This window comes from Ceratotherium simum, chromosome 29 (genome assembly GCF_057802395.1).
Source record: "Ceratotherium simum simum isolate JZ-2026a chromosome 29, ASM5780239v1, whole genome shotgun sequence".
Lineage (NCBI taxonomy): Eukaryota > Metazoa > Chordata > Mammalia > Perissodactyla > Rhinocerotidae > Ceratotherium > Ceratotherium simum.
In genome coordinates, this window is record NC_141928.1 from 24,777,302 (window position 1) to 24,921,480 (window position 144,179).

At 37.5% G+C, this 144,179-nt stretch overlaps 1 protein-coding gene across 5 annotated transcripts; it reads right to left on the reverse strand.

The window, feature by feature from the left end:
• Nucleotides 1-1,594: 1,594 nt before the first annotated feature.
• On the reverse strand, nucleotides 1,595-90,171 carry MUSK (muscle associated receptor tyrosine kinase). 5 transcript variants are annotated; one of them, XM_004423321.3, is made up of 15 exons: nucleotides 90,093-90,171; nucleotides 79,365-79,491; nucleotides 78,485-78,636; nucleotides 73,657-73,784; nucleotides 72,189-72,330; nucleotides 45,877-46,001; nucleotides 34,522-34,681; nucleotides 23,790-23,796; nucleotides 16,862-17,125; nucleotides 11,752-11,927; nucleotides 11,065-11,088; nucleotides 5,504-5,705; nucleotides 4,731-4,922; nucleotides 3,433-3,581; nucleotides 1,595-2,277 (listed from the first exon to the last, which is right to left on the reverse strand). In XM_004423321.3, the coding sequence occupies exons 1-15, from the start codon at nucleotides 90,169-90,171 to the stop codon at nucleotides 1,595-1,597; spliced, it is 2,610 nt and encodes an 869-aa protein (XP_004423378.1). The 5 variants fall into 5 exon arrangements, with proteins under 5 accessions (XP_004423378.1, XP_087275714.1, XP_087275715.1 ...); XM_087419588.1 differs by lacking the exon at nucleotides 11,065-11,088 and adding an exon at nucleotides 53,437-53,466; XM_087419589.1 differs by lacking the exon at nucleotides 11,065-11,088.
• Nucleotides 90,172-144,179: the final 54,008 nt, after the last annotated feature.

Here is a 144,179-nt window from a genome sequence, read left to right on the forward strand (position 1 = left end):
AAGAAATGGCAGCTTTTCCAGCAAAGACGACAAGTTGTGGCATGCAGGTGGATTTGGAGAATTCAGGGGAGCCTTCCAGCAGACAGTTGAAAATCTGCTTTCAAGAATTCAGACCATTTCTCCATTGCCCTAACTACTAATTAGTTTGAACCAAAGTAAGCTGGTGTAAAGTAGACTGCTATTTTCTCTTCCCTGTTTATTTGCTTTTCAGGAGAATCTGGATTCATACTATATCAGGACTAAACTCATATCATTCATGTTGGCCTTAGATAAAGGTATATTGTGTGGGGCTCTACTGAGAAATATCGTGCACCAGGAATCTGAGTTCCAGAGGGCTTTTTCAAGAATCAAAAGATGTAACAAGATGGGTTAATAGTAATGCAGAAAGTTGGTAAGCAACACTATGTTAATTCTACTGCCTATCGAATTGGTTTCTAGAAGGAAAAAAATGTCAGAATGCACAAAAACATCAAGTTTGAAATAACTCGGAGCCACAAGAGCATCTTGTGAAATCTCATGGTATAAACCATGGTTTCAGAGATTTAACAGACTGTGGCAATTAAATTAATAGATGACACATTTGAAACATATGGCTTCAAAAGCAAGTACAGAAGAAAATAGTAATACTTTGCAAAAGGTATATACATGTTAGCCCTCAACGTTATTTAGAATATTATATTTCTGCCAAGTGTTTATTGTATGTATGAAATAAAAGGAAAAAATATAGCTAAATAACTGAAAAAGGACAGGAAGTCCTGGAAAGAAGAAATAAAGATTAAAGCAAAAGAAAAGGTACCAATAAAATTTTCAAAGAAAAATTAAAATTAATAAAACACAAAAACTTTTTTCAGAAAAACTATAGGAATAAAATAAGCAGATTAAATTCTTGACAAGTGCACACAAAAGAAACACTTCCAGAAGAGTCAATGACAGAAAAGGGAACTAAAAATCACAATAAGAATATAGCTTAGCAGATTTGTCATTTTATTCCTTAGACACCCCCTATCAATAAAGTAAACCACAACTTGTAGAATGTAAACAAATATAAAAGTATGCATTTAATGCAAGAAAGAAATTTAATAAAAAACTAACACCCGTCTTTGGGTGGGGAGACGATGAATGGTTTTTTCCTTCTTTTTAGTTTTCTGAACTTTACCTAAATTTCTTCCAGGAAGATACACTACTTTTATAATGGACAGGAATTAACTCTATTAAAAATGAAGCTCTGAACTACATTTCATATTAAAATTTCATACAGCAGAGTCTGACTCGGCTGTCAGCTAATTCAGGAACCGAACAGGATGACATTCTTTCCTGTACAATATGTAATACAAACTTTCCCCACGAGGAAGAATAGTTATCTCCGGTCATCTGACACATTTCCCAGCCTGCGTTTGCAATCATCAGCTTTCAGTAGATTGGTCTACTATACGAGTTCTGCACTGTCTTTGTTTCTCCCAAGAAACAAACAACATGCCACTCGTGTCTATTATTATTCTTTCCTATTTGGGTCTTGTTGGCCTCTGGCGTTGGATTCCTCCGGCTCACAGAGTCTGAGCGGAGACTGCAGTGTTCTATTTGCACATCTTCGACCTTAGACACTCACAGTTCCCTCTGCCCTCTCACACATGCGTTCCAGAATTCGGTGGATGCTGGTGAAACTGGGTCTGTCCGCAGGCAGCTTGCTCCAACACAGGCGCATCAGATTGTACAGCTCCAGGGGGCAGTTCTCAGGGCAGGAGAGGATGTTGCCATCTCGCACGTAGTAGATGACCTCCTCGTGGGCCATCCCGTAGTAGGGCTGCAGGCCGTAGGAGAAGATCTCCCACAGGACCACGCCGTAGGCCCACACATCAGACTCCGTGGTATAGCGGTTGTAGAAAATAGACTCAGGTGGCATCCAGCGGATGGGGATAGCATCGTTTTCATTAGCTTTGTAGTAGTCAGCTGAGTAGATGTTTCTAGAGAGGCCAAAGTCGGCAATTTTCACCACCATGTTCTCACCCACCAGGCAGTTCCTGGTGGCTAAATCCCGGTGGACAAACTTGCGCTCTGAGAGGTAAGCCATGCCGGCTGCCACCTGCCTGGCTATGCATAGCTGCTCAGCACAGGAGAGGGGCGGAGGGCCGGGGCTGGAGACCTGAGCCCTCGTGGACAAGTCGCTGTGGCTGAGGCTACACACGGTGTGAGGGGACATGCTGCGGAGGAACTCGTTGAGGTCACCGTAGGCCATGTATTCAAAGAGCAGGCACATGGGCTTCCCGACAGCACACACGCCTGGAACCAAAATAACGTCCTTGGTGAGGTTGGGTTTCTAAAGTGACACATGGAAAGAGCACCCCAAAAGCCAAGGAGCAAATCAGAAAATATGGAGCCCTGGTTTTTTGTTGACAGCATCATAGTTGAACCCTGACCCCACTTCTTTGTGTCAACATCTCCTGTTTACCTGGTAAGATGCAGCTCATTTATCACTCCTCCTAGTGTTCCTCAGCTCCCGACCCTTCCAGCATCAGATTTTCCTTCTACAAGCCTCTAACAAAGCATCTACCGTCCTGTTATAACTACCCATTTATTGGAAGTTTGTCTCCCAATATTTTAGCACTTCGAAAGTAGAGATCACGTCTGATTCTTGTTTAAATTCCACATGCCTACCACGTGTCTGGCAGAGCAAGTGCTCTATAAATGTTTGATGAATGAACTTATGAATGGATGTTTGCTTTGAGTATGTAACGTAATTCCTCTGTTTCTGCTACTTCTCTTGGGAAGGATAATAAGGAGGCTATTGTATAAAATTTGGAAAGGATAACAAAAACAATCCAAGATCTTAGATGCAGTCTTCAGGTTGCTGCAGTAAAATATTCTGAAATTTAGGTTTTACAATGTTCATTTTAGAAAGGAAACAATGCTAATATAAATGGAATCTTAGATTTAGTGCCAAGAGGACGTTTGCAAATCTTGAATTCTTGCTATATTTGAGAGGGAAATTGGATACCTTGGAATATCAGATCATTTGGGCGCAATTTCACATCACCGTAAAAATAGATTATTAGATCTATTTTTTTTTCAGGCAAAAATTAGAAGTCTCTGTTCAAAAAGGAAGAGAAATAAAGAATACTATTCTCTTGGCTTATTTGTTTTGGGGTTAGATTTTAATTGCAGGGAATTTAGCAATCAATATATTTACATATAGCAGAGAGAAAATTAAGGAAATGACAACATATTTCTCTAAGAAATTTTAAGAAAACAAATTTTTTTAACTGAGGTTATTTAATGAAATGTTTCATTCCCTGGTACAGAAAATATTTGGAAAGGAACAGGGACATCTCTCTGATCAAAGAGTGAAGGAAAATCATAAGTGAAGTTTGAAGGAGGAAAGACTTGGAAAGCCCCAGTTTTTAGATATAATAAATTTCTTCACTTATATTTTCATACCTAAGAGTTTCACAATGTTAGGGTTATCAAACTCTGCCATGAGGGCTGCCTCCCTCTGAAAGTCGGCTTGCATGTCTGCTGAGGCCTCTTCCTTGAGCATCTTCACTGCCACCATAGTGAAAGGTTCATAGGGAAGTAAGCCCGGAGCCCTGAGAGATACATTTATTTAGAAGGAAATCGAAGATCAGGAACACCATACATATTCACATTATATCTACCCACATTCATACACATCCCCCACTTATGCAGCCTTTCCCAGAGCCACAGAGTCAAAGAAAGATGCCAAGAGTAGATTGTACTTAGAACTCCTTGACTCCAACTAATAAATTCGCTAGGGCTGTTTTCAACATAGATTAAGTTTGAAAAATGCATTATTTATAAATTACAGGCATTCGAAAATGCACAGATCCAATGAGATTATCATCGCCATCCCAACCTCTTAATCACTGGCCAGAATCTAAATTCCTGGAAGGCAGAGACCATGATTTATTCATCTTTATATCCCCAAAGGGCCTAAAATGGCGCCTTGCATATTTTTGGTTTCCAATAAAGATTTTCATTAATCATGTAAGCTCCATACCAGGGCCACTATGAGTGGAGGTAAGGCTGTGTCCTGCCCAAGAGCACCCGGCCAAAGTCACAATTGGTGATTAAAACCAAACCCACATTCTCTGGCCCAGCTGTGAGTCTGTGAGCTACATCCATGCAGAGAGGGTATTTTATTCCAATTCCCACAAATGCATTAAATGGGCCATGTTGGCCCTAATAAATACTCCTTTCTTGAGCTCATTTTTTCTGACATTTTTGCATTATTTTTTTCCTTTTCTGTTTGCCATTCCATGAACATCTATTTAATATCTGCACGTGTCAGGCTCTGAGTTCTTAAACTGAAACTCTAGTTGGAAGGAAACTTTAAATGAAGTGGAGAAAGTAGCAATAGAAAATGGAAGAGAAGTAAATTTTAGGATTATTTACTAAAAACAATGCCAGAAATTATGATTGAAAATCTGACAAAATTATTTTCTGAAAAGGAGATATGATTAAACTTTGCCAATTGCTTGTAATTTGAACACTACATAAATGAAGATTCTCTCCATATATACAACCCTATTTTCCAGCAGAGAGGAAAAATTAAGATTCAAAGTATAGTACTCAATACAAATAAGGTTAATGGTGTGAAGAATGAACTAATTTGATAATAACTATTATACATACTGTATAGACATCAAAGTAATGGTCTGGTAACTTTTCAGACACAATGTATTTCATTGGAGAGATTTTTACACGGGTAACATTACCTTGCTTGAAAGACCCTTCCGAACGCTCCCTCTCCAATATCTCTCACATATTCGATGTTATTCCTTGGATACTCCAGACTGAGCAATTTGGGATTCAGAAGGAGTGGCATCCTCTGGTACATGGGGTTGGGATGAAGTCTGTCTAGCAAGAGCTCAGAAGGAAGAGTAGTGAGGGTCACTGCTGCTGATTCTCTGCAGGTAAGACAGGTAAGACCAATAATGAGCTCAGAATAACGTGAGAGCTTTATGCTCAGACTTAGGTTCTAAAGAGATATGGTGTTTAGGACCAAACAAAACAAATTCTACTAAGGCAGACAAAGATCCTTCAGTTTTAGAGCAAGAAGTATTTCGTTTTTGGTCTAGAGTCAAAAGGCACGTGTTCTCAGGAATTTTGTCACTACTCAATCTAGCAGTGGCAATGGGGCTGAGGGGGAAGAAGGGGAGCAGTAATAGCCATATGCTTCCAAATCATTGTTTAGATTCTATCTGCTGTGAAAAATTAACCTTAGAAGATACGATCCTATGCAAAAAGTTATTAATATTTTTAAAGATCGTGGTGGGGGTGCTTAATTTTAAAGCAAGGCAATGGATGTCATAAAGAGACTGGCAGTGTTATATATACATATGTATATATACGTATATGTATGTGTATATGTATATATATATGTGTATGTATACGTAATATGTATATATCCTCGCATCCCCAATTCCAATATGAAATATGTAGGTTTTAAATTACTATTACATGTGATTAGCTTAAACTAGAATCTCACCTTTTCTTATTTTTCCATTGTTTTCGTCTTCGGCAGCAATAAAGAGTAGTTATGGTAAGAAGCACAAATACTGCAAAGCTGGACATGATGGAGATTATTACGGTCATGGAGTATGTAGGTGAGACAGCAAAGGAGGAAGAGGAGGAGGAAGGTAAATCTGGAATGTCCACGCTTGGCTTTGAGGATGGTATTGGCGGGAATGCTGTAAGTAAACGATAATGCTTTTTATTCATTCTTAAACTTTTAAGAAGCAATTTTTGTATTCAGGCCATCAGTAAACTGAATTTGATTTTAAGACTATGTTTTTATGTATCAGGATCTCCCTGTCCAACTGTAAGAATCCAGTGAGGTCCAATTGTAAACAATCCAGCTTACAGAATCATAGAATTTTAAAGATAAGTCTCAGAGAAAGGAAGTATTTTTTCCAAGACAAATGAAGATCCTGGGCTAGTGCTCTTTACACTGCATCATATTGTATATGACCTGACAACAATCATGGAAATTATTAAGTTCTTAAGTAAAATATTTTTATGAAATTATACTTGAGGTCAGGATCGTTTAAAGCTAAGCTTTTATACACATTTACTGTTGATTTACAAATAGAATAAGAATAATAGAAGAAGACAAAAGGTGGAAATATTAGGACAGAAATGAGCGAGTTAGTTCATCTAACAACTGAACTTCTATCAAACCCCTATTAAAAAGTTCAATGTGATATAAAACAAGATAAAATCTGCATTACTGCTGGAAATTAAAAGATATCATACTCACATCACTCTGTTTGTAGAGTGCAAATTCCATTCTATATCTATTAAATCAACCTTATTAATTATATTTTAAATCTTTTTAGTTGATTAAGACAAAAACATGGATACAGAATATTTTAATAACATAATCGATAAGAATGTTTTCATAGTGAAGAATCAACTTGGTGCCCTAAAAAGGGAGAAAAACCCTTATTTTCAAATATTTGTGGAATACTGACAGACATGGTCTTTTGTTAGGCCACAAAGGTAAATCTCAATAAAGTTCAAAAGCCGAAATTATGCAGATCTATTCTTTGACCAAAATGCATTTAACAACAGATTAAATAAAATCCAATAGGATATCCAAACAAAGAAAAAATTCAATAATTTTTCAATCAAAGAGTAATAAGTAGCCATCATTACAGATTAGACAATAACTTCCTAATAGTGTGCATGAAATTTGGCCAAAGCTATGCTCAATGATAAACTCATAAGGTCATCTCTTTCTGTTAAATAAAAAGAATGAAAGTGAATGAACTAAACATTTGACTCAAGACTTTGGAAAAGAAACAAAAACTACGGGATACAAAGGAAAATAGGTGATAAAGTAATAGCCATGTACAAACAGAAATTAATACGTTAGAATACACATACCACAAACTATAGACTTAAAAAATATGTCAGTAGTTTGTCTTATAAATATTTAAAGTAGTTTAATCAGTGGAATTTTAATTTTAAAAAGATAAGAAAGGCACGAACATACAAAATTAGGAATGACAAAGGAGTTATTACAATAGATTCAAAGGTCCATAAAATTGAAATAATGTATAATTATTCGATTACATTTAAAAAATCTTAAGGAAAATGATAGGAACAAATTAATTACCAAATTTGAAGCATTAGAAAATCTGAATATAGCCACAACCAGGAAATTTAAAAGTCATTATAGAATTATGGATACATTCAGTCTTGGAAGAGATAAAATTTCCCTATTTTATAATATATTCCAGTAAGACAAAAACCTTTCAAATTATTTTAGGAAGTTATGATAATATTAATATCACAACCTGACAATGTTAGCACAAAAGAAAAGTACATACAGAGATTATAGAACATAGATTTAAAAGCTCCTAAATGAAACATAAGCAATTGACTGCAATATAGTAAAGGAATAATGATTTAATATAAGGAAATATATTAATATAACACATCACGAAGGCAAAAGAAAACTTTTACTCCAGTAGATGCCTAAAGCTATTTGAAGTAGGACCCTTTAAAAGCAGAGATTACAAGGGGTGCCATGTATGATTTCTTGGTCCACGAGTGGACTCAGGGATTATATCCTTAGCATTAATGGCTAAGCAAGTGGTTTTGAAGCCTGTGGAGGCTAAATTTGGTCTTCTAGCTGTGACTGGAAAAACGTCAGCACAGTAGTAAATCATCTGTGAAGGTCCAATGACAGCATTTCCAACAGGTATCACAGTAATGGTGGACTTAGATTTCCCAGGTTCCTCTTTGATTGGTTTGAAAGCCAATCTGACTTTCTTTGGACTGAATCATCTGAAGGTTTTTTTAATCAAGCCAAGATGGGTGGGGAGAGGGGGCTTAAATTGGAGACCTAAACCTCCTATTAATAATAAAGCGAGAACTATCACTAGAAGACATGGAGAGGTGACTATTTTTGTATCTGGATTTTACAGAGCAGTTCATAGCATATGTAACATGTGAGGGAATGTAATGTAATTTGTAAAATTTGCAGTGTGATCTCAGTAAATATAAGCATAATTTTTCTCAGAAAATAGAACTTAATGACCTATTTCAAGAATAATCTATGATCACTTAGTAAGATTTATTTTCAAAATGCAAGAATTGGCATAGTTTGAATAATAATTTTGCTCTATGGATTTAATGATTTCTTCCTTTCAGCATGGTTTTGTTTTGTTATTCCTTGATTATTGTTTCTGGTCTATTTGCTCTGGTCTTCCTTAAAGCAGCATCAATTATTTCTTTGGCTCCAAATTATCAGTTTGGATCTCCAGTTTCTTTCCTTTTAATCTTCTTCTCATCAATTTTATCTCTTTATCCTTTTCCTCTGAACATCAGGGGAGTTTTATTCACACATTCATCCATACATTAATGTATTCATTAAATTAATATTGATTGTTAGGTATCAAGAATACTGTGGTGGACATAACGAGTCTTTGTGTTAAAGTATTTAACTGGGAAACAATTAGTAAACAGAATTGTAATAAAATGTAAGAAGTGTTAAAAGAGTTGTAAGAATAAGATGCTTATGAATATCTGCAGCCCAACTCCAGGTCTAGGCATGCTGGGTAGGTTTTCTAGAGTAAGTATCTTTAAGTTAAATATAAACGGTGAGTAGGCAGTTGAAGTTGAAGGTGTATGTGTGTGTGTGTGTGGAGGGTGGAGTGGGGGAAGGGAGTGGGGTGGAATCAGGGTGGGAGATAGTATTTCACAAAGAAGGAACAGCATGTATCAGGGCCCAAACCATGCAGCTGTAGTGCTTTTCTAAAAGTGGACCTAAAAGTTTCATTGTGGAGTTGGGGAGTGTCCACCGGTGAGGCTGCAGACATCTGGTCTAGGTCATAAAAGGCCTTTCATGCCAAGTTAAGTAATTTGGACCTTGCCCTGCAGTAAATGGAGAGAATCATTGGAGGTAGCATAGTAGCATGATCAGCTTTTTGCTTTAGAAAGATCGCCTGGCTGCAGCCTGACCTCTGTGATGGCTGACAAGTTACCAACATGAAGTCCTGAATGTGGAGTTGGAAAGAGATGTTCAGTAACACACCATTCTATAGGATTTCCATGATACAGATAACAAGGAAAAAGAGACAATCTAAAAGTTCTAGCTAGACAGAAAGAACAAATTACTTATAGGAAAAAACCAGATTCACATCAGACTACTCATTTCCAAAACTAGAAGCTAGAAAAGAGTGAAATCACATTTATACACCAATGAGAGAAAAGAAATGTCACTCAAGAATTCTATACCTAGCTAAAATAGCTTTCAGCTGTCCAGGTAAAGGAAAGCTATTCTAAAGATATGCAAGGATTCAGAGACTCTGTCACCCAAGAATTCATTTAAGGAAATCCATAAAGTATGTGCATTCCCACAAAAGTCAGGAATTCAGAATAGTGAAATGTCTGCTAACCAGACATATAATGTAAATGGTACAAAGGCATTACATGCTCAAAAAGATATTTCACTTCAGCAAGAATTATAAAAATGAAAACTACTGAAATTGTAGACTGTGTGTTCGAGCAAGAAGGAAATAACACAAAAGATAAGTGATTTTTTAAAAAATCTTTCATCATCCTTCAAAATGAACTGGTAGTCATCTTTAGAGTTTACTCAGAAATCAAGAAACTCTTCAAGAAATATTTGAGGGCTTTACACACTTCTATAGAATATGGGATACTCTACCTGATAAGGATGGCTTCTTTGCTCAACTATTGTCCTACCTGCAGAACTAAAGCCTGTTTATTTAGTAATAATTCCATTTAACTCAGGGAGCACACTTTTAAACATTCCCCACAACACATTCAGATGAAATGATCATTTGGAGTTCATTTTTCTTACATGTGCAAAAGATTTCATAAAACTGGTTTTTTGTTAAGAATAGGAAATTCATTTATTGTAGCTGATTTATGCTTATATCCTTATAACCAAGGTACAAGGCGGAAATATGGATGCTTTTTTTGTGTGTGTTGTTCCCGTCTAATCTAAGATTGTAGGTCAGTACTTTCCGCACAGTAAACCCTCAATGAACACTTGAATGAATGAATGAGTAAACAATTGAAGGATAACGAAGACCATAGTCATCAAGTAAAAGTCCAATCAAAGTAAACTTTGGCTGCTTATATGACAAAGAATTGAAACATTTCTTTTCCACTCTTTCAATTTGGGAATAACAATTTGACAGGCTTCCAGAATAATAGATTTTTAGAGATTTCTATAACTGCTCTTGTTTACTAACTCTGAGGAATTCAGTTGGGACCAGTAGCATTCTTTCTTTTAATACTCTAAGTCTTAGTCCTTTAAATAAACTGGTAAAACCAATCCTGGCACTTAGCCAAATGCAGAGGCAATTAGACCTGGAATACATAGCACAGGAAATGTATATGGTTTGAGCCTTAGAACACGAAAATCAGAAGAGGTTAATTGACGTGAAAAACTTTTCTAATTTCGTTCTGAACATTTCTGCATTCTGGTGGGTTAAAGTACCATCCGATTCAAGTTAGTTTGTAGGACGTCCTTTTTCAAGCACCTTCTTAAATTCTTTCCTAGGAATTTTGAGACTACCCTTTTAAAACCACTTAATTTGACCCTGTAAACGTTATACCACAAATTAGCTGTCTTAAAAAACACCTATCTTCCAAAAGAAGGATCTCTTGTCACAAATAAAGATCATGAATTGGCTCAATGAAGAAATAAACAATTGTTTTCATCTATAAATAATTAGATGATACAAAAATCACGCATGCAAAGTCAAGAGATGACATTTGGTTTATTTTATAGCCCTAGAAGGGATAAAGTAGGTTAATAACCTTGAGGTAAGAGATTTCATTTGTATGATTCACGAAATATGGTGCTCTTGAGGGCCTAATTAGAAGCTATAAGCTGGGATCTCCAATGATCTTCCTTCATGTTCTACCCTGGGTAAGTACCGTGAAAATCCTTTGAGAGGGGCTGTACACTCTGTTCTGGACAGCCTGAAGCATCAGTGTAAATATGCATGCATGAATCCAATTACATACACATAAGGTTTCAAGGTCACAAACAAAATTACTTACTTGTTAGGTTTTCTTTTTTATAATCTGAGGGGGAAAGGATAAAAATTTGTTTTAAAAGAGCATCCAGATATCTCATATATTCTGTGAGAGAGGGCTAAGAAATGCAAGTTCTCTTTCAGCTTTTTAATATACAACTAGAAAACATTCTTTGCATTCGAATGAGAAAGGTTTGGGTCTTTGAAATTAAACCAGCTGCTGGGGCTAACAACATAGTTCCTTACAAACAAATTTCATTAAAGCAACATTCAGCGATTCAGCCTTGTTTTGTGTGATCAGCATTTCCAAACATGTGGCTTATTTTTGCATGCTTAAAAGTCTGCTTCGTTGGCTAAGAAAGAGGACTTTATTCCCTTATTCCACTCCTCTGACAAAATATGAGATGTTTCTTAGCCATTTCTTTGCACGTTCCAGATAAATGTTACAAGCTCTCATAAGACTCCTTTATGAAATAATGTAAGATCTTAAGCAGCAGTTAAAAGTGCTCTTTAATTTAGTATAGGACTAATGAAATAAATCCTTATGCTAACCTATGAAATTAGGATAGCAGTAGGATTCTTTAATTAGATATCTAAGAAAGGCAGAACTCAAAAAAAAATTAGAAATATTAGGAGATTTAAGTTCACACCTTAGTTTCTTCAAAATAGTAAATTTCTCTTAATCTCCAAAGTCTTGAGAGAACTCTGTTACCTAAATATGGCAGTCTGGTACAAGCCATGGGGTCCCAGTGCATGCTGGGAAGCTTGCTGCATTCTGGCATGGAGAGCAGATGCATCCCAGATCTGTAGAGTCCTCTGTGGGTCTTTTCTTCCATCGCCAGCCATTCTTTTGCACAGAAGAGCTCCTTTACTGCCAGGCAGTATTCTCTAAAATATTTTATGGAGAACAAAACTTGATGAATCATAGCATGTTAAAGCCAAATTGGTGGCAGAGACTAAATTCTGTATTTTCAAAACATCGTCATAGGACATTGTCTGTTCTTGCAAAAGTATTTTTGAAAGGACTCCTTTATTATAAATAATGTGAGACTTGATGAGATACAGTATATTATCCTGTGAGATGAAATGCTATCTTGTTTTGTTTTTAAAACATAATGCTACTGGGGAAAAGAACTTTCAAGTTCAAAAGGTAGTTAATTGGGGATCCCTGATATGTTTTCTCTCAACTTCATTTTTAAATAACTACAAAGGTACAGAAACAAGGTACACAGAGTTTTAGAAGCATACATACTAAAAGTCATGGATCGTTGTCAGTCACTTTCCAACCAGAGAGATTTTCCTATAAACTCGGGGCTAATGGACGGGGCATGAGGAACACCATCAGCACTTCTGCATGCTATGTTCTCTGAAACAGAACAGCACCACCTTCATGGTAGGTTATAGGAGGGTATAAGGGTCCTTACCCAGCCCCAGCCTTGAGGGAGCTGAGTCCTGTTCCACTGCTGTGTACGCATGCATCTGAGAAAGCCAGAGTAATGTCTGTTTGAATATGAAGCTGTTTTGTTCATCCATGTGTTGTATGATGAATGAAGAGGCTGAAGAAAGGCTAGTTGGACTAGTTGGATTAATTAGAATTTTGTGGATTAATATTTGTTCAAGCTTATCCTATAGAAAATAGGATAGACTATATAGGAGAAACCTGGTTAATTCCAAACTAAGGTATTTGGGATTAAGAATAAGATGAAATTAAAGATAAAGAAATGAAAGACAACTAAAGTAATTAAAGATAATAGCAATGTCATTCATTCAATATCTGAAGGACTCAGAGAGGAGGAAATTGTGTATGTATACACACACATATGTGTGTGTGTATACATACTGTACATAAATATGCCACAATGGTGTCTTTTGTTAATACTTTGCCTTCACCTACTTTCCCAGGCAACCTCTTGCCAAATGAGCCTGTGTAGAATGAAAGAACTGTGCATACGAATGTGATGGGAGCCATTGGGGATCATGAGTACAACAGTAAGATTTAGAATTCTTGGTATGTCTGCCAGGGAAGGGGGAGCAATGGGCTTTCAAGGCTTCTGAGAAGCTAAAGAACCAGACGCCATTCCTTAACTTGCTGCTTCTTACACCCGGGCCCCACCCTTGGGTCGCATGAGCACATCCTTCTGAATTCACACAGCACAGTTAAACTGTGCAAAAATCAATATGGGACATATGAAAAAAACTCTGTAGCCTACATTATGTGGAGGAAGCAAATACCTGGGAAAATTATTTTTCTTCTAAAAGGAAGAACACATTAGAGAATGGTTTTTTTGTTTTGCTTCGTTTTCATTGACATGCATCAAAGCATGCCCTCTATAGAAGAGTTTTTCACAAGGAAAAAAATCAGGATAAAATGGAAAATAGACTTAAAACTAGGTTAAGTTGACCATAGTACTACCTGAAGAAAATAAAGACCACAAAGAAGTGAAACCAACACTAAAAGACTTAAAATCTTCATTGAAAACAGTCAAGAAATGACACTGCAAGAAATTGAACAAATAATAGAGGGAAACTTTAGAAGTCCTAATTGAATGCAGAAAGAAAGAACCAAAAGAAGAAAATGATGTGTGAGCAGATAACAAAGAGGGAGAAACAAGCAAGAAATTCAAAGTGTAAATAATAATGTTTCCCAACAAAACTAGAGCACATAAAAAATAGAAAATAATCAAAGATGTACTATAAGAAAACATTCTTAAGATGAAATGGACATAAACCTGATCATTAAAGCATGTTATCCATTATTTTTTATATTACTTATAGGAATGAAAATAATGAAATAATGAAAGAAATCTACCCCCAAATATGAATTTGACAAATATTTTGAATCTCAAGGATTAAAGAAATAATCTTCTATCTGCCAAGAGAAAAATATTCCCTACAAAGAAACAAAATTCAGGATGGCCTTATATGTTCTTCATTACAACACCCAAAAAGCAGTAGGTCAGAGGGCATAGAGTTTTAAGGAAAATTGAAAGACTTAAATACCTAGTCAAAAACACATATTTATAAGATTACAGAAAAAAATTTTTTTATGTGTAATCTTCTAAAAAACACCTACTCTAGCTGAACAAGAGATGAATCAAAAAAAAAAGGGAAGATTTTCTATGAAATGAATGACCATGAGCATCAGGAATAAGCAAGACAGAGAGCCCCTCCAGACACTTGTTGGCTATAGGATTATGCAATCAAATGGAAAAGCTGAAAATAATGGTCCAAAATTTGAGCATATGCAAATAAAACATAATTGAATAATACTAACCTGTTTATAATTCCAGATAATGTTTCAGAGAGCAAGTGTGGAGGATTCAGTAAAATTATGCTAACTTAAGTAGGCATACCCTCAACACCCTATTTTAAAATTACAACGTTCTCCCCTATCCTTGGCTCTGCTCATCTCCCCTACCCTGGTGCTCATTTTTTCTTTTCCTATGGTATTTATCACCTTCTCAGGTAGCATAGAATTTATCTATTCATTACGTCTCTGGCTCATTGTCTTCTCCTGCTGGAATGTAAGCCCCATGGACAAATGTCCCAGAATAGTGCTTGGAGCCCACTAAGAGCTCAATAAATATCTGTTGGATAAATGAAATTCCTTGTCATTCATGGAAAGAGGCACAAATTATTGAATGACTGTTTATGGTTAGAAAATCATGAGCAATAATATGCCTTTAAAAATCTCACAAATATCTAGTAGTAGAATGCAAAATGGTAGAACGAAGTGGTTTGAATCACTTCAAAGGATAAAGGAAAACAAAAACTATTATAAAAGAGGTGACAAAAAAACAAAGAAGCATTAAATGAGAACATCTGAAGAGCAAACTTATTAGTTATTAACAATAAGCCCAATTTTAGTTCAAATGTTATTGGTGCAAAAAGCAGAAGTTGCCACAATTACAAGGAAACATTCTTAGAAAAAACAATCATTGTGAAAAGATTTACTGCATCACTATTGAACTATTGAATCAAATAGACAAAATTCACTTAAGAGCAGAAAGGATTGGACCATTTAATTACCAAAGATACTAATATCTACATGATGTATATGAATTTTGTGCCTTAGAAGCAGAGACTAAGTTTTTTTTTTTTTTTTTTTTTTTGGTGAGGACGATTAGCCTTGAGCTAACATCTGTTGCCAATCCTCCTCTTTTTGCTGAGGAAGATTGGCCGTAGGCTAACATCTGTGCCCATCTTCCTCTACTTTATATGGGATGTCGCCACAGCATGGCTTGATAAGTGGTGCGTAGGTCTGTGCCTGGGATCTGAACATGCGAGTGGAGTGCGTGAACTTAACCACTATGCCACCGGGCCGGCCCCTAAATGTCTAATTTTTTAAAATTATTAATTATATATGAGAGAAAAGAAAATCTCAATAAAATATAAAAATGTGAAAACTTCTAGACTATATTTTCCAACCCCAATGTGAATAAGAATTAAAAAAAAAAATAGAAGCAATTTTCAAGTAAAAACTACTTTTCTAAATAAAAATTGAAATTAGGAAAAAAAATTCAAAGAATACTACAAATGACTTACAGATTTAGGAGATAATTATGCTATTCTAGTAAATTTGAAATCTCAATGAAAGGGATTTTTTTCCTAAAGAAACCCAAAAGGTAAATTATTTTCAGTCTTAAAAAGACCATCTATATATGGCCCATGCAGGTAAACTGATCTAGGCCATAAACGTTGGAAAGCTACTCAGTAAATTTATTTTGTGCCAGCATACAAAGATACAATTTGATTTTAATTCTGGCTGTTCCTTGAGAGATACTTAGATGTCATGTCTGATGAAAATACAATCTTCTTAGGTGAAGAAACAACAAATTATAGTACTCTTACAATGTCTCCAAACCCTCAGAATCTTCAGTAAGTTGAGGAATAGAGCACTCTATTTTAATGACCTCACGTGTAGTCCTTTCATGCTAAAGAGAAAGTGCCCTAAAATTATTTCAGTATTTAAACAGTTCCTGGTTTTATCAAAACAGAGGTGGAAATGTGCTGTGTTGGTAGTTTTCATCAAAAGAAAACAATTATCTATCTGGTGTCTAATATATACCATGGGAGCAATTTATCCTTTAATCCTTTCAACTCTTATTTTGCTGTTGAGAAAACCGAAGTTTAGCCAGGAACACATACATTTAGAAAGCAGTACAAACAGGATTTGAACTTTGCTCTGTTTGGCTCAAAAGCCAGATTGAGTCCTGTCTTTTCTACATCAGAAGTAAATAAAGGCAAAGATAATTCTATTGAACATGGATTCATGAATTTCAATGTTTAAAGAGTATGGAGTTTTTAAAGAAATATCAATTTATAACCTACTCCCCCTACCCCTCCAAATGAGACAAGAGTGTCAGTACTTAAATTAGAATATTGGGTGGGATGCATTTTAAAATAATATTCTGAAATGCTCACTAAGATCTCATATTTGTTGGCAAATAAAGCTGAAACACTTGAAATGCAGTCTTTATTTTCTCTCTCTTGGCTTACTAATGAGGTCCATGTTAGTTTAGGATTTCGTCTTTTATTTCCTAGAAAGCAGGGATATTTATGAATATGATTATGTGAAGTATAACAAGGGTAATAGAATATTATACCTTTTATGACATTTTCTAGAAGCTCAGAGTGCTTATATTATAGGGTATCATCAGTGATTCGTATGGTAGGAATTTTGTCCAATTAATGACCTTCTATTTTGGACAGTAGCCAGCTTTGCCTTTACTATTGCACACGACAACTTCCTCTTTTGAAAACGCTTCTTGTTTGCAGACAGACAAATGGACTTTTCCCATTTATTAATTTTTTTATTTTACCTGCAAATGGGTATAGGAGTAGGTACTACTCCAGGGTTGCATTCTTGGAAGATGTGGTTACACAGCAAAGCTTCGGCAGCTGGCCGGCAGAACAGGCTCACTGCGTTCAGTTCATTCCAGGCACTGTGGACCAGTAGTTCTTGGGCCTCCTCTGGGTCCGCGTAGGAGTTGTTGAAGAAAACGAGAGCATCTTTTGCCAGGACAGCATTACACACCTCCCCTCTGTACTGGGCGCAGTAGCCTTTGTTATCTTTCTGTGGTTTACTGAAAGAGGCAGGGAACAAGTTCCCATCACATGCTATTTCTTAGCATTGTCTGCTATTTTTTTTTTTGGTTTCCACATCTGCATCACAGAAGTAGGAGAAGATTGTACTAGCAAACTGGTCGAAATGTTCATCTGAATATTGTCTTCATTTCCAGCTGTAATTATATCACCTCCAGCTACTCCAGAGGGCTCTTATGAAAATCAAATGTAATAATGGATCTGGAGAAAGCTTTGGGAACTATCAAGGGCTGAATAGATTTGGGTATTTTTATTATTTACATTAAAAATAGAATTTGACTACTCTTAGTTAAGCCACCTCACACACTTCTTACGAATAAGTTGATTTAAGCAAATAAACGCTTCTAAAAAACATATTCATCCTGATGATTAACAAATGATTGAGCGTGATAATTGCTCTGATCCAAAAAGCTTGCAGCATTGTGAACATAGTTTGTGTGTTATGGTAGCTAAGTACCTGAATTCTGTAGAACACATACATCTTTGTGACACCTTCCATACTCAGATCTCTCACTCACGCATCTTCCCAGAATTTCATTAAAGAATAAAAAGAAAGCCGTGTAGCGAGGAGAAAGCACAGGATACGGCTCTCAGAGGAGCTAAGTAACATCGTTAGCTTTGTTACATTCTCATCACCTGTCTTGGGGAAAGTAGTCTGGTCCCTCAGAGCCCCAATGTCCTAATCTGTAGAGTGATGTAAGTACTGAACTCAGATTATTGTGTGTTAGTGAGTAATATTATTACCCATTAATAATATTAATGGGTATGTAAATATGTGGAAAAAACCTGTAAATTCTATAGTGCTAGCACAAAAATAAGATTAAAAGCTTATCTGATATGATAGCTGAAGAGGATAATAGGGAGAATGGAAAACATGGCTGGTACTCGCTTCACATATCCACTGCTCTCTTAATGGAATGCTGGGAATTATAACAATAACTCCTATACTCACCTGACAAATATTTATTGAGCACTTATTATGTGTAGGCACTGTGATGGTCTCAACATACTCTTATGCCTTCCATCTGATTTATATTGTTAACAATGACAGAATCTCTTAAGTTGTATTCTCATTTAGATTTGTACAACTGTTGCAATTTAGCATTTTATTATCTTTATGTAAAGAATTTTAAGGTAAGAAAATTAAACCAATTGGAATTTGTGGGAAATTTTTAAATTGAGAGACTCCATATGAATTTGAAAAATTGGTACTTTAATTAGAAACCATCATTGACTAGTCTTTAAAGCCAATCTATTAAATGAGATACAACACATTTAGGTAAAACAATGAAAATCCAAGAAATTGTATACTTTAAAATAATGTTTTTTAATATAGAATCTTCCTCTAATTCATACTAGCCTTTCACTAATTTATTGCATTACTTGTAGTTTGTTGGGGCTTTTTAAAATGGAGGCCTTGAATGAGAAAACACAAAACTCCCATGAAAACCTGGGCCAGGTAAGGTTGAGAAAACACCCAGAGAAATAGCTCATGACCCTGCCTCTTAGGGAAACTGGTTGACGATAACACTAAGAAAGTTTGAGAGAAGCAAGGACGCTGTGCTTTAAGAAACTGAATAATAACACCTAATAACCAGACATACCTCAAGCTGGTTTACAAAATAGTCTCACATATTAATATAATATCTTGGTGAAAAGGGATGATGAGTAAGAGCAAGCATGACTCTTTTCACTTGATAAAAAGACCGTATCATGTAAAAGTTAAATATTTTCCCCAGTGTCTCTGAGCCAAGAATTATTCATCCAGATTCTGCTGTCATGTGTTAACTATTGAATGACTCTGTTCTTTATTTTTCCCTGAGTGTTTTTAAGTTAAAAAATATTCATGACTTTTCCTTTAATTACACAAGCAAAAATCAATTTTTTGGAAAACATTATAAACTAAGAAAACATACACAAAAGAAAAACTAAGGAAACTAGCCTCAGTGATAAGGATTATCAACAATCAGTTAATAATCTGTCTCTCTGGATTTCTGCTGCTTCTCTTAATAAAAGCCCTAGAAAAATCCTTGGAACAACCTCAGTTAGCTTAATAGTATTGAGTCCTCATTTATTTTTGAGCACTGGGGACATGATGTAAAAGAAAAGATAAAAAAAACGAAAGAAAAAAAGCAGACTAGGTTTTGAATAGAAATGAGATCTTGGTTGTAATTTTGGTTTTTCTTTCTACCAGAAAAGAAAATCGTGAAGGTTTTCTTGAAGATAACTAGTCTGTGAAACCCTTTGTGTGCTGAGAAAAACCATACGAATACAAAGTATATGGTTCTTATTAATTTTCTACATCTCTGATGAGTTCCTGGGAGAGTTCAAAACTTAGTTTAGGTAGTATATCTATGCTAAGATTAGCTCCACAAAGTAAGGGATATGTAGGGCCAATTATATGCATACATTATATATGTATATATAGAGAGAGAGAGAGTTAGAGAGAGAGAGAGATTGCCCAGTCACAGTTTCAGAGTTTAAGCAACTTCCTTTTCCTTTTTCTCTCTTCTTATGTAGATTTATTATAAACCTCAAATTTTACACAGTTGATCAAATTTTAGAGGTAAGACATGGAGGCAAATTGGGCCATTTTGTCCCTCACTTAAAACATTTTTTAAAGGAGCTTACAACAAAAACTGGGGAACAAGATGAATGCAAAGAATTTCCATTGGTGTCTTCTGCTGTCTTTTGCAAGTGATGAGACCCCTCTCTACCCAACTGAAGTCGTGTTTCTCCGCATGCAGTTTTTGGGACGGCCAGGGAGCAACACTGGAAGCAGCTGGTCCTGTTGCTCTTTGGAACAGTGGGGAAGAGATCACAGGGATCCGCTCCCAGAATGCTGGTTATTTTGGAATGATCTGCCGAACTATCTCCAAAAACGCTAGTTAATATTGCACATGGAGCCTGTCCCTCTCTCGCCTCCTGACAGACTAAACCTGGCTGACCTCCCTTTCTGTCAAGTTTCTCTTTTTAGAAGCAACAATAGATATTTGATCTGAAGTCCCCCTTTTAACTTCTTTTATAACAAATAACTCGCCTTGGTCAAATGGAATATTTAAAGGATTTTCACTACAACTTTTATTTTTATTTCTCTCTGATTTAACATGTATGAATCACATTCAATAGAACTTTTTTTTTTTTTTTTTTTTTGCTGTGGAAGATTAACCCTGAGCTAACATCTGTGCTGATCTTCCTCCATTTTATTGCTGACTAGTGGTGTAGGTCTGTGCCCAGGATTCAAACCCGCAAACCCGGGCCTCTGAAGCTGAGAGCACTGAACTTAACCACTACGCCATGGGGGCCTGCCCCTTAATAGAACATTTTTAAATGTGATCTTGCAGTTTCTATGAGGGAGACCTCTACTCCCTTTGAACACATACTATTTTGTCCAAGGGCACTTGCGGATGACCACCTGTGGCTTGTTTGGGTTAAGACAACCCCATTACTCCAGTGGAAACGCCACACCCTATTTTCCTGCCCTCCCCAGGAGGCGCACACCTGATAGCTATACCTCTCCTCTGGTATAGGCAAATCTTCTGTCCTTATATAGCAACATCCTGGTCTCCCGTTGTACTTTACCCACAAATGTGATGACCAGAGTTCTACACCACTTCCGTCCCCAAAGCAAACTGGAATTGTATTTACTCTTTCATGCCTCTATCTATATATGATTCATTCTCTAAGGCAGGGCCAGCAGATATAATCTTGCCTGTTGTCAAATTTGACAGCTCAAATTTGGCCTGTTGCCTGTTTTTACAGAGCCTGTGAGCTGAGAATGGTGTTCACGGTTTTAAATGGTTGAAAAAAATCAAAAGAAGAAGTGAAAAATATAGAAAATTTAAGTTTTAGTGTCCATAAGTAAAGTTTTATTGGAATAGAGCTACATTCATCCATTTACGAATTGTCTGTGGCTGCTTTCGCTCTGTAACAGTGGAGTTGAGCAGTTGCAACAGAGACTGTGTGACCCACAGAGCCGAATATATTTAATATCTGGCCCTTTAGAGAAAAAGTGTGCCAACCCCTGCTCTAAGACATAGGTCAAATGTCATTTTTCTGAAATGCCCAACCTATTGTGCTCAAGAGGAAGGGCACAGCCTCCTCTGAAAAACACCTCTTGTATTTCTTCTGGCTAAAATTAATACCTATTTTTTATGTAAAATAAAGAGTGGCGTAAAGAAGAAAATTTTTAAATTAAAAAAACTTGAAAATTAATTATAGTAGCCAAATAAACACTTTATATATTTTACATATTTGTACATATATCAGTTATAATCAGTATATATGTAATAATAATATATACAATATTATATGTAGTATGTACATAGTATATGTACATGGTATATAATCATATATACCATAAGTATAACTAGAATTATCCTGTAAACACATTTTTGTATGGTGCATTTTTACATAGTATGATATAAACATTTGCCGATGCCATTAATTACTTTTCAAAAACTGGTTTTTAATCACGTCAATTTCCCTTATTGGTAGATATTGACATTGCTCATATATTTCACTGATAAATATAAGGTTTTTTCTTTTGTGTGTGTGTGTGTGTGAGGAAGATCAGCCCTGAGCTAACATCCATGCCAATCCTCTTCTTTTTGCTGAGGAAGACTGGCCCTGGGCTCACATCCGTGCCCATCTTCCTCCACTTTATTTGGGACACCGCCACAGCATGGCCTGACAAGTGCTGCGTCGGTGCGCGCCTGGGATCCGAACCCCAGGCCGCCAGCAGTGGAGTGCGCGCACTTAACTGCTACGCCACGGGGCCAGCCCCATAAGGTTGTTTGTAATTCTGTTGTTCATAACTCTTGTTATTTCTTTGGAATAGTTCACTAAGAGCAGATTTATTCAATCAATAGATACAAACATTTTAAGGTTCTTAATAAAAATAGCCAAATGCTCTCTAGAAAAGTTATAACAATTTTCTCTCTACCAGCAGAGTTTGAGAGTGCTTGGGTTATCACAAGTGAAAAATGGTACAGAATTTTTCTTTAATTAGCATTTATTTGACTACTATTGATTGAAAATTTTTCATTTGCATTTATTTGCATGTGAATGATCTATTCCTGTCCTGGAGCCTTTGGAATTTGTACATGCTTCCATCATGATGTCGCCTTGAATTCATCTTTCCGTGTCTGTGTGTGTCCTCTAGAAAAATGTAAATTCCTTGAGGGCAGGGAATATGTACAATTTGTTTTGTTTCTATACTTTTCAATATACGCCAGGAATAGAGAGAGTGGTTTAAAAATGCATAGGGAGGACAGGTGTGCTGAATGGTGTGTGAATGTGAATGAAAGATGACATCTCTTCTGTTGGTGGCCTGCATGTTGCTTCACCTTTGAGCATGTTTCTGTTGGATAACCCTTCAGTAGATATTCAGCTTCACTGCAGAGTCCTTCAGGGTCAGTACTCTGTCTCTTAGAACTGTAATAGTCACATATTAAGTCTCAATACCTATTTACCAGGTAAATGAATGCATCAAAGCTATATGAATTGGGACAAGATTGAGAACAAACCAAATTTTTTTATGCAATGAATTACTTCATTCCATGGAATGAGAATCAGTGGCTGGGCTTCCAGGTCCTGCTCTGTTACTGTGCTACCTGGGTTATCGCAGTGGTTACGAATCTGTGTTCTTAAGTCTATCTACCTGAGCTGAGATTGAGGCTTTGTAGTTTGCTAGCTATGTGGTCCAGGCAACTCTTGGTGCATCAGATTCCTCATATAAAGAAATAGATTCCTCATATAAATAGATTAATAATTTATATAAATAAAAAACTAATAAAATTTTTAAATTTATAAATAAAATATAAGTAAAATTTTTTAAATTAAATTATTTTTAATTATTTTTATTTTGTAATTTAATTTTTTTATTTTAATTTTTTAAATGGAGTTATAAATTAAATAAAAAAATTTTATTTATAATCATATAAGTAGAAAAAGAAATATAGATTCCTCATATAAACAAAAAACAATAATAGTTCTTGCCCCATAAAGTTGCCGAAATGTTAATATGAGAAAAGTGGTAATCATAATGTACCACAAAATGTAGCTGTTATTATTATTATTATTATCAATTGATCATTTTGAATGTTTCCTCATTTGTAAAATTAGATTAAAAATAGTTGTCACACTTCATAGAATTTTTATGAAAGTCAATTTTATGCAAATAAAACACTGTAAGTTGCAAAATATTACATTACAAGGTGATACTTTCTTATCTACAGGAGAAAGTTATGAGGGAGATTTGGGGAGTCGGTTCTGGGTTCATTTTCCAAGGCTATCATTTACTAGCTGTGTAAGTAACCTGAACTCTCCAGTTCAAAGGAACTCTCTTAGTTGCTTTTCTGTACAATAAGGATAATAATAGTACCTATTTCATAGGGATTTCATACCTATTTCATAATATTTCAAAATTAAAATAATACAAGTAAAGCTCTTAGCACAGTGCCTGATACATAGTAAGTATTCAATAGACATTACCTATCTTCATCTTCATCATCTTGTAAGAGTATTAAAAGGGTTAGAAATGAGAAAGTTTCTGAAATATTATAGTGCTCAGCAAATAGTAGACACTCAATAAATGGCATGTCAAACACAAAACAAAACATTGGTATAATAACAATATCTTACCTCCATTCTATTAACAGGAAAGGAAGTTCCCACAGGAAATCAAATTAAAGGGGAAAAGAAACAAAAGTTAGTCCACTTCATCTCATGGTTTGCAAGACAGACTTTTGATACCTCAAATCTCTAACTTTCTGAAAAGTTCTCTTCTTCTGCTAGAAGGCCAGGTACTGCATTAACAGGCAGATTTGGAGAAGGAGATTAAGAAAATATTGAGTGTCTCCAGCAACTGAAATCTTCTTTTCAAGCTGAGGCAACCATGACATCATCATCAGCTCGGGCAGTGTCATAGCTCTGAATTTCCCTCCGTGGGGATTTCTCGACTTTGCGTCAAGAAAGCGAGGTGGAGGTTCAGTGGGAAGAACCGGAGAGGAGGAGTGGAGGAGAGGGTAGAGAGCTGTTATTCCCACAGATCCACTGGCTTCACGGGCGTGAGACCTGTGCTCAGGGTCCCGCACTCAGGAGATCCCATGCTTAGTTGAATGCTCTGCTGTCACTATCTTGAAATAAGCGCCCTGCGTTTTCGTTTGGCACTGGGTCCCGTAAATTATGCCTATAGAGGTGAAAGTTCAGGGTGCTGAGGGGACTGCCCTTCTCCTCTGGTGAGTTACGGGGCTCCCAGCGTGAACGGGACTCTGCCTAGGCATGAGGGCCCTTGGGAGGGTGGAATGTGACCAGAATTTCTGAATGATCCCATCTCTTTTTGTACAAGAAATCTAAAACTTCACACTCTTTACCAAGCACTTGGTGGTTTACTTCCTTCTGTCCTCCTCAAACCCCATTGTAAAAGTAAGAAGTAAAACACATGCTTTGCCTAAAACCGATTTCCTTATTAGAATTTGTCCTAATGTCAAGGCCTAACTCATTTTGAAGGTTTTTAGGTCCACCTGGGTGTTATTCTTTTGGCATTTTTAAGGATTCTAAAATAAATTCCTCTGAGAAATCAATCTTCTTGAAAAGCTTGTAAACTCAGTGTCTATATTTCTAATCATACTTGTACATGTGTGGGGGTTGGTGAGTGTGAGGTTTTTGTAAACTTGAGTGTGTGGCTTTTTTGTCTTTATGGACTTTTTTTTTTTTTTCCTGAGGAAGATTCATCCTGAGCTAACATCTGCCCATCTGCCTCTATTTTGTATGTGGGTCACTGCCACAGCATGGCTGATGTGTGGTGTAAGTCCGCGCCTGGGATCCAAATCCACGAACCCGGGCCACCAAAGGGGAGCACGCTGAACTTAACCACTAGGCCACGGGGCCGGCCCCTTTATGGACTTTTTATTCAATGAGCCTGAAGATGAGGCATAGAAACCAACCTAGATGAGGCACCTACATGACCCAAACCTCACGGCAATTCTGCCACTGTGCAGATAGAACAGATGGAAGGAGACATCGGGAAATTCTTCCAGAGAAAATAGTGTATAATTTGAAGGGGTGAAGACAGATTCTAATAGCAGCTGAGCAGGGAAACCCGTTGAAACATAAGGAGGCCACGGTTATGTATATGAAAAAACCCTCAATTTAAAATGTAAAAGGAGGATTCAATACCATGGAGATGAGCCAGGGCCAAAAAGAATCCAGCTATAGTACTTGGAGCTTAGACAGGCTTCTATTTCAAAGACAAGTAAGCAAAGAAAAATGAAGTTAATTTAAAGGTGCTTGGCTGTCTCAAGAATATTAAGAGAATCAGAAGATGCCCTCATTACTAGGCTTCCAAGTGTTTCTTACAGAAATTTCTCCAGCCACATTTTCTTTTTTGGGGGAGGATGGGGAGCAGGGAAGGGGTCCAAAACCCCAGCAATTATAAACAAGTGCTTTTATCTCAAAACTAGATTTTTAAAAATTATGAAAATTTCCAACAGTCATCAATATTTGCAGTATCTTTTCAATTACCTGGAAAAGTCAGTAAAGCTTGGGCTGTCTTCTAAAACATATAGCTACTCCAATAAAAGAAGCTGCCTGATTGTAAAAAGAACGCTTACCGCCTAGGTCTAAATGCAGAACAGCTGGTAGCAATTTGGTGCGGCTACTGGCTGTTATTCATTATTCTTTTCCCTTTTATTATGAACAAAAACAAACACCTTTAATCAATTTAAAACCAGATAGAGCCCCCACGAAACACCAGGGATGGTGTCTGTTTTGTTGATCAGAACACTCTCTACCTATCGTGGCTGAAACACTCAGTGGTAAAGGGGGATATGTTGTCCTGTTGCATCACCACGTGTCTTGTAATTGGGGAGGACATTGGGGGGGACACGGAATGTGACTATCAGATATGAGAGAGACAGCATGAAACATGGTAGTACATTCAATCGGCTATATCAATTTTGCAATATAGTTCAAAGTTCTATTTATTTTCTGTAATAGTGTGAAACATCAACTCCTTTAAAAATACAGAAAATAAAACTAAATGGTCCATTTGGGGGTGGGGGACTCCAAAACGACCACATCAGATTTCTCCCTACCGCCCATTTGTGGTTATGCTACACAAATTCATTTGAGTTTTAAATTTAGTGACCAGAAGCCCCAGACCCCGAGGTCAGTCCAAAGAACAGGCATTGCAAACGGTGAGAGTGTTGATAGAATGGGAAGTGGCTTATGTTAAAGAAGGGATGAGACCACAGACTCATTCCTGTACCCTGAGACTGGATACGCATAGACAGAACTTTGGACCTCATGCTCTCATGAAGGACCTATTAATGCCATTGAGAATGGGAAATGCAAACATGTATTTTCCTCTGCTGAATTTCTCTATCTGTTTTTTCCCTAGCACTATTTAGGTATAATTGACAGATAACATTGTGTAAGTTTCAGGTGTACAATGTGTTGATTTGATACACTTATATATTGCAAAATGATTACCACTATAGCATTAGCTAACACCTGCATACCTCACATAATTACCATTTATTTTTTTTTTTGTGAGAACATTTAAGATCTACTCTCAGCAATTTTCAAGTATATAATACAGTATTGTTAACTATAGTCACCATGCTGTCCATTAGATTCCCAGAACTTATTCACTTTATAACTGAAAGTTTGTACCCTTTGATCAACATTTCCCCATTTCCTCCACCCCCACACCCTGGTAACCACTACCATACCCTGTTTCTATGAGTTAGACTTTTTTAGATTCCACATATAAGTGATATAATACAGTATTTGTCTTTCTCTGACTTATTTCACTTAGCATAATGCCCCCAAGTTTTATCCATGTTTTTGGAAATGTCAAGCTTTCATTCTTTTTTATGGCTGAATAATATTCCATTGTGTGTATGTACCACATCTTCTTTATCCATTTGTCCATTGACAGACACTTAGGTTGTTTCCATATCTTGGCTATTGTGAATAATGCTGCAATGAACATGGGAGTGCAGATATCTCTTTGATATCCTGTTTTCATTTTCTTGGGTATAAACCCAGAAATGGGATTGTTGGATCATATGGTAGTTCTATTTTTAATTTCTTGGGGAACCTCTATACTATTTTCCCTAGTGGCTGAACTAATTTAAATGCCCACCAATAGTGCTCAGGGGGTCCCTTTTCTCCACATCCTCACCAATACCAGTTAACTCTTGTCTTTTTGATTATGGTCATTCTAACAGGTGGAAGTGATATCTCACTGTGGTTTTTACTTGCATTTCCCTGATGATTAGTGATGTGGAGCACTTTTTAATGTACCTGTTGGTCATTTGTATGTCTTCTTTGGAAAAATGTCTATTCAGATCCTCTGCCCATTATTTAATCAGATTCTTTGTTTTTTGCTATTGAGTTGTATAAGTTCTTTATATATTTTGGATATTAACCCCTTATCAGATAAATGATTTGCAAATATTTTCTCCCATTCCATAGGTTGCATTTTCAGTTTGTTGATGGTTTCCTTTGTGGTGCAGAAGCATTTTGGTTTGATGTATTTCCACTTGTTTATTTTGCTTTTGTTGCTTGTGCTTTTGGTGTCATATCCAAAAAATCGTCACCAAGACTGATATCAATAAGCTTACCAGCTATGTTTTCTTCTAGGAGTTTTATGGTTTCAGGTTTTATGTTGAAGTCTTTAATCCATTTCAAGTTAATTTTTGTGAATGGTGTAAGATAGGGGTCCAATTTCATTCTTCTGTATGTAGTTATTCAGTTTTCCCAACACCGTTTATTAAACAGACTGTCCTTTCCCCATTGTATATCCTTGCCTCCTTTGTCATAAACTAATTGGCTATATATGCGTGAGTTTATTTCTGGGTTCTCAATTCAGTTTCACTGGTCTACAGGTCTGTTTTTATGCTATTCTATACTGCTTTAATTACTATATCTTTGTAATATAGTTTAAAATCAGGAACTGTGATGCCTCCAGCTTTGTTCTTCTTTCTCAGGGTTGCTTTGGCTATTAGGGGTCTTTTGTGGTTCCACACAAATTTTAGGATTGTTTGTTCTATTTCTGTGAAAAATGCCATTGGAATTTTGATAGGGATTGCATTGAATCTGTAGATTGCTTTGGGTAGTATGGACCTTTTAACAATGTTAATTATTCTGATCTATGAACATAGGATATCTTTCCATTTATTTGTGTCTTCTTCAATTTCTTTTATCAAAGTCTTGGAGTTTTCAGTGTGTAGATCTTTCAGCTCCTTGGTTAAATTTGTTCCTAAGTATTTTATTGTTTTTGATGCTATTGTGAATGGGATAGTTTTCTTTACTTCTTTTTCAGATGTTTTGTTGTTAGTGTATAAAGATACAACTCTTTACTGTATGTTGATTTTGCGTGCTGCAAGTTTACTGAATTTGTTGATTAGTTCTAACAGTTTTTTGGTGGAGTCTTTAGGATTTTCTAAACATAAGATCATGTCATCTACAAACCAAGACAATTTTACTTCTTCCTTTCCAGTTTGGATGCCTTTTATTTATTTTCTTTCTTTCTGTCTGTCTTTTTTTTTTTGTGAGGAAGATTAGCCCTGAGCTAACATCCAATGCCAATCCTCCTTTTTTTGCTGAGGAAGATTGATCCTGGGCTAACATCCAAGCCCATCTTTCTCTACTTTATATGGGATGCTGCCACAGCATGGCCTGACAAGTGGTGCATCGGTCTGTGCCTGGGATCTGAACCTGTGAACCCTGGGCCGCTGAAGTGGAGAGCGCAAACTTAATTGCTACACCACTGGGCCAGCCCTGTTTTATTTATTTTTATTGCCTGATTGCTCTGGCTGGGACTTCCAGTACTATGTTGAATAGGAGTGGTGAGAGTGGGCACCCTTGTCGTGTTCCTGATCTTAGAGGAAAAGCTTCCAATCTTTCACTGTGGATTATGATATTGGTTGTGGGTTTGTCATACACGGCCCATATTGTTTCTTTTATACCTAATTTGTTGAGCATTTTTATCATGAAAGGATATTGTATTTTGTCAAATGCTTTTTCTGCATCTATTGAGATGATCAGATGATTCTTATCTTTCATTCTATTAATATGGTATATCACATTTATTGATTTGTGTGTGTTGAACCATCCTTGCATCCCAGGGATAAATCTCACTTGATCATGGTGTATGCTTCTTTTAATGTACTTCTGAATTCAGTTTGCTATTATTTTGTTGAGAATTTTTACATCTACGTTCATCAGGGATAGTGGTCTGTAGTTTTCTTTTCTTGGGATTGTTCCCTCTTGTTCAATTTTTTGGAAGGGTTTGAGAAAGATTGGTGTTAATTCTTCTTTAAATGTCTGGTAGAATTAATGCCTGTGTCTATTTTAATGGCTTCTGGCTCTTCCAGGATTATGTTCATTACAGGGATCATGGGCAGGTCTCTGGTGTCTTGCTGGTCTCTGCCATAAGGCCTAGTATTCTGATGACAAAGAGAAGGCATCTTGCCAAATATCTGGCATCCTGGCGAGTTTAAATTGCAACTTGAGCCTTTCAAGGTTGTGACTGGAGGGGAAATGCAACTTCCTGGTTCATAGGGAGAGGTTCCAAAAGTTTTTCTGACTCCTTTTGATGACTAACAGTAAATGTAAATGAGTCAGAAAGAAGTATATCACATTTCTCAAACAGTGCATAAGGATTTGGGCATACACAGGGAAGAGTTTTGGGAAAATGAAGGCTGATCTTTATTTTTTGCTGTCCTTCAAATACTAGAAATATCATTAGCCATAATCCTCAACACTAGACCAGATTTTTCCATTTCCAGTTTTCCTGCTGGGATGAGTAAATAAACAGATGGAATAAAAGCTTCAAAGTGAAACACGGAGACTGTGACAAAGGGGGCTGTTGACTACAGAACAGTAGGGGAGGATGGGGATGGCTGAAATGAGAGAAAGAAGAGTTTAGGGTAAGGAAGCTTGGCCAGAATGTCAAGGGGAGGCACCATGTCTGACTCGAAGCTCTGGATCTCTGGTCAGCACCATCAGAGACCGAAGGAGAAAGGGGCCGAAAGCAGAAATGGAGAAAGCAGATGCCACACCCCAGCTCTGGGAGATCTGGGGAGCATAAGACCGTGCGTCCTTGAACTGATTCTGAATTAAAACGGCTCCACAGATCCTTTTATCACCAGAGTGGCCTCACTTCCCTGGAATATTGGTTCGGGGAACACCCCAGAGTTGGGAGGTAGTTTCCTCAGTGATGACAGAGGAACCTTCATGAGGCGTCTAGCAGGTTTAACGTAAAAGAAGAGGTCAAAGAGAGGAAAAGAAAATGGCAGATGTCTCATGGGGTTCAAGGTCTTATTCCATGGCACTCATGAGACACCCTCATTAGATCTGTCTGGGGAAATTTTAGGAAAATTAGGGGATCTACAGGTCTCATAGTCAGTGAAACCCAACAGGAACAACAGATCAGGGGATGAACAAAAGGGTCTTGTAGCTTTTTATGAATTAGCTCCTTGAGGGAGCTCTTTACTCATCTTAGTAACTTTCTTTTTTTCCATGTACAGAAAGATTCACATTTATTGGTTCAAATATAGTACCTAACATTTACTAAACATGCATTACCAGGCCCGTTGGCTAAAGTCAAGTCATTGCTGGTTCCAGTCTACATGACCGTTGTGCCTACTGAGGTCACTGATCCTCATCTGCATTCAACTTGGTTGCTGGAGCAGATTTCAAGCACTCTCTGCTCCTACATGCCAATCCATGCACTGCTCCCATGACCTTTTTCCCCACGCACGTTCTACTGCTATTGTCCCCAGCCTACTGTTGCTGATTGCCCCCATCCTCACCCTGGTCTATTCTCAATATTGATGTGTAAGACCACTTCTCCCTGCATCCCGGGACATTACCTTTCTATGCTGCCTGTCTACACCTTAAGGATCTTCCTACCACCAGAAGATACTACTATTTTTTAGGATCAGGGCTTCCTCTGTTGGTATATTCCATTTATTAATGGAGTTGGATCAGGTTCTCATTTGGGCTAGGACAGGGATAAAGAGGTGATGTTGTTGTACACAGTATGGGGGCAATCATGCTCAGTAGTCCTTTCAGCATCTTGGAGATGTCTGTGCGATGAATCTGCCTTTGTGTGGGGTAGATATCCCCAATTTATTAGGTTCTCCTCCTTATTGGTCATAGCACTGCCTTCACACTCGTCTTGGTACTTATTATGGGGAGGCTCTGAAGGTTACCACTGTAAAGGGGGAGTCCCTAACCAGTGCCTCCAGCTTGGTATGTTGTGGAGAGGAAGAAGGGAATTAAGGGAATTAGGGAGTTAATAATTCAGATAAACAATAATGTACACCTGAATTTTCACAGTGTTATAAACCATTATAATCTCAATAAAGTTACTAGGGGAAAAAAAAAGTATTCAGATACACATTTTGTAGATTCCTATCTTTGGACCAAAATTCTAGAAGAAAGTTGTATTGATAAATTAAGGAAAAAGCCAAAAGCAGAGGGAATTTTTCCTGCTTCTTACTTGGGACTCTAGCAGAAGAGAACATTAGAAGGGTCCCTTACTCCAACGTGAGTTGGCCATATTAGTGTAACGGTGCATGACATGGTTGGGTAGACAGCAGAACTGAGTTAGTAGGTCTGAATCTCTCTTGGATTTTGTAAAATAAAAAAGTGATCCAGAAGTTGCTTCAGGCTCCATGAGGGATAAGGAAGGAGCTGAGTTGGAATTCAGCAGGCCTGTCATAGTAGGGACAGATACGGCGACCTAGTGGCAGAGGTTACAGAGTAGACTTGATGAAGGAGTTCAAGTCCTTCCTTGATGAAGACCCTAAGAACGGTTTGATGAAGGATTTGACTGAGATGTAGAGGGCTGTGCTGCTCCAGGAGGAGCCTCTAGGGGGCTCAGCCAGCCAGGGAGATCCTCTGGGTCCTACCCAAGCCAAGAGATGAGATCACAAGTTCTCCAGCTGTAGACCTCACCAGAGACCAGGGCAGTTCCGGAGGACACCACTGCCTGAATCCAAGTTCCCTTCTCCCCTGCCATGTAGTGGAGAGGTAGAAGGAGGAAGGGGAGGAAGAGACTGGCAGGGAACTGATCTTTGAATGACTGGATAGTTACCTGAAATGAGACTCTTTTAAGATTAGTAACATTAATTTTTCTCTTGTGTCCAGTGGAGGTGTAGGTTAAAGTAGATTAGATCAGTTTATTTTCTTGGATTTGAGTATTCATATGTAAATGTTTCTCTCTGTCTCTCTGCATACATACACACACATGCTATATAAATATATATATATATTTATTTAACATTGGGTCTTGATCAAATAAAATATAAGATGGTGAGACTAGAATAATTCCAGGTAATTCAAAGGCATCAACCATTTCAATTATTTTATTATCTCCTGAACCTTCTCATGTTCTTATGTTCTGTTTTATCTATTATTGTTTGTCCTAGACACCTTCTTCAAAATCTCAGACACCTCTTAACTCATTCTTCTACCACACTGCCACATCCAAGTGCTTTCAAATCCTATCATTTCTATCTGATAGGTCCCATGTATCTCTCCTCTTCTCTCTGTAGCAATTACTGCTGTTGTTGTTAAGACCTTCATTACTTTTCTAAATTCCTGGAATAGCCTCCTAACTGCTAGCCATGCCTCCCAACTTTTTGACACCCAACGTCTGTTACTTTGATAAAGGATCTATCTGACCATATTACCTGTCTCCTTTAAAATAATTAAATGACTTTCCATTGATTGAAGAATATATTCAACCTACTCAGGCTCTTCATAACCTGGCTAGAGCCCACATTTCAAGCATTCCTTCCCACTCTCCACTTCATTCCCAGTCTCCATCATGCTCTAGCCTTGCCAACTGACTTGCTGTTTTCTGAACACACTTTAACCTTTTCATCTCACACTCATGTCTCCCGCTCTAATGGTACCTCTTTCCCAAGGATTCCTTTAAACTCTCCATCTCTTGGTCTGATGTTGTACTTTGTCTATGCTTCTGCAATAGAACATAGTCTGTGCCATAATATATATGGCTGACTGACTTCCTTTCTAGATTGAGAGTCCCAGGGACTCCATTTTTAATTATCCCATTTGTTAATTAGGTTTGTATCCTTCACTCTACCTAACACAATGTCCTGAATCCAGTGTATTAATAAATGCATGTAAGAGTGCTTTATAAGCAACAAAGTGCTATGTAAATAGTAATTACTTTATTATTATTGTTAAATTGAGTTGAATTTACTTTTAGGATTCTCACCACTGTCTAAGAGAAATGATTTCCCATCAGTGGGAATTCTAGAATAACCGATATGATGTCTGAAGATCTATAGGCAGATATATCGTTGGAGGAGAAGGCAGAAGGGATCCTTCGTTTTGGAAACTTCTCTTTCCTTCATGGGCATGCTTCAGGGGGCCAGCCAAGTCCAATGCTCCCTATATGTTTCTCTGTGGTCTCTATTCACCTCATATTAAAAATCACAAACATTACTGTAAATTTCCCCATCAGAGAAGATCAAAGAGGGGCACTGTAATAAAAAATAGCAGCTCTGGGGAGCTGGCCCTGGGCACAGGTTCTAGCAGTGCTTGCCTTACTTGTGAGGCCAAGCCTCTCTGCTGACCCTTGGGCAGTAGGCACGTTATGAATATAACATGCTTGGTATTTCCTGGTACACGGATTATTTCCATCTCTAGGAATTCCACAAATGTTCTCAGAAGCCTTTGGGACATTTAAATTTTAAAAATAAACCTTTATACCTCAACACAAATATCCTAGAAATCCATGTGTCAGTGCTTTTCCTTGAAAATACCTGTAAGTCCTGTTATCACTTGCAAGAAACAGGAAAGGGAAAGACCACAAGGTACATCACACGCTCATATGTCAGAATGCCCTCAAGAAATCGCCGCACAGAAATTGGCACAACCATGTTAAACATCTGCCACCTTATTCTTTGAGAGCCTTGGAAAGTCTGATTAACCCCGAGAAAGAAAGAAGGAGAGAGAGGAGGGAAAGGAATGAGAAGAAAGAAAAAGAAAGAAAGAAAAGAAAGGAAGGAAGGAAGGACGGAGGGAGAGTGGGGGGAGAAAGAAAAGAGAAAGAAGGGGAACAAAAGAAAAGAAAGAAAAAGAGATAGAGAGAAATAAGCCCCTGGAAGCTGTTACCCATCAGTTGGGCAGATATATGAGGATTTAATTTTTGAGGCAACAAATCAGCCAAAATCAATGGCCTAGGTCAACCTTTGGAATAAATAGCCCAAAGGAGACTGGAGTAAGAGGTAAAAGAAAAAAGGTTTCCCCAATATGAGATGTTGTGGAATAGTGCCAACTCTCCCCTCTCCTGGAGCAATGCAAATGTCAAAATCCATCCTACCTGCTATACTGATGGTGGCTGCAGCCTTGGCAGTACTGAATTTCTCTCCATGCTTATTAGTAGCTATGCACGTGTAGAGTCCTGGCTTGGTGATAAACAGCTGCAGTCTTGAATCAATCACTCGGTCTTTCACACTTTCTTGAATGGACCCAGAAGAAACCTGGAGCAGGGAAAAACAGAGGACGGAATTGGGTCGAGCATTTCCTAATATGCTGCATCAGCAGACTTGAAAGAAAATGGATTAGGATTATGATCAAAAGGTGTGTGGTGGATTGCAAAAATAGCCAAAAACTTTTCCCTCCCTACGCCCATGACCTTGCAATGTGACTTTGTAGCTCTTCCCTCAAGAGGTAGCATCTTTCTCCATGCTTCCAATCTAGATTGGCCATGTGACACGTTTTAGAAAGACACAAAGACTTGTCAAGTTCTGGCACATCGTGGCTTGCCTTCTTGTTGCTATTGGAACCTGTGACCTCCTGTGAACAAGCCAGAGCTGGCCTGCTAGAGGTTAAGGCTCACATGGCCTAGTTATCACCACTGCCTCAGCTGGGAGCCAACAGTAACCACCAGATATACGGGTTAGGCCATTCTAGATCAACCAGCACCCAGTCCATCTGCCAACTGCAGGAGGTTGATCAACCAAGATCAGGCAATGCTGGCCCAAATCAGCAAAACCATCCAGTTGACCCATAGACTTGTGAGTATTAATAAATGGTTATTGTTTTAAGCCTCTAAGCTTTGAGGTGGTTGTGATATTGCGATAGATAACTAATGCAAGGTATGAGAGATATACTGTGTGGATCCTCCAAGATGTGTTCTCTATGTCTTGAAGATAGAGAGAGTCAATTTTGAGAGGTTTCAGACTTTTAGACTTATTTTCATAACTCTTGTTCAGCTTTCCACAAATACACATCAGAGAGATGGATGGTTATCAAGAAAAAATGGTTTTGAAGCCAATTCTATTTCTGAGGCATGACATACACCATGCCATACTACTTAAATCAGAAAATAAAATGTCTTTGAAGAGCCAGGATATCAGTGCAATATTAGTACATAATTGACAGGTTAATTTAAGTAAGTGCTAATTTATTAGTCATCATCATTGCAACTCTGTGGGAAAGACAGCTGCCCAGCACATTCTGTTAGGTTGCAGAGTTAGAATTTGTACCTTAGTTTGTCTGACCCCAAAGCCTTTTTGAGGTCACATTGGTTTATAACCAATGTGTAAATTCAGGTGCACATTATTATATTTCATCTTCTGTATAGACTGCATGGTGTTCATGAGTAAAAGTCTAGTTTCCATGTGTCACCCTACGTATGTGCTCCTTTACCCCTTTTTGTCCTCTCCCTGCCCCCTTCCCTTCTGGTAACCACCAATCTGTTCTCCTTATCCATGTGTTTGTTTGTTTATCTTCCACATATAAATGAAATCATATGGCGTTTGTCTTTCTCTGTCTGACTTATTTTGCTCATCATAGTACCCTCAAGGTCCACCCACGTTGTCACAAATGGCACGATTCTGTCTTTTTTTTTATGCCAAAGCCTGTGCTTTTAATCATTATGTTATAGTGCCTTCCCTCATCTAGAAAAGAGAACAAATAGTCATTAAAAACAAGAACAACAATAACCTTAACAAATCAACCATGAACAAAACAGATGTCTGACTTTAAAGTCATCATTAAGGATGGTGGCATGTTTTTACAACGGGGATACTTTGTTTTGTTGAGCACTATACCATCTTTTTAATAATTATTCTTTAATTATCACTGTTTACATGAGGGAAAAATGCCAGTTTGAAGGAATTTTGAATGGAATGACAACCAAGGAATCAGCTATGGTTTGCCTTGACCTTATCTTGGAGGAGTGGCGGTGAGTACCATGGTGGGCTTGAAAGAGATCTCTCTGTCGGGCAGTTGGGAATGAGAAATTTGGAGCCAGTTATTTTACTGTTTTGCCTGAGGCAGGATTTTCACAGTTAGACTAGTGAGGAGGAGGGAAGCCCTGAGGTGAGACCAGCTTTCTTCCGTCTGCTGCCAGGTGGCTGGCTGGCTGGCCTGGAACCAAGCATCTCTCTGTAGCAATTAGGCAGTGAAAGTTTGTCCAATTAGCTTCTTTATCTTTTTATTCTGTTTCTGCCCTACTAGTCTCCATCCTTATGATAAAAGCTAGTTTACGTGAACTTCAATTTACCTTAACTGGGGAAACTTCCCAGGTCAGGTCAAGTATTGTGGCATTTTCCCCAGATAAGCAGACAGGCCTCTATGAGAAATTGACAAGGCAGAGAGAAAAAAATATCTTTAAGAGACATACACTCAGGTGGGAATTCAAATAGAATTCATCATTATCATATTTATTAGCGGTGCAGCTTCTTATGGATTTGAGTGTCCAAGTTAGATCGAAATGACTGAACAATTTGAAATACAAGTGTGGACTCTCCCTGAATTTTAATACAAAGCAACAATGAGAAAAAAGACCTCAAACCTCGAGGGAGTGCAAACTGGTGCAGCCACTGTGCGAAACAGTATGGAGATTCCTCAAAAAATGAAGGATAGAACTACCATATGATCCAGCTATTCCACTGCTGGGTATTTATCCAAAGAACATGAAAACAAAAATGTGTAAAGATACATGCACCCCTGTGTTCATCGCAGCATTATTCACAATAGCCAAGACTTGGAAGCAACCTAAGTGCCCATCAAGGGACGAATGGATGAAGAAGATGTGCTGTATATACACAATGGAATACTACTCAGCCATAAGAAACGATGAAATCCAGCCATTTGTGACAACATGGATGGACATTGAGGGTATTAAGCTAAGCGAAATAAGTCAGAGGGAGAGGGTCAAATACCATATGATCTCATTCATTAAGTAGAAGATAAAAACAACAACAAACAAACACATAGAGACAGAGATTGGATTGGTGGTTACCAGATGGGAAGGGAGGAGGGAGGAGGGCAAAGGGACGATTCGGCACGTGTGTGGTGATGGGTTGTAATTAGTATCTGGGTGGTGAACATGAAGTAATCTATGCAGAAACAGAAGTATAATGATGTACACCTGAAATTTATACAATGTTATAAACCAACGTTACTGCAATAAAAAAATAAATAAATTTTAAAAAAAAGGCCCTCAAACCTCTGTGCTCAATCAACATGCTTTAGGCTATAAGATATTTTGTTTCTAAATATCATTTTTTTCCAGTTTATAAAAGTGAATTCTGTAGAATAGTTATCTTCCTCCTTTGTTAGTTAGTTCCCTCCTTCCAGAAGGGAAGGTCTGTACAATGCCTAGAAGACAACTTATCCCCCAAACGCTGACGACACTCCCACTATTGTCCTGTTCACACCTAAGAAAGCCGTTCCTAAATACCTCCTCATGGTCACTGAAAACATTCTTGGTAGGAAAGAGAAGTGAGGTTTCAACTGCCTGACCTCTCTTCTCCTGGACTTCATCCAGGTGTTGAAACAGTTCAGCAAAGAGACCGACAAGTTACAAGACTCATTGCTTGATTATGATGTGGCTCCTAAATGCTTTTCCTCCTGTTTCCAGAGGCCTTTCCTTCTTCGGTTTGTGACTCATGCACAGCAGGCCGTGTTAGTCATAGTTTGAATTTGTTTTTCTTTCTTCATGGATCATCCTGACCAACAGTTTAGTATTTTTGATGACTTAAAAATAAAAACAACCCTTGCCCTCCGTTTTGATCTTTTTGCCCTTCAGGTTTAAAAGATCAAAGGGACAAATTCAGCTTATTACTGTGAGCTTTGACCAAGGTATGCCAAGGCAAAACCGAGTACTTAATTGAGGTGACCACATCTGGGATTTATAATAAATACGTTATGTTCTCCAAGTCAGCCAGGCATACTAACACGAAGGAGCTGGATAAACAGTTCTCTGTTCTGTGTGTGATGTTCTTTTTCTGAAATACTGACCTCTAAAAGAGGCATCAAACAGGAAGCTCTATCAAACAGGCATGATAGTTTGCACCTGAGATAATGGGTATAAAAAGCTTTTTGAAGGTGGCAAAGCATAGACCTGTGGAATATTACTATTATTTATTTATTTTTTTTGGTAAGGAAGATTGGCCCTGAGCTAACATCTGTGCCATCTTCCTCTATTTTGTATATGGGATGCTGCCACAGCATGGCTTGGTGAGTGGCCTGTAGGTCCGCACCCGGGATCTGAACCCGCCAACCTGGGCCACTGATGTGGAGCGTGCGAACTCAACCACTACGCCACCGGGCTGGCCCCTGTGGAATATTTTTTATATATCATTAATACATTAATAATGCTGTTTTGAGAGACTCTCCCCCCAATTATGGATAATCTCATAACTTCATCATGATTTGACCTTAGCGTAGGAAGACCTCTGACAGATATCCTAGCTTCAGTGGCCTTGTCCTGCAAATAGTTCCAGCTGGCTGAGAATACCTGTTAGAGGGAGGCCCTGTAGGGTCCATGTTCCAGGAGTTGTAATAATGTCTGTCTATGCATCATAGAAAAAGGGATAGTAGACTGAGAAAAATTTCCATATTGTTTCTGATCAACATAACCAGAAATATTGACCTCTTTCCATCCGGGCTGCTGAAATATTCCACACAATATATTCTACTTGATATATGTAATTATTTTAGTTTGCCTAGCTAGTAAGTTAAGGTGACTCCAAAGCTCATGTACTTTGAACCAAAAACACTGCCTCTTAAAAATATGTGTAAAATATAGGTGAGCCTTCCTTTAAGAAAATTCAAAAACACAATCTTCAACATAGATGATTTGGCTATTTATTTTATAAAATTCTTCTAATGAACTAAAATGATTCAACTTTTAAAATATTTTAGGAACTATATTTATTGGACGAAGCAAGAAAGACCTGTAATTATTCTACACTTTTTGTTTGAATGCCAAAATAACAGACATATTATTGGTATAGCTTTAAATAAATTTGGTTATCAAAATACAAGGATATTTTCTTTTGGAAAAATAAACTCTGCTCTACCCACACCAAACTACTATTTCCAATCTTGTAAAATAAAAGGAATATTACTGCTCCCTCAGTTCATCTAAGACTACGAATTTTCATGAAAAATGAATGATATTTCCATAGGAAGGAAGGAGAATAATTCTAGATTACTTTGGGGGCATGTTGCTTGCCTTTCTCTTGTTCTTCGGCTCTCACTGTTCAGGGCTTTAGTTTATTGGCGTGTTCACAGAGGGGAAGAAAAGGAGCCTTTACCTCTTTTAGAGTATCCATTGTACTTAGTAGTGTGTTAGGGAAGTTAGTTCACTGACTTGTAGTTAGTGAAGAGCCACAGTTCAAACTCTCTATTATTTTGTGCCAAACAGCTCCCAGCTCTGCATTCATCTTCGTTCAGTCATCCAAAATGATATCAGGGCTGTGGGCTCTTCCCTGTTCTCCTCCACAGATTTTTCTGGTTTGCTACTTGTACAACATTAAACGCCTGCGATTGCCTCCACTTCCTGTGATTTGCGTCAGCACGGGCAAAGTCATCTCAATTTCCACTTGGACTTGTGTAGTAACACCAGGGACGAAACTTGGTGGTAAGAGCAACACTCTTTCTGATCATGAGAACGCAGTCAGATGTACTTTTGCTTTCTTCCTGGAAGAAAGTCACTATTGGTTTGTCTTATTCTTGTTTTAGAATCTGAGGCAATGGATCTATTTTGCCTTCTGCTTTTTGTGAATCACATCTTGAACGATTAAGTTGGGGTCTCGCTAAGACCAAACTAACTCAAACCATCCTGCTTTTTTATGACTGCTCAACTCGAACAAGTAATAATCATACATCCTCCAGTTCCAAACTCACATGAGCCTTTTGAAAACACTGAATTTTTTAAAAGCATGTATATTTCCATTTTCTTTATTACTGTTTTCACAGAGTAAGACAAATTAGTAAGGTTGTATCGTCCATTCTTCAATTTTTGTAGGGCATATATTTACACTACCTTGAGAAGCTTCATACAACTGCAACTTCCACGAAAGAGCCACAAAACATAACGCCAAATAAGATTTGAATTTTAAGTGACACTTGAAATTTAATTAGAGAGCTGAAGAAGAACAGAGACTACAAGTTACTTTATTTTAACTTAACAAAATTACAGAACTTTAGCCCTGATCTCATATTAGAGATTATCTTCTCCAGCCACCTGACATCTCTGTCATTATAGATAACGGAAAAATCAATGTCAATGGGTAAATGGACTCCTCTAAAATTACATTAGCTGAAGAGGGGCATTTACAACTTAATTCTTCCAACTCCCCACCTAATTCTCGTTCAACCATAGCTCCAGTTACAAGCTTATAAAGTGACATTAATTTGTTTATTTACTATATTTTGAAGAGACGGAGGGTCGACAATTAGATAAGATAAACTAATTTTAATAACAAATTATGATGGGCTGGCCCGGTGGCTTAGCGGTTAAGTGCACGCGCTCTGCTGCTGGCGGCCCGGGTTCGGATCCCGGGCGTGCACCGACGCACCGCTTCTCCGGCCATGCTGAGGCCGTGTCCCACATACAGCAACTAGAAGGATGTGCAGCTATGACATACAACTATCCGCTGGGGCTTTGGGGGAAAAAAATAAATAAATAAAATCTTAAAAAAAAAAAAAAAAAAATAACAAATTATGAGAAAAGTGGTTTCATCCAGGTATTGGAAAAGAAAAAAGAAACCCTTCAGTAAAAACAACAGTGAAAAAAATAATAAATGATTTGTAAGTCTTAGAGGGTGGTATTGCAAGATGATGTTCTTCATTTGTTGGGGTAGCCTTAGAATTTGGCATCTTTTTCCTGGTTTACAACATCCACCAAAATTTCACACACTGACACACTTTGCTTTCCTCACACTTCTCTCCCCTCCCTTCTTCCTTTTCCCATGTCTAGTGTCCTAGTTCTCATCTTTCCCTTTCCTCTCTATCTTTTTATTCTCCTCATTTGGAACACCTCTTTGGTTTTAAAATGCTACTGTTAATATATTGTAATATGATAATATATGGACACTGCAGCCAAGATAGCAAAAAGTTGGAGAGGCACTATCCTGGAGGATGTGAAAAACGAAAATAGCTGAGAACCCCTTAGATAACTAATCAGGGTTTGAGTTTTTAGCTGTACTGAGAGCCATCCTCACTCCACCCAAAGGACTGGTTTGAACACGCACCCCATCTCCTTAAGGCAGGAAAGATGTCCTCAATAGGACCACCTGGAGAGTGGATATATGTCACCTGCTGTGTAGTAAAAGGTTAACTCAGCTGGCCTGAGGTGCACAAACCCTGCACATTTGAAAGAAAGGACTAGCTTTTGACATGCTCCTGAGATAACCTCTAATCCCTTGAAATATACCAGCTGATAAGAGTGTCTTTGTTTACCAGAGCCCTTGGGCCATGCCAGATAGTTTATGTTAACAAAGCACAATGAATACCTCTTTTTGTTCACCAGGGACCCTAGGCCACGTTGTATCAGTTTAACCTTTGGAAGGGCTGGACAATAAGGCCAGTCATGTGAGCCCTGCATGTAACTGACCCTCAGTAAAAACTCTGGACACCAAGGCTTGGGTGAACTTCCTTGGTACAATATTTCACACATGTTGTCAAACATCATTGCTGGGAGAATTAAATGCTTTCCTTGCACCTCCACTAGGAGAGGACAACTGATTACTCTTTACTGATTTTAATCTGTATCCTTTCACTGTAATAAACTGTAACCATGAGTATAACAGCTTTTCTGAGTTCTGTGAGTCCTAGTGAATCATCAAACTTGAGAGTGGTCTTGGGGACTGACTCACCTGCAATTTGTTGACACAGCAGACAAGTATCTAATCCCCAACTGTAAAATCTAAAGAACAGAGTCAGGCTTCCTAGCAGCTCCAATGGAAGGAGCAAAGAAAGGGTAGCTCTGTTCAATGGTTTGGATCCAAGAGTTTCTAGATACAAAGGTTTTATAGAAGATCTGAGTTGGAGTCATTTTTAATCCTCCCAAAAAGATCTTCAGAGAGACTTCCCATCAACTAACAAATTGGGGGCTAAGAGAAGGATGGTTATCCTGAGGAAAATGCATCACTGGTGTCCTCTTGAATATTCCCTGATTTCTGAAGAATCATGAACGTGTCCATAATGGAAAGAGTAAGTTTTAAGTACTTGTCAGGCACATGGGTGTAAAGCCAACTTAAATGAGTATCAGTTAAATTAACTTATCCATTCCAATTACTCTCCTCCCTTCTTCCTACCCCAAACCTGTAGGAATCATAAATAGCAGTTAGGATTTAGGGGGAGAATGAATGAGTATGAGCTAAGAAGCTAACCACAGAACTTTTGTAGGAGCAGGCTGTACTCCTGCAATAGTCCTGACACGGGGAGGAAGAGAACGGTCTCATCTGTGAATGCAGTCTGAGACTTTGGCTATTAGTTAGGGCTAGACACTTAAAATGACTAAATCAGGATGGTGTTAGTGATTTAAAATCACCTAGAGTGACCAGAAAAATCACAGAGTCTGCTTGAGGCGGACCTTGATGGTGGGAAAAGAACTTACTTTGCTGAATAAATGTAAAAGAGCAGAGAAGGTATTAAATAAGATTGTATTACGTGTAAGTCATGCTTGCTCAACACCTGAGTTACAATAATAATCTTAGCCCCCATGTTTAACTCTCCTTTTTCCACCTGAAATCCCAAAAGAGAAATAAATCTAAAATTAGGAAAAATAAATCCATAGAAAAATCGAAGAGTATCATCATCAAAGGGCCACAAATTTTCAGCAGTTTCTGGATGATACAAAGAGATGTGACTGGATTGATAGAAAAATTAACATAAACTAAGTAGCTGAAACCTAAAAGTTTACTGAGAGGAGAATGGATAAATTTTCCCTACAGAGTCATGGAAATTCCAAAGTTCAGGTAGCAGGGCTGTAAGGACTTTGAGAGAGTCAGTAAAGTAGTTGAAGAACTTTGTGAACTATTATGTATGCATATAGCACTAGGCTGAGGCATCTGTCCATGTGAATGAGACTTTTTTTAGTAGGTTCTTGTGGTGGACATTAATGGTGGGGATTAGAGCCTGAAAGAAAGTTGACAGATTAAGTAGGACTCCCTCTGGTCTGTCCACAAAAATATGCAGAGAGTAAAGATTAGAAAGATTGTAGTTTTAAAGGAAATTCATTTAATTGAAGTCTAAGTAGAGAAAATACAGAGAAGAGAGAAGCAATAATTAAAGATACAATAGAGGAAAATATCCCTGAGTTTAAGTGAGATTTGCATTTCACCTCCAGTTCTGCATCAAAGGAAAATATGTAAACTTGCCAATTGATTCTGTAGGGCTGGCATGATATTGTTAACAAAAGCTGATCGTGGTAGCTCATAAACAATAGACCATTCCCATTTTTGAAGATAGACGCAATAATCCTAAATAAAATTACAGCAAATTGAAAAAATGTGAACAAAAAAAGCAATGTATTCAAATAATGAAAGAATGGTTCAGCATAAGGGAAACTTTGCAATTTAAAGTGAAAAACTACGTTTGTCAAAAAGTTGAAATAATCGATGACAAGGCATTTTATTGACTTTAAAATATATTTAAATATATTTATATTCAAAACACTCATTAAGATTAAAAATAAATATTCTTAACCTCATAAAAAATATCAGAAACTAGAAACTGAATGCAAATCAAACATAAATAACGTGGTTAAACTCTGTAAAATATAATTATAATAATAATCCATGATAGATTTCTGTTTCAGATATTGGCAAACTAGGTTATTCAAACCAACTCATACTGAAAAAAATTAAAATTCTAGAAAAATATTTTTTAACAGATATAGCAAACTTAAAAGCTTTTATTTCCCCTAAGATAACTTTCCAACTCCAGAGAATTTTAAATTTCCTTTGGATGGCCTTGAGGAGTGAGGAGATAGAAATCAACATTCAAGTTCCATAAAGGTGAGGAGTTTAATAAGAGATACAATAAACTAGCACCTCAAAGAACTAGATATCAAGGAGATATCAGTGTGAACTGTACATGAAATAATCCACATAAAGAACTGCAGACTATGTTATAATTATCTGGGATGTCCAAGAAGCTTCAAACATTGAACTTGGTTTAAGGTGGTCCAAGACTAGTAGTAGCCCTTGGTCCTTGGCAGAAACCAACAAAACTTCTCTCTGGAGAAAAGTACCTTCATATAGACCTCAAATTAATCCTTGAATTTTTTTTTTTTTTTTGAACAATGAACAGCAGGTAATCGAAGATAACTAGGCACACAGGAAACAAAACACAAGGAATGAGGTTCAGCAGGAAAACAGACAATAGACCCAGACCTACCATGGCATCCCGTCTCACTCAAATAAAAGCCAAAGTTGTTTCCTTGACCTACATTAGCCTGTATGATCCACAACCCCTACACACACTCCTCACCTCTTTCCTTTTGCTCACTCACCTCTAGTCACGCTGATCTACTTGCTGTTGCCCTAACATACGATGTGCATTCTTATCTCAGAGACTTTGCCCAGTTACCTTCCCCTAGTTATGTACACAGCCTCCTCCTTTGGCTCCTTCAGATCTTTGCTCAAATGTCTTCTTCTTAATGATGGTTCCCTCACCACTTTATTGAAAATGGAATCTTTCTCCTAAGGTTGTACTTTCTGTCTCATTTCCTGCTTTATTTTTCTCCATAGCATTTAACACTATCTGCATAGAATACATATTCTCCTATTTGTTTTATTTTATTGTTTGTCTTTCCTCATTATAATGTAAGCTCTTTGAGGGCTGGGAACTTTACCTGTTTTGTTTGCGCCTGTATCCATAACGCCTAGAATAGTGTCTGGTGCCTAAGAGATGCTCAATACATATTTGTAAAATTAATAGATTAATGTTTCTACGCAAAGTGGTTAGAACAGGGTCTGGCTCATAGTAATCACCTAATATATATTAATTATTATTACTAGTATTAAAAATGAAGAAAAGAATGTTGAACTGACAGACATAGGTTCTAATTCTGGATTACTTTTCATCAAAGTAGACTCTAGCAGTGAACTAATTCTTAAACTGATGAGTTTTATGAAAATTATTTTACTTGTGTGGGAAGGAATTGTTACCACTTCCGTTTTACACAAAGGGGTAAAGAAAGATTGGATTTTCTACTATTCTCCATGATACAAGAAAAGAAGTAAACCCGTGGAGTTCAATTTCTATGGCAGTGACCTCTGGGATGAAAATATTGGAAGACTGAAAAATGGAGGTGCATTTGGGACCAATGACAGGGATCAAGGTAATTCTACAAACATGTAGTCTATCCTGAAAGTCACCACCAGTGGGCCTTCCCCAGACAAGTCCCCATACAGATGGCACTCACAGCATTTCCGTTTTCAATCCAGGTGATGGTGGGGACAGGGATGCCTGTTGCTGTACAGCGCAGGGTCACAAAGGAGCCAAAGGTGACATTGTGGGATTCAGGAGCCCGCAGGATTCTGGCAAAAACTGTTAGGAAAACAGAAGTAGTGAGTGACTCTCCTGTAGAGAATGGTCAAGCTGGAGTGATCTTTAAAAAATGCAGATCAGAGCATGTTTTCCTGTGTAATATCCTCCATGCTCCCTGTGTCATATCCTCCATGCTCCCTGTGTCTTAAGGATAATACCAACTGCTATGCCCTGGATTCTAAGCCATTTTTGCTATGACCCTACGTTTCTCATGACTCCAGGATACACCAAGCTTGTTCCCAACTCAGGAGCTTGCCCACGCTAACTTTCAGCCTAGAGCACTCATCTCTCAGATCTTCATGTGGCAGTTTCCTTGTATGATCCAAGTTTCTGTTCAAGTGACGTTTTCTCAGACACGCCCTCCTTCACCACCCAATGTAAACTCTAACCCTCCCCCATTCACTTTTTCATCTTTCTGTTTTATTGTCTTTACAGACTTTACCACTATCTGAAATTATTTATTTATTTTTATTTGTCTATTGTTTGTCTCCCTCCAGTAGATTGTGAGTTCTCAGCAACCAAAAACCTTGCCTGTTTTGTTCAGTACCTAGAAGACTACCTGACCAGAGTAATAATATTTAATTAAATGAATGAAATAATTAATGAATGCTTTACACCTTTGACTGTATCATAATGGAAGGACAGAAAAAATCTGTCACACTTTTCAGAGAATGAGGCGAGCATATTAGGCCAAAAAGAAAAGGAACATTTTAGGCAAAATGTGGGCAGGAGAGGGACCAGCCCAGTGGTGTACTGATTAAGTTCGAGTGCTCTGCTTTGGCTGCCTGGGGTTCACAGGTTCAGATCCCGGGCATGGACCTATGCACCACTTATCTAAGCCATGTTGTGGCAGGCGTCCCACGTATAAAGTAAAGGAAGATGGGCACAGATGTTAGCCCAGGGCCAATCTTCCTCAACAACAACAACAACAACAAAAAAAGTGGGCAGGAGAATGAGTAATTTATATTCCTTCCTGAGGCTGAATCTCCACTAATTAGATAAGAGGAAGTTCTTTTGAGGTGAGAAGAAATTTTAAAGAATAGGGTTGAGGCTCAGAATGTACAATGAACTGAAGGATACTTAGAATCGCAGACTCACTAAACTTGGAAGCAACTTCAGAGATCAACTTGATTCCTGATCTTATTTTATAGATGTAGAAACCAAATCCCAGTTAAAATAAGTTGCTTTCCCAAGGTAATAAACCTGATGGGTGAGAAACCTGAACTCAAGTCTCCGACTTCAAATCCAGTGTCCTTCTAAACCACAATGGAAGCTTTTCAATTGCCCATTACACTGTAAATATAATAGCTTATACTCTTGCCTTTTGTTTTCCAGGACTCAAGCACAGAACATAATGTTAGACTATGAAACTCCAATTAACACAACGCTCTGAAGCTTAGTTCTAGTCAATTGAATTTTGTGGAGTTGGGATTCTGAAGGGAAGGAGAGGGGAGGGAGTATACACTAGACAGGAGATGTACAGGACAATAATAGATCAGGTTCAGAACTGGGTTAGAAGTTGGTCTGATGGTTGAATATCTCTTCAAAAGGATGACATGATTCAAGGAGATAGGGGAAGATATGACTTGTTTGACACCTGGATGCTTTTGGCAGATTCTAATTTCAGATTTGCAGATTCAGATTAAGTCAACTTTCTATCTTTCGATATTGAGGACTCTAACAGGTGGCATCTAGAAGAGCATGCTAGAAATACAAATATTGGGCCCAAAGGCCAGGAGAAAGGAAAAACAAAGAAGGAGCCGTCTTCAAGGCAGCAAGTGGTTAAAAAAAAAAAATGTTTCAAATGCAGCTGAATCTGTCCCCAAAAAACAAAACTGAGCCTGATTTTAAGTAAGTCCTGGGGTCTAACTACCAATCTATAAAAAATAGAGGGTTAAGAACATGTTAAACAACACTATGGAGATGCAATTCAATCAAATCCAAAATATAGACAATTTAACAGAGCAAATTATTTAGTTTTCTCAATAGATAAATGGCATCAGGGGAAAAAAAGACAGGGGAAGTATTATAGATTGAAAAAGACTTAAGAGACATAACCCTAAATGTAATGTGTGGATCTTGTTTGGATTCTTTCTCAACAAGTCACATGTAAAAATACATTTTTGAGACAATTGGATAAAAATTGCATGGTCCTGGAGTAGTGAATGGCATTAAGAAATTAGTGCTAATCGAGAGTGGGTTGGGTAATGAAAATGGTCAGGTGGTTATGTTTAAAAAAAGTCCTTATACTAAAGCACATATGTATTGATTGAATTAATGTCTGGGATTTGTTTTAAAATAAACCAACAGCAATAAAATAGTAGTGGGATAGATGAAACAAAAGTGGCAGACTTGATCATTGTTGCTGTTGGGTAACAGGAACGCGGAAATTTACTATAGTATTGTATCTACTTTGTTTGTAAGATTGGAAATTTTATAATAACATTAAAATAGAAAAAAAATTATAGTGGAGCCTACCCTACAGCTCCAGAAAAACATGTAATGGGACACACAGTTCTTCAGCCATTGAAATAGCAAAAGTTACTAGAAAACCTAAAACCTGAAGGAAGGTAAGGTTCTGAGAAGAAATATTTGGCAGAGGTATCAGCCCTAAGATTTTCAGAAATACCCACAACAGTTTTAGATCAGAACTCTGTGAGGGATGATTGCAAGTTGAAACAAAATAGGACTCAGGGAAAATTTTCTCTAGCAGGCAATATTTACAGCCTAAAAAATTCCATAGCAAGGGGAGTGGCAGTCACCCTTGTGGTCAGCAGGGTCGGTTCCAAGAGTGAGTGACCTATGTAGCCACACAGGGCCCCATGCTTGGTTTAATTTCCTGCTGTCCATGTCTTGAAATTATTAGCGATTTTTGAACTAGGGGCCCTGGATTGTCGTTTGTATCTGGCCCACAAATTACGGAGCCAGTCCTGGTGATCAGGGCTAAAAATGCCTGCTTAAAAGAGGTGGTGAAGGCTGTACCTCTACCAGAGTTCCAGAGAAACAAGACTCAAAGGTGAAATGGAAGATAAAAAGTTGCTGGATGGGTCCAAGGAAGTGTCAATCAAGACTAGGTGACAAAGACTTTTCCCTTTGGAAATTCTAAATTTCTCAAGAAGACAAGCCGGCTAGGAGGCAGTGTACATTTCCTCCAGAGCAAAGAAACAGTGCCCCATCTGACCACCTGATAGGACATTTCTCCCAACTTAATCTAAGTTCATAAACTGTGGACCCTTGACAACTAACACAGACTGACTGGCATCCTAGCAAGAGTGCCCCCAGGTCTTCTCTTCTTTTCTAATGTTTTCTGGCAACAATAACGGAGACCTAGATTGCACAACATATTTGAGTCCACGTTCATCATTTGGCTGAAATAACTCTCGTCGGGATTTGTGTATCCTGAGTTTTGAGTGTAAGACTACTGCAATGATCATCCTGTGGGTTCCATTGCCCCTGAGAATCTGAAAAAAGCAGGAACCTTGATAAATTGGAAGTGGGATAATTTCAACTCCAAGAGTGTTGGAAAAGTGTAGACATCAGCTGCTGAAGATAACACTGACTGTACCTTTGACCCTGAAATGAGAGCCTTTTAGCTGAAGATGAGAAGAATAAGAAATTGGAAAAGAAGGAAATCTAGGGATTTTTTCTTCTTTAATTTATAAAGGCAAGAGTTTTCATTTGGGGACTTTAAATTCTTCCTGGAATTGTAGTCATAAGGGAAGGTTTATTTTGTTCTAATTTACAGCTTTTTTTTTTTCCTTTTGACTGGTATTGCATTATTTGGAATATCATTTGGGCTCATTGCAAAACCTCTGATGATTTATATTGCACAACACAGTTAAGCATAATGGGAGATGGTAAATAAAATAGAGTCAATTATCATTCTAGAGTTCCATGTGGCTTAGAGTTAATTTAATTAAGATACTGCTCTGTCTCATATCAGAATCTTCTGGGAGGTCCAGTGGGGCACAGAAGGGTACATAAAGGAGCACTATTGATATTGCACGTGGCTTCGTGATGTGAGACTGTGCTGACACACAGAGCTGGTCTCCTCCTCCAAGAGGATGCATATACCCTTGGCTGACCATGGGTTTCGTTGTTAAGTCCAGTGAGTCAAGAGAGGAAAAGACTAGGAATTAAAGGGAAGCTGGTCTCTCCTGCACTTCCACATTTTTGCTAAAAGATAGAATAGAAACTTGCCCCCTTTTTCAGTATGGAAAGATAGCTTCCACCCTTCCTGCCTGACTCCCTCCCACAAAGAAGCTTGCAAAAGGTTTTTGAGTTTTGACTCAAATGTCTCCTTAGCTTGTTGCTTTCTCAACCCACCCCCCTTACCCTTATTTATGTTTCTTCATAGCACTTAATCACCTTGTCATAACTTTTGATTTGTTGGTTTGTTTTTTGGCTGTCTCTCTCCCTGGAATGTAAGCATCACAAGGAAAGAGCTTGCTTTGTTCATTAACACAGGCTGATTGATAGATAGATACACAGACAGATGATAGATTGATGGATAGAGAAACAGGTCCAGAACCCTGCATGGTACATGGTAGGCACTCAATAAATATTTGTTGAATGAATAAATGAAGGGACGAGTGACTCCTTTGATTGGTGAGACTGGAGAAAGGGACTTGTGTATGTTGTGAGTGTCGCAGGCCTCTCTGGGCTCTCACTCTCCCAGCTACCCTGCAAACAAGGTGGGTATGGGGTTAACGTGCAGTAGGTAAGTCCCCCAGGTCAGGGCTTCTCCATCCTACAACTCAGGTGAAATGTGGAAGGGCTGGGAGGGGCTGAGGAGATGAGGAAACAGAAGCACTGTTTGTCTAATTCTTGGGTGGAGAAATAGAAAGCTTTATTTGTCAATCCAGCTTTATCAGCAATAAAGCCAATATTTTTATACCTCTCTGTATTTCTTACTAGTTCCAAACATGAATGGTGAAGGAGTGGTGAAAGAAATTCCACCATATTTACCAAACATGGAAAACAATAAAGCCAGTTGCAATTAAAAATAAATGCCAGGTTAGTCTCCATGGATAATAATACACCTGTAATAATCAACTTGGACATAGTCCAATAATTGTTGTTGTTAGTGCCATCAAGTTGATTCTGACTGCTAGCACCCCTGCGTACAGCACAGTGGAACCCTGCCTGGTCTTTTTGCGCCATCCTCTCACCTCCCTGCCCTATATCAGACAATACTCTGCTGTTATCATAGGGTTTTCATGGCCAATTTTTTGGAAGTGGGTGGCCAGGTCCTCCTTCCTAGTCTGTCTTAGTCTGGAAGCTCTGCTGAAACCTGTCCACCATGGTGACCGTGCTGGTGTTTGAAATCCCAGTGGCGTAGCTTTCAGCATCACAGCAATACGCAGCCGCCACAGTATGACAACCGACAGACGGGTGGTGTGGTTCCCTGACCGGGAAAGGAACTCAGATCGCGGCAGTGAGAGCAAGAAATCTTAACCACTAGACCACCAGTCTAATAATAAACTTCCATTATTTTAGTGGCAGCCACAAACTGAAAATACATTCTAGGTCATCAACTGAAAAAGTAATGTGATATGTTTCATATCAAGTAAAACGTGCATTGAACATCCCCATTTTGTATTTTATTTGCATGAAAAAAATACAAAACAATTACGTAAACAATTAAGCTGCTTAGTTGAAGGGACAGGAAATTAGCAGTTTGGAGAATGTTTATAACTGTTTTGATTTGGATTTTTAATGAAAAAAATTATCCAACTCCTCTTTTTGTATATAGTCTCATCCATCATTCTCCAATTCCCTGTGAGGTCTTTCCCACTCACTTTGCTGTGGGCAGGCAAGTTCTTGTTCATGTGCATCATAGAAAATAGATACAGGCAATCTTTATCCCTGGGTTTTCTCTCACAGGATCTATTCACGAGTTTGGGCTTTAATTTCTCTTGGGAAACTTTACAGTGCTAACTGCAGGTTAAGAATCCTATATTCAAAATTGGGCTTAAGCAACTAGTGATTTCAAAATCCTTTATAAAATAACCATATTAAATTCTCGTTTTCTCTCTCTTTCTCTCTCCTTCCCTCCCTCCCTCCCTGTCTCTCCCTCTCTCCCCTCTTTCTTTCCATTTTTCAAAGCACTTTCAGATACATGATCAGTTTTATTATTGATTGTCATTTTAAATGGCTATTTGAGTTTCTAATAAGGAAATAGAACCATTATTCACTATGAAATTGCACTAATGGTGTAATGGAAAATACAACTAGCAGGGGGCCCAAATTAAGTCCTGAAATTAATGAGCAGTTTGGCTTGAGATGAATTACCTCTCTTTTCTTGGTAAGGGAGCAGGACCAGAGGAATACAGTACCTAATTCCATTATAAATTCTGTTCTGAGCAATTATTTCAAAGGACACAATGAGCTCACATGGATTTTATTTTCTCTTGTTCTTTTCTTTCTTTATTATTTTCTAGCTTTCCCTAAAGAGGTTTTTTAGGTTACTTGACTCAAACCGGCAATGAATGACAAGAGAAAATTGAAAACAAACAAAAACTAAAAAAAAAAACAAAAAAAAACAGAAAATGCAGGAGCAGGTGAAATGATTTTATCTAAATTTAGTTATAAGCGGCCTGATGTTTAGAAATAGGAAAACATCTTGGATATCTAATTTGAGATACTAAGATAAAGAGGTTCTGTTTCAAATAATACCAGCCTATGGTTTACTTCTAGAGTCAAACTGTATTATATGAGAACTTGTGAATTTCACCCCAAAATATCAAAGTTTAGCTTAGAACAGCACCAAGTTTGAGTCTTAATCAGGATGAAAGTTGCTTTCTTTGAAGGAAAATTCTCGTTCTACATTAGGGCTTTTCCCAAACAAATTTGATTTCAAGCCACTTTCCTCTAAACATATTCCACTAAATATATATGTCTGTGTGCAACTAAATTTAACTTCATTTTGATTCATGTGGTTTGGTTTGGAGCAACTGCATAATACTCCTTGTCCTCTCGAAGCAATAACAATAAAAAACTAAGCTGGCACTGTGACATTTTTACATTTCTCCAAAAATTGTACCTCTTCCCACCCCCAGAAAAAAAGCTTTTAGTCCGAGAATAACTTTATATTCCAATCTATGTGAGATTTATATTCTCATACGGTTTATGTCATTTCATTTTGTTTGCATTTTCAGAGTTTGGGATACCAATTCTAAACATTTCTGTTGACTCAATCTTTTCTTAACAAAAGTAAATGGTCAATAAGCATCTATAATATACTTCTAATTTTTATATAATAAAGCAGGCCATCTAATAACTGTTAAATACTGTGACTTAATATTCCCCATACAGCGTTTGTATTTCTTAACAAAATAATGGCACTTAGAGTTGTTTACAAGGTTAACAAAAATAAACAATTGAACAGAACCATACATTTAAAAAGAAGCAGTCCAGAAAGAAAAAGAAATACCTTTAGTATCTTGCTCAGGTTCACTTTCTTCTATTAACAGAAACAAGACAAAACAAACAAACACAAACACACAAACAAAAACAACACGTCATGAAAAGGGAAATCTTCAACCACAGAAACATCAGTTATGCAACAAGATTAATTAGAATCTGCTTGTTTCTTATTTCAATAAGAAGCAAATGCAGTCAAGGGAAACTGCTGACCTTTTAAAAGCAAGCTATTAAATGACATAAAATTTCAAAATCTTACTTTTAGTCGGACAGTACTACACAGAAAATAAACTACGGCATACCCAACAACACAGCTCATTCATGCATTTTTATTTTAATGTTGACAATTACCCTTTCTTTCAAGGCAACAGACTGCCTACTATTCTGATAAATTGTGCTTCCCTTTGTTAGTCTGGCTTCTCTTATGAGGCCTTGCTGTGAAGTCAGTGATGTTGAATCTGGGATCTCAGCTATCATTTCTATGGCAATAGACTCATGTTGTGGTAAACAGAGGATTAGGGGGTTTCTGCAGAACAGAGCCTACCACCAACAGAGATTCTCTTCTCCGTATCAACTCCCAGAGGCTGCTCAGAGAGCAGAAAGGAGCAAATCATTATCTTCTACGAAACTACCAGTGAAGCAAGCTACAGAGAAAAATTTTAAATGTCTAAATTGGGTATACCGAATTGAGAATCTATAAATTTTAAAACATCCTAGAAAAGAGACAACAACCAAATCGATTGTTCCATAATGTTTACTATAACCAGGTCAAGTCTAGGTCCCACAGGGAGCTCTATTTTTCTTTTCTGAAGTTTTATTTGTTGATGTCAATTTAAACCTTTGAATTAGTGATAAGCAGCTACAATATTTGTTTATATCATGAAATAGCAATGCTATTGTTAACTACTTTTAATGATGAGAATACATTGCACAGTTCTTCACAGATTATGGATATTTTCACACACATTGTACATTATCTCATTTACCCCTAACCATATCCCTTTGATTGTACATAACTGGTATTATTCAGCCCATTTTCCAGACAAGGAATCTGAGACTCAGAGATTTGCTGCGGGTGCTGAGCCAGAAATGCCACTCCAGTTTTCAGACATCAAGTCTTCTATCCTAACCTAGCATCATAGTGAGAAGGCCTCATTTTTACACTTAACACCCAATCCTTTTAAATTTAAGTGAACTTACAATTTCCCGTTTAGGTTTTACTCTGCCTGAACCTTCCCTACCTCCACCAACCAAACCAGTGGCACGTTCTTGTTTTCATTTTTTTAAGTATCAAGGTCAAAGTCTACTTAAAACTTCTCAATTGAATACTTTTATGGTTAAAAGGAGATGGTTGTCTCTCAAATGTACCTCTAAACAAAGAAATTGTTTTTTACATCATCCCTAACGGTGCCTTGTAAAGCATAGGTATTGGATAAATATGAGTTCTTTTCATACTTAAAACACGCACTTGAAACTCCAGAAATTCTTTGAACACAGATGTTTATCAGAAGAAATAAATAAATGAAGGTCCACGGTTGGGCCAGATTAGGACTGAAAAACTGCATTTGAATGTCTTTGGGCTGGGCATGTCTTTCTAGTTCCTCAGCACGATTACGCTTAGGGAAGACAAGTCCTATTTATTTTTCGCCAGCCAAGTAACTGTTTATGAGTGGCTGAGATGGGCATGGGACTCTTATGGGAATATTAAGTCTCTTTATTCCCTGGCTGCTGTATCTCCAAAATTTTATTCCACTAAAGTTGAAGGGCCTCAGTAAGTGTCGAGAATCTCATTCGCTCATCATTTTCTTGTCTTACACTACTTTTTTTAGGCTTCTGGAACAAGTACAGGTAAATCCTGAGTCTCCTTTCAATTCTTCTCCAACGATCTTTCACTGGACTGTACTTCACAGAACACTGTGAGGACAATGCTGATTTTCCTTTGCTGTTTTTCACTTTGTGGCTTTTGTTGTTACTATTGTTCATTTTGCTTGATTTGTTTGGAATTGGAGGCAGTGTGAAGTTTTGAAAGAATGCACCCATTTCCTCCACTGCAGATATATAGAACCAAATCTAAAGATGAAAGAATGTCTAAAATTTGCCATTTTCCTAGGAGGAGGCTTAGAAGTTCTACCAGAAACTACATTTCCCTATATAGACTATCAAAATTTCATTCTATGCACAAATACAAATATCTGTCTTTATACATACATATTTATATATGCTTATGTATTAATATACACACATATGTACACACATTCACACACATGCACACACAATTAAGGTTACTTTAAATTAGAGAAAATTATGCAAGAATAATCTGCAAAGCCTCTTTAAGTTTGAGTACAGTCATTCAGTATATGAGATTGTTTGTCATTTCAAGGTCAAACTGTAGTCCTAGTTTTCCATGTATCCTGCTTGCCTAGCCTACTATGATCTCTCTTCACTTCTGAACTTATTGTTTTACCACTTATCAATTTTTAAATATTCTGCTTCATGGTCTTTATTCCTGTTTAATTGCTAAATTCTCATTTAACTGCTTTATGTGTAATGTATTAGTCTTGTCTTTCAAATTGATTTGTACTCTTCTTTGGGGGATGGGAGAGGGAGCAGCATATCATACTTTACTTTTGTTGTGTTTTTTTTCCCCCCCCTAAAGTCCAGCACAGTCTCTCGTAGAAAAAAGAAAATACTTAGGAAACAAAGAGTTGGATTAGTGATGCATTTTCTTTCTCTGCTTTCTTGGGGTTGTGCAGTAGGACATTTAGAATAGAGGAAAAAAGCCCTTTGATTGGAATAATCTGTGATATAATCAACATCCAAGTTAAATAGTATATCCATCATTTTCTTGAATACTCTGATTTTTTGGGAACTCAGCACTATCATAGCAACCCATTTTAAACAACTTTGTTAAAAAATACATATGTGTGCTCTAAATTAAGTCAAAATCAGTCTCCTTACAATTACCCCCCACAAGACCTAGTTCCTACTTCTATCCACAACAAAAATGAAAAACAACCCACCAAATATTTTCATTTTTCCAAGCTTGCTAGCCCTGGTTCACCATCTTGATTGCTCTCTTTTGAACTACTTATTTTACCCTCTTACCTTGACTTATCCCCTTATCTTGTGGTACCCAGAACTGAAACTAACACACACATGGAGTCTAACAAATTCAAAGAATAATAAGACTCTTTCTAAATACTCTACTTCTATGAATATCAATTTGCATAAGTTTTTATTTGCAGTCATATAATAATACAGTTAGGTCATTGATTCCATTGAAAATCATGCATATCCAACACATTTTTATACTTGCTCTTATTGAGATCTGTCTCCCCAGTTTTGAACGTGAATGTGTGTGTCTGTGTGTGAATATGATTTGATTTCAAGAAAGATAAAATAAGTTTTTCCTACTCGATTCACTGTATTAGTTGATTGGAGAAGGAATTTGGAAGGGAAATGTATTGTTATATAGAAGGAGGGAAAGCCATCAAAGTTCCCTGGTAAATAAAAGGAATACATTTAGCAAAATCATGTAGGTCATGTAGACCTTGTGGAGAGAAAAAAACAAAACCAGAAGAGAAAATAGGCTCTGTGGAATGATTTCCATTCTTTTGACTACAAGAGTGAGGAGATCCAAGAAGATAATTGGAATTTGGCTACCTCGAGTTGAAGTCTCAACAGAGGCTGAAATAGCACACTCTTCGCTCTTTGTAGGATGGCGTTGTTTATAATTTTATTCATAAGCAATATCTTAAAGAAATCTCTAATCATCTGGTGCTCTAATAACACCATTCTAGGCTCTTTCCAGGAATATACTCAGAAATTGGGAAATCAAAATCTTATTAATAGGATCATTTCCTTACAGTTATGTACAATATCTTTACCACAATCCAGGCAGGCAGATCTGGGTTTGAATCTTCCCTCTACTGCTTACTAGCTGTTTATCTGGGCTGTCGCTCAACTTCTCTGAACTTCAGTTTCTTCATGCAGAGAATGTAGGTATCAACTCCCAACTCATAGAATTATGGAGAAGATTAAATGAAATGATTTATACAAAGCAGTTAATACAGCAACTAACACACATCTAGCAAGTATTGGAGGCTAATTTTGAAGCCAAGTCTTCTGGTCTTTCTTTTTTTTTTTTTTCCCCCACAGCTATTTCTATCTCTAGAGCATCTTCCTGACTTATGAAAGCTGTTCCTCCAGTTGACTTCAAAGGGAGATGGTTTTTAAATTTTATCTCATTTTTTAATTTAATTTAATTTTTAATTTAAACCTGCCGTAGCTGACTGCAACCCAGATATTGATCATGTTGAGCAACATTTTTCTAGGTGTTAAAAGCATGTGCTTAAATCCATTCCTTAGTTTAATTATCTAAGAGAAGAATCACTCTGTAGAAAGAGAAATCCGTTCTTCAGGCTCTTATTAAAAGATGGATGCTAATCAATACTAGATTGAATCTGTTCTTAAATAGGCTACATTTTTCTCATCTAGCAGCATGTTTTAAGAATTATTGACTTGGAGATGCCTGTTAGAAGACAAGTACTACAAAGAACAAAAAGGGTCATTTCAATTGTTTTTATCTTTTACTAAAAAAAAAAATTGGCCCAGGGATGGTTGAAAAGTAGTCAGGTTGAGGCTCCGTGGTACTTTGTTTCTGAACAGATTCTTCTTTTGTTTTCCAATCATTGAAAGAAAACCTGACATTAATAATGATAAACCTAAGTAAACACCTGGGTTTTTTTTTCCCTGACTTCTTGGCAGCTAAAGCAAAGAAACCCGATCCTGGTGTGCTGCCATTGTTTACATTTCTGTCCCCTTTGAAGCAGAGCATCTCATGAGGAGGTTTAGCCACTGTGGCTCCATCTCGGAAGGAATCCGAATGCAAGCTCCTTTGGAAGACATAGTCAGCACCCTCACAAACAGTGACTCTTCTCCAGGTCCCCAAAGTCAGGCTTGCCTGCCTCTGTGACATCACTATTTTCTAAAGTGGCTTAGGTTGGGACCATTTCTGTGGCCTTTGAGATTATACCATTTTCCTAGCTTGTAAATATGGATGGTGAATAACGACTATAAGCACGAAGCGTTTACGAAATAAATCAGACAAGAGCCACAGGAAGTTAGCTTGTTTTTATTTCAGCCCTAGATGTAGATAGAGCAACTGTTAAGAATATTTTTGTTAAAATGGTTCTGAAAATATATTAGGAATTTAACCACAAGCCAATAAAAAAGTTAGACTTAAGTTCTGATTGACTTGTTCATTCTTTAAAAAAAAAATTCGTTTTCTGGTTTTAATGGGAGGAAATGCTAAATTGCTTAATTACGAGGACAGAAGTCTTTCTTAGTTTACCCTTTTAAAATGTTTTTATTTATTTATTTATGTGAGGAAGATCAGCACTGAGCTAACATCCATGCCAATCCTCCTCCTTTTTTTTTTTCCCCAAAGCCCCAGTAGATAGTTGTATGCCATAGTTGCACATCCTTCTAGTTGCTGTATGTGGGACGCGGCCTCGGCATGGCCGGAGAAGCGGTGCGTTGGTGCACGCCCGGGATCCGAACCCGGGCCGCCAGTAGCGGAGCGCGAGCACTTAACCGCTAAGCCACGGGGCCGGCCCAAAACATTCTTATTTTGAAAGAACTTTAGATTTACAGAAAAGTTTCAAAGATAGTGTAGAGTTTCTATGTACCCTGCACTCAACTTCCTCTAGTGTCAGCATCTTATATAACCATGGTACATTGATCAAAATCTAAGTTTAGTTTTAAATAACATTCTTTACCTAATCTCATGAAAAGGCAGATAACTGAGCTCTGACCACAGTCAAACAAGCTAAAGTTTAAGAACCAGAATTTTTTTTTTAACTAACTAGAAATTTTAGCTGGAAAAAAAATAGGAGCCATACCCTTAAGTGACACCATAGTATCTTATTTGTCTAAAACGTCTTGGATTATGAACATTTCTGTAGGCTTTGAGATGGAATTCTGGATGCCCAAATAGGGCCATCAAACTGTAGCTTCCCGTGGTGATGAGATGATAGATACATACGCTTTTAAAAATTATGTCCAAGAAAGAACACCACAGAGTATAATCTCAGTGTTAATCCATGAGTCAAATCACAGCTCATTCTGGTTTTTATAGCACCAACAATAGATACTATCCCAAACTCTCTCGTCCATCATTTACTCACTGGTTTTGAGTCAGTGTCAGCTTGTGCTTGCATGATAAATCTGCATTTTCCCCTCTATTTCCTTTTTCCTCTCTCGCTGTGATATGATCTGCACCATGAACAGCTATTCATCAATCAAAGCCCTGTTGGCCCTCACCTCTCTGAAGCTTTCCCTCACCTCTCACTATCTCTCCTGTCCTATGAGTGTATCCTGCACAAACTTCTACCATTGAAAATATATTGAACTTTAATTACTGCGATTACTTGCTTGAACGTCCATCTTCCTTACTAAATTTGAAAACTTTTCAAGAAATGAACCATGTCTTATTTATCTCTGTTTCCTTAGGAGTTACCTCATTACGTGGAATATGATAGACACTCAACAAATGAATAAACTTGAAATGATGCGAACATTTATCCTACTAATTATGGATAAGCTTTCTCCTTAAATTTGTAAGCTTCATCTGGAATGGACATTCCATGTAGAAATCTTTAAGTCAGTGTTTCTCAAAGTGTGGTTCATAGACTACCTGCGTGACGATCATTTGCGAAGGCCCTAACACAGACCTATCAAGTCTGAGTCTCTGGGGAATGCACCCTGGAGCTATGCCTTTTAATAAGATCTGCAGATGCTTTTGATGTGCACTGGTGATTGAGAACTGCTACCCTAGAAGAAGAGTTGTATTAATTCATCAACTTAGTTATTTTCATCTCTTTCCATAGAGGTTTTGAATTGAGTATAATCAATGATATGACTATAAATTAAATGAAATAACAACACATTAGTATCAGGGAAAAGGAGACTTCTGGTTGGTTTAGTGTAACAGATACTATAACTAAGCTTCAAATTGGATTCTGAGATACATGCCAGGTAGGGCAAAAAAAAAAAAAAAGGTGAAAAAATAAAATACGTAGTTCTTACTACAAGAAGGAAAACAAAATGCCAGTTTCTCAGAAGAGACCAGGCACTAAATTTTTAAAGCAATTTCTCACTTGAGATTTACTTTGGAGCAGGGAGCGATGGAATGATCAATATTTTCAACACGATTTTTGGCAAACAGCTATTTCTGTAGTGACTAAAATATGATGTAAGGTTGGGATGTGCACTAAGGTTGCCTGGACTTTCATATTTTATACTATTTTTTTGGACAAGTTGACTCTAAACAGCTCCTTTCCCATTTGCCAGTAAAGGCACATCTTCATACAGCTCCTTAGAGCAGCATCCTTACGTCACTTGCCGCAGTGAGGCCAAACCAAAGCTGTAATCTCTAACAAGTACCAAGAACGCAGGTACCAAGCATTGCTGATTGACGGTAGATTTATGTTCTTTGGAAATGAGAGGAGCAGTTGGTAATGTTGACAATCTATTTATGAAATTTGAGAAGTCTGACTAGCAATATTCTCTGGGTAGAAGTCATCCAGCTTTATAACAATTGTTTACATTGTTATACCAACGATACCAACAACAGCCAATGTTTATCAAAGAACTGCCAGGTAGACATTGGATATAAGCTATCTGAGCCCATTTTAAGAAATCTATGCTCTGAGTAATATTGCCCGCATTTCACAAATGAGGAAATAGGCTTGCAGAGGTTAAGTAAATTATCCAACCTCACATAACTAGTAAATGACAGAGTCAGGATTAACACCTGGGTCTATCTGATGCTGAAGCGTGTGACCGCTCCAGAGTACTGCTCTACGGGGCATAAATATAGAGAAAGAAAAGACTCAATAATGGGGAAATGGGAGATGTCCTGGCCTTGGAATCAAGACGTCAAGTTTCTTGCTAATTTGGGCAAAGTAAGATTTTTCTGGTCTCAAGTTTCCTTACCTGCAAAATAAGGGATTGAGATATCTGGCCCACTCCAGATTTAAAGTCTATGATTACTCTTCTGACAGGACCAAAGTTCATAAAAATCAACTCTATATTAAATAAAAAGGTAGTTTTTGCCATCGATCTTTATTGTTTCTACCTCAAAGACAAAGGTGACACATGGACTAAAGAGCTGGAATTGTCTTCACAAGTGTTGAGATCATTGCTTCTGTTGCACAGAAGTAACATTAGCCCTAGAACAAACATTGATAACTATTATTTGAGTGATTACTCTGTGCCACACACTCTTGTAAGAGCTTTAAATATATTAGCTAAGTTTATCCTTCTACAACTTATGAGGTAGACAGTATTATTAACCTGATTTTACAGGTGGGGAAACTGAGGCACAAAGAGACTAAGTAACCTGTCTAAAGTTACACAGGTCGTAAGTAGTGGAGCCAGCATTTGAACTCAGGAAGTTGACTCCAGATTCTGGAGCTCATGCAGTTTTCTCGAGAGTCTAGAGCCCACGTTATTAGCCAGTGCATTAAGTTCTCTCCAAAAATCATGCCTTGTATATTTAACATTCATGGAAATGAATATACTAATTAAAATTTGAAAGTTATACATTTGATTTCTGAAGGAAATAACTGGATGTAATATTATTCAAATTCCATAATGCCATAGAGTTATAACAGCTTTCCGTGATAATCTTTGCCTGATTCAAAATAGTGATATTTTGAAATTAAGCCCAGTGAAGGGATGGCGGTATCTCTCTCACACAGTGCCTGGAATAGCACTCAATGAATCTTTATTGGCTGAATGAATGCATTAAAGAGAAAGAACTTTTCCTGTTTTGTGTATATGTTTGAAATTGTGCATCGCAGTTTAATGCCTAAAAACTAGAAATGAAAGCTTACTCCAATTAGAGTATGCATATTTCAGGTCACAATAACTTTTCATTTCAAATAATATAATGTCAACATTATATTCAACTATTCAATTGTCTTAAACAATTTAAGACAAATCTTGGAAGCACATTTTTCTTCAAACCTGTAATTAAAGAGAGCCTAACTCTTCTTTAACTTGAAGTATTACCTATTCAGTGCAATAATCATTATGTAACTTTTTTTTTCCTTAGAGAACTTTACTGACAACTCTTCCGCTAAAGGATCACTTGACCATTGCTTCTACAAAGCACTACAGAACTTTTTAGATGAGAATGCAACATAATATCCCCTAAGTTGGAATCAATGGGTCAAACTCTTCTTTTAGAGCATGCGTCCTATTTATCATGCAGATTTAATTTTCCCCAGCATGGCCCCCGGGGATATCGAAGGTTTGCATCTTTTTCTTTTGTTTGGTTTTGAAATACACAATGTACTCATGACAGCAAATCAAACCTGTTAGTGGCATCAAACAGGTAGAATTGATGCCGGGAACTAGGACCACTGCAAATTTTATTAAAACTGCGAACTGCGAGCACAGCACACACTAGGGTTTTAAATACCTCTCTCTGTGGCATTTGTCATGTTAAGAGCTGCAGCACAAACAAAGGAAAAAGCAAATCAAATGTTGTGTAAACATTACACGATTGCTTCCACTTTTCTAGATGCAAAAGGAAATCTGATCTCTAGGAAAGAAGGCAGCCAGAAGTCTAATGTTTTTGGAAACAGTGCTGATCTCTTATAGTTAGATCTATTGACATTTGCCTCTGGGACATCATATGGATATATCATCATATGTATGTATATTTTGTATATAAAATGATTTGTTTTGGTCTTTTGGAATTCTGCTTGTTGTCTTAGATAACTACATACGTCTGCAAAAAATCTTCAAAAAAAAAAAAAAAAGAATCTGATAGACCAGGTCAGCCCTAAGGATAGGAGGTGAAGCCTTTCAGACTGCAGAGAAATGGACTGACAGCACTCAAGTGCCCAGACAAGTGATAGAGACTCATGCACTGAGGTCACTTGAATCTGCCAAATGGCTCACCTTCTGTCCTCACTCCCCAGTATGGCTCTCCCAAGTGTTGAGACAGGGTTCTGCTTTGGAGACCCCCTGCAAATGAGGAGTTGTTTAAACATTAGGCAAGCCTATAATAACCCTCTACCTAGAAGGGCTCTGTTCTTGTTCTTGGTCTGCTTCTAGGGCTCTTATTTGCAGCTTTGTGCTGGTGCCAAGCCACCTCTTCCCACTGGTTATGGCTGACTGAGAACCCTCCCTTGGTTCCAGCTTCACTTCTACCCAATTTGTTTCTTAATGGCTTAAAGCTCCAAGGGTAAACAAGGTAATAGAAAATGCAATCAACAGGGAGCCCAGTACCCTCCAACATCCATCTGTTTTGAGTCTTAAGTATTCTACACTCAACCAGTTTCTGTACACAAAGCAGGATTCATCTGAATGTGATATGCACAGGAGGTAATAATATGGTCCACACATAACTCCAAATAAATAAATCATTTCGTAGTAGTTAAGTCAAAGAATATAAGGGAAATATGTAAGAATACAAGAGAAATATAAAAAGTTATATATGTGTAAATTTTTTAATGGATCTTTTCCAATGATTAAAAAACTCATAACAAACAACCTCTCTGGCTATAAAAACAAGAATTATATGATCATATTAAAAGTGTTTAATTTCTGTGGTGTGGTATTGATTAAACATATTTTTTTTAAGGGTGAATATCCCTCTGGGCAAAAACAGGAAAGTAAAATCAGAATCTTGCACTTCAGAGGTCATCCAAAGCAGCCATGTTGGCAGCCTCTCCTTGAAAACTCCAGCCCTACCACTCAAATCAGCACATGGCGCATTGCACTGTCGTATCGCTCTCCCACCAGTGTCTATCTTCCAGTAACGATACGTAATAGAAACGGTGTGGATCGTTCTTTGGATACACACCATATCTAAAGTGGAACATGAAGTAGATTGGAGAAACAGACAAGACTGTCCAATGACTTAGAAGAGAATTCTTTGTATAAGGCACTGAAAAGTCGCTGTGTCTCTGTTTTCAACATAACAAAACTAATATGCAGCAAATATAATTGTTGGGGAGAAAAAGGCTACCTGGAATCATGCTACTTAAAATGATGCTTTCATCTCTGTGAGGAACTAAGTAACAGAAATGATCTCAAGTGGAAGAAATGGTTCTAGTAAAATATAAGGAAATCTTTATAAGCCAATATGATTGATTTATCTTTATCATTGTATGTTCGTTCTCATATTTGAAGACAGCTAAGGAATGATCTTTGCTAGTGGGCAGAGGCCACAGGCCAGGTGTGAATGCCTTTAAGAGGGGTAAGAGAAACCTCAATTTCAGAGATGTTAAAATGCACTACAAAGAAAAACAAAACAGTCAATGTTGATTATATGAAACCAATGACTCTGAGATGCATCCCAGAGGTGGTAAAATATGAAAAAATGAACATCGTAGAATATGAAATATGATATGTAGATTTCTCTGGACCTCATCACATCCTGCCATGAAACTCATCGTCACAGAGATACCTGAGACAAGGCTTAATCTTTCCAAAGGAAGAGCCTCCACAGTTGTGAGATTGACAACTCTTTTCTGCATTCCAGGTGACTACGGAATTTGGGAAACCACAGAGAATTCCCTGCCAATGTCAAATCAGTATACCTCTACAGTTCTCACCTGGCAGAGCTTCACTTTTCTATGGGAACTTACATTTATTTTATTTTATGAATCAGTAACACCCAACCAAGTGTAGAAAATGTTTATTGAGAAATCAGAACCCAAATCAAATTTTAGTGTTGGATCCTCCAGGCCACCACAGAATCATAAATTTGAGGTTTCTGCCCATAAGTAAGAAAGAAGAGTCAAAGGGGGAAAGAATCCACCAGCAGCTGCAGCTCTCTGAACCCCTTCATTTCCTACTCCATCTAGGTGGCTCCCTTACTTCCTCTTGCAGGCCTCAAGCTTGCTATCTTTATGGACTGATTCCCCCCTAAGGAAATGGCAAGTTCCATGTTCTGTTCATCAGGACCCCATCCCCAACAGTATTCAGCTAATAGTCAAGTGTTGTGAATTTCCAATCAACACAGAGTTCGATTGCCTGTGACAAAACTTTTCCCATCCTTGATTTTGTTCTAGAGCAGAATGGAGCAACAGAACTTCAAAAATAATATATCAAACTGATAAACAGAAAGATTGATGCCACTTTATCAAAATAGTATAATATTTGGAAGAAATAATTTTTCCCAAAGCATAAATACATGTATTAATTCTTTATAATTATAAAGGTCTTTTTATAAAAGTTCAAAAAGTCTAGAACTATATAAAGTATATGATAGAAGAAGTTAACCTCCCCATATAATTCTATACGCAGAGATGATGACTGTTAAGAGTTTGGTGTGTATACTTTAATATATAATATATAACATACTGTGCTTTAACTCACTTTTTCACTTAGGAATGCATTAACATTTGTAATGAGTTAATATTTCTAAAGAAATAGAACAGTACTTTACACATGTAAGCACTGTATAAGTACTTATTAAATAAATGACATAATAATAAAAACAGCAAATAATTATATAATGTTTGTGGTGTGCCTATATTAATTCATCTAATCATCGCAACAACATAAGACGTAGGTGCTGTTTTTTATCCTATTTTAAAGAGGAGGAAACTGAGCCTTAGAGATGGGAAACAGACCAAGGTCACATATATGGTGAATATTTTTAGAAGTTAGTACATAGAGATCAATCTTATTCTTTTTAATGGCTGCGTGGAATTTAATCACATATTTTGTCAGTCTCCTATTAATGCAAATTTAAATTCATTTAAAATTTTTACTATGATATACAACTTTGTGATAATATTCAACATAGACTTGTGTAAATAATTCCTTTAGATAAATTAGGAGAAGTTAAATTTTTGAGAGAAATCTATACACATTTTAAAGTTTGACTTTTATTGAAAAAAAAAAAACACAGAAGACCTCCACTAGGCTATACCAAATTGTAAGAATAAAGGAAAATGCTGGTTTCCCCATATCCTCTCTATTGCTGTCGTTATAATTGTTTGTCCTTTGTAAGCAATCTGTCTTTTCCTCAATATTTTAAGATCATTTCTTTGTCTTTGGTATTCATAATGATGTATCTGGATGTGACATTATTTATATATCTGCTCTTTATTTTTACTGATTGGGACTTGGTGTGCTTCTCATACTTGAAGATTTGTTTTTCTTCAATTTTGGCAAGTTCTCAGTCATTATACTTTTGAGTACAGCCTCAGATTTTCTCTATTCTCTCTGTAACTTATATCCTCTATTATTTCCTAAATTCAATTTCATATTTCTCATCTCTTTTATCTCTCTGCCCTGAATTCTAAATTCTAAAGAACTGACTTCAAAGGTGTGGATTGCCTCTTTATCCCTAATATACCATTACTCATCCACTGAATTTAATGTCTAGCATTATATTTTTCATTTGTTAAAATTATATTTAATTCTTTATCAGAACTGCTTTTCTTCTTCCTAATGTATTTTTCTTTGTTTTTTTGTTCCTCCTTTTGTGTCTTTCAATAGTGTAAACATATGTATTTTAAGGTCTCTATTATATTGTGTTTTTAAATGAATTTCCTGGGGTTTTAGTCCCTTTGCATATTGTGTCAGCTAACTCACTTAAGGCAGGTTGTTTCCTGTGGATGCTATAATTTTGCATTGTGAACTCATCCTCAGTGTGGTTTTATCTATGAAAATCCTATGTAATGTGGGTAAGGTATTTCTTTTTTTGTCGTTATTAAATTTTTGGCTTGGGACCAATGGCAGTGTTGGCAGTATGAATTCAAAATCAAACCTATATGATATATAACCCCGAGTGTTGAATATTCATTCATAAGAAGACTTGGTTTCTCTTCTCATGAAGAGATAGACAAGGCTCTGTGTTGTCTTTCTGTGCCAGTGGATGGAATTTTTCTGGCCCATCTTTTCACATCTGTGATTCTTGGCTTTAGGCAAGAGTCTCAGTGCTAACATTCACAGGGGCCCAAGCCCTGTCTCTTGTCCCTTTAAGAGTCTTAAACCCCGTCTTCTAGGTTATAGAGGTGGGCACCTCTTTCATTACCTCCAGGACAATGAGGAACCAGCTCATGAGTTCTCTGCTCTGTTTTATCAATTCCTATTCATTCCCAGCTTCTGGATATTTACACTTTATTCTTATGAGTTATACAACTAGCCCAGCATTTCTGAGTGTTTGTAGTAGGAAGATTTTCATATTATCTTGTCTGTCTTATTGCTGGAGCTATAAGTGTTTAATCTCAGGTTTGTGTATTTGGTACATAAAGACTCCATGACTCATCACTTCAACCATTCTCTTGCAGTATTCTCAAATCCTTTGTCCTATTTTCCTTCCTGGCAAAACTCCAATGCTTATATCTTGCCTTTAGATTTAGCTTTCTACTTTTTCTGAACTTATACCTGTACTGCTGAGCAATGCTGGGAATAAAACCTTGCAACTATGCAAATTGATGCCATTCCATATTTCCAGTCCCCTTCTCTACTAAAACCTTAAAGTTGCCAGGCAATCTTAGCTTCCCTTGTGAGTCATCTCTCCCATTCCCCACAGCTATTTTAAAACCTTTCCACTCTCCTCATCCCCTTGCCCCCCTTTACAGAAGTATTTTCAGAAGATAACCTTACTTTCTGCTTCCTAGAGGAAATAGAGACCATCAGAACAGAGCATTCTTAAATTCCATCCACCAAATTTAGGAACTCATATGGGAATACCCCCCTTTTCTCCTTTCTTCCTGTTACAGGAAGGAAGTTTCCTCTTCCTGTGTAAGTACAGTGCTCAGGTAATTTATCATCGAAGCCTGGATACTTTTGGAAGTAAAAGAAGGCCTCTATTAATAATTATTCCAGGACAACAGGTGTAAACCAGAACTGTCCTGGGCAACCCGGGACATGTGGTCACCCGCTGTATAAAGTTTATTGCTCCGCTTGTGCCTTGAATACATCCCTTTAGCTTCTCAAGCATCATGTTCCCTTGAAAATTCCCCCTCTCTCATATGTTCAAATTCTCCTTCTCTCTGGGCTCTTTCTTAACATTTTCAATTTTAACCTTCCAATCTTTTTGTGTGTGTGTGAGGAAGTTTGGCCCTGAGCTAACATCTGTTGCCAATCCTCCTCCTTTTGCTGAGGAAGATTGGCCCTGAGCTAACATCTGTGCTCATCTTCCTGTATTTTGTATGTGGGACGCCCCCACTGCATGGCTTGATGTGTGGTGCCTCTGTCCGAGCCCGGGATTTGAACCTGCGAACCCGGGGCCGCCAAAGCGGGAGCGCATGAACTTAACCACTATGCCACTGGGCCAGCCCCCTTTCAATCTTTTTGAAAGAGAATTCTTGCAAAACAACACCATCTTTTGCCACATATACCTCCAGCTACTGCTCAGTTTTTTGACTCTTCTTTTCTCTGCCAAATTTATTGAAAAATTTGTCTACACCCACAGTCTCTTGTTTTTTCAGCTCCCATTCTCCATCATTTACAGAATTTTGGCTCCTTCCCTCATCCCCAATCTGACACTACCCCTGATAATGTCACACATGATTATCTTGTTCTTTAGTAGAAGAGACAGTATTCAGCATTACTCAGTTTTTTAGACACCTCTATCTGTGCAGCCTTGAGTGAGTTAGTTATCCCCTCTGTTCCTCACTTTCTTAAACTGGCACAATGATTGGACCTTCCTCACCGACTGTTAGTGAAGGTTAAATGAAATAATCCATGTAGAGCATTTAGCATTTTAAAATGTTAGCCATCCCATTGTTCATCTTTTTAGAAAGATATCCACATTTGATTATGCTTGAGTTGGATGGTTCCATCAGTAATTTTGTGTGTCACTGTTTGAACCTTTTAAGACAAGTCAGAAGGGCAGAATATCTTTGCATTACCATTCTAGAGATCCAGCAGCCTGAGGATGGCATTCTAGAAAGGGAGTTTTGCTTCTGTGTTGAAGGGTGTTTTTTCACGTTTGTTGTGGCAGCTAAGAGTTAGTGAACACGCTGTACCAAATCCATGGTCTGGCATGCTTATCTTCATTAGAAGCTAGCAATGGCAGAAAAGGCCCTGACTTTTCCTGGCATACCCACTTGTGATAAGTGTAGCCCAGCATCAAATGGCACTTAGGGAGTTCTCATGCTAATTTGCTCAAACTAGTTTGCAGAGTTACTGACACAATACATAACAAATTTTTTTTTATATGCCCCCACTGACTGCTACCCAGCCTCATCCTCAGCCCTCACCATTGCCAAGCTAGCAGTCATTTGCAGGCAATTTTGGGGTTCTTCTGATCGCCTATCGGTTGCTTTTTCACCTCCTCTGTGTTGTAGGTTGAATTGGCCCTTCTTTTATTTATTTTTATTTATTTGTTTTTTTTGTGAGGAAGATCAGCCCTGAGCTAACATCCATGCCAATCCTCCTCTTTTTGCTGAAGAAGACTGGCCCTGGGCTAACATCCAAGCCGGTCTTCCTCCACTTTATATGGGACACAGCATGGCCTGACAAGCGGTGCATCTGTGCGCACCCGGGATCTGAACCCGGGCCGCCGGCAGCGGAGCGCGCGCACTTAACCACTACACCACGGGGGCTGGCCCCCTGGCCCTTCTTTTAAATAGATCATGTCTGCATTATATCTTGTGGAAATGCCTCAACTATTTCTTTCGGTGGAAGCCAACCTTTCAGAGCTTCAAGAGCCAAAACAGATTTGCTGCAATTTTTATGTTCTAATAATGATAATTATAGTTGATGCCATTTATTAAATGCTTATAATGTACCAGCAATGGTACAGAGCATGTCACCTATTTTTCTGTTATTGGCTGCTTTAATAGACACTAGAATGGAGTAGAAATAGACATGTGTGCTAAAATGATCATCTTACCTACTCTTAGAGTAACTTTAAATGATATTATGAGCTCTCAATACTAGCAAGTGTAATAAAACCTCTAGCATACATTAACTGTTAAAGCAATGAGCATGACCATTGAAATGTTAGGAAAAAAGGCAATATTCAGTTTTACTGATAGGCGTGATACAAAACAAAATGGCAAGGCAAGACTAATTATAATTGGACTCCAACTAATTGAGAATTGTAATAATTTTCTCTAGGCCAAAGCTTAAGCAAATCATTTGAATATCTATGACCACAGTGACCTAAACAATCAATATTATATATTTTATATAGAAGCTCACATGTTGAAGAGAAAAATCTTTATGATGTCATACACAAGTGGATAACATTAATCCTGTATTGTTCTATACATAGTTCAAGGAAACACTAAATCCGGGAAGATATTCAATGTGTCTAAGTGTGTGAGTGAGTGTGTTTGTGTGTTTATTTTTCACTGAATAATTCACATCAACTGGTTGTTGCATACTGAGCTTTAAATAGCATTGGTAAATTGGAAGACATTAAATTACAGCAACTACGCTGAAAATACATCTTTTTTACATCTGACAGCCACTATTCCCACCAACCTCATTCTTTCCCATGAAGAGTTAATGGAAATTTTATGAGCAATTGATACAATGACATAATAAAAGTATGTTACCTCAATTAGAAGCAAGTTTGGGAATTGAGATCATTAAAGCTGTGAGAGGAAGTTCTAGCTAGGAAATAAAAATAATCTTAAAGGATCTAATAGAAAACTGTATGATTGAGAAGGAAGAGATATGGGAAAGGATAGATTTTGGCCCAAGCAGAGTAGGATGGAACCAAAGTAAGCTCTGGGTAACCCTTTAAGCCTTCTCTAATTGAACTATAATTTGTGTCAATGTGTGATAGTCCAATCACTTTATCAATCAGATAAAAGAAAAGCAGAAAAATAGGTAATGATTCTTACAGTCAACACTTATTGAGTGTTTACAAAGAGACAGACACTCTGCCAAGCCTATCAAGACCTCACCTCATTGAATACTCCCTAGAAACCCCACTTTACAGATGAGAAAACTGAGAGCCAGTGGTGTTAACTCCACGGCTTATAATAGGAAGAGCTGGGAAGTTCTGAACTCCATGGTTTATAATAGGAAGAGCTGGGAAGTTCTGTACTTAGTCTGTTTGCCTAGCACAGGCGTGCTGGTGGTTTCTATTTTTAAGCAAAATGTGATGTAATTTTAGGTCAAAAAGGATCCGACCGCCAAATGGACAGAACACCTAGCCTTATCTGGATTCTGATTTCTCAGCGAAGACCTTTCACAACTAGTTGTTGAATTGGTTGACTTCTAAAAAACATTTTAAAAAAAGGAAAAATATTTTGACAATGTGACTCAATGAATTAGGACCATTTTTGGGTATACATTTTGAGTCGGTATTTTATTTTTCTCGATCCTTTGTAACAGAATACAATTTGAAAAAAAAAGTTACTTTTTTTCTTGTGGTCTCTTTTTAAAAGTCATGTCTATACTTTGAAAAAGATAAAATGAGTGTTTTCAAATATGTAAACAAAGGAGAATTGTCCAAGCCAGGCAGAAGTTCTAAAATGGTGTCCTATTGTTTTAGTATTATAGTGAATTTAGTCTGTTTTGGTCAAAATTACCAGTGACTGTGGGCAATAGACGGAATATGATATACTGTAGTAGCGAAAATTTCTTTATCTTTTCAATTTTTGTTTTCACAGTTTTGACCTTTGGATCTAATATCTGGGACAGTTGAGGGAACTGGACTACCTACACCTCTGTTCTCGCAAGCTAAAGTACAGCCTTCACGGTGGAAGTGTGAAGCCCTCTGATACCACCATACTGGCAAGGAATGCAGCTCCTTACCCTCGACTTCCAGCTTCACCAATTTGGAATACGCCGTCCCGAGGCTGTTTTTTGCCACACATCGATAATGTCCTGCATCTTCCTTTTGCACATTATGAATCCTTAAACTCCCAGATTCAAGAACTGCGATGCGGGCATTTTCCTGCCAGGAATACAGACAAGAATTTTAAAACATCCATGGCTTTATCAGGGGCACATTTGCCATATTTCATCAAGTCATCATCATCACCATTATTATCAAAAATATCATTTGAACATTTATTTGGCATTTATTGTGTGTAACATACAGCATTAAATGAGACAGCACAAGATTACCTAAATTAATTTTAACAGTGATCCCATAAGATATAGTTTATTTTTATTTTCTTTTATCACATGAGGACACCAAGTCTTATTTGATTTTGTAAGCCACACCCAAGTCTGATGATTGAAAGCATTGTTTTTAACTACCTCATTTACCATATACCCAAATGGTATCCTTAGGGGAATATATGTCCTTTGAAAAATTGGAAAATTCTACAAATAATACAAAAACTGGACTTTGAAGTTCAAGTATTGCATTTATCTTCTCTTTTGAGACTCCAAATTCAGTATCATACAAAGCCACCCTTATTTTTATTGTAGGAAATACACCAATATTTATAGCAAAAGGAAAGCCAGAGAATTATACAGGTTACCGTAAAAAATTCAACATTATTTGTTTTGTTTTATTTTAAATAAAACAAAGCTAATCGATTCTATATTTCATTTCAATTAATTGACATATACAAAACCTAGGTATTCTCCATGGAATATTCTGAGCATAGTAAGATGAAAAACAAGGTCTGTGACCTCATTGAGTTCACAGTTAGAAGGTGATACAAGGATGGAGAGAGACAATGATGATGCAGTATAATAATTTATCAATAAGTGTAGTTATAAGATACAAAAGCAGTAAAAATAGGCATGTGAATAATAAGTTTTTAATTTGACCACTCTTTGTGATTGAAGTATTTATCAACGTGTTTGTTCACCAGTCTTGAGTCTTCATGCTCTACCTTCACTCCAGAGCGTTCTCGTTCCTTTTCTTTCAAATCTCACCTCTCTCTCTCCTCCCAGAAATTGTTTGTTGGGTCTAAAGCCCGGATTTTAGTTCTATCTTTTTTTATCCCTTAAGTTTCAAAGATTCAAGGTTAAAAAATAAATGATTCAACTAACCAACCAACTAACAAAAAAGACTCTAGCTTTGCTCTGCCTCTTTTTTCATCCCTAAAAAGAACTACTGGTTCCCATCTCTTTTTTCTTTAACCAGCCCCAACTGGAATGCCTTAAGGTTTGTGTATATGGCAACAGAAATCTTTAAGTTTGGTTAAAATGTTGTATATGGAAAAAAATTTGTACTAGAAATTTGTAATCGTCTGAGTTTGCAAAGGACTGTTGTATTTGAAAATATGTCGCATATACATATTTTAACATAATAATCACTTACCCTGAGAGCATTGTCTCCCTTAATCCATGACACTGATGGTTTGGGATTGCCCATTGTAGTACACGGTAGAACTGCCTTTAATCCTTCTATTATTTTTACATTTATGGGAGGACGAGTTATTTTAGGTTCTAAGGGGAAATAAAAATTCAAAATTAAAAAGGCAATATGGCTGTACTAAACTTAGGAGTTTCTAACTTTCTGTTTAATTCTAAATATTCACTTTAAGAATAATTTGTTACATTACAAAATTCACCGAATGTTAAGACAGGTTTTTAGTGAATATCAAACAGAAATAATTTTTAAAAGTTTAGATTATCTCTTTTTTATTAGTATCTTATTTGAAAAATACAAATTCATGAAACATATTAGGTATTTGAAATTATAGTATTTTTCATGTTAAAAATAGTTAATAAAAAGTTGATTAAAATAAGCTGTCGCCAGAACAATTCATCATTATTTAATTCATACCAACAGACTTGAAAACATTTGAAAAGACATTTTTAATATAAATTTATATTTTTAATATAATTTTGGTTATTACCTACTATCCCTTTAGTTCCATCTTAAATTGACTATTAAATTTGGTGGTTAAAAATTAGAAACATTTATCCTTTAGAAAGTAAACCAGATGTCATTATATTAGTAATCAGAAACACTCCGTCATATAATTTAGGGTAACTGTGCTCCACAAAGCAAACTTGTGTAATTTACTCTTCTGTAAAACACTTTACTTCTTTCAGAACAAATAGTTTATGTCAGCTAATTTCTATTCTCCAATATTAAGCTTTCAGAGGAAGAAGTTATTAAATCTAATGTATAGAAGAATTGACAAGTTCAAGATGCCAGTTATTTTACTACTTGAATTATTCACAAAATAATGAAACTACATTTATTTCCTTAGTAATCTTATGTTACAGATACAAAACAGAAGACTGTCTGAAAGAAAGACTTCTGAGAAATGGATGCATTTTGTTTCTTTCAGGTCATGTGCCATAATCAATTTGTTACTTTGACAGAGAAGAGCATGAAATGAGGATTTTTTTACTTCTACTTTAATTGTGTGTGTTGTGGGGGTGGTCTGGTGGTTGTTGTAAGTGGTATTTGCAAAGACTGCATAGTCTATGGATTTGTAATCGAATCATTTATTGCCATATAGAATTGGTATGATTTTGTGGCAAAAATATAAGGCAGGCTTTAAACATGTTACAGGAAAATATGAACTTTGTCACTTTGCCTGCTATCTAAAGCATACAGTTCTTCTAATCAACACTGATTACCTACATTTAGATAATGGCCAGGCACCTCAATTGTGAGTTGGCAAAAACTTAGCTTAGGAGTTGATATTCTTATGACATAGTCAAAGAGAGTGTTACCCATTCCTTCCATTGGGTTCCCTGCACGCATCCCTGTGGCAAACCTGAGTCACAAATAATGTCTTAGGCAGAAAACCTTTGTTTAAAGCAAATAACTCCTATCTTCTCAGTGGAATAGATGTCTTGGTCATCTGTTGGGTGAGAGGTGAGGAGAACCCTTGTGGGAAATTGAATGTAAAGTAAACTAGAAATGAATTGAGTGTGGATGTGGAGTCGTGGATTCCCCACTCCACGGGAACTGAGTCAGGTGGAGCCATGAGCACTGACTAATCAGGACTGGTCATCTTGTTGAAGCAGGATGCTAGAAGTATCCTGCTAAGCCAGCGTTGAGCCCTTAGTTGATGGACCATAAGGGAGTTGGAGGAGGGAGCTCCTGAGGGAGGTCTTAGGGCAGCTGGAGTAGCGATGGAGGTGGGGACCTCAGGGGTCTCAGGCAGCAGCACTTTACCAAGCAGTGTGGAAGCATTGCAAAATTTTAACAATTGGGCTGGCCATACCAGTGTATACCTGCATGAATGGGTGAGCTTTCCTAAGGAGAGGGTGGAGAAAAGAAGCAAGTTTAGGCTAGAACCAAAATCAAGAACATCCAGGGGCCGGCTCCGTGGCTTGGCGGTTAAGTGCACGCGCTCTGATGCTGGCGGCCCGGGTTCGGATCCCGGGAGCGCCCCGAGGCACCGCTTCTCCGTCCAACGTGAGGCCGAGTCCCACGTACAGCAACTGGAAGGATGTGAACCTATGACATGCAACTATCTACTGGGGCTTTGGGGGAAAAAACTGAATAAATAAAATCTTTAAAAAAAAAAAAAAAAAAAAAAAAAAAAAAAAAAGAACATCCAGTGCCAGAGAGAGTATAAGAAACATTCACAGGAACAGTAGCACCACCACGAAAGTAGTGACATACTTGAATGTGCTCTGTCTTCAGAATTAAGCCTTCATTATTTAGCAAATGAGAACAACCCAACTTCTTTACTTGACTTTTTCACTGCCCCACATGCTGAAAGAAAACGTGCTTGTGAGTACCTCCCTACCTACTTACAGAACCCCCAGATCATCTTTCCCACAAGGTCCCACTAGCCCACTATATATCCATCCTAATTAATCTTCAACATCATTTATAAGTATAATCAAACATAGAAGATTAATAGACGTTTGAGAAACACCGTGAACACGAAAGAAAAGAACCTAAATAAAATCAAAATTTATCCTGAAGAAAACAGAAATAAAGCAGGGAAAAAAGAAGAAAATATTTCTAAAAAATGCATTAGTGATATCCATAGAGAGACTTGAGTGACTATTTCATCATAAAACATGTAGTTTGTTATGAAAAAAAGGAGCAATCAGAGAAGTAATTCTTTGAAGTTTAAAATATGAGTTTTTAAGATCAAAGTACTCAATATAAGGGAAGAATAGCAGAATGGTCATATTGAAGACTAAATTCACGCTATGTAAGAAAAAGTTAAATCTCTAAGAAGTTAGAATATCAGGATAGATATGTAGAAAATATGGGGAGAAAAAATTAGAGTCATGAAAAATTGAAAAAAGACATCTAATATTTGTTAGTTAAGAGTTTAAGAACGAGAGCTAGAGAGTGAAGATGAAGAGACACAGAAAAAAGTGTACCTCATTTTGAAAATAGAAAAACTTTTAGTCTTCAGATCAAAAGGCCCACCTAAAACTGATTAGGAATAATAAAACACACACCTAACATACTCTTGTCAATTTGAGAAACTTATGAATTCTAGAAATAAAGAGAAAAATCCTAAAATTTTTAAGAAAGGTAAACATCAGATTTATCTATAAAGAAATAAGAAAAAGATTTCTCATTTACAACATAGAAACATGACAATGAATCATTGCCTACAAAAAGCTAAGGGAAAAGCCTTTCTAAACTCTCATTCTGTGTCCAGACAAATTGCTCTCCAAGAGAGATGGCAAAGTAAAGACTTTCAGCCGTGCAAAGATTCAGAATATATATCTTACACGCTCATTCTCTGAAAAGAAGCAGCTAATGACTTCCTCCAGCAAAACAATAACAAGAAAATAGAAAGATAAAAAGATTTTTTTAAAAAGTGATGAAAATCAACAACAAAAAAACTAACAAAAATGGTCCCAGGTAGAAAAGGATTCCACTAATCTGTATGGTGCCAATGTGCATATTTATGTGATTTTTTTTCCCATCAGTAATATGGGGTCAGAGAGGAGAAAATGAAGGTTACTTTATTCAAAGTTTGACAGTTTGAAAGCAGTGGGTGCTTATAGCCCGGGAGGTCATGAGATCTGAGGATGCTGGTAAGGGAGTGCTTGATGATACAACACCAGGTAGGAGAGAGAACCAAGTGAAGAGAGAACTAAATGAAGTCCTAACTGGGGGTCAACTGAAGGGAGAACAGAGAAGGGTCAAGGGCAGGTGAACGCGACCATGTTGGTGATGGTTTGCAGTGGGAACTTTGTAAAGGAGTGAGAGAGCTAGACTCTGTTGTTAGCTGAGAAAGATGGAGTTTGTACCTTCTATTTAGAGGCAAATCACGAGTGCAGAAAACTCCTTCCCTCATTGGACAGAACTAGAAATAGAAGCGTCCATGTTCGCATTGTGACATACCGGAGCTTAAGATTTTAAATACAGTCCAATTCCTGGGGGTGACAGGTCATTGATTGGCTAGACTGATAAAGAGTTAGGGCACACAGAACTGGGCTTTTGGAGGTCAAGGAATTGTTAAGGATGAAGTGGCTAGTGGTTCTGTTTCACGGCTGTTAAAATCCATTAGGACAACGGCAGGAGTAGAGGTGGTTAGAAAGATAGTAAGTCTGGAATCAAAGTCTTTGATAAATATGAGGGAGTGCCTGGAAGGGAGTAGACGACTTGACGAATAGAGTTAGAGGAGAGAATGGTCAGAATGGCATAAGTCCTCATGAGAGGAAAGATTTTGCACAGGAGCTCAAAATATAATGGCTTAAAAGCAGCAGTGAGAGCTGGGAGGTTAGCCATGAGGATTTGTTAGCCTTGTAGGCATGAAGTGGGGAAAAAATAAACAACCTCCATTTAAGCAGAAAGTTCACTCAAGAAAATCAAGTTTGAACTAAGGCAAAAGGGTAGAAGAAGTGTCTGCAAAGAGGTTAGAGATAAAATGGATGTTTGGCTGTAATGGAACTCTTTCAAAAGCACAGGGTAAAGATTTTAGGGGGATGTTCCCCAGTAACAGAAGTCAGGGTGGAACAAATAAAAAGCTGTGTAAAGGCAAGAAAATGGAGAGGGGAGAGAACTACGAGGCTTGCCTTTAGGGTGATGGTGGATAGCAGGAATAAGGGTGTGGAATTAACTGCCTCAATGTTGTGTTTTGAACTCGAACTTGTCTCAGTGCTGAACCTCCAGATCTATGGGAGGCTCTATTTACTGCCTGCTTCAAAGTGTACCAAGTCAACTTTAGAATCGATAGATGAGTCTCTCTCTCACTCACTCATCTTCACTTGCAGAGCTCCACAACTCTCAGCATCTCCTCCCACGCCATTGTTGGCTATGCAGCAGTAAATGCCATCATCGCTGTCTTCCACACTCAGGATGGTGAGGAGCTGCCCGTTCTCCCGGATGCTGTACCGGGTGTCAAAGAGCCTGCAGGTCACAGAGGAAAATGGCAGGTTAGGGCCTCAGCTGTGATTTTTTGGCTATCATTAACTGATCAAAAGGATGATTGTCCATAGAAGAAGTAGATTATAGGTTAGAGGAAACTTGAGTGAGTTCTGAAAAATGCAATAACCTTATTTGATAATATAAAGCTAACATTGTATTCCAATTTTCCCTAGGCTCCAATAATCAAAGCACCACTGAGTCCTTCAAAAATGCTTTCAAAAGATGATGTCTATGGATAAGACCAAATGTAAAGTTTATTTTATTTGAGAAAGTATATTATTACCAAGATATATGAGTCTTCTTCCCATAATTACTGGGAAATAGCAGCTAGGTAACGAACACGCACACACACAAATGTGACTAGCAGAAAGGGTTAAGTAACTAACAAATAACTGAATACTTGTCCTTTCATTAAACAAATATTTGTTGACTGCCTAACAAGTGCCAGGCTTGGTTCTAGTTCTTTGGGATACAAAATGAAGCAAATAGTCCTGAGTTCCCCATGTCAATTAAATCACTATGTTGCTTTGGGCAATTCTCTGAACCTCACTGAAGTTCAGATCTTACATTTCTAAAATGAGGAAATTTGCATTTTACGTATTCTAGAAGGTGAACTTTAGTGCTGCCAAGAGCTGTGGTTGCATTTATGTCAAAGTTAAATCGCAAGGCAGCTGTGGGCATTCTTACCAGAAAAACGGCAGAATACTTACTTAATGAGAATTTTATTTTTAGTCCAGGAAATTTCAGGCTGGGGATAGGATTCCACTGCACACATGAAAGTAGCCACTTCTTCAACTAAGGCATCCACTGTTTCAAGAGGAGTGGTGATGACAGGAGCTGAAAGGAAAGGAGAAATAAAATGAGAACATTCTAGAATGCTGTTTACTAACCCTTCTGTAAGCAATCAGAGGCCAACACATACCTGAATGAGAATTATATTTCCCCACAGCATAATAAATTTGCCAAAAGGAAGGAAGATTTTTGTTTCTACTTCCAAACCAGGGAGTTGAGAATCAAAAAAGAAGGTTCTCGGGAGAATAGGACTTAGAATTTATAAGATATGTGTAGGCTCAGATCCAGGCTTTGTGAAGCCCAAAGTTATATAATTTGAGTGCCCTCTTTAAGAAAAAATATATAAAATTATGAATACGAAATGTCTGGGGCCACCCCCACATCAATCAACTTGAAAGGAGGTGTGATTGAAGGGAAGTCAGAGGTGAAAGAGACAGAAATCTTAACAATTGTTGTTTAAAAACAATTTTTCCCAAATTTCATAAAAATACATGTTCATATGAACACATTGCTGGAACCCACTGAGGGTCTTAGAAGGGGCTCTTGCAATCGAGAGACTTTGAAGCTGAAGCTTCATCAGATTCACAGAGAATTCACACCTGCATATGAGTAAATTAGAAAGAGACTCAACAATAAAAAGATAAATAATCCAAACAAAAAAATGGGCAAAGGATCTGAATAAACATTTCTCCAAAGAATGTATACAAATGACCAACAAGCACGTGAAAAGATGCTCAACATCATTAGCCATTAAGGAAATGCAAATCAAAACCAGAATAAGATACCACTTAACACCCACTAAAATGGCTATAATCAAAAAGAAAGATAATAACAAACGTTGGGGAGGATGTGGAGAAACTAGAACCTTTGTGCATTGCTGGTGGGAATGTAAAATGGTGCAGCCACTGTGGAAAACAGTATGGTGGTTCCTCAAAAAATTAAACATAGTATTACCATATAATCCAGAAATTCCACTTCTGGGTATATACTCCCAAAAGAATTGAAAGCAGGGACTCAAATATATATTTGTACACCCATGTTCGTAGCAGCATTATTCACAATCACCTAAAGATGGAAGCAACCTAAGAGTCTGCCAATAGATTAAACAAAATGGATAAACAAAATGTAGTTTGTCTATACAATGGAATATTATTTGAAAATAAAAAGAAATGAGGTACCAATACATGCTACAACATGGATGAAACTTGGAAACAATCATCTAAGTGAAAGAAGTCAAACAAAAGGACAACATATTGTACAATTCCATTTGTATGAAATAGAATAGGCAAATATAAAGAGACAGAAAATACATTAGTGATTGCCTAGGACTGGTGGACAGGATGAAGGGATTAGGAGGTGATGGATGGCTAAGGGGTACAGGATTTCTTTTAGGTGTAATGAAAATGTTCTAAAATTGATTATGATGATGAAGGCACAACTCTGTGAATTGCGCACTTTGAATGGATAAAGTGCATGGTGTGTGAATTATATCTCAATAAAGATGAGTTTCGTGTGTGTGGTTTACAAAAAGAAAAACAACACGAGGAGAGGCTGTAGTCATGGTCCCTTTTCTCCTCCCACACCTCCCTCAGATGAAATGAAGGTCACTTGGATTAGAAAAATTGTAGAGAAAAAAAGAAGTTAGGAAGGATGGGAATGGGTTGGTAATGGGATGCACCTCAACACTTCAGAAAACCTATGAATCCCACCAAAACAAAGAGGTGTGGTTCTAGTCACCTCAAGGGCTGGATGGTGTGGGAAAGTGTCAGCACCTGTTTTTGGTGAGTCTTGAAATCTACCCCATTGCATAATCTGATATAAAATAATTATCATCACCACTTCGTTATCATTATTATTATTTATCAGAAGTCTATTTACTGTTTTCCGTGTAGCAGGCACTGGGTTGACTAGCAAAAAGATGTGTAAAGCACATCTCTACCTTGTAAGGGCCCACAATCTAGATGATAATGTAGGAGAGACACACAAAATGATCAGCTGTAATAATCAGTTATGCCTGCTACCCTGGTATAATGACTAATAGTGTCCCTTATGCTACAAAAATACCTGAGTTTGGACAATAAATTATATGGTCATTTTAGTTAAAACGCAAGGTGCTTATGAAAGCCGAGGAAGCAGTGTGAACGATATTTCAGATGCAGGGTAGGTGGTGACAGCCTCATGAAACACTTCAAACCAACTGGCACGTTGGCCATAAAAGACGCATCTACTATCTAAACAAACCTTATTTTTTCAGTAAACTCATGAGCTGAGAGTGAGGGGAAATGGTGGTTGAGAATGTTCCACTTATCCCATATCTCCCTTGTTAATGTTATTCTTTTCTCAAGATCCAGTTTAAGCATCATCTCCTCCCAATTTCCCTGACTTCCTAGATAGAGCCAAATGCCCTGTTCCTTAACCTCAGGTCATTCTGTCTATGTCACTCTTATAGCACTTGTCACACAGACGCTATTAAAATGATCTGTGCATATCTTTGTCCCACACTCAATTATCAAAACCTTGAGCTTTGGGTCAGGGACCACGTCTTAGACCCCTTTCAATCCCCAGGGTTAGCACACTGACTAATGTATTGTTTCAATGAACCAGACTGTATTTCTGAGGCCTTTATAAAAGGCATACATTTTAGAATAGTTAAGAGACATAAAATATAGATTGGCAGGCTTTTAAAGCTTTTAAAGGAAGTTCCAGAAAAATAAAATAGAGAGAATAGCTTAGAAATAATATGCAAAGGGATGAATTGCTGATCGTTTTTCAAAATGGAAAAAAAAAAGTATGAATATTCAGATTGAAAGTTCCCACCAAGTGCCAAGCTAGGCAAAGAAAAATAAATTCACCCCTAGATACATTGGATTAAAACTATAGAAAATTAAAAGAAAATCTTAAACCCTACTAGAAAGAAAAGATCAATTACCTTAATAGGAATGCCAATTAGGCTGACCTGAGATTATTCAGACTATCCAGCCACAATTGATACCAAAAGGCAATGAACTAACATCTTTAAAAGACTGAGAAAAAAATAACTGTTGCCTGGCATTCTCTAGTCAGCTTAGATAATTATTTTAAAATGAAGAAAAAATAAAGACACACAAATATTGAAAGTGTTTACCACTCTACTTTCTCTGAAACAGTCCCTAAAGGATATAAACTCAGCAAGAAATAAGTTGTTCCCAAAAGAAAGGGCTGAAGGATAAGAAACAACAGTAAACATAGAAGGTGGTAAAATATAATTGCAATTTTAACACACTGTAGAGTATTGAAAAAACACACACGCTAATTTTTGTGTTTAAAAAAGAGTGGAACTAAAATTCTAAATAAATAATTACAAGACGAAAATTCAGGGAAGAAGTTCAGAAGATAGTTAAAACATGTTAAGCTCTTTACTATAAACAGGAAGATGACAGAAATACTGAACAATTATAAACATGGGGAGAAAAATATATAGCTAAATGCATATGTTAAAATTTTATTAGTGGTTACTACTAAAAGAATGGATGAAAACCCAAAACTTCCAAAGTAGCAGGAGGAAAAGAGGGTCTAGAACTGAAGCAATCAAAAAAAGAAGAAGAAGGAAAAGAAAAGGAGGATAAGAAAGCCAAGAAAAGGCATGGTTGACAGAAGACACAAAAGAATGTGGAAGAAACAAGCACAAATATATCAGAAATCACAGTAAATGCCAATGGGATGAACTGCCCTATGAAAAGATAGACACTATCGTACAGGATTAAAAAACACAAAAGACCCACCTACACAAATGAAAACAGAAATGTTGGAAATAAAGAGAAGGGAACACATATACAAAGTAAATGCTACCAAAATAAAATGATAAAGCAGTAAAGAAGTACTAATATAAGAAAAAGTAGAATATAAGATAAGTATTTTTAGGATGAAGAGAAATACTACTTAACGATAAAAAAAACAATCCATCAGGAAGATACAACAATCATAAAGCTTAATTATTTAAAACCATAGACTCAAAATAAATAAAGCCAAAGCCAGAAGACATTACAATGAAGTAACAGGCTTCTAAATTTTTAAAGAAAATCTCACACACACACACACACACACACACACGTATATATGAGACAGAGAGAGAATGGAAGAATGAATGAATAAAAAGTGTTAAAAGCATTTATCCCTAGGTGTGAGCATTATGCATAATTTTATATTTTTGTTTTTCTGTATCTTACAGTGTTAAAAAATGAATACATATTATCTCTGTAATTAAAAAAAACTATAACAAATAAATCAGAATGTCACAGAAATTTTTATTTTCCAATGCAATAGAAACAAATTTGTAATTGATAAAGTTTGAGAAAGTCAATCTCCTTTCTAAATATATATTTAGAAAATATATATTTTCTAAACACCTAATGAATGAAGTAAGCAATTAGTTACATAGAAATTAAGAGATAAAAACAAAAAAATATTACATTAAGTTTGTGGGATGCAGGTAATGATGAGCCCAAAGGTAAACTGATAATCTTGAATGCTTTCACTGTTTAAAAAGAAAGACTATTGAGCAACTAGGCATTGAGAGCCAATCTGGTACAGGGCTTGAATTCAAATTCCTGCTCCATTACATCCTGGCTCCATCAATTCACTTAACTAGTACCTCAGTATCATCAGCTGTAGATGGAGATGATAATAAAACCACCACGTGTCATGAGGATTAAATAAATGAATATATGTCAAGCATTTAAAATTGTCCTTGGCCCGTGAGGAACACTGTGTGTTATTTGATTCTGCAATTTAGAAACAGAAACCTGGCCTGTTCAGTTGTTCTCCTGGTCTCTGGATTACATGCAAATTTACCATAATATTTACTTCTGGGAATCGATCCAAGGAAATAATCTCAGAGTGAAAAGGCATATAGATGACTTTCACTGCACAAAACAGATTAACTGTACTAAATCATACTTGTTGTGTGAAAGTGGGGCAAGAGTTAGGCACACAGTTTTGTCTTCTAACTCTGGTCTGCTGTGGCTGGCTTGCAAGAGCAAGTGTTAATTTTTCAGGAATTTTGTGAGATAATTGTTAAATACAAGCATTATTAAAAACTAAGTTATATACATTTGTAATTAAATTATAAAACTTTGTTAAAAACTAAGTAATAGTACTAAAATTTATCATTTCCTAATTATTTAACTATTATCTATATTCTTGAGGTTATTTATATCTAATGGATCTGTATGGTGGAAATAGTATATAAAGGTGTGTTCCTGCACATCTCTTCCCAATTCGGGGTTTGCTGTTAGCTTGAAATTGGCTGTGGTTGAAGTATTTACACTACAGAAATCAATAAATGCAACAAATCAGGGGCTTTGTTCTCAGAAAGTCAGATATTAAACATATACCAGCCACTCTTATCTAAACAAGATATTGTTTACACAGTCACTGCAAATGGTATTTTGATGTATTGATAATATAGAATATGCTCATGCTTTCGTGTTAAGTAAAAACAGCAGGCAGCAGTATTACATAAACAATTTTATTATGACATTATTTTTTAGGATATATAGAAAAAAATGGAAGAAAATATACCAACAGGTTAACAGTCCTCAAGTCTGAGCGACTTCTTCTATTTTAAACTTTTGCCTATTTTATGTTTTCAAAATCATTATTAATGACTGTATTATTTTTATAAAAAGAACTTTATTCATTAGTTTCTTCTTACTCGATACACAGATGCAGAAGTGACAGAGGTAACAGACATACTATTAATATTATCTTTCCAATGAGGTGACACAAACTCTGTTGATATCAGTTAAGACCGAAGAAATAAATCTTAGAATGTCTTGACAAACTTAGACATGGAGAAATACTCAAGCTGTTACTAAGTACTTTATTAAGTTAACACCTTCCCATAGTGTTCAGTGGCATGACAGTCTTGTGTAATATTTGACTCTGTTTTTAATAATTTTAGCATCTAAAATTGATTAAGAACCTGCTACAGGCCATGCATTATAATTTTCATTCGTTATCCCGTGTATTTATCACAACAAACATAAAGGCAGATATTATTATTATTCTCATTTGCAGATGAGGAATGGAAGCTAAGAATGGTTAAAGAACTTGTCTAAACATAACAAAAGTAGGAAATGATAGAGCTAAATTTCAAGGTTAAGGTTGGTTTAAAGTTCCCATCTTTTAACTCTAAGCTATACCATGACTTCAGTATAGTACTAGTTACTCACAGATGGGGGAAAAAAATAAGATTGACACCAGTATCAATTTCTAATGGCAGAATATAATTGGTTAAATCCGCTTTGCCCATATTCCAAAATTATCCAAACAAATCTGCTTTCAAATGTTTACTGACACACGCACAAATTTGTATTTAATGACATTTGTTGGCTCAGCAGACTGTCTCTTGTTTACTTTCTTTCTACTCCCCGGCTTTCATGTGAGCCAGAGCCTGTTTAAACTAGAGCACTGTTTCTTCCCTCAATCCAAGGACTACATGAATAACAAATATGTGAAAATGAACACAACACTCTTCTGGACCCAAAGAGTAACTTGGCTTGAATACTAGCTACTCGATGAGAAGGACCTATTATCCTTTTATGGTTCTAGCACTTGGCCATTGACATACCAACTTCTGATTGAATAGTTGCTGATTAATGTGACAAAAGGATTGAGTGAACAAAGAAGTCAGGTGTATTTGCTCCTTCCTGTTTTACTAAAATTAGTGCTCAGACATGGAACATATTCATGTTTTTCTAATATCATGAATATAGTGTTGTTTGTTTGGTAGGAGAAAACACTTCGGTGTTGGAAATTTTTCAAATCCCCCAAAGAAAGAGGATTTTCAGTATTGCTCATTATTTGGCATATCTTAGAAACTGACACATTTATTCTACTGGTGATGTAATAAAATATAAGTTATTGATTATAATGATGTCTTTGGAACTTGTAAGGTTTGTTAATAATCTGAATAATCACTTATTAATGCTGTATCGTTAATTCCTTATCACAGAACACAGTCTTGGTCTTTGCCTTCAGGGATGGCACTGGGCACAGGCAAGGAGGATTTCTGGCTTAGCCTTTTAGAATTTCTGAAATTGTCTCTTCTGGGGGCATTCCTCTGGGGTAAGACATGATCTCATTGGGACCCATCTAAAATGTGCGTGTGATTCAGGAGTGATAATTTCACCAATCATTGACAATCCTTAGCATAGTACATAACATTATGTGTTGAGCACTGGTAGGCATTTCTTCATTTTATGAGGAAACTGAGGCTCACAAGACTATGTGCTTTCCCTAACACAGAAAGATATTGGAGACTAGGAAAAGGAGCTTCAGCTTAACATTCTCTTCCAGGCCTTAAATGTCCTTGTTTCCCTTTCTTCATTATTCAATCTAGACTGCATGGTATGTTACCACATAAGCTCAGGTCTCTTACTCTCTAGCCCTTTAGCTGCATTGACCCTGGAAAGCACCAATCATGAACTAATCCAACCAGCTGTCTTTGCTGCTCCTATGTTCACCTGGTATTGTTGGATAAAGAGAAACAACGGTGCAGATCAGGGCCACTATAAAGGCGCAGTCCCCAGCCCCAGCTGGGTCCTCAGCATGGCCCATGTAGTTCTTCTACATTCTCTGGTCCACTCCTCTCATCTTCCTGAATGGGGCCACTTCCTTTGGGTCCTCTACTCACTCCTCATTTGTCACTTTTCGCCAGTGACCTCAAGTCCTATTTCACTGAGAGGTTGCCTACTTCATCTTTGGAAATATGGGAGAAATCTTGACATTTCTGCTCCTTCTTTTTGTTCTTTAAGGTGAATAACATTTAAAGCAACTATATTTCCCGAAACATGCAATGAGTTAGTCTTTCAATGCACGTCCACGTAAAAGATTCATCCAGGACTTGGTGTTCTGGATTTCAGTGACAGCTGTGCTTGCTCTGACTTAGTCATATGTCAAATCTGTGAATCCTATCCCTGTATACATAATGATTTAGAAGAGGAAGTTACTCAAATATATCTCAAGATAAATCACTTAGACTGAAAAACTTCTAGGGATGGTAGTAAATGGAGTAATTTTGAAAGTGGAGTTTGGACAGGAGTTCTTTGTACATATTAAACAAATTCAGTGCTGCTTACATGAACTTCTATACTCCCACAGAATTTAAATTCCACCATACACTTAATACTTCCCAATAAAGCAGTAAATATTATTGAAGTACGTGGTTAAGGCGAGTCTTCAGTGAAACATTGGCTACTTTCATACATGATGGTTTGCAAAATTCTCCTACTTGTGGGTTATGACATTGAGCTCATCATTGAAAGTATCACTAGTCGAAATGATTCAGAGAGACAGTGACTTTTCCCCTTGTCTTTGAACATTAGGAATCTCAATTAAACTAACACTAAAACAATAAACTGTTAATTCTACAAAGTCGGTTATTAATTTTATTGAGGAAATGGTACGCCAACAGGAAAGAATCTAGTGAATATTCTTGCACTGTGTTAAATTTGTCAATCTATTTTGTAATACATTATTATGCAGACTCTTTGATTCATTCATGATAAAAGACCTAGGAAAAAGTTATTCCATCTAAAATACTGTTTTTATTATTGCCTTCTGCCAAGAATAGAGAAAACAACCTGTGAAATAGTTTGTGTGGAACATGTTTATTACTTTTAATAGTATTAAAATAGTAGCATGTTGTTGTGTTATTTTGTACTAATATATTCCATGCACTTCAACATTTAAAATTTTAAGGACTGTGTTTTCATGATAATGTTTACTCTCAGAATAGGTGAGTGTAGTTAATGGATGTTTGCTCTGCTAGGCCTGGTGTTTTTGGCTAAATCCATACTAGTGTAGATTTTACAATAAATACAATAGACTAGGCAAAAATATTGTTTTAATTTTTGATTTTACAGCCTAATTATAGCAGTAAATAAATTATAAACAAATAAAGTTGGATTAACAATCTGATTATTTTATTCAAAAGCCAAGGATGTTTGGTTTTGTTACCTTCATGCCACCGTATTTTGAAGTTTTCAAAATAGAGATAGTATGCATTTGAATTAAGGGCTTTACCTGTCAAGTTTGGAAGCTGAAAATCCTTTCCTTCTAGAATATAAATTAAGAGTTCATATAGAGAGGTTGGTTTCTTTTCATGTACCAAATTCTAATTTGAACCATCAAAATCAACTGTCCTTCTCCTTATAAGACTGAATTCTAGAAAATTTTAGCATTTAACCATGTCATTTTTATGTAACTTTGTGGTTTAGAACAGCACAAATAAGACTAATAACAATCTATAAGTTTGAACATCCAGATGTCATCTTCCCGGACATCCGTTGTATGATCAGGAAGTGTTAAAATAATCTGAAGCCAATGTTAAGGCTTTCTGGCTATTATTAGCTGTTTGAAAAGATCTAGATTCTCTTTTATCTGGAGACACCTTAAAGTGTTAATTGGCAATTAAACATTTAAAAACATTTGAAGATACCATTCTGCTCGGGTAAATGGAAAAAGAAACAAAACAACATAAATCTATGAAATCAGACTGTGTGAAGAAAGATGTATCTCATTAGCATGTGAATCTTGACCTTGCAGCTCCAGAAATCTTAGTGAATCACAAAATCTAAAGCTATGTTTCCCGTCTACATACCGACACTACCTTCACTTATCTACACAATACAAATGTGTTCAGTTCTTTGGTAAAGTAATATAAAGGGAAAACAATTTAAGTGTGACATCAAACACAGAACTCTTTTTACTCTACTGTAATATATTTAATTTGAAAACTCTTTAATTGATACCATTCAATCTGTTTTCTCATGTCCTTTTAAAAAAGATTTCAATGAAGCCCTCAGTCACCTCGCAAATCATATTTTCCAGGCTTTTTTCCTGACTTGAAATACACCACTCTCAGTTTCATAATACGTTGGCCAGAAACCATTTCACCGTGGACAGTCTTGCTACTGCGACAGGTGTTTGTCAGTTTCTTAAGTTGCTTTCCTTTCCCCCTGAGGTGGTGTTATTTCCGGTACATTCCACAGGCACTGAAAAAAACTTTTGCAGTCTCTTGCCAAGTGAAATCATGACTCCAGCTTCAAAGTTGTTAAGAACCCATTGTCTTCAGGCTTTTATTATATAGGCAGATTATGTGCATCTTTCTCTAATTTTGATTTTTTAGGAACTCAACTATTAAGAGTTTTGTAAAACTAAAACTGAAAACGGAAATGATTTTTGTTCAGAAGCAGACACTCTCAATGTCTGGGAGTAGGTTGATTATATTCTTGGCAAACCTGATGTGAAAAGGTTTTCGTCATCCATTTAGACCACCCTGAAGCCTGACATACACATAAACAAAACAGATCTTGATAACTTGCAGTCTACCTGCTAATGTTTCCCCTACAAGTGAGGGCTCTGCATGTACTGTACGGCTAAACTTTTTATTGCAGAACTTATGGGCAGGAGGGATACCAGTAGAAAAGAGACTATCAATCAATTGCTTATTTATATAGCTTTCTCCCTCTCCATACATTGTACTCCTACTACACCAAGTAAAACCCAATCCCGCCATAATATGCATCCGTCACGATCAGAGCACACACACACACTTTAGAACTATGACAAAGCAACAAGAAGACAAGATTGCTCAAACCAACCTTTTGGAAGTTTTTCAGTCCCGCTGAAGGCAACCAAAGTAAGAATATGTACCAGTGGAATGTTGACGAGCTCTCTCATGATTAATCCAGGCTCAGGCAGGAGAAAGTTCCTTCTGGACAACGCAAGGAAAATGCCCCCACAGTTCACATTTTAAAGCATAGTTTGTTACCAAAAGGTCCTGTGCTAATGACTGTTTGTGTCAGCAGCTCCACAGGCTCTAAGTATAATCAGGAATTCTCAGACTTGGCTGTAATGATGGACACGGCCAGCTGGTGAGTATCCACTTAGGCCAGTAATGCAAGTGTAGGGCTGGAGGAACAAGGGAAAGAAAATCCCTTTAGAATCCCTTTTAAGACAGTGGCAGAAGGACAATACCAGATGCCTTTTGCAACCATCACTGTATTCGCTGAAGTATAGTTTTCGTGACCTCCGATTCAGCTCACCACCTCTCCGCACTCAGACCAGAATCCTGGGTGTATCTGATCGTGACTCCTCCCCATCTCTCACTCCACCTCCCAAATCTAACTCATTACCAATTCCTACAGATTGTACCAACTCAATATTCTTTGCTTTCTTCTCCTCCTTTGATTCCAACCAGTATCATGCTATCCCAACCTCCTTTTCAGACATTCATCTTCTCTGAATGACCGTGATAGCTTTCTGTCTGTTCTCTCTGCCTGTGTATTCCCATCCTCTAATCTCTTTTCAGATAGCCTGTCCTGCTCAAAAGCCTTCAGTGGCTCCTTATCACATCAAAACATATTCAAACCTCCCTGATAGGACACAGGAGGCCTTGCTGGACTCTGCCTAGCTTGTCAGCCTTATCTTTTATAATCTTTGCCTCTTATTTTAATATTTAGCAACTTGTTGTAGGTTCCCTGTATGCAGCTTTCTTGACTCCATGAATTGCTCATGCTGTTCTGCCCTCTTGGCATACTTTTCCCCTCCTCTCCACCCAGTTAACAACTATCTCATCATCTCCTCCTAGGAGCCATCTCAGACCAAAAATCCCATATCTTGCCAAGGTTGCATTAGGTTTGCCTCCTCTGGGCTTCTATAATGTATTGTGCACATCTCTATCATTGCACTTACTGCCTCGTTTGAAAATTTTTTTCCCCTTGTGTTGATGGCACCCTCATTCTTTGGCCTCGTGAGTCCACTAAGTCGGCAGCTGTCAGCCAATTACACTCCTTGCAGCAGGCTCTCCTGAAGGCGCACCTCCATGGCTTCCAAAACATTCTACTGTGTGAATTGCCTTTTCCCACTGAGCAATATGTCTTGGAGACTTTTCTATGTTAATATATACAGCACCTCATTATTTCTATTGGCGACATAGTCTTCTAAATCCTGGATGTATGATGGCATATCTCACTAATCCCTGGTAATGTATGAGAGAACCCATTTTCCCACATTCTCATCAACACTTACCTTTGAATACATTTAAATAGAATAAATATGGTATTCATTGTTTTAATTTACACTTATTTCACTGAATACTATTGGTAATAAGAATTTTTCATATACTTATTGTTAATCATTTTCCTCTTCTATGGCTTTTGTCTATTTTCCTCTTAGATCATTTTTCTTTTTCTTATTAATTTATAGGAGGTTTTAAAAATATTCTGGATGTAAATAATTTATATAATTTGTCTGTTATATATTTTACAAATATTTTCAACGTAGCATATCTCTACTACCTAGCCATAGTGACTGGTTCAGAAATGGGCTTATGTCTCAAGCTCGCCGGTCCAAGTTCTCCCTAGTATTTTACCAGACCAAATGCAAAGTAAATTCTTCCTTCTTAGATCACCACCTTTGAGGACTAGGTATGCCAGGACTGTTGGAGGCTTTCATGCTCCATTAACAAGAAATAATGTGCAAAGCCAGATCTATCCTGTGGACTTCCTTGTTATTTAAATTAATAAATTCCTTTTTTTTTTTTTTTTGGCTTGGATAATATGAGTTTGACTCCTTAAATTGCAATCAAAATAACTTTAATATAATTTTAATAGAAAAGACATAGATTTGATCAGTTTTCTGCTCTGAGAATATCCTGCGAATGCCACATATTTCGTGGGAAATTTAGACATTAGCAGGATGAGCACATTTTTAATGTGAAATTTAGGAATCAGCAGGATGAACAGTGTGGTTACCTCTCATTCCCATAAGTAGTACTAGATAAAGCGCAGAGTTCTGGAAATTTGGTGACTATATATTTGTGAGCTTACTTCAGCTCAGGATCAGTACTAGCCATCAGTGAGCCAGTCAAGGGGCCTCTTCATTCAAATGTCCAGGAGGAGGATTTGTGAGGGAGCACTCTCCATCCTCGTTTCCCTTTCCCCTAAAATATAGGACAAGCATTGATGGTGCCCATTTGGAATCCAACAGGAACTGCACCCTCTAGACCAGTGACCCCGGAAATTACCCCCTACTTCAAATTCCACCATGACCTGAGTCTGAAGGTGACAACAGTACTGTGCAAAGCTAAGAGGAGACAAAACTCTACTGAGGGAAAAATCAAGCCAGAATTTGAGACAGAGCGCTGGTTCAAAATGAATCCATCCTTGGCTGAGAGAAGCCCATGGAGAGCATGCTTAGGCATAAACGCTGCAGCAGACCCCAAAGTGTGGCAGCTGGAGGCTGTCAGCCAATTATGCTCCTTGCAGGAGTTTCTTGGGACCTGGATACAAAATGGCCTTCCATCCTACAATATAAGCAAATCTACTCCTTACCATAGCAGGCTCATTCAGCCGCTGAGAGTGGAGACTGGGTGCCAGCCAGTTATTTGACTTCTTTCTGGGCACGAGGAGAGTATGTGGGGCTGATGGCCAGTCTTCCCTTTAATAAAATACACCCAGCCACCAATTAAGCTTGCCTTGTCACCTGTAGTATCTCTGCTTCTTCATCTCGAGCTGGCCAAGGCTCCTGGGAAGTAGGCTCAGAGGGCAAGTAGCACCATTCTGAGCCACATCTTGAACTAGACACCGGAATTTAGCTGCACAGCAGCTGATAAAACCAGCCCCATTCTTGCTGGAGTCAGCACACCACCAAGTAAGTGCCCCTGGTCTGCACCATGCTCTCATACATCTGGTGAACTTGGCAAAGAGCCCCTTCTAATTATCGCAAAGGGCAATGACTTAATTTTCTGCCTCACTGGTCAGCAGACAGTGGGTCAGAAATGCCACATGGATTGCTCTTTCTAGAAAACTCCTGGGGAGTCAAAAAGATATTCTGGAGTTATATTTTTAGAAAAATGGATGGAATCTCCCATTAAACATTAGGGTAGCAATTAGAGGTGCATCAATATTTTGGGGGGGGCATACATCTTATAAAATTGAGAGGGACTCTTAAAAGAAAATGTTTGTTCAATGAATGAATGAATTATATTGAATACCCACTGTATGCTGGACATTCAGCAATAAACAATGGAGTTCAGGGTCTGGTGAGAGAATGAATATTAAACAATTACATAAATAATTAACTAAATTGTAATTTGGAGAGGTACATTGTACTGTGAAATTATATAAAAAATGAACTTGGCCTAGTCAGAGGGCTCAAGAGATGCTTCTCTAAGAAAATGCCACTGAGGCTAAGCCCTGCAGGATAAATAATAGTCAGACAGCCAAACTAGGGAGGCCTGGGAGCAGACCATAACAGGCAGTGGGAGAAGAATGTGGAAATGACTCGGGACATGAAGGAACAGGGTGGTGTGATGGAAATGAAGAAGGTCAATGTGTTTGGAGTGTAGAAAGTGAGGGTAAAAACTACAGAGGCAGGTAGGGAAGATCATTCAGGATCTTGTATGTCTCGGGAAGAACTTCATTCCAAGAGTAGTGAAAAGCCATGGGGATGTAGATTTCAATTAAAGCTATAAAAATGAATCAGATACACTAAGCGGAGAGCATAGAAGGAGAGGAAACCCTAGAACTGGGCCATGAAACATCCCAACCCTGAAAAGTCAGTAAATGATAAAGAGCTGGAAAAAGAGATTGACCAAGAGCAGCTAGTGAGATAGAAAAAAATATATTAATAAAATAGAGTGACACAAAGGTGAAGGGAAGGGAAGAGAGCATTTCCAGAAGGAGAGCATGCTTTCCAGGAGTGTGTTGAACGCTTCCAAGAAATTAAGTAAGGAGGAACTGAAAGATTTCCATTGAATTTAGCAACATAGAAGTAATTTATGACCTTGGTCAAGGGCAGTCTCAGGGAATAGTGGAGAAGGAGATGAGAAACCAGAGTGGTACAGACAGATCGAAGAGTGAATAGGAGGTGAGAAAATGGAGACAGTAGGTGCATATGATTCTCTCAAGAAGAGTGGTTATGAAGGAGAGGAGACTGTTAAGCAGCAGCTGGAAGGAGAGGTTGGATGGAGACAGCACTTATCTTTCATGTATTTTGAAAGTGTGCTATGAAGGATCATATAGAGAGAAGAGGTTAAAGACACAGGAGAGAGAAAAGATAATAGTAAAGTTTCAAGGAAGGCAGCAGGGGCTGGAGTCCCTGAGCACAGGATCTTGTAATAGAAGATGATGAGGAGGACATGAGTAGGGAAATTAGTAGGCGAGATGGCAAAGAGTTTACTGAGCCCTCACCTGATGACTTCTATCATTTCTATAAAGTAGAAGGTGAGATTGAAGATTTAAACAGTTATTCTGGAGAATAAGAGAGCGCACAGTTGAGATTCTTCTCTATAGAGTTATACTGATATTCATATACCCTGGCATGATTTTTTTCTCTAGCACTTCTCAGCTTCCCAGATGACAGATGTTGAATGGTTAGGTTTATTTTGGGGGTGGGGGGGAGGCAAGGGTATTTGTTAGTGATATATTAACCCAAGGAAGCAGCATTCCAGAAGAGAGAATGAAATGTGATGCTAGGAAGCAAATTGGGTGCATTGAGAACAGAGATAGTCAGTAAACAGGTGATGATACTGGCAAGACAAAGAAGGTAGGAGAATGGACAATGGGAGCAAGGACTGTAAAGGGAGTGATTTAGCAATGTGCATAAGTTTAAGCCAGTTTAGGAGTTCACCTCGGGAACACAGCCCATGACCTCTGTAGTTTTGCCTATGTGTAGTTAAGGTCATTTCTCAAGGTGGAGACCAGCTCTAAGGCCATTGTCATTGTGCATGAAGTACAAGGAGGTTGTAATAATGGGGATGGAAAGGAAAGGATAGATGTGAGACAAATATGGAAAGGTGAATCAGAAGGATTGATCATAAAGTCTAAATGAATACCAGATTTCCAACTTGAAAAATTGAGTGAATGTAGCGAGTGGAGTATTTAATTATATGCTAACAGGAACTTCCAAAAGGAAAATTTCATATCCTTAATGTCACGGTCTGCCGTCTGGGTCCCAAAACAAAATAGATGGCCCACTCAAATAGAATAAAGGGAAGTATACAAAGGTGCAAGGTGTCAGGAAACCACAAGAATTGGTGCAGAAACTCTGAACCACTAACAGTCGCTCTTCGCCATCTCTGTGCCTGAGATTCAAAGGGGCAGAAACTCAGTTACTGGAACCTAGAGGTAGAGATGATGATGTTGAGAGAGAGCTTCCTAATAGGAACTAAGACCTTTGGTTGAGGAATTCAGCAAGCTCATGAGGATGACTTTGACTTCTGGCAGATTCTCACCATTGGTCAAACCCAACAGGAAACTAGAGGGCAAGAAAGCCCATTGATAGAGTTCATGGAAGTCAGTTTCTGCAGGCACAGAGCAGGGGAGAAGTGGATTTAGAGGACAAATGGAAGGAGAACAGTCTTGCTGGCCTTTTTAAGGAGTCCTAACTTTTCCCAGAGCACAAATGAAACACCAGATAACAGAGGCATACCTATACTCCCATGCATTGCAACGATTATTTTTTGAATCAATCAGCATGTCACACTTTCATCCACCTCTCTACTTGTTCCCAAAGCCTGACTGAACTGCTTTTCTGTCATACCAGCCCTTGCCTCTTTGAAGTACCACTTTGATACTCCAATGTGTTACAAGGGCTTTTGCAGACTATGGGTCTACTTCTCTGGCTTTCTAGACTATGGAACAAAACCACTCTCTGAGACCTCTAACCTGTCAGTTATATCCCTGAATTCAGCACTTCCTCCTGGTTCATCCAGACCCAGTGGCAGTATCGAGATATCAGTCTGAAAACCCTATGGAAAATTCTAATATGGGTACAGTTCAAAGACCCTGGAGTTCTCATATATGGCTTTAATAGTACTGAGGGAAGAAGCCCTCCACTCTGCCTACTGGGGATGCCAATTTCATCAGCCAGCTGCTAGAGAAAGCTTCGGAAGTGGTGTTATTCTTGTAGGCTTCGTCTACCTTGCCTCAATCTGCTGCCAAAGGCTGTTTAGACCCTTAATGCTGCTGCCAGAGGGATTTTCAAGTAATTAAAAAAATTATCCACTATGCTCCTATTAGAATGGCCCACATCTGGAACACTGACACCACCAAATGCTGGTGAGGACGTGGAGTAACAGGGACTCTCATACATTGCTGGTGGGAATGCAAAATGGTACAGCCAGTTTGGAAGACAGTTTGGTGGTTTCTTACAAAACTCAACAGACTCTTACCATATGATCCAGCAATCACACTCTTTGGTATTTACCCAAAGAAATCTTTAGTAGGTGAATGGATAAACAAACTGTGGTACGTCCAGACTATGGAATATTATTCAGGACTAAAAAGTAATGAGTTATCAAGCTGTGAAAAGACATGGAGGAAACTTAAATGCATATCACTAAGAGAAAGAAGTCAATATGGAAAGGCTACACACTGTATGATTCCAACTATATGACATTCTAGAAAAGGCATAACTATGAAGACAGTAAAAAGTGGTTGCCAGGGGTGGGGTGAAGAGACAAATAGGCAGAGCACAGAGAATTTTTAGCACAATGAAAATACTCTGTATGATATTATAATGATGGATAGATGTCATTATACATTTATCCAAAACTATAGAGTATACAACACCAAGAGTGAACCCTAAAGTAAACTATGGATTTTGCATAATTATGATGTGTCAATGTAGATTCATCCTTGTTAGTAAACGTACTATTCTGGTGAGTGGTGTTTATAATGAGGGACGTACGCAAGTGTGGGGCCGGGGGTATACGAGAAATCTCTATACCCACTTCTCAATTTTGTTGTAAACCTAAAACTGCTCTAAAAAAATAAGTCTTAAAGGAATTTGTGCAAAGAGTCAAGTACAATGATATTATTCATGTTTTGATTACAGTTTTCATATACATTAAAAAATCATGACAACTACAGATGTCATTTTATGACCAAATACTAGTCATAAAATCATCTTTGCAAGGAAGACAATATCTTCTATGGTGAAGTTTTTGTTTTTTTAAAACAACTCAGTATTTGAACCTCTTCCTATGTTTGTGCAAGTTTCAGTAGGAGGCAGGTCCCTGCTCTCCCTACAAAAGCCAAGAAAAGTGAATACTTACTCTTGTGAACACTGACAGCTGAATATGAATGAGTGGCCTAAGCTCAGACAATCAGACGCCTTTGCTGGGACTTTGAATTTGGAACTAGTGACACAAAGAAGGAGGTAGTTAGAATTCATTCTCGTGGTGGTGGCATCAAGTGTTCAGTGGCAGGGGCGCCAAGAGCAGCATGCAGTCATGGCAGTGCCTCAGCAGTATCCAGTGTCCGGTGACGGCAGTGCCAGTGGCTGTGCCCAGTGTCCAGCAGCAGAGCTGTGTCAGTCCGACCAGCCTGTTCCTCTGCTGAGATCTGGGCCATAGCACTCGCCTTTGGTTCCTGCCTACCTCTCCAGCATTCCCAAGGATTCCATAAGCTACCCAACATCCTTCCCCAAAATTCCATTTCTCCTAAGTTAATCAAGAATTCCATTCTCTGTTGATTGCAACAATAAATGTCTATTTTGCAGACAGGAAATTCAAGCTCTGAAAGGTTAAGTAATGTGTTTTAAGTTTTGTAATTAGTAAATGATGGAGGCAGAATTCTAATGCAGGTCTGTCTGACTTTCGAGTATGAATTTTCCCCCCAAACCACTACATCCATATTGCAGATGTACACTTCTTATTATAGGTGGGTGTTTTAATCGCCAACCAAGATTAGAGGTTAAACTAGTCAAGGTAAGTGGTGATTTTATGTTCTTCTCTGATGAGTGTAAACTGAGAAGTCAGGAAATCAGCAAACATGGTTATCCAGTGACTCTGGAAGAAGAACGGGGATGGCAAATGCTATCCCAAGATCACACTGGGCGTGGCCTACCATATGTGAATGAGTCATCCGGGCTTCTTTACAAATTTGAGTGAACAATCATGGCCAGCAACCTGGCTTAGATGGCCATCCAATGTGTACGCATACCTACTGATGAGATCAGTCAGGGTTCTGGTGGGACTGAGCCTAGCTAACTTGGGAAGGCAGATAAGTGTATGCCTCCTTCTCTCTGGGACCAAAAGTAACCTCCTTGGCAGGCACAGCTTAGGTATTCCTGAACTTCTAGGAGCCCAGATAATTCATGCAGGATTTTCATCCTAGTCACTGCCCCTCTTCTTCTTCCTGGTGCCTAGTAAAAGAAAAACCTCAGAACTTACTGCCTTCAAACTTAACATCATTCCCAAAAGTGTTCCAGTTGTCTATGGAGATGTGGGAAGTAATGACTTCCCTGCAAGGGTAGGAGATGACAGCATCAGGAACTATTGACCCCAGAAAGTTTCTCCATGGAATTACTGTCGTTTGTGTTCACCCATTGTTTTTGCAACTCACAGGGTTATGAATGGGAAACTTGATTGCTAGATTTTATCTACGTAGCCTACTGTCATCAATATTGATTATGAACTTCTTGGTCACCCACCTATCTTGGTGTACCAGTACCTAAGATGTTGGACAAGTATACAAGTGATGGAGAGGTTTGAGGGTTTGTTTTCTTCTTAACAGAGAGAAGAGTCTATTTCCCCCTCCACTGGGGCCTCAGTTTGACGTCAATCCTATGCATGTAGCCTTAGTTCGTGTGATCTTTCTTGGAGCTGGAGATCTAGACACTAAAGGAGAGCTACTTGTAGTAGGATTTCATTTATACTTCAGCTTCTCCAAACAGAGTCCTAGTGCATTTTGTGAAGAAGAAAAATGACAAGCCATATTTTTAGCAGAACTATTGCTCCCTGAGACAATGTAGTCTATACGCTTGAGGTAAACCCAATAAAACTTCAATAGTATTTTTGGAAATAGAATAACTGATTTTAGAATAAATACATAGAAACTAAATAAGCAAAAATAATCAGGGAAAATTGGTGAAACAATAGAGTAACAAAATTTGCCTACCAAATGTTAAAACATGTTGTAAGGCTATAATAATTAAAATAGTGTGATACTAGACTGTAAATAGATAGATCAATGGAAATTGAATAAATGATAAAGATGACATTTTAGATCAGTGGGAAAAGAGAACTTATTAAATCAGCTGGGTGGCCATCTAAAAAAATTAATTATATCTGTACCTCATGTATTACACTAAAGTAAAATTCCAGATTAATCAAAAGTAGTCGAAGAAAACATGAAAAAAAAATACATATATATATATATATTCTTGTGGGAAAAGCCTTTCATATGACACAAAACCTAGAAGTCATGTAAGAATGAATACATTTGACTACATAAAGTTTTAAAATCTGCCTGGGAAAACATTGCCAAAAGTTAAATATCAAAATGAAAAAAGAAAAAAACTTGCTAAGTGAATAGTTATCTCAGTATGTATCCTACTTGAATTTTCCTCAACACATGACAATATTGGCCAGTTCTTTTTATTTGAAGTTCTTTTTCACTTGGCTTTTTGGATAGTGCTCTTTCCTGTTTTTCTGGTTATTTTTTGTTGTTTCCTTCATAAAACCCTTTTTTTCCCCAGGTAGAATTTAAATATGGATTTTTCCCAAAGTTTAAGTCCTTGGCACTCCTCTTTTACCCATACACATACCCTAAGAGTGATTGTTTTTAACCATTTTAGAGCATTAGACAACATCTATATATGTTTGACTCCTACACCTGTATCTCTGAATTAAATCTCTCTTGGAAACTCCTGAATATCTAGTCACCTACCTGGTTGCCCCACGAGCAACTGAAACTCAACAGTTGAGATATAATATTATTAATCTTAAAAATGTTTAATATTCAACTAGAATTAATAAATGAGATCAGCGAGGACAGAAAATCTTCAGACTTTGCTTTCTCTCCCCATCACTGAAAGGGGCGATTTAAAACAAAATGCCACTTACAGGCCATATCTCCATAATGGCTTTCCACTGCTCTCATTGGGCTAAAATATTTCTGGAAACCAACATACCTCCAGAAACTGGACCCAGTTCCAAACTCCTAAAAATGAAGGTATTGGTGGGAAAGTTGGAAAATATGTGTTTCCTCTTATTGGTGAATTCTATGAAAGCAAGTACTTGAGAATAGTGACTGGCCCATGGAATGTGTTGAATTACTGAGAGTTGAATATAAATTCAGAATTTTTTCAAGTTGACATGGCTCTAAGTTGACCTGTAAAATATGATTTTCAGTGTTAAAGTGCCCTTAGGGGTAAATTAGTATCAGACAAAGAACTAATCTTACACAGCTAGCTGTATCTTTAAATAAGGTAGTCTCCATCGTTTGTTCCCCTATCTGCCCCAATCCCTATAGGGTAGTGGGAAGTTATTATAGGGAGTTGTGAGAGACAGTTTAGGAAGGTATTATGATTTCAGAGCTAATAAAATCTGATTCAAAACTTTTTCTCAAGGCTCTCAAGACCTTGAGTCTAAATTTCTACTGATCAAAGAGCCTGTCTTAATTTAAATGACTCCAAGATCCTAGTAACAGGGGAAATTGGTCCTAAGTCCCTATAACATCAATATGTCCAATACTAAACTCATCATCTTCCCTGACACCTGGGAATTCCTTTACCTTTTGTTTTAGTGAATATCACCATCTTCTACTCAGCTTCCCAAGCCCTTAAGCTGTCAATCATCCCTAACACCCTTCTTCTTCCTTAACCCTATATTTAATTTGAGTCTTATCAGGTTTACATTCTGAAGGCCTTTCTAATTTGTCCCTTCCTCATTGCCCTCACTGCCTTACTTTAAACTCTCTTTAATTTATTGTCTGTTTACCACGGCAGCTCCCTAATGGGTCTCCCTGCCAATCATTGCTCTACACTGATGTCAGAGAGCTCCCTCTAGCATATAAATTTGGCCACATCATTCTCCTGCTTGGAATGTGTTATGGCTTCTCACTGTTTGGATAAACTCCACACTCCCTAGCATGGCACAACTCTGTTCACCTCTCCTGCCTCTTCTCCTATCTTCCCTTCCTCACACTCTTTGTTTGAGACATAACTGTAATACCTTGAAATCACCATGCTCTTTCTGACCTCCATGCCTTTTAACATGGTTTCCTTTCTGCTGGGATGTTACTCCCCTGCTTATTTTTGGCCAAACACGGCTTGTTTCCCCCTAGTTCTTACTTCCCTGAGAAGTCTCTTTTGATGCCCCAGTCCAGGTAGGACGTCTTCTCTGATCTCATCGGAAGCTCCCACTCCCTCACTTCTCTTTCAACTCACAACACACTGTACAATAGAATTCTTACCTGCTCATGAGGTCCTCTCTCCACAAGAATGTGAGCTTATTGAAGGTTGATTTTTGTGTCTTTTATCTCAGTGATTCCTGTGCCTTGCAGAGTTCCTGATGTGTTATAGCACTTGGTACCTATTTTGTGATGAAATGAATAAATTATTGAATAAATGAGTGAATAAATGAAACCATATCCTCCTTTCTCCCTAGGAATTTTAGGCCTTGGTAGTACATTCCTTTGCTAGAGGAGTGAAACATTAAAAGGGATTTCTTTGGCTTACTTTCCTAGGTCTTATTTTTTCTTTCTGTCTAGTGTAGTGTTTAGAGTATTAGGTAATGCAGAATTGCATTTTGCACCTTGGAGAGATGAGTGTTTGAAGGCACACTCAACGCTGGAGAGAAAGCAGGACTGGAGTTGCATAGTGCTGGGTACTTGAAGTCTATGCTTTTGGTAGAGAAGAAATGTTATCTATGTTATTACCCAGATCACTAGGGAAAAAATGGCGGGCAGGAATTCTGGGTATATTCTGTGTTTGGGAAAAGAGTTAATTTAATTTGAGTCTTCCCTGGCCTTTCTCACTTGGGAATCTGAGGGTGGTGGTAAGCAGATCTCCCTCCTTGGTTCCTTTTATAATAAAACTGGTGCTTGAGTGCCCTGCATGCCCCCCTTCTGCATCCTCATCACTTCTACTTCCCTCAATTGTAGACTTCATCTAGAGTTTCCCGATGAGTTATAAAGAGACACAGGGAAGACTGTAAATGGCCATCTAAGCCCCTTCCAGGATGACAAATTCATCCCTATTTCTCATTGCCAGTCTCCTTCCTCCTTCTTCATTATAATAACTGAAGTGTTCCAGACTTCTACCACAGGTTCCTCAAAAACATTAGATATGTTTTTAGGACACTGTGGAAAAGATAGGAAAACACCGAACTAGATCATCTCCAAAGGAAACATCTCATCTTATGCACTTTATTTCTCAGTTTAGTCTCAACCATCAGCACTGTTGACATATTCTGACCATGGCTTAGAGATGTACAATTCAATTCAGTTCAGCCGATCATTGCTGGGCCCTATGCCAAGCACTGGAATCCAAAAGAAACATTGACAACTGCTTCCACTAGGCCATGTGGTAATGTAAGTAGAGAAGCTCTTGGCAGTGCTTGGAGCACTGCAGAAGGATCAGAGCAATCGTAGCCCAACCTGCCCTGACAGTGGTGGAGTGTTAGGCCACCTCTAAGATGGCCCCCAAATGTGGGATGCCCTTGTGGATTCCTCTTTCCTTGAGTGTGTGGTCTGGACTTAATGACTCATCTCTAATGAATACAACACAGCAGAAGTGATGGTATGTGACTTCTGAGATTAGGTTGTAAAAAGGCTGCTGCTTCCATCTGGCACATTAGGACAACGGGACTTGGTGAAGCAGAGAGAGTAACAAAAATGACGCCTGGGTTTTGGATTGAATAACTGGACACGGATGTGGTGTCATTTACTAAGATGCTAAAGATTAGCTTAAAAAAACAGTTCAAGAAGGAAAATGTTCTTTTTTGTGTGTGTGTGAGGAAGATCAGCCCTGAGCTAACATCCATGGCAATCCTCCTCTTTTTGCTGAGGAAGACTGGCCCTGGGCTAACATCCGTGCCCATCTTCCTGTACTTTATATGGGACACCGCCACAGCATGGCCTGACAAGGTGCTCACCCGGGATCCGAACCCGGGCTGCCAACAGTGGAGCCAGCGCACTTAACCGCTCCGCCACAGGGCCGGTCCCAAGAAAATGTTCTTAATCGTGATTTGGGATTTGAATGTGAAGTTTGAGATGTGATATCAAAATAAAAATGTCGGATTTAGGTCTGGAGCTCAGAAGAGAAGTTTAGTCTTGAGTATAAATTTGGGAGTTGACAGCATGTTGATGTTTAATCATGAGATAGCAGAGGCTGTCATGGGAGAGTACAGATGATGCAAAAAAGAAGGCCCAACATTGAGCTCTTAGTAATGCCAACCTTTAGAGGCTGTATTGAGGAAGAAGAGCAAGTTAATAAGGCGGAAGAGAAAAATAGAAACAATTGCCAGAGAAGTTGGAGGAAATGCCGGCATGTGCATTCTTGTGGGAGGGAGAACGAAGTTCATCAAGGAGGGAGTACTTAACTTGGTCAAATGCTGCTGAGAGAGTGAGGGAGTTAAGGAATGGGAAGCGTCCATCTCATTTGGCCACATGGTGGTTGCAGGTGACCTTGAAAGGAGTAGTTGAAACTTGCAGATTTAAGGGCTAACATGAGCACAAAAACATAAGGTTGCCAACATTTCACATGATGAATCCTTAGGCCATCTCTGCATCTATTAAATTTCAGTTTGATTTAATTTGATTTACGGAATCCTCATTTCAGAAAACTAAAACATAATATATTTGAACCGTTAACACTATAATTTAAAGTAGCTTTGTAATTTGCTCCCAAAATTACTAGCTCTCTTTTTTGTGCCAGATGACTGAAAAGTCAAAAACAAATATATTCAGCTCTACCTTCGCCTTACCGAGCAATAATTGCTAGGTGCACACACAGATTATGAAAATGCTTCTTTATATGATTGAATTCAATCATATTGACTGAATACTAGAAGATGCTAGAGGCATCTTCTAGCATCTTCTATAAATAGCATAGTATACTTATAGTGACGATGTTGGATAAATAAGGGCTCAGGAAGTGTGTACTAATGTCAAGGCTACCTGGAAAGGAATTTTCCAGTTTTGAAAATATACCACCGCAGGGAAAGAGAATCCTTTATTTAGCCCCTCAGCAGCTCAGCATTGCAAAATAACACTAGGAAAATTACACCGCACACTGAATCAGTATGACGTGGTCAATTTATTCATAGTCTATTTTTGCAGCGATCTCTTTGAGCTGATGCAAGGATTAATAAATGTGGTTTATGCATAACTCTGACGCTCTCAGGAGATTTAATTTAATAAAAATATCAGCCCACAGATAAGTCTTGTTTTTGTAATGTCTTGGTAATCACCAGGATTATGGTAGGCAAACCAACCATGCTTTCGGCCCTTTCTCAAAGCCTAGGTGTGTGGCCTATGAGCCAGATGAGAGCTTGCTTTAGGTTAACCCAGGGCAGGGGCCAGAATGAACTGTGCTGACCAGGGAAAGTTCTGGAGATTTTTGAGGTGTGATTTACACAGGCCTTTATACGTTATTACAGTACGTACTCAAGGAGACATTTTCCGTGGTTTTCTATCTTTGTGAGTGAAGTAAGATTTTTCAGATGTTTCTTTGGCTACATTCTGCTAAAACAGTTGTTGGCTGTATCTCTCTGGATTAGGAAATATTTGAGGACTGCAATAATCTGATGTGTGATTTTTAGGCACTCTTTGCTCTCTGGCATATTTTTTTAAAAAAATCTTTTTCTGACTTTTAGCTATTCAGTGTAAAAAATGATAATAGGAGGAGGCCAGCCTGGTGGCATAGTGGTTAAGTTCGTGCACTCAACTTCAGCGGCCCGGGGTTCGCGGGTGCAGATCCTGGGCGAGGACCTACACACCACTTGTCAAGCCATGCCGTGGCAGCATCCCACATACAAAATAGAGGAAGATTGGCACAGACATTAGCTCAGGGACAATCTTTCTCGCCAAAAATAAATAAATAATAAGAAGAAAACCACCATAAAACATTGAGAACAATAAAAACAATAGTCAATCATTTAACAGTAGTGCCCAGACTTAGAAAACAAACATTATTATGTTTGTACATTTATTCTCAACTTCTTTCATATTACATATGTGGAAAAATATACATTAAATAAAATTTGAAGCACACTGCACATAGTTTTGTGTACCTTTCTTCCATCATTTATACAAATTTTATTTTTTAATGTACAGATATTCTATTATCTGCATAATTATTCACTCATTTTAGTTATTTCCAATTTCTAACCATTAGGAATAAAATGTCTGCATCTCATCCATTCTTTTTCATGTGATCCTCTAATTACGGACTTCAGACAAATATAGAAATGGAATTACTGAGTCAAAGTGTGTGAATATTCATAAGCCCTTGATAAATGTTCTCAAATTTCCTTCCAGATATTTTCACCAACATGTACTCTATCATGACATCATCATTTGTGAACTGTCTCTGATTATTTAATGGGTTAAAAAAGGTATTCTCTGGGGGCCGGCCCAGTGGTGTAATGGTTAAGTTCGCATGCTCCACTTCAGCAGCTTGGGGTTCGCAGGTTCAGATCCCGGGCACGGACCTACACAGCGCTTATCAAGCCATGCTGTGGCAGGCGTCCCACATATAAAATAGAGGAAGATGGGCACAGATGTTAGCTCAGGGCCAGTCTTCCCCAGCAAAAAGAGGAGGATTGGCAACAGATGTTAGCTCAGGGCTAATCTTCCTCACCAGAAAAAAAAAAGTATTCTCTGTTATTTTGTTGTTAGTGTGAAATGTAACCTTTTGCAATGCGTGTATTTGCCATTAATATTTCTTTTCCTGTAAATTATGTGAGTTTGTGTTTAGTCTAGTTTTCCTCTAGGGTGTTTGGGTTTTTTCTTATTTAATTTATAAGATCTTCATATACTAAGAACTTTAAGTATTACACACATTGTCAACCTTTTCCTCATTTGTTCAGTTTGCCTTTTATGACAGAAAAAAAAAAAAGATTTTAATTTTTTAAAAACCTAATTGATCCGTCTTTTTCCTTATGTCCTCTTCCCAGCCTCTGCTTTTATGTTTATAAAAGTTCTCTGGGTTCCAAAAAATTATAATAGTCACCTATATTCTCTTCTAGATCATCTAGGAGTTCATTATTTTTACATTGAATTTTTTCAGCAATCCAGAATTATTTTTAGTATATGATGGAAAGTAGAAATATGACATCATTTTTAAAAGTATCAATTGTTCCAGCACTATTTACTGAAGTCTTTCATTCATCCCATTGATCTGAAATCGCATCTTTTTAGTATATTCTATTCTTTAGGACAATAAGACAGTGGGCAAGGAAAGTCAAAAAAGAATTACCTTGAATGATAACTAAGATAATTGCAGAAAGCATCATGTTAAAACATATTCTGGGGCAAATTTAGAGTCAGAACGGAGTGCCATGATTGATTACTGATGTCTCCCATGAGCACATAAGTGGAGGGTAATAGTAAAGATGCTTTAAAATTTGTGCTTTATGCTTTATTAATGTCTGTCTGTTCTTGATCCGCTATCATAAATGGTAGCTTTATGTATCTAATAATATAGCTGTAATATATATAAAGCAAAAATTTATAGAATTACCATGAGAAATTGGCAAGTCCACAACCGTCGTGGAAGGTTTTAACACACCTCTCTATAATTGAAAATTCAAGTGGAAAAAAAATAGTTTTTTTTCTAGTTTTATTGAGGTATAATTGACAAATAAAATTGTAATATATTTAACGTGTACAATGTGATGATTTGATATATGTATACATTATGAAGTGATTCTCACAATCAACTTAATTAACACATCCATCACCTCACCTAGTTACTTTTTCTTTTTATTTTGGTGAGAACACTTAAGATCTCCTCTCTTAGCAAATTTCGGGTATATATTACAGTATTATTAACTGTAGTTACCATGCTGTGCATTAGATCTTCATGTACTTACTTATCTTTTAACCAAAAGTTTGTACCCTTTGACCAGTCACTCTCCATTTCTCCCAACCCCCTGGCTCTGGCAACCACCATTCTTCTCTCTGTTTCTATGAGTTCAACCTTTTTTTTTTAAGATTACACATATAAGTGATACCATACAGTATTTGTCTTTCTCTGTTTGGCTTATTTCACCTACCATAATATCTTCCAGGTTTATCCATGTTGTCACAAATGGCAGGATTTCCTTCTTTTTTAAGGCTGAGTAATATTCCATTGTATATATATATACCACATTTTCTTTGTCCATTCATCCATCAACAGACACTTAGGTTGTTTCTATAATTTGGCTATTATCAATAATGCTGCAATGAACATGGGACTACAGATGTCTCTTTGATTTCATTTCCTTTGGATATATACCCAGAAGTGGGATTGCTGAATTGTATGGTAGTTTATTTTTAATTTTTTGAGGAACCTCCATACTCTTTTCCATAGTGGCTGTACCAATTTATATTCTCACCAAAGATGCACAAGTGTTCCCTTTTCTCCACATCCTCACCAACATTTGTTATCTCTTGTTTTTTGACAATAGAAATTCTAACAGGTGTGAGATGTTATCTCATTGCGGTTTTGATTTGCATTTCCCTGAAAATTAGTGATGATGAGCATATTTTCATCTACCTGTTGGCCATTTGTTTGTCTTCTCTGGAAAATATCTATTCAGATCTTTTGCCCCTTTTTAAAATGGGTTATTTGTTTTTATGCTATTGAGTTGTAAGAGTTACTTATATATTTCACATATTAACCCCTTATCAGATTTATGGTTTGCAAATATTTTCTCCCATTCCATATGTTGCCTTTTCACTTTGTTGATTATTTCCTTTGCTGTGCAGAAACTTTTTAGTTTGATGTAGTCCAATTTGATTATTTTTGCTTTTGTTGCCCTTGCTTTTAGTGTCAAATTCAAAAAAATCTTTGCCAAGACCAATGTCTGGGAGATTATTCCCTACATTTTCTTCTAGGAGTTTTACAGCTTCAGTTCTTATATTAAGTCTTTAATCCATTTTGAGTTTATTTTTGTGTATAGTTTAAGATAGGGGTCCAATTTCACTCTTCTGCATGTGGACATCCAATTTTCCCAACACCACTTATTGAAGAAACTATCCTTTCCCCCTTGTGTGTTTGTGGATCCTTTGTCAAAGATTAGTTGACTGTATATACCTGAGTTTATTTCTGGGCTTTCTAGTCTCTTTCATTGATCTGTGTGTCTACTTGTATGTCAATACCATACTATAGCTTTGCAATATAGTTTGAAATCAGAAAGTGTGATACCTCCAGCTTTACTCTTCTTGCTCAAGATTGCTTTAGCTATTCAAAGTCTTTTGTGGTTCCATATGAATTTAGGATTGTTTTTACTATTTCTGTGAAAAGTGCTATTGGACTTTTGATAGAGATTGCATTGACTCTGTAGCTCGTTTTGGGTAGTATGGACGTTTTAACAATATAAATTTTTCTAATCCATGAACATAGGATATCTTTTCATTTCCTTGTATCTTCTTCAATTTCTTTCATCAACATTTTATTGTAGTTTTTTTATAAGGAGAAATTCAGCAACAGATGAGTAATTGTACAAGATCTTTGAGTTTGGTCAAATTCTGAGATTCAGTGCACTGGTTTAGCCTGTGGGATATTCATGTGGACACAGGCTAAAATCTTATCTTATGGACTGAAAATAGCAGAGCTCCTATTTGAGAGAATAAGAAGATGGAGATTCCAAACAAGGAGAAGATGAACAAATTAAGACTCAAATACAGAAGGCACATCATAAAGGCCTGATTTGGGGTTTAATACCATAATGGCCTTAAAGGTAAGGAAAGGGTAGATCTTGACATAAATGTATCTTAATTTCAAGGAAAATATACTCAATTGTGCATGGAAATAGGCTCTTTGAATATCACCTACAGCTAATGATCAAAGGACACACTTCATGTGTATATAGGGTGAGGGGAAAAAAAATGTAGTTGCTCCCAATTCTGTTGTTTTAGCAATGTGTTCTCACACATTATCAGTCAGTATTTTATCATTGAAAGTAACAGACAGCAATATATAAAAGATTTTTTTAATGTTTGATAATCAAAATATCAATTCATCAAATAACAGAACCCTATTTGTATCATTCTTGAGTTCAAACCCAAAGTGTCATAGACCATCCCTACTATAATGGCTGGCACATATGTGACACTCAATAAGTTCACGTTAAAAGAACGAATGAGATTCTAAGGCTCTAACAACCACATGAGTTTTGCCTTATAACGTTATAATAATATATCATTGCTAAATATGGTGTTTGCCCCATAGTATTTATCAGTAAAGCCTTTAAAACAAAATAAAACAAATACAACGACTACCTCTGTTGTTACAGAATTGTGTATATTTATTATGTTGTTCTTTTTTCCTTTCTAAATTTTATAAAATTTCCACCTTAAATCATTATTGCTGAGATGGCCCTCCCAAGAACACAGAAATAGGGATAATACAGCTACCACCAGAGATAAGCTCTGACATCCAAGCATAACTGACTATGTGTCAGTACATAGACACAAAATCTCATGAAAAGAAAATAGAGTGGATTTCAGGCTGGAAGGGCTTGGGTATAACCTGCTTTGAAATAGTCACATATTTAATTAAAGATTTTTTTTTTTTTACCAAAAATATGGGTTTGCTATACCATAGAAACATAAATGAATATCTTCAGAGGTCAGCATTGATTGTACCCATCCCAGTCGTGTCCCAGGGAAATTGAGTTTTAGCAACCAGGCTTGTAATTGTTCTTAGAAGTATCCTTTGTAAGAAGATATTAAGAGCGAACTCTGCCTGAGTACTTACTCTGTGCCAGTCCTTGTTCCAAGAATTTTACATCTATTAACTTACTTAATCCTCATTAGAATGCTGTGAGGCAGACACTATCACCGTCCTCATTTTGCAGATAAGGGATCTTATTTTGTAATTTTCTCAAGCTCACATAGTTATGAAGAGGCAGAGCCAGGATTTCAATCAAGGAAGCCTGAATCCAGCACCTGTGCTCTTAGCCACTACCCCGTGCAGCTCCTTTCATTTATTCATTTAACAAATATGTCCTGAATGCTTGCAGATGTGTCAGCCACTGTGCTTGGTACTGAGAACCTAGTGGGGACTCAAAACAAAACAAAACAAAACAAAACAAAACGTGGTGCCTGCTCTCCTGGAGTTTACAGTCTAGAGATAGAACGTAAAGCAACAGATAAGTATATAAATACAAATTGAGGTAAGTGCTATAAAGGGAAATGACAGAGAGTGCTCTGGAGTGTACAGCGGGGGCCCTTTCTTAGATAAGATGACCAGAAAAGGTCTCTCTAAGAAAGTGATAATTAAACTAAGATTAGATGGATTAGTAAAAGTTGGTGAAGAATGGGGAAAGAATGTACCAGGCTTTGGGAAGAGCACGGCAAAGTGTTTCTAATCCTTTGACAAGACCTCATAGGGAGATGGACGTATCAGGCTCTCAGTGCCATTAAAAATAAATTTCTTGGTGTCCCCTTGTTCTGCCTTTATGTTCACTAAACAATCTTATTATAATTTGGCTTCACATGTAGTTTAACAACGAAAGAATGCACTGATTGTGTAGACCTGTAGTATTTTGGTTATTATGAGAGTCCTTTCTCCTTGTAAATTAATAAATTCACATTTATATCGATCTCCAGTACATTCTCTTCTTGTTACCGAATTTGTCAACCTCAGACTCTGAGCATCCAAAGCAGAAGACTAAATCCTCAAATGGAATGACCTGGATTCCAAGTTGAGTTCCTGTCCAGACCCAACTTGCCTTTCCTTTGACAATTCAAATGCTTATATCCAATCTCTCTCGTTTGTAAAGTTTTATTTATATGCAATATTTAGTAAAGTATAAGAAAGATGAATGCTTTAAGAAAAAAATGAAGACTAGATTTAGTGAGCACATGATCCTTGATCATTCTGATTAGTTTTACTGAAAAGAAAGTCCATCTGGAGGTCTGAATGAAATCATGTTTTGAATATTTAGAAAATAAAACAGACACCATCTTGTCTAACAATCATGTGCTGAGTGAGTAATGCTGGTATTCTTTTATGAGATTGTTTTAATATAACACTGTAGTAAACTCTGCTAGTAAGTGTTTCCCCACTACAAGCATGGAAACGAGACTTACTCATAATATTTATTTCTTCTCCAGAGTGCCTTTGCAGACCTGAACCATCTGAACTAACAAAAGGCCTCCAACTTGTAATATAACACAGCTGCTCTGAGGATCGCGTGCGTGCATATGTGTGTGCGCCATGGGAGGGGATTTCCTCATATTTATTCATTTATGTGCCCTCTGGAGAAGGGGCAAGTTCAGTCCAACTGGAATTCTAAGTGTCTTTTACTGGGCATTTGTTAGATGTAAAAAGTTGGCTCGTGTCTAAAGTATCTTCCAGGCAGAGTGCAGCTGAGAGCCATAAAAGACAAGATTGTGTATTGTTTAGGAGCAGCCATGATAATGGGGAGCATTTTTACAGTGAACAATTAGTTTTTCTGCCAATGCAGAATAGTGTATTTATTATAAAGAAATGAGAATTATATAGAAACTCTTATCAAAATCTGTTTATAAAGTTATCTGCTATTAGTAATTATTTACAATCAGTAATTTAACCTCTAACACATGTACTGTGTTTTTAACAGAGCATAAACAAAAATGGTTATCAGCACAAGAATCCAGCTCTTTCTTTATCCTTCACATTTGTCCTCCCATATTGGTTAAATAAAGCATGAGAGATCTTAAATGTTACCAATTTAGGAACAATCTAGAGATTCTAAGAAAATTTTTCTTGTCTTTTCTATCTCTTTTCCAAATCTTTTCGTTCATTTAACTAACATCACTGGGATACAGTGATGGGTAAGTCTGTATCAGAGAACTCACAATCTGGCTAGGAAGGTGGGTGAATACATCAACAATGAAGATAGAGTGCAGTAAGTGTTAGAGAGGCATGTTTAGAGCATGCTGAAAGACTGAGAATGGGCAGTTCCAAGGATCAGGCAATGATGAGGGCAGTCTGAGATGACTTCCCAAAGAGGAGAACATTTGAGCTGAGCAGTTGTTAATTAAGTAGTTATGAGAGCAGGGAGAAGAGTAGACCTCACAGCAAACGACCTCTCCAAGATGTGGGGATATGAGAGATATGTGCTATTTCTTTTCTCACCTAATTCATTGTGCTTCATATCTTACTGTCAATGCCAAAAGAAGATCATGAGACAACAATTTAAAGAAAGAGGTGAAATAAAATATAAAAAGAACAAATATAGACCACGTTGTATCTGAAGGTGGCTACTCGACAACAGATGTCTAGTATTTCCCTTCCCAGTAACTAGTGAAATCAGCCGAGAAATGGAGCAAAAACTACATTCATATAGAAAACTAGGGAAGGGTACCATCCAAATTCTAGAATTTTTGTTCATTACAAGGCACGTGGGACCTGTTTGAAGAAGGCTAATCAGGATTGACTTGCAAATCATTTGCCTTAGACATTAGACCCTTTCAAAAATTAAGAAGAAATTCCAAATGCTGTAAACATACACTAGTTTATATAGTCTACGGCTTGAGTTGGAAATGGACCATCAGATCAAAGAAAACCCTGCTGGAGCGCCTTTGGCAGCTGATACTCAGCAGACTTTAGTAGTGTAGGTGACTTGGGGGAGTCCAATAGTATTTGAGAGTAGCTATCGTGAGAGATCCGAGCCATGGAGGGCTTTATCAAGTCACTGGCTACTGGCATGGTGACACGGGAAAAACTATGTCAAAGCTTAGGCTGTTAACTATTCAGCGTGTTAAAAAAGGGGGTGGGCGGAGGTGGGGAATGGTCTCCTATAGGTGACATATTTACATCAAGTTTCCATGGCTTATGCTACATCATAAATGGGGTCCAGACATACAGGATGTGGCATCTGCTATGTAAGTTTAAGAGACACATATGAGAAACTCTCCAGAAATGAGATTTACCTGCCAGGACTGCCCCTTTGCCCCAGATCCCTCTGCACTCACTTTGGGTTACTGGATCAGAAAGCTGGAGATCAGCCTTCCTTGGGGAGATCCAGGATGATCCAAGCACCCTATTTCTAGGAGATTACCAAGTCCTTATCAGAAGAATGAAGAAACAGAAGATATTTCTTTCACCAAAGGTAGAAAGAAACAGACCTTAAGAAATATCCTTTTCAAAACAAATTATTGCGGAAAACAGAAACAAGTTTTAATTACATAAGTAGTAAATATTCAAAATGTTGAAATTTCAGGTATAGAAATCCATTGTTAATACATTATTTACATGTGTGTGTGTGTTTTTCTCTCTTCTTTTTTTTCTCTGCTACCTAACACCCAGAATCTCTCCCCTCCCACTCTCAGAGTCTTGCTAAGGAGTCAAGGCCCTGCCTTACATTAAAGAAGCCCAAGTCTCCAGATTCTCCCTCCTTGCCTTCAAACTTGGGTGGGCATATGACCAGGATCAGCCTGACCAGGACTTTGAGTCTTGAGTGAGTCAAACAAAAGCCAAAGGTACTTCAGAATTCATTCCCTGTCATGGCGCAGGGCAGTGGCAGAGTCTGGGGCCAAAGTGTTGGTGCCAAGATGTCACCAGAGCCCAACTGCTCCTGGGGCCTGACTTTGACATGGTGCTTCCTGCCTAACTTTCCTTGGTTTTTAGCCATTTTTTAAATTTGATTCTCTAGTCTTTCTGTTGATTCTGTGAGCTTCACTATATCTTTCTAGTAATTACCTTTCAGCCTACGTTAGGCAGAGCTGGTATTAATTGGTGCCATCTAATACAATAGATCAGGATTTTTTTTTTAGTCTTTGCCTGATGGAAAGGTACATTTGCATTCTCTCATGGGCATTTAGAGTTTTCACACGTAAAAATGTGAAAACTTCTTGTCATAACTCATGAAGGTTCAGTTTTGAAATCTCCCCCAAGGTTACGTCTTACTGGTGGGTGTTCAGCCATCCTGTATTGTTCATGCCATCCTGATTGGTGTCTTGCTACCCAAAACCAGATCACAGCTGCTTTGCCAACATACTCCTTGGTATCAACCCCCTTCTGTGTTCTTAGTTGATGCTATCTTCCTCTTACCTGATTGAACACCGTAGTTACAACAGTTTTCATCATCATGACTTAAAACGCTGGGCCCTGTGATACACCTCACAGTTCAGTCAGATTAAAAACGTGACCTAATTAGTTGTGTGGAACAAGCAGGCCTAAATTCTCTTTTGAATGCAAGCCAGTTGTATCTCTCACATATGGGTGTCATAAAAGCCTTAGCAAGACTTTCTCCTGGCTCAAAGAGAGACACGCCTGATTTATGATTTCTTGATAGCACTTAACATTTTATTTGGATTTAGAGATAACTCTAGACACATCAATCAAGCAAGCTGTTTTCAAATCTTTACTCTCAGCTGTTCCTGGTGCCAGATTGTCTAACAAATAGAGGCATAAACAGATGTAATTTGTGACCGGTGGTGACCATTCTCCGTCATGCGACAGGCCAACTGGTAGCACAATCCACAGTCCAGTCCGTGGCCTAACTCATGGGCACTATGTTTCCCACTCCTCATGCACATGAACAGTGTTTAAATATCATACTTATAAAAGTTTACTGCAGGAAATTAAACATTTCCTTGCAAACTTGATAGTTGAAAATTGGTATCTTATCATAACATGTATTCACACAATCAGATCATGCAAAGTAGAGCTTTCCTTACCTGATTAATTGACAGTCCAAAGATATAATATATACTAATACGTATGTAAACATACACATGCGTATATATGCCTATGTACATAAGTACATAGTACTTTGTAAAATACTGTTATTGTAATTTTGTGAATAAAAAGGATTATTTGAAAAAGTTGTTCCAGGATATTTTTTTAATTACTTGGAAAAGAAATCTTCACATCATATACATCAGCTAATTTCAAGTGGGTTTAAATAACATATAAAAAGCCAAACTATGTAATAGCTGATGAATACATAGATAAATCTGATTGATCTTAGCATGGGAAAAGATTTTCTAAGGATAAAAGCAATGTAAGGAATAAAGAAAAGCAGCAATAAATTTGACTTCACAAAAATTAAAATATTTTTTACTATAAAAACCACATCATTGGGGCCAGCCTGGTGGTGTAGCAGTTAAGTTCGCGTGCTCTGCTTCGGCCGCCTGGAGTTCGCGTGTTCGGATCCTGGGCGAGGACCTACACACTGCTTATCAAAGCCATGGTGTGGCAGTGTCCCATATAAAGGAGAGGAAGATGGGCACGGATGTTGGCCCAGGGTCAACCCACCTTGGCAACAGATGTTAGCTCAGGGCTAATCTTCCTCAAAAAACAAACAAAATAACAACCACGTCATTAAGAAGCAAACTCCAAATAATGGAATTTAAAGTTCCAATAAATAGTACCCCTCTACTCTATCCAACTTCTGAACCAATGAAAAATAAAGGAGATAGACGGAGGCCAAAATATCACCTTTATTATTATTAAGCTGAGTTTGGAGAATGTTGTTGGACAGTGGTAGATGGTGAGTTTACTAAGATAGAGACCCTGAATTAGGCAGATATTCCCATAAACCCATATGGTGCCTGCCCTGTCAAACTTACAGCAAGAAAGGACAGGGCAGAACTTGTCCCTCTTGTCTCACTGGGGGGAAGTTTGCCCCAAACTAGAAAAAACTTGAAAGAGTGCTGGGCTATCTGTGCCCTGATTCTCCTCCCACACTCATCAGCTGAATCATGATGCTTTTTCTTTCTCAGAAAGAAGTGATAACAAGGTCAGAAGATGTCCAGGAATCTTATGCAAATGGAACTCACACAGAAATGTCAGGAATGGGGTAGAACCATTCTCTACATAACAGAAATCAAGCGTAAATATTTTGTTACAGAAATTGCAATTGATTACTAACTATAGTTCACAAAGAGCTTATATAAACTAATAAAAAAAAGAATTCCAACAGAAAATTCAACAAAGGACATGAAAAATTCACAGAATTACAAATACTTAGTAAAATAAAATTCTCAAACTCATCAGTATTCAAAAAATGCAAATAATAAGCATTAATGTAAATATGAAGTTTCTTAGAGTTATCATTCCACCTTGGGAGATGAGAAGAGAAATGCAGAGTCCATTAGCTTCCGTTCAGCTGGTATGGTGATATAGTACAAGCAACGACCTGTACCAATCAGCCACTGGTGACTACAAGATTGCCTTAATTCCTGATGTTATTAAGATTTATCTCACCAAGGAGGTAATGAAATGCACCAGTAGGAATTGGTTTCCTGCTTGTAATTAGCAAATTGTAGGAGAATGTTAGTCAACGAAGAGCATTTACTATATCATGATCCTAACTTGAACCTAACTTGCTCTGCTCCTGTCTGTATAGTGGATGGTGTGATGATGTGATACGTGCTCAGGGCTAGAAAGACAAACAATGTTGTGACAGAGTGGTGGAAGGGAGGGCAGAAAGAGGGGCCGGTGTGGTTGAGGAGTGTGTACAGTGAGATGTAGCAGTTTATTTAGATAATGTATTGAGATAGAACCTGACTCTTTGCCTCCTTTACCAGCCACATTTATCCCAGGAAGAATGCCCCAATTTGAATTTCTATAGATGATGCAAGACCTAAATGGAATAAAATATGATGCCACTGTTTGCCTTTAAAATTAGAAAATTATATTTTCTAAAGGATGATTATTGCTATTGATGACATAGTGAGACCAACACTCATACACAGATGGTGGTTGTATAAATTAATTGGAAATTTTTATCAAGAGCTTCATAAAGACAATATCTTTTGAGTCACTATCTCACGTTCAGGACTCTATCCAATGCAGAGATAAAAGATATCTACACCTATGTTATGTATAGTAGCCAAAAAAGTAGAAATGATCTAAAGGCCCTCAAAAGGAAATCTTTTGAAATGATAGGATAGCTATAGAATATAGTTATGCAAATATATTAAAAATCTAATTTTTAGAAATTGACTATTAGATGTTATCCATTATTAAGTTTTTAAAATATAAGAATAAAATTTGCTTATATAATATGGCTTGTAACGTGCATATATGTAACAAGAGGAATTAGGCTGAAACATAAAGAATATTTTTCATAGATAGAATTACAAATGAGTTTTCACTAAACTTTTTTATTCTCCAAATTATCCACCATATTTTGTATTATTTTAAAATATACATATGCATGTATTAGTTTATAAATAAACCCTTGTACCTAATTTTCTCATCTATGTCCAATCTTGTAGCTACATTTACAAGCCTCTTTAGGCAACTCTATACATTATTTGTGTGCTTATCAGTTCTTATAATCAAAATCATCTTGACTTGTGAATTTTGATTCATTTTTCTATTGAGTAAAGGATCTTTTCTTTCTTTTCAAGAAGGATGCATAGTAGGTATGTTTTCTGAGACTTTGTATAATCAAAGACTATCTACTGAAGGCTCTACGTGTAAAAGGCAATGGTTGAGTGTAGACTTTTCTTCTCTGTTGTCTAACATCCAATATTACATAGAAGTTTGAGGCAAATCTAATTTTCATTCCATTGAAAGTCACCTGTTTTGTTTTTGCCTACTCTAACGGAATTTCATTATCATTAAATTCAAAATCCTTTGGTCTGTTTGTCACTAATTTTACCCATAAGACAGGGGTTTGCTTTAATTTGAGGGTCAGTGTCACCCTGAATATGGGAAGTTCAGTGGTCACCCTTGGCGGCTGCACCAAGGCGATCAGATATGTGTCTTCCCTAAGATCACCAAGCTCAGGGCAGTGGGCTTCGACCCTGCAGCTGAAATTATAGATATTCACCCTGACTAGTTTAGTAACCATCCATTAAAAACTATGCTGTGTAACTCATGAGGGATTCTTTTTAAGTCCTCTATTAGCTGTCCTCTGAGCCCTGTTTTTATCATTTGCAGATGCTTTAGTGAAAAGACTAGTAGACTCAGGATGAGGATTACTGGATCTAAGCCATCATAAAGCATTGCAGGCCGGCTGTGAACTAGGGCTGTGCAAACCAATCCTTCGATTTTGCAAATATAACTCCTGCTGAGTAGGTTACCTTGCCTTTGACTTCTCAATACAGCTTCCCCTCTGTAGTAGAAGAATTCTATATTTTCTGGGCCATACTAGCAGACAGGTTAAAGTAGGACTACTTGTCAAGAAATAAGCAAAATATTCTGCTTTCAACTCCAACCCCTCATGTGACAGCAGGTCCTGCTCAGAATCTAGCGTATTCATTGGAATCCCCAGGACGGGTGGAGAGGGGTTGCATTCAACTCACAGTTGAGTCTCTTCGACAACCCCTATATCTGCTATCATCTTCCTCTCTTGCACCAGACCCTTCAATGAGGCGTCTTGCCAGACCTCAGTTGTGAGAGCCACTCATCACTGTCACTGCTTCTCTTGCTGGCCATAATAATGTCACCAGGCCTGCCAAAGAGACTGTCTTCTAATACTCCCTAAGCTGTCAAAACAATCTCCACTGCGGTTGCCTAGGTCCTGCTGCTGGGCATCCCAGCCACAGGGCACCAAGCAGTACTGTGTCACACACCATCATCTTAGAGAGCTTTAAATGAAATTGGCACTTTCAGTTTTTATTCGCAGCATCTCTCTTTCTGGCCTGGTTGTGGAAATAAAACCACAAACTCGGATATTTTGTGTGTGTGGGTTTGGATCCTGGCTATCGTACTTTGGACGAGTAACAATCTCTGTTTCCTCATTTCTAAAATGTTGTAATAATAATAATATCTACTTTGTGTGGATGTTTTGATGAGTAAATACACCTATCCTTTGCTTAAAGCTTTTAAATTATTTCTAAAAATCTTGTCATTAAGTGAATGGCCATTATTTTTAAAAATCCGTTAATTTAAATGGGAAATACTCCATTCCAACTAGGCAGCTCTGTAAACACTAAGCACATAAGAGACACTCACCTCCTCTTTTATAGCATTTACATTATGGAATTCAAACCCTACTGATCCACAATACTTGATGACATAGACCTGTGGTAGGGCTCCAGTTTGAAGGAAGCCATTGAAAAAACATTGGAAACATTATGAGTTAAATGTTTAAAGCTACTGAAAGATCAAAATTTTCAACCACTGCAGAAGCATCTATTAATTGATATATAATAATACACGAATTGATACATTAATTAGGAAGTATATTAAGTGTAATTTGAGTTTAAAAAAAGGAAGAAACAACTGAAATAGGGCAAAGAACTTTTTTTAAACCAAAATGCAAAATCTACACTGAAAATGTAGGCGTTTATGCATCAAATGTTATAATGATAAAATATATAAAGAAAAATAAATATAAGCGAAAAGAAACAAAATTGTTGGAAATTTTAGCATCTCTTCTCCATGAGAACTCAAGTGATCAAAAAATAAATAACATTATACAGAGAATTTGAGAAACATAAGAGGATTGTAAAATTTGAATTCTATAGCATACAAATATAGACTCTTTTCATAACACCCTTGGACATTTATTAAAATTAATCATAAAATAAAAACCAAAGAAAAATTCAATAAACGTTATTTTTTTCATATTATTTTATTTTATTTTATCTTTTGTTATTGCAGTAACATTGGTTTATAACATTGTATAAATTTCAGGAGTACATCATTATATCAACCAACGTGATACATGACATTAATAAAATGAAGAATAAAAATCACATGATCATCTCAGTAGATGCAGAGAAAGCATTTGACAAGATCCAGCATCCATTTATGATAAAAACTCTGAATAAAATGGGTATAGAAGGAAAGTACCTCAACATAATAAAGACCATATATGAGAAACCCACAGCTAATATCATCCTCAATGGTGAAAAACTGAAAGCTATCCCTCTAAGAACAGGAACCAGACAAGGATGCCCACTGTCACCACTCCTATTTAACATAGTATTGGAAGTCCTAGCCAGAGCAATCAGGCAAGAGAAAGAAATAAAAGGGATCCAAATTGGAAAGGAAGAAGTGAAACTGTCACTATTTGCAGATGACATGATTTTATATATAGAAAACCCTAAAGAATCCACCAGAAAACTTTTAGAAGTAATAAACGAATATGGGAAAGTTGCAGGATACAAAATCAACATACAAAAATCAGTTGCATTTCTGTACACTAACAACGAAGTAGCAGAAAGAGAAATTAAGAATACCATCCCATTTACAATTGCAACAAAAGAATAAAATACCTAGGAATAAACTTAACCAAAGAGGTGAAAGATCTGTACACCGAAAACTATAAAACATTTCTGAAAGAAATTGAAGAAGACACAAAGAAATGGAAAGATATTCCGTGCTCTTGGATTGGAAGAATTAACATAGTTAAGATGTCCATGCTTCCTAAAGCCATCTATAGATTCAATGCAATCCCTATCAAAGTTCCAACAACATTTTTCACAGAAATAGAACAAAGAATCCTAAAATTTATATGGAACAACAAAAGACCCCGAATAGCTAAAGGAATCCTGAGAAAAAAGAACAAAGCTGGAGGTATCACACTCCCTGATTTCAAAATATACTACAAAGCTATAGTAACAAAAACAGCATGGTACTGGCACAAAAACAGACACACAGATCAATGGAATAGAATCGAAAGCCCAGAAATAAACCCACACATCTATGGACAGCTAATCTTTGACAAAGGAGCCAAGAACATACAATGGGGAAAAGAAAGTCTCTTCAACAAATGGTGTTGGGAAAACTGGATAGCCATATGCAAAAAAATGAAAGTAGACTCTTACCTTACACCATACACAAAAATTAACTCCAAATGGATTAAAGACTTGAATGTAAGACCTGAAACTGTGAAAGTTCTAGAAGAAAACATAGGCAGTACGCTCTTCGACATCAGTCTTAGCAACATCTTTTCAAACACCACATCTGACCGGGCAAGAGAAACAATAGAAAAAAATAAACAAATGGGACTACATCAAACTAAAAAGCTTCTGCACAGCAAAGGAAACCATCAACAAAACGAAAAGACAACCTAACAATTGGGAGAAGATATTTGCAAACCATACATCTGATAAGGGCTTAATCTCCAAAATATATAAAGAACTCATGCATCTCAACAACAAAAAAACTACCAACCCAATTAAAAAATGGGCAAAAGACCTGAACAGACATTTCTCCAAAGAAGATATACAGATGGCCAACAGACACATGAAAAGATGTTCAAAATCACTAACTATCAGGGAAATGCAAATCAAAACTACAATGAGATATCACCTCACGCCCGTCAGAATGCCTATAATTAACAAGACAGGAAACAACATGTGTTGGAGAGGTTGTGGAGAGAAGGGAACTCTCATACACTGCTGGTGGGAGTGCAAACTGGTGCAGCCACTATGGAAAACAGTATGGAGATTCCTCAAAAAATCAAGGATAGAACTACCATATGATCCAGCTATTCCACTGTTGGGTATTTATCCAAAGAACTTGAAAACACCAATTTGCAAAGGTACATGCACCCCTGTGTTCATTGCAGCGTTATTCACAATAGCCAAGACTTGGAAGCAACCTAAGTGCCCATCAAGGGACGAATGGATAAAAAAGCTGTGGTATATATACACAATGGAATACTACTCAGCCATAAGAAACGATGAAATCCAGCCATTTGTGACAACATGGATGGACATTGAGGGCATGATGCAAAGTGAAATAAGTCAGAGGGAGAAGGTCAAATACCATATGATTTCCTTCATTAAGTAGTAGAGAATAACAACAATAAACAAACACATAGGGACAGAGATTGGATTGGTGGTTACCAGAGGGGAAGGGGGGAGGGAGGAGGGTGAAAGGGATAATTGGGTACATGTGTGTGGTGATGGGTTGTAATTAGTATTTTGGTGGTGAACATGATGTAATCTATGCAGAAATAGAAGTACAATGATGTACACCTGAAATTTTTACAATGTTATAAACCAATGTTACTGCAATAAACAAAAATAAAAAAATAAATAAATAAATAAATAAATAAATAAATAAATAACATTATACAGAGAATTTGAGAAACATAAGAGGATTCTAAAATTTAAATTCTATAGCATACAAATATAGACTCTTTTCATAACAATCTTGGACATTTATTAAAATTAATCATAAAATAAAAACCAAAGAAAAATTCAATAAACGTTATTTTTTTCATATTATTTTATTTTATTTTATTTTTTGTTATTGCAGTAACATTGGTTTATAACATTGTATAAATTTCAGGAGTACATCATTATACTTCTATTTCTGCATGGATACACCATGTTCTCATGTTCACCACCCAAATACTAATTGCAATCCATCCAGTTTTGGAAGCTTGCATGATTCTAAGAATTTCTCCATTTCTTCCAGAGTGTCAAATTTGTTGGCATATAGTTTTTCATAGTATTCTCTTATAATCTTTTGTATTTCTGAGGTGTCTGTTATAATTTCTCCTCTTTCATTTCTGATTCTACTTATTTGAGCCTTCTTTCTTTTTTTCTTGGTGAGTCTAGCTAAAGGTTTGTCAATTTTGTTGATCTTTTCAAAGAACCAGCTCTTGGTTTTATTAATTTTTTCTATTGTTTTTTTTAGTCCCTATTTCATTTGTTTCTGCTTTGATTTTTATTTCCCTTCTTCTACTGATTTGGGGCTTTGTTTGTTCTTCTTTTTCCAGTTCCTTTAGGTGCATTGTTAGATTGTTTATTTGAGATATTTCTTGTTTGTTGAGATAGGCCTGTATTGCTATAAACTTCCCTCTTAGAACTGCTTTTGCTGTATCCCACAAATTCTGGCATGTCGTATTTTCATTTTCATTTGTCTCCAGGTATATTTTGATTTCTCCTTTGATTTCTTCATTGATCCAATTGTTGTTCAGTAGCATTTTGTTTAATCTCCACATATTTGTGGCTTTTATGATTTTCTTCCTATAGTTGATTTCTAGTTTCATACCGTTGTGGTCAGAAAAGATGCTTGGTATTATTTCAATCTTCTTAAATTTATGGAGACTTGTTTCATGGCCTACTATGTGATCAATCCTGGAGAATGTTCCATGTGCATTTGAAAAGAATGTGTATTCTTTGGTTTTTGAGTGGAATGTTCTGTATATATCTACTAGGTCCATCTTTTCTAATGTGTCATTTAAGGCCAATGTTTCCTTATTGACCTTGTGTTTGGATGATCTATCCGTTGGTGTAAGTGGAGTGTTAAAGTCCCCTATTATTATTGTGTTGCTGTCTATTTCTCTTTTTATGTCTGTTAATAATTGCTTTATATATTTAGGTGCACCTACATTGGGTGCATAGATATTTACAAGTGTTATATCCTCTTGTTGGATTGTTCCATTGATCATTATGTAATGCCCTTCTTTGCCTCTTGTTACAGTTTTTGTTTTAAATCTATTTTGTCTGATATGAGTACTGCTACCCCAGCTTTCTTTTCATTGCCATTAGTGTGGAGTATCTTTTTCTATCCCCTCACTTTCAGTTTGTGACTGTCTTTAGGTCTGAAGTGTGTCTCTTGTATGCAGCATATATATAGGTCTTGTTTTTTTATCCAATCAGCCACCCTATGCCTTTTAATTGGAGGATTTAGTCCATTGACATTTAAAGTAGCAATTGATAAGTACGTACTTACTGCCATTTTTTAACTTTTTTTTTCTGGGTGTTTTAGTAGTTCTTTTCTGTTCCTTTCTTCTTTGCTTGCTCTCTTCCCTTGTGGTTTGATGGCTTTCTTTAGTATTATGTTTGGGTTTCTGTCTCTGAGTTTTTTGTGTATTTATTATAGGTTTCTGGTTTGTGATTACCATGGGGTTCATATATAGTAACCTACGTATATAGCAATCTATATTAAGTTGACGGTCTCTTTAGTTTGACCTCTGTGTGAAACTCTACTCTTTAACTCCCCTCCTCCCACATTTTATGTTTTTGGTATCATATCTAACCTCTTTTTTGTGCATTTGCATCCATTACCCTCTTATCGTGGAAACAGATAATTTTTCCTATTTGTGGTCTTCTCTTTTCCCCTTAAATAAGTCCCTTTAGCATTTCTTGTAGTACTGGTTTCTGGGTAACAAATTCCTTTAATTTTTGCTTGTCTGGGAAATTTTTGATCTCTCCTTCCATTTTGAATGATAACCTTGTCATGTAGAGTATTCTTGGCTGTAGGATTTTTCCTTTTAGCACTTTAAATATATCATGCCACTACTTTCTAGCCTGTAAGGTTTCTGCTGAAAAGTCAGCTGATAGCCTTATGGGATTTCCTTTGTATGTAACTTGTCTTTCTCTTGCGACTTTTAGGATTCTCTCTTTATCTTCAATATTGGACATTTTAATTATGATGTGTCTTGGTGTGAACCTCTTTGGGTTTATCTTATTTGGGGCTCTCTGTGCTTCCTGTACCTGGATGTCTGTTCCTTCCTTAGGTTAGGGAAGTTTTCTTCTATTATTTCTTTACATACATTCTCTGCCCCTTTGTCTTCTCTTCTCCTTCTGGGACACCTATAACACTGATGTTAGTGCACTTGATGTTGTCCCAGAGGTCCCTTAGACTGTCCTCACTCTTTTTAATTCTTTTTTCTTTTATCTGTTCAGCTTGGGTGATTTCTTCTAGTCTTTCATCCAGGTCACAGATCCATTCTTCTGTATCCTCTACTCTGCTTTTGAGACCCTCTAGTGAATTTTTCATTTCCAGTATTGTATTCTTCATTTCTGATTGGTTCTTTTTTATATCTTCCATTTCTTTGCTGAAATTCTCACTGAGTTCATCCATTCTCCTCCCAAGATCAGTGAGCATCCTTAACACTCTTTGTTTGAACTCTGTCAGGTAGGTTGCTCATTTCTGTTTCACTTAGTTCCTTTTCTGGGGTTTTGTCCTGTTCCCTTACTTGGAATGTATTCTTTTGCCTCCTCATTTAGCCTCTTTCCCTGTGCTTGTGTCTACGTATTAGGTAGGTCAGCTACATCTCCTGCTCTTAGAGAGGTGACCTTATGTAAGTGATCCCTTATGAGGCCTGCAGTGTGCTTCCCTCAGTTCCAAATGTTCCAGGAGTGACCCCTATGTGGGCTACGTGTGTCCTTCTGTTGTGGCGGGGTTGCTCTTCCCGTAGGTGTCCAAGGATGCTGAGCTGTCGCCCTGGCCATCTGTTGTAATGCTTGGCTGCTTGTAATTGTTGTGGGCCCTTCAGTCTCTTTATCGGGTGTGGGGAGCCCCAGCACAGTTGGCTGCATGTCCTAATAGCACATTCCTGTTGCAGTATTTCTATTAAGTGAGTAGGCCCCCAGTGTGGCAGGTTGTTAGGTTCAGGGGCTTACAATTGCTATAAGCCTCCAGGCTTTAGGTCTCTTGTCATCTCTCTGAGGATTGCAGCTGGGTGGGGCTGGCCGCAGGCACAGGAGCAACCAATTGTTTCAGGCTTTGGAAGGTGGGGCCAACCCCCTATGTGGCTCTTTGAGAAGCACAAGTCTTCCGCAGCTGACAAGCCCTGCTGCCCACAGGTCCACACACACAGTCAACACAGGCCTGCACTGTGCATGTGCCCTGACCTCCTGGAGTGGACCCAGTCTCTCCAAGGCAGGAGCCCTACACACTCCACCTGCTTCTTGCTCATGCCCTGCCCCACAGAGGTGGGCCTACTTGCCAGGCTGCAGAGAATCCAAGCAGCTCACTTTGCAGGGCTACGTGTTGCCGGAGGGCTTGTTGTTCTGTGGGACCAGTCCCTAGGGTGGGCTACCTGCCTGGGCTGAGCTGAATTAAATTGGTGCTCTAGTGGGTGAGGCAGACCCTGGGCTATCAGGCCCCAGGGAGAACTCCAATGGCATCTGCCATCGTCTGTGTCAGCCCGCCCACACCAGGCCACAACAATGGCCTCCGCCAATGTCCCAGTCCCTGGAGAGGTCTCACCTCTCACCGAGATGCAGTCAGGGCCTATCTGGTGAGTCTCTTTTCACCAAAGCACTGTGCACCTTTGTTTCTGGTGATTTTAGGTTACTTTCTGAATTGGGTGAATTTGTGCATGGGCCCTTTAAGAGCCGGCTTCAACTTCTTTGTGAACCAGCTTTTCTCGGGGGACTCCCCAATGTTTTAGTAGCAGGCAAAGTCACATATTATGCCACTCATCTCGATTGTGCTGGGTCCACAAAATGCCCACGCCGGGGGCGCTCCCCAGCTCAGGGCCCTGCTCCTCCAGGGAGGCTGCGTACCTGTGGGCTGCTCCCAGGTGGCCATGAGGCACTGCGGCTTGTGAAGGTGGTGTTTTTCTCTCCAGAAGGGAGTTTCTGCCTCTTCCACCTCGATTAGGATTGTTCTTTGTTGCAGGAGTTCCTCTTATCCAGTTTTCAGTTCTCTCTCGGGGTAATTTTTCCAAGAGTAGTTGTAAATTGGCTGTGTCCGTGGGAGGAGGTGAGTTCAGAGTCTGCCTACGCCACCATCTTGACTTCCTCTCAGAGCTTTGTGATCATTATAAGGACTTCAGCTCTTACTCTGGGAGACTGGGGAGCCATTGGAGCATTTTGAGTGAAGGCATGATAGGCTGTGACTTGGATTTTAACAGGATCTCTCTCTCAATAAACTTTAAAAAGAAGAAATATATTCTTTCTAAAGTAAAATAATGCTCTCCTAAATAACTCTTGGGTTAATGGCATTGGGATATTTAGGATAACCTTAACGACAATGATAATCTTAGTATATAAAGAGTGCTTACAAAATAAGTAGAGAAATCAAGAATTATTCTGTTTTTAAAAAGGAGGAAAAGACATAAATATGAAATTCACAAAAATCAAGTAGATCATAAACCTATAAAAAGTTTGAAAATATTTAATCAAAGACAATTTTTTTTAAACTTATGCTTTGTACCTATTTTGAAGCAAATGATTTTTTAATATAATATTCATGGTATATAAGTCAAAGGAAAAAGAAGAGTGTAAATTAGTATTCTCTTTCTTGGGACCAGTTTGAAAATAATACTTTCAAAATATGGATATATTTTTAAAACAGAAGTTCTACTTTTAGAAACTTACCCTACAGAGACAATTGAGTATGTGATCCTTATAACTAAGGAATTAGACACAAGGATGTTCATGACAGTGTTATTTATGAGAATTAGAAATTGGAAATAGCCTAAATGTTAGAAAACATGTTATTGGTATAGTTTTATAGCCATAAAAAATCATGTTGCTGAGAAAGATGACATGGAAATTTGTTTATAATATATTGTTCATTTTAAAAACCTGGTTACTAAGCTCTTGTAGGATATATTCCATTTTTGTTAAACATGCTAATATGAACTTGGCTATGTACTAAAATGTTCATAGTGATTTTACCTGTAACTACGGGTGATTTTAAATTTCTTCCATTTACTCAACATTTTCTCATTATTCTACAATACACATGTGGAATTAAAAAAGAGTAACTGTTAATAGTTTTAAAAAGTCATGTCTCCAATTTTTAATGCATCTAGGAAATGGTTCCTCAAGTTAGCAGTGCCATCTGCTGATCATCTCCGGAGTGTTTCTTCAGAACAACAAAAACAATGTTCAGAACTTAGGGAAGTCAGTGATTATCAAATAAGCATTATAAAATATGTAAGAAAAAAGAAGATGTATAAGAAGAAATCTTGTGAAATTTACTTAGTTTAAATCATGTATGGTGTCATTAAAATGGTTTTCAAAATCTGAATATGGACTCTATCATTCTTATATCCCTTTATTTTACATTATAGTTTTATCATCTTCAATTTATAGTCATCCTTTTCATAGAAGTAATCAAAGAGAGAATATGAATTCTAGCCAAGTGTAGCTGTTAGCCAGCAAATTGTAATGAGCAATAGTTCCAAAGCTCAAGGTTAAGTCATAAATGGAAAAATAAATCAGGTCAGAAGTTGGGGTAAAAATAAACATGAAACAAATAAGGGAAAATTTGGTACATAGTGGTGACAAAGAATGTGTTGTTGGACCTCTTTTTATGGTGGAATGAGTATCTGACACAAAGATAGGTCTAACAGCTTAGAGGAAACAGGAAGAAATAGATAACATTATAATACAGCCTATATTTTTCCATTTTGTCCAAAAGGATGTAATAAAAGATTTGTAAAATGTCTTCTCAATTCCAGATACCTTATAGTTACAGTAATTCTCAATTCTATCCATCTTGTCAAAAAAGTAGTGTAGCTAACCTGATAGTACTTTATATTGAACCAATGTTCAACCAGTGCTTCATCTGAATAACTCCGAACTGCCTTTATAATAACCATTCTGTAACCCTATTTAGGCTCAAAATCAAAATTGCTATAATCATCTTACATAACGCATCTTTCACTTTGTGAAAATTTCAACACTCTCTACCCACTTGCAACATCCTTGCAACTGTCCCGTGTCCCTTTGATATCCCAAAGACCATCGGTAGTGATTCTGGTACCTCCATAGCAATTTCTCTTCCAACACAGGCCTGAAGACTTAAATGTGTCTTTTGCTGCAAAGAATCTCACGCAACTTTGTGGGATTTTTTTTTTTTTACTTAAAAAAATACACATTATTTTCAAAGTTACTTTAAATTAAGTTGATGATAATATATTAAAACCTACCACTTCACAATACAATTGTGGAAATTTGAGGAAGCCAAAGCATTGACAGTGGTGTAAATTCAATTGTCTCAACTTATCCTCTAAAAAAAGTCAGAACAACAAGAAGAAGAAATAAAACCAGGAAAAATTACCAATTATGTGTAAAATTAGAAAAATAAAAACAAAAGATCAGTGAATTATATATTACCCTCCTGGCAGAACAGTTCATCGAGAGCAATGGCAGTCCATTAAAAACTGCGTGAAAGAGAGAAGAGGGGAACTAGCAGGGGGCTTAAGCTTGACCTAAAAGTCACTTCCAGAGAAAGAAAATCAACCCTAAGTGTAAAAATACAGTCACGCACCACAAAATGATGTTTCAGTCAATAATGGACAGCATATACGAGGGTGGTCCCATAAGCTTAGTACAATACAGCCTAGGTGTGTAGTAGGCTATACCGTCTAGGTTTGTGTAAGTACTGTAGAGGTGGAAGCAATTTTCCACTACCCTTCTAGGTTCCTCTGGCTGGTCTAAGAATTAAATTGACGTGAGACAGATTAACAGGAGAAAAACAAACAAAAAGTTTAATAACATGTATACACGGCAGAAACCCAGGAAAACTGAATAACTCACCAAAATGGCAGAATCCCTCATCTTACATACCATCCTCAGCTAAAGACAAAAGAAGATGTTGGGGGTGGGGAGAGTCAGGGACTTCAAAAGGAAGGATGGCAATTCATAGACAGGTGAAAAGGAGCAAACATTTGGAAAACAAATATTTGGCCACATAGAAACAGAAGAACAAGAGGGGAGCCCAACAAATAGAATTTACTAGGTCCCTCCCTATCTACCACCTAGTTCATGTTATGTGATAGAATAAATGGCAAGCGATAAAACTAATAAGGAAAATTAAGTATATGAGGAAGCCATTTTGGTTTAAAACTGATTCAGCCTGAACTTGTTTTTCCAGAATGGCCTGACTTACAGGTGTGAAGCATGCATTGTATATCTGCTTTAAACATTAAGCAGTATCCCAAAGCAAAGAACACTGCCTTTAAAGATAGGGATGAATGCCTCCCTCCCATATCAGCATTTCTTGAAGATAAGCATTCCTTCCCAGAAACCAGAGTCAGATTGACCTGTTGTGTATGCAGCAAGATATGTATGTTCTTTGTTCTGAAATGGTATATAACCATGCTGTAAACTTCGCTTCTCCAGAGTGCTTTCTTCCCTGGTGGAGATTGCACTTCCACGCTACACTCCTCATTACAGATTGGCTCATGTAATAAACTCACCTCATTTTTTTTTCTTTTTTTGGTGAGGAAGATTGGCCCTAAGCTAACACCTGTTGCCAATCCTCCTCTTTTTGCTTGAGGAAGATTGGCTATGAGCTAACATCTGTGCCAGTCTTCCTCTATTTTGTATGTGGAACACCACCACAGCATGGCTTAATGGGCGGTGTAGGTCCACACCTGGGATCAAAACCTGCAAACCCCAGGCCACCAAAACGGAGCATGTCAAATGTAAGCACTATGCCACCGGGCTGGCCCATCACTTCATTTTTAATCTATAGATTGATTATTGGTTATTTGCATCAACATATGCTAAGGTGATAGCTCACTTCCTCAGACAAGTTTTTTTGTCTGAATTCTTTTAGGCAGTTAAGGGGGAGGTATTAAGAAAAACTTTCTGAGTCTTTTGTTTCTTAAAAATAATCAGCCTAAAATAATTCTTATATTAAAGAGACACATTTTGGGCTGGCATATTTTGTTCCCCTTCAGTACACTCTGTGATGTTCGCACAACAACGAAATCGCCAAATGATACATTTCTCTGAATGTATCCCGGTTGCTAAGTGACATGTGACTGTACTGAAAAAGAGTACTGACCTCATGGAAGGGACTTAAAAATGTACAGAAGATGCAAGGAGGTAATTGGAAAAGAGTAAATTTTGGGGAGAGATAAAGGTTAAAAAGATGAGAGAGCCACCTCTTGGAAAATTCAGAGTGAATGAGAAAAAGCAGCAAGAGAGGGAAATTTAAGATCCTGGAAGACAATAAGAAATAAAAATATCAAAGAGCACACAATCATTCTCCTTACCCCCTACAGAAAAGCAAAAGCCGTCTAGAAAGTGGTTATACTTTGCTAGACTGACAGAAAAAGTTGCTTTTGAATGAAGAATCTATAAACTACCCAAAGCAGAGACACAGTCTTTGTACAAATTACTAGGAAAAGAAAGAAGAAATGAAAATCAAAAGTTCATCTGATGAACTTTTCTCTAAACAGAAGAAAAGCAAAGCAGAAGGAAACTATAACACGACGTTCCAAACTGAATTAAATATTCTAAAACAAGCGTTTGGGTATTAAAAGAAAAAAAAAACACCTTGTATTAAAAATTCAGAAGTCAAGAATAGGAATAAATGAAATGGGAGTTGGTTGAATTCAGAGGAGAAATCACGTAAGAAATAAAGACTAAATTATAGAGAACTCAAAGAAGAAAAGCTACAAGTGAAAATTTAATAAAGTGCAATGAACAAAAGTAAGAAAACAACCAAGAGAGTGAAAAAATAAAAAAGAGTTTAAAAACGTCAAAGAAAAGTGGTTGAGATGGTATTTAAGCAAAGAAGAACCAGTTTATGTATCACTGGAGTTTCAGAAGAAGAAAAATTAAACAATTAAACAGAACTAGTATTTAAAATTGTAAACTTTCTGGAAATAAAGAAGACCTGTATTCTTTGAAATAAAGTTATTGAAAGGACCCACCAGGTACTGGGGAAAATTGTCCCACAGTGATCGATGCTTGAGGAATTGAGTGAAAATAATCTTGTAGCAGAGGCAATTAAAAGAGACTGCTTTATAGACCTCTATACAAATAAAATTTTAAAACCTTGCTAAAATAGATAATTTCCTAAGGAAATTGTATTACTTTCCTAGGGCTGCCATAACAAAGAACCCAAAACTTGGTGGCTTGAAATAACAGAAATTTGTTCTCTCATAGTTATGGAGGAAAGAAGTCCAAAATCAAGGTGTCGCCAGGGTACTACACTCTCTCTGAAGGCTCGAGGGGAGGATCCTTCCTTGCCTCTTCCTAGATTCCAGTAGTTGCCAGCAGTCCTTGGTTTATAGGCACATCTCTCCAATCTCTGCCTCTGTCTTCACATGGCCTTCTCCCCTGTGTATCTCTGTGTCTCTTTTCTTCTTATTAGGACACCAGGTTGGAGTAGGGTCCACCCTACTCCAGTAGACCTCACTTAACTGATTTCATCTGCAAAGACCTTATTTCCAAATAAGGTCACATTCACAGGTACCAGGGGTTAGGACTTGAACCTGTCTTTCAGTGGTGGTGGGGAGGGGACACAATTCTACCCACAACAGAAATATAGGTTGCCAAAATTACTGATTAGACATAGAAAGCTTAAACAGACTAATTGCCAAAAAGAAATAGAAAAAGTGATCAAGGCACTAGAGAATAGAAAATTACCAGAAAGTTCTGTCAGATACTCATAGACCAGATAGCCTCTATATTCCATACATTTTCCAGTGTCTAAACCTGATACCTAAATCTGACAAGGAGAGTATAAAATTGAAGTGACTGAGCCAGCTCTGATGCTCTAGTGGTTAAGTTCGGCACTCTCTGCTTCCACAGCCTGGGTTCATTTCCCCGTCGCAGAGCCACACCACCCATCTGTCAGTTGCCATACTGTAATGGTGGCTCACATGGAAGAACTAGAAGGACTTAAAACTAGGCTATACAACCATGCACTGGGGCTTTGGGGAGGGAAAAAAAAAAAGAGGAAGATTGGCAACACATGTTAGCTCAGGGTGACTCTTTCCCAGAAAAAAAAATTGAAGTGACTAATATCATTTATGAATATTGATGCAAAGTTTCCATATAAAATATTAACAAACAGAAACCAACACCACATTAAGAAAACAATACACCATGACCAAGAGGGATTTTTTTCCCAAGAACGCAAGATTGGTTCAATATTAGGAAATTTATTAAAATAATACCTTGTGATAATAGGTCTAAAATAGTTATGAATAAATTTAATGGGATATGTGTAAAATTCATATGAGGAACACTTTAAAACATTCCTGGAAGACACAGAAGCAGACTTGAAGAATTGGAAAAACAGACCTGTTCTGAGAACGATTCAACCTCATAAAGATATCATCTTTCCCTAAGGTAATTTATAAATTTAGTGCAATCTCAATTAAATAGCAACAAGCTTTTAAATGGAGCTAGATAAGTTGATATTGAACTTCATAGGGCAACATAAGCATGCAACAGTATCTAGGGAAACACTAAAAATAGGAAACACTGACATTTTAAAAATAGGAAAACAGGAAAGAACTACATACTACAGAAAAGAAAGATATTGTTAAAGTAAGAGACATAAAGTAAGAGACTATAATTCAAAAAAATAGTCACGGATGAGCAAAAAGATGGAAATAATCACAGCATCTAGAGGTATGGTGGCAGACTAGGAAGGAACCGAGAGACTTCCTTGGCTAAAACTAAAAGAATATTCTAGAAGAACTACAATAACAGGGGAAGGTAAACATTTAAGAAGTCATCTAGAAAAGAACTCTGTTGGAGATCATTGTCTAGAACTCCAGGATGATGTCTAAAGCATAGGAAATCTGGGATTAGATCATAGCCAAAGTCAAAACTCCCATTTTCCTGGAAACCAAAAGATTTCCTTCTGTGCCCACTCTAGTGACCAACTGAATTTAAGATGTAACTCTCACAGACCAGAACAATACAAAAATATAGATCTAATGTTCACCAGATTGCAGAACTGATATTTGCTAATGGTATTTGCTGCTAAGTTAACATTTTTCTACAGCACTACATTAGATTATACGTAAGTTAGGGTACCAGGCTGCACATAGGGTTTCTCATTTATGAGAACTTTCATGCCTAATAGCACGTGCTAACACCAACACCATCACCCACTTTGTATGTTAACAAGGGGCCAGGGCTATTTCTAATAAAAGAATTGCAATTATTATCATTATAATCACCACTATTTGTTAGTAGGAGTTTCATATGATAACACAAATGAAAAATCTCCGAAAGCTGTGAATGTACAAACGTTAGTGTTTATTGACACCATCTATTACTATTACTGAAGTTTCACCTTCTGCAGGTGGGGGGAGATGGACAATGCATTTGATCTTGGGGTCTCGATCTACCAACTAACACCTATCCAAGAAAAATTCCAAGCCTGAACATTCATACTCCCATAAAAAAGGGATCTGTGAATGGAAGGCCCTTGATTTTCTCATTTGAAGTCTTTCAGAGTTAAGCCTATGAGCCACTGGAGGGCAGCAGAGACAGGATTTTAACATACAAACGTCATTTAACGTTCATGGACAAATTTGATGGATTTATTCATTTAACAATTAATGAGTGCCTACTAAGTGCAAGGCATTCACCTTACATTATGACCAAAGTCATATGTAAACTTTTTCATTAATTATTTCTATTGTGAAAGAATATTTGACAGATTTTTATTTTAATTCCTACTATATCTAGTATGGATTGAAATCTACACATTTCTGCATAGCCTAATTGAGAAGTCATAAAATTATAAAATTTTGAAGCTAGCAAGAAACTTACAGAATGTCCATATCTACTGATCTCTCTCTTAAACAATGTCGTTAACTTTTTTGCTCTTTCCTGTGTGTAAAAATGTATATTGGTTTTCTTTCTGACTGCTCATTGTCAAAGTTTAGGAAAATAAAGAAAAGTAAAAAATGAAAATAAAATGCAACCAGAGATAACTGTTGTTAGCATTTTGATAGAATTCCTTCCAGTCAAATATGCATATATGTATGTTTGTTTAGTTTACAGACTTGACCTTGGAATCTATAGATATGGTTTAAAATTATGCTATAACACTAGAGTGCCGCATCCATATTAATAAATATTTAAAGAAAAGAAACAAAAGAACTTGTTTAGAAGTTCAGTACTTTTTATATGTTATACTATGCAGACCAAAACAATTTATCCAGATGAACACAGTTCTCATCTTTCTACTAAGAGCATACTTATTTCTCTAGGTTAGTTAATTTTTACTTCCTACCCTGCTTTAAAAATGAAAAGATTTGGGGCTGGCCCAGTGGCGCAGTGATTAAGTGCACGCGCTCCACTCGGAGGCGGTTCAGATCCCAGGTGCACACTGACGCACCATTTGTCAAGCCACTCTGTGGCGGCATCTCATATAAAGTACAGACAGACAGGCGTGGATGTTAGCCCAGGGCCAATCTTCTTCAGCAAAAGAGAGGAAGATTGGCAACAGACGTTAGCTCAGGGCTGATCTTCCTCTGACAAAAAAAATAAGAAAAAGATTAAGTTGATTTGGAAATGCCTTGGATTTCGATCCATCATAATACATCAAAGCAAGAATCAGCCACTTAATCTTCTCAATAGGAAAGATTCAGGCATTACTGATTTCAGTACAAAATATTTTAATAATAAATTAGAATTAAAATGTGTGAAAAATAGAGATTATGCTCAAGTGTGTGTGTTTATCATTAAATATTTCAATCCGTGTAGTCAAGTAGTAAGGCTAAGGATAATTTCCCTTACCTCACACACTTACCACTATAAAATGACCTCACTAAAATAAATGGGAAGAACGCACAGTGCAATTTTCCACTTACTCATTCAACAAATTATCACCATGATGTGCCAAGGCACAATTTCATGTAATGATATTTCCAGAGAAAACAAGACATATTTCCTATGCTTGAGGAGTATACAGTCTAGTGAGAGAGGCAGACAAGTAACTAGCTTGCTGTGTTAGATGCTACAAGGTGGGAGGCGGAGGGTTATGTGGTGCGGAAGAGGCTCCCCTGGGGGGGTGGGTATAGCTCAGGAGTAGAGCATTTGACTGCATAAGAGGCTCAGCTGACCAGGTTTTATTCCATAGAGAAGTTTTAGTTGAGGAGATGTTTAGGCCAGAAACTAAAGGAGAAGAAAAGAAGCGAAAGATAAGGAGAAAAGGAAAATCATTTGGGCAGTGGAAACAGCATGCAAAGGCCTGACTTTTGCGGTGAATGCTAGGTAATTCCGTATGGCAGGAGGGCGACGTGGAGCAGCAAAGGCCAGAGAGGTAAGCAAGAGTGAAACCACAAAGGTCCTTGTAAACCATACTAGGGAGTTTGAACTTCATCATACAATATAATTTTTCAGTTTACAAAGTTAATTCTGGCCAGTATGTGGAAAGTGGATTAGAGTAGAAAATACTGGAAGGAGTCCAATTGCATCTACAAGATGGTGAATAAATTTTACTAAAAATTATAAGAAAATTATTGATTCACTACAGAAACTAATGTGGAATCTCGACCTAGCGGGTGTTTGGTGTATATTGAATGACTGAAAGGATGACTGTATTTGTAAAGAATTTAACACCCATGTTTGAACTTCTCTGAGGATACTGTTGGCTGATTGCTATTCTTTCTACCACAATTTCAGTATCACTAACTTTTATTTATTTTCGTTTTTTTATTTTTTTTCAGTGTCACTAACTTAATACCACTTATTTATATTTCTAAATTAATATCAACAACTTGGAGTTGTACACCTTTAAAAAAGTGAGTCACTTAATCCTCCACTACTGCTGTCAAAAATTGGGAAAGTCTGATTTTTATCTAAGTGAATGTTTCAACTTCATACAGGAAGAATCTGTTTACATTATTGGATTTCTTTTACTAATATTATTGCGTTAGTCTATCGACTTCCCTTGAAGAATTTATTTTGGAAATCTAATCATGTGTTAAATGTTTACCACAAAACAGATGAGACTACGTGGAAATTCATCACATTTTTTGGTTCAAATTATGAAACTAGATCTACCTATTTTAAAGGAAAATTATTGCACACGTTGTGCACATAACACATAAAATATTGTTTCCTCAGGCACAATATAGTCATAGGGTCAGAGTGAAAATCAAAAGGGAAATGTCCAATTATAACAAAATATTTATGCAGCTCTGTGTTTCGTGAGTAATTTGTCTGCTGTTTGTTAAGAAACAAGCTAGGAGGAATGGAAATTCTTTTTCCAATTTATTTTCTTTAAGAAACTTTTTTTTCTTTTTTTTTTTGTGAGGAAGATCAGCCCTGAGCTAACATCTGATGCCAATCCTCCTCTTTTTTCTGAGGAAGACTGGCCCTGGGCTAACATCCACGCCCATCTTCCTCTACTTTATATGGGACGCTGCCACAGCATGGCTGGACAAGCAGTGCGTCAGTGCACGCCCGGGATCCGAACCGGCGAACCCCAGCCGCCACAATGGAGCGCGCGCACTCAACTGCTTGCACCACTGGGCCGGCCCCTATTTTCTTTAAGAAACTTTCATGGAGGTATTTCAAAACTGCAGAGTCTGGAAATGAAATTTTTCAAGCATGCCGAAGTTTTACAGGAGCAGATGGTGCTAAAGGATTTTTTAAATATGGAGGAAAATTACATCAAAACAAAAGACAGTAAGTCAAAGAAACATTTGAGTCATCTACAGCTATTAATATTTTAGTTTGATCATTTGATATCCGTGGTGATGTTCACTTGGAACTGCTTAAATATAAGTCTTTTGAAATTTTTCTTTTGGGTTTTAAGTTAATTGTAATATGTTGTCAGAAAAATAGAAAGGAAAACAAATTTAGTAAATAGCATTCCCTAAGTAATTTTTAAAGATGCAAAAAGTAGTTTTCACATGTAATTATCAAAAACACATGATCTATCCAGGACCCAGATAGCTTGAGTAAAAATATTAATGTTAATATTTTCTAAGCCAAAAGTAAAAAACTTATAGAGATGGAATATTTTGCATTTTATACTTAAATTCATTCAAAGATATTCCATTGTTTTAATCACACAAAAATATATTTGAAAAGGCCTTAAAATAATCGTAAAACCCCTGCTGGAATAGTGGATGTTATTCTTTCTACTTACGTATGCAGAAGATGGTGATTAATGAGTAAAAATACCACGTGGATCAATGAATGTAGGTGATTCTGAATTTCACATGGATAAATTAATGGAGGTGACTATTATGGGGTAGTGAGAAACATCAGAAGTTAATTCTTTGTGGGTGAATGGTGGGAGGGAAATGAATGAGACACGAGATTGAAGGATTGTCAAAGATGGTAACTTCCTTTTGGACATGTTGAGTATGAGATGCCCCGGGGAAACTGGATCATTGATCCAGGTTGTAAGTGCTTCAACAAGTCAAAAGTTTGGAGGGAGGTCTGGGCTGGAAATGGAGGTTTGCATGTCATGAATACTTAAGAGTGAATGAGGTCACCCAAGGAGAATGTGTCAATATTTTCATATTCTCATATGAAAATATGAGGCCAAAAACAGGACTATGCATACTAAAGCTTTTAAATGGCTTCTGCCTTAGCAGACTAAAAAGAGAAAGCAAATGATCACAGTGTGAGCAGTTTCCATTACTTATTGACATTAATGACAAATATTTACCAAATAAATTTGGGCATGATAGTCTTTATAAAAATTGTGTTCTTTTCTTCACAACCTTGCAATGAACACTTTAAAGTGCTAATTTTCTAGCTAATTTCATATTTGGCATGAAACCAGGATAAATGGAAAAGAAAACAAGGTATATAGGTATAAAACATAGAGTAAGTTTTAGTTTATAATCCAGGTAGCAGGTTCTTGGGGAAAGCCAAAGATAATAAAGAAGCCAAATGGCAATGTTGGAGCTATGCCATGGAAATGACAAATCTGGTCAGAGTGGTTGATAGAAGGGCTAAAATGGCCTCTGGCTAGTAGCCCCTAGTTTACCGTATCCAGAGTTCTCTCTAAAATATCGATGAAAGTCAGGCAATAATGACAATCCAAAACATCAAAGAAAATTAATATTAATAGACTGTTGCTAGAATCTGGAAGAAATTTTCAGTAATTATTGAGCCAATGAAGGTGGATTTATAAAAAGAAAAGATTTGTGCTCTACACTTTCTTTGCTTCATGAAACAAAGCTGTTCCTGCCACATATAATCTGTGGAACTATTGGGAGTTACTGTAAGTCTCAACTTCTTCATTAGTAAAATCTGCTTACTGGGATTTGTTTGGATTAAATGAACTAATGCAGACTAATTGCTTATCAGAGTGCTTGGTACAAAGTAATTAATAAATAGTCAGTAGTTTCTAAATAGATCTTCTCCCAAGTTGCCAAAAAGTACTGATTAAAATCAGAAAAGAATGAGCATTCAAAATAATAAACACTGATAATGAATGTTGACAGACAGCCTGTTGCCAGAATCTGGGAGGAATTTTCACTGATCACTACGCTGAATGAAACTCCATTTATAAAACAAGTGGTTTTTTCCTCATTCTTCACCTCGTGAAACAAAGCTGTTTATTATCATCAACAACATTTATAACTTATGACATGCCAAGTATTATGTGAAGTCTACAGTTAAGCTGGGCTCTAGGGATCTTCATCCATCAGTGGTCTTCAGGACGTCTGGAATCTATGGAAATTATACACAAAATTCTGAATTTTTCTTGAGAGAAGACCCATAGCTTTCATAAGCTTCTCAAAGCATTTTATGTCCCCCAAAAGAAAATAAACTAAGAAATAGCATCTAGTAGAACCTTCTCATTTTACAGAGAGCCCAGATGTGCTGTCACCTCCTCACGTCATGGTCACTTGCGTTGGTCACCCACAGCCTCTATACCTTCAGATATGAGATCTCAAGCTGGTGAGAATAATCTGAATTTTAAAGAGAGAAATACACATATTGCTGATTTTATTTTTACTAAAATCTGCTAACTATCTTATTCCTAATTTTGAAAGATGGCCTGATCAAATTCTTTAACATTTTCTGATACTTCTCTTTCTTGCCATTTTTATATCTATCACTTCTTCTAAAACCTAGAATCCTAAGTCTAAGGTTCAGCTATCACAATAAAATGCCTTTTTATCTGGTTATTTGCATATTGTCTTGGAATTTGGAAATCTCACATTCAGATGTTTCAAAAAATTCACAAATTCCTAAAACCGAAGCCATTGCTTGAAAATGAGTATGAGAAGTACACAAAGGAAGCCAAATGTTCTCTCTCCGTCCTATTATAAGACCCTCATTACCCAGGGTATAGAAAGTTCTAAACAAACTTCAGGAATTGATTTGTCTTTTATGTAAAAATGAATAAGCACTTGCAGAGTAGAAGGAGTATAATTATTAAGCCTAAGTTTAAGCCTAGAAAATAAAAAATATGATGTGGTCAGCAGAAACAGAATTGTAATAGAACTCTTTTGTGAAAATGGCCTCAAAATTATTATTCATGAACCCAGTGGTTCCAATTCTTACTCTAACAGGCACTTTTCAGACACTGATTTTTAAAAACTATCACAAAAGTTATATTTTTATTTCAAGATTCTCAGTATTTGCTTTTTCCTTCCAAATGAACTTACTTGATAGTGGATCATCAGGAAACCATCAGGCCTTAATAGGGATTGTGGTATATTTTAGTAAGGTGCTAGTTGTACTTGTTCAAGTTTAACAAAATGCACTTAAATTCATATCGACTTGCCACTCCAGATGAGAAAATTAGAAAGATCCACCAGTATGTTAGCAAACAAATTACATCACCAACAGAATCTTCATGTGTTCCTCATACTTTCCAGAATGGTCTGAGTCAAATCTGATACTGTTTATTATACACTTAAAAGCAGAAATGTGGGTTAGTTTACTTTTACATTCTTGGTTAGGACTGATTATTTACACTTAAAAAAATGCCAAACAGATGTAAAAACTGAACATTAATTTTTGAGTATGCCAATGAGTATGGGGTTTCCTTTGGAATGATGAAAATATTCTAAAATTAGACAATGATGATGGTTGCACAACTCTGTAAATATACCAAAAACCACTGAATTGTACACTTTAAATGTATGAGCTTTCTGGTAAGTAAATTATATCTTAATAAAGCAGTTAAAATACATAATCATTCAATATTTTGGGGGGGCACTCTTGAACATTAGACACTTTTTAAGGCGGAGTAATTTTGATTTTCCCATTATGTGATATTATCCAAAGTTTTGGGTAATTTCTCAAAAATTATGAAATTTTTATCATGTATCCATGTGTCAAAACCCAAACTCTGCATAGTAAATAAACAGAGCAGAAAGATGAGTTTATTGCAAGGTTTTTGACCTGCAGGCTGGGAAACTCAAGGATACAGCAGTGATAAATTCTGAGCTGCTCACAGACTAAGGGATTTTTATGGGATAAATACGGAAGTTATTTGGCTTTTTCAGCTGATTGGTTGTCTAATGGTCTACTCTCTTATTTGGATTAGGATAGCTGAGTCAGGGGAACAAGGAAGTCCAGAGATGACATGAATGGACTTGGCATTTGGGGATTGGCTGATGTCCTTGCTGATTTCTGAGAAGAGCTGTTAATTCCTGTAAGGTTAGGTTGTTGTTGACCTAACCTTGTGTTGACTGTCTCCATTTTGTCCTTGATGTAAGTGACTCCATTTTAGTTTGGTTCTACACGTGTAATGATATTGAAATTACAGTTGAAAACTTCCTTCAAATTTTCCTTTGGTACTAATTTTTTTCTCACTATTTTCACAAAATAATATTCATTTAAGGAATTCCCTGCTCTTAATAGCTGACTTCCTGTGCTCTGATCTTTTGCTGTATGAAGTGTGGTCCACGGAGCAGCAGCATTGGTATCACCTGAGAGCTTATTAGAAATGCAGAATCTCAGGTCCAATCCCTTACCTAGTGAGGCAGGCCTGCCTTTTAAAGTGATTCATATTCACATGAAAGTGCTGTAAAGCAGTGGTTCTCAAAGTATGGCCTCCAGAACAACAGCTTCAACTGGGAATTTGTTTGAAATGGAAATTCTCAGGCTGCATCCAAACCAATAGCAATCTATGTTTTATCAAACTCTCCTGGTGATTCTGATCATGCTAAAGTTTGTGCGCAATAGAGTCACTTTATTGCACAACAGAGTCACCTGGGGAACTTTAAAAAATCTTGATGCCCAGATTGCAACTCATACACATTAAATCAGAGTCTTGTGGGTGGAACCTAGGTATCAGTGTTTTATAAATTACTCGGTGATTCTAATGTGCATTCAAATTTGAAAATCAGTGTTCTAAAGGAGAAAGACTATGCCAATTCATTTAATCAGCTACTCAAATTGGCTATCGTTCTCAGAATTACTATAAATTATTGGATGACATTTTGTCAGAAAATAATCATTGGTATACTTTGGGGGAGGAAGTCAAGATGGCGGCATAGGCAGACTCTGAACTCACCTCCTCCCATGGACACAGCCAATTTACAGCTACTCGTGGAAAAATTACCCCTGAGACAGAACTGAAAACTGGATAAGGGGAACTCCTACAACAACGGACAATCCTAATTGAGGTAGAAGAGGCAGAAACTCCCTTCTGGAGAGGAAAAACACCGCCTTCACAAGCCGCCAGCTTCACGGCCGCCGGGAGCAGCGCACAGGTAGGCAGCCCTCCCTGGAGGAGCTGAGCCCTGAGCCGGGGAGCGCCCCTGCTGTGGGCATTTTGTGGACCCAGCACAATCGAGACCAGTGGCATAATATCTGACTTTGCCTGCTACTAAAACATTGGGGAGGACCCCCAGAAAACCCGGTTCACAAAGAAATTAAAACCAGCTCTTAAAGGGCCCACGTGCAAACTCACCTGTTTCAGAAAGCATCCTAAAATCACCAGAAAGAAAGGTGCACAGTGCTTTGGTGAAAAGAGACTCAACTAATGGGCCCAGAGTGCATCTTGGTGAGAGGTGAGACCTCTCCAGGGACTGGGACATTGGCGGCGGCCAGTGTTGTGGCCTGGTGTGGGCGTGCTGACACAGACGCCATTGGAGTTCTCCCTGGGGCCTGCTAGCCGAGGAGGTCTGCCCCACCCGCTAGAGCACAGATTTAATCCAGCTCAGCCAGGGCAGGCAGCCCACCCTAGAGACTGGCCCCACCCAACAACAAGCCCTCAGGCAACTTGTGGGCCTGCATAGATTGGGGACTGGATTCTCTGCAGCCTGGCAACTGAGCTGACTTCAGTGGGGCAGGGCATGCACAAGGAGTGGGTGGAGAGTGTGGGGCAGTGGTGGAGTGTGTGGGGCTCCTGCTGTGGAGAGACTGGGTCTGCTTCGGGAGGTCAGGGCCCGCACACAGGGCAGGATTGTGTGGACTGTGTGTGTGGACCTGTGGGCGGCAGGGCTTGTCAGCTCCAGAAGACTTGTGCTTCTCAAAGACCCACATAGGGGGTTTGCCCCACCTTCCAAAGCCTGAAACAATTGGGTGCTCCCGTGCCTGAGGCCAGCCCCACACAGCTGCAACCCTCAGAGAGCTGACAAGAGACCTAAAGGCTGGAGGCTTATGGCAATTGTAAGGGCCTGAGCCTAACAACCTGCCACCCTGGGGGCCTACTCACTTAAAAGAAATACTGCAACACAAGTGTGGTATTAGAACTTGCAGCCAACTGTGCTGGGGCTCCCCACACCCGATAAAGAGACTGAAGGGCCCACAACAACTACAAGCAGCAGAGCATTACAACAGCTGGCTAGGAGCATAACTCGGCCAACCTGGGCACCTATAGAGAGAGCAAACAGGCCACAACAGAAGGACACACATAGCCCACATAGGGGTCACCCGTGGAACATTGAGAACTGAGGGATGCACACGGCAGGCCTCCTAAGCCATCACTTACATAAGGTCACCTACCCAAGAGCAGGAGACGTAGCTGACCTACCTAATACGTAGTCACAAGCACAGGGAAAGAGGCAAAATGAGGAGGCAAAGGAATACATTCCAAGTAAGGGAACAGGACAAAACCCCAGAAAAGGAACTAAGTGAAACAGAAATGAGCAACCTACCTGACAGAGAGTTCAAACTAAGAGTGTTAAGGATGCTCACTGATCTGGGGAGAAGAATAGATGAACTCAGTGAGAATGTCAACAAAGAAATGGAAGATATAAAAAAGAACCAATCAGAAGTGAAGAACACAATACTGGAAATGAAAAATTCACTAGAGGGACTCAAAAGCAGAGTAGAGGATGCAGAAGAATGGATCTGTGAGCTGGACGAAAGACTAGAAGAAATTACCCAAGCTGAACAGGTAAAAGAGAAAAGAATTAAAAAGAGTGAGGACAGTCTAAGGGACCTCTGAGACAACATCAAGCGCACTAACATCCGTGTTATAGGTGTCCCGGAAGG

What these genes read in the sequence shown, in the direction of transcription:
- MUSK (XM_087419588.1), bottom strand. Translation starts at nt 90,171, where the DNA reads ATGAGAGAGCTCGTCAACATTCCACTGGTACATATTCTTACTTTGGTT. An exon ending in AAAAATAAAATTCTCATTAA is followed by an intron (nt 78,637 to 79,364) that starts GTAAGTATTCTG and finishes TGTGACCTGCAG; the next exon opens with GCTCTTTGACACCCGGTACA. An exon ending in GGAAGGGTCTTTCAAGCAAG is followed by an intron (nt 3,582 to 4,730) that starts GTAATGTTACCC and finishes TGTATCTCTCAG; the next exon opens with GGCTCCGGGCTTACTTCCCT.